Source organism: Stigmatopora argus, chromosome 9 (genome assembly GCF_051989625.1).
Source record: "Stigmatopora argus isolate UIUO_Sarg chromosome 9, RoL_Sarg_1.0, whole genome shotgun sequence".
Taxonomy (NCBI): Eukaryota; Metazoa; Chordata; class Actinopteri; order Syngnathiformes; family Syngnathidae; genus Stigmatopora; species Stigmatopora argus.
Window position 1 is genome coordinate 7,304,265 of NC_135395.1, and position 141,393 is coordinate 7,445,657.

Below are 141,393 nucleotides of genomic sequence, written 5' to 3' on the forward strand. Positions count from 1 at the left end.
TTTGTAAAGGCAAAGTTGAAAAAACACAGGTCGCCCGGAGTAAAATGTTTTATCCAGAGTGCATTTAAAGCCTTAGGACAAAAGTGCAGTTATATATAGGACTATGTAGACAATACCTAAAGTTCATTTTCTGGACAAGAACTGCAAAACATGTTTGCCATGAAATCTTGGTTTCTTGTTACAGAGGACGAGCGCTGAACCGTGTTTAAATGGTCGGATGGAACCTGCTTCAATGCGGGTATTGTGCGTCCTAATTTGAACATCCTCAAATGTCATTGTGATGCTTGGCCCTTAAAGGAATCAGAATATATTGTTGCGTAATGTTTTAGTACACAGGTGATAAACTCGCGGTTTAGGGGCCAGCTCTGTTCCGCCACATCAGTTTCTATGGCCCGAAAGTCAATCATCCGCATCAAATTCATATTTGTTACTAAAATGAAAACTTTATTATATTTCTTTAGTGCTCAATGACAGATGAAAAAATATATTTTTTTAAATGCATAAGAAAATAGTTTAAAAATGAAGAATTATTGTCCCCTAACATTTTTAATTAACAATTATAAAACCAATATCAATAAATAAATATATTTTAAAAAGAGAATAACAATTGTTATTTTACTTTGTTTGTGCTTTTCTATTTAAAACATACAATGTATGTATAAATACAATGAAAACTTCATTATATTTTTAGTGCTCATTGGCAGATGAAAAATGGCTAATTGTTTTTCATATTTTTTTAAAATGTATAAGAAAATAGTTAAAAAATGAAGATAATTATTGTCTCCTAACATTTTTAACTAACAATTGTAAAACCAGTACCAATAAATAAATATATTTTAAAAAGAGAATAATTACTGTTATTTTACTTTGTTTGAGCTTTTCTATTTAAAACATACAATGAAATACAATGTATGTATAAATACAATGAAAACTTTAATATATTTCTTTAGTGCTCAATGACAGATGAAAACCTGCTAATTGTTTCTCTTTTTTAAATGTATAAGAAAATAGTTAAAAAATTAAGAGAATTATTGTCTCCTAAGAGTTTTAATTAACAAATGCAAAACAACTACCAATAAATAAATATATTTTAAAAAGAGAATAATTACTGTTATTTAGCTTTGTTTGTGCTTTTCTATTTAAAACATACATAAATTAACAAATGGAAAATTAGACTAGATTACTTACAAAGTGTATGTGAAAAAAACAAAAAATAATTTCAGTATAAAACAAAATTTAAGAAATTAAAAAAACAATGTCTGTTTTGCCCTTTAGATATTTAAATTTGAGGTCAACAATGTCTTTAAACGATTAATCATCTAGTATCAAGGTTTTGTGGATCCTTTTTCGATACCTCGTCAATGTATTATATATGTATAAAGTACTTAAAGCTATCCATTAATTGGCAGCCAGTGAGTTAACATTTAAAAATTAATAAATACATTTTAAAAACCCAATCTTTATGCCCGATTACAATCCTCAGTAAATGACGATTTCCAACCACATGATCAGTACTGGGAAAAAATCTAGTCATGATGATGACAAAGTCGGTTATTCCCTGAAAATATGTCGGATCTTGTGTATAAATCAAGCACTTGTTCTGTTTAAACATAGTGGCACTTGTACTGTTTACATCAGATTGTAATAAATGAAATAGGACCGGGATCTTTAATTAGGATAACAACAACAAAAAGAAGCTTAAAGGTGGCATTTTCATCAGATGCACAACAGTCATGCGTACTCCGATAAATGCTACTTAGCAAAAATTGCATCTAGGCATTTCACTGTCTTTGTTTAGGCAGATTAGAATCCCTTGAGAGTTAATTCAATTTTCACTTTGCAGTATATTTTTGTTCCTTGACACATCGGATCCGATGAAGTGCAAACAATTGCTGCAATTCCTGAACCAACTCATGATATGGCAAAGTTCAATTACTAATTTGCCGGATGCAAAATGAAGCATAGTTCTGACTCAAACTGGGATTTTGTTTGCAAAACGATATGCCGCTAAAAACACACCTACTCGCAGTTTTTTCACTTAACAGCTTTTCACTTATCTGTTTGTACCTTGCTACATTTTTTTTCAAAGCATTTTTAGGTTGGCTAATTAGGAAGAAAACAATTAATAATTGCTCTATTGCATGAGTCGGTTTTCATTCCTGTAAACATCACCGAGAAGGCTAAGGGAGCACTTTAAAAAAAACCATTAAGGATGTCAATGCTGTTCTTTAAGTGTGTTCATGCCTACCATGACATGTTACAATCTCATCATAAGTTATAACGTGCAGTGATTCAACAAGCTTCAAGAAATCCAGCTGGAATTATCGACTCAGACCTAAACTACAACAGCCATCTAAAGTTCATGCATACCACATATCCACAAAAGGGTTATGTGGGGTGCTGGTGACTATCCTGGCCAACTATTGGCAGTAGGCAGGAGACACCCTGAATTGGTTGCCAGCCATTCGCAGGGTACAAGGAGATTGACAACCATTGATACCCACAATCACTGAGTAGTAATCGAACCCAGAACTGTATTGTAACCTCTCTATTCATAATGCCCCCCCCTATTTAAAATACCCAATCGTGTCTATGACTTGCTTTTTCTCCATTTATTTGTGTTTTTATTTTTTTTAATTGTGTCATGCTGATTTTTTTATGATGTCAAGCACTTTGAATGATCTGTTGAATTCCCCAATACCAAAAAAAATGCCTTGCCTTGGAATATCAGGTAAATACTGAAAGACTACATTCATTCATTCATTTTTTTTCTTCATTTGTCAGTCTCTTTCACAAAAGAAATGGCTGAATGTTAAGACCAACCGTATGTATACATGTGCATCTATGTGTATGTATGTATATGTATATATATATATATATATATATATATATATATATATATATATATGTATATTTATATATATATATATATATATATATATATATATATATATATATTTCAGCAACAGGCTTATTTATTTATTTATATTTATTTATATTTATTTAATTAATTATTTACTTGCTTACTTATGTATTTATTTATTTATTTTTCTTTGTTTATTTATGTATTACCTATTTTTTTATGTCTAAAATGTCTTTTCCTGTGTTAATATTCTCACCCTCTTGCTACTGAGACAGTGAAATTTCCCGAATACACTATGCATAAAGTTATCTAACCTAATCTAATCCAATTTTCTGAACCGCTTCATCCTCATTAGGGTCATGGGGGTGCTAGAGCCTATCCCAGCTGACTTTGGGCCAGAGGCTGGGGACACCCTGATTTGGTGGCCAGCCAATGGCAGCGCACAAGGAGACAAACAACCATTCACGCTCACACTCATACCTAGGGGCAAATTAGAGTGTCTAAAATCAGCCTATCACACATGTCTTTGGAATGTGGGAGGAAACCAGAGTACGCAGAGAAAACCCACACAGGCTCGGGGAGAAAATGCAAACTCCACACAGGTAGACCGACCTGAATTTGAACCCAGGTCCCCAGAACTGTGAGGCCGACGTGCTAACCACTCAATCCGCTGGGCCGCCAGATTTTCAACTTTCAACGCCGTTTATATTCCTGATAGGATGGAGGGGTGACGCAGCCTAGTTGACTGGTGGACTAAACCCTACACTGCCTGCTCCGTTAGGCAAAATAACCACTGCACAGCCGAGTGAATTTAGATGATTGTTAAATAAATCCAAAGGGGTATGTTGTGTACAGACAGTAAATGACATTTTTTTCCCTTCTAAAGTCAGTCCCTCCGCCTAATGTGTTTATATTGTCTTTCCTTTGCGTGGAATGAAAAGCGGTGTGTGCAGTCAGAGACCCACACTTGACTGCCGAAACAAGAACATTTTATTCCCTCCCTTGAAACCTCGAAGCTGCCTCAAGGGGGAACGTGGGTTCGGCTTGAAAACCTCTGCCCTAGATATCACACTTGTACCTTTTTTAATTCAACCAGTGTGGAATTGTATTGTAGTTCAATAACTGAAAAACAATCCGCTCTTAAAATGTTACATTGCATAAAAGGTTTTTCAAACAAAAGCACATGAAAATAGGGTAAACAGTAGAGTTAGATTTTGAAAATGAGTACAAGAATAAAGAATTTATTGATGGTGTTACGCCGAAAGTGCCAGTAAAAAGATGTGGTGATGCTCTTTTTATGATATCACATTTTACATGTATTATCACCCAAACACCAGTGAAGCATTCATGTGCTTGTTCCCCACAGATAAGACACATTTAATAGGTCTACAATGTTGATATTCAATCTGATCGCTGCGAGACAGATAAAGGGTCTTCGACATTCGTTGCTTTTGGCTTTTTGTTCATAATATGATCCAAACATTTTTCACGTTCTATTAATTTCACTTTTTTTAAAATGCAGACAGGGCGGCCAAAAGGGCGAGGGGTTAACGCATTGTCACAGTTCTGGGGTTGAGGGTTCAATCCCAGGTCGGTTCTCCCTGGTCTTGCGTGGGTTTTCTCCAGGTACTCCGGTTTCCTCCCACATCCCCAGAAACATGCACGCTAGGCTGGTTGAATACTCTAAATTGCCCCTAGGTATGAGTGTAAGTGTTAATGTTTGTCTGTCTCCTTGTGCCCTGTGATTGGCTGGCTCCGATTTAGAATGCCTGGTGTTCGTAGTTTGTTGGGATAAGGTTAATTTTGTACTGATTGATAAGCATGATAAAAGAGTTTGTGTAAAACTTTTCAGAGTCAGTTTTCCACTAATTTTCAAAATCCCCACAACATAATCAATGGTTAATATCCCATATTTAGAACTTATGTTATTTTCTTTTTTATTGTACCGAAACTTCAACTTTGAAAAATAGGTCACTGACTCCTTTTGTTGTGCCACGTTACATATTGCTTTGCTATAGCTAGATAAAGATATATGTATATCTATATGTACTTTTTTCCACTTTTAAACAATGAATAAGTTGATACTACTGAGGAGCAGCAGTACTGCCAGGCCAAAGAAAGGCTGTTCCCCATATGGTTGCTTCTGGGCTGATAGCCCCAGGAATTTAAATTTCAAATGGCACCAAGTCCTGAGGGAGGAACTTAGCTTCAGGGTTAGGGCTCGGCTGGAAATGAGATGCCAACCAATGAGGGACGGGAGATGCAGTTTCTCTTCAATTACCAAAATTTGCACCCTTTTGCTTACGCTACAACTCTAAATGAAAATAGTGACGATGGGAGCATTACTTATGTCTTCACCACAGGGGAAATATTTTCACAACATAAATATTTCACCCTAATCGTTGAAAACACGACTTAAGCAATCATTCAACTTGAGGCACAAGGTTTTACTTAAAAAAAAAACTAACAAAGAAACATATTCTATTAAAATACCTCTTTCATGCTACTTAACCCAAAATAATGGGTTACATAATCTAAAATGCTTGAGTACAGGGAGTCATTGTGCTTCATTCTGGGCGGGGACTATAATGGCAAAGGTTATCTGTGCTACAAATCCTGATGTTAACTGAAGTGTGTTCAAATAAACAATTTTAAACACTTTTATAACAACTAAAATGTAATGTTATCTTACCTCCAAGTCCGGGACGGAGACGGTTATCATAGCCATCAAGCAGATTGTCAAGGATGCGTGTGAACAGGGTGATGTTGGTTTTGAAGGCATCAGACGTGTCGTCTCCGCTGACCAATCTGTTTAAGAGACACATCACAACATGATGGCAAGATAGAAAACCCTTCAAAAAATAACAAGCCAAGATAGCGGTGGTAATCCCGATATGGTGGAATGTGATTTAAAAATAATATTGCCTCTCTTAAAATGAATCCAACACTTCTGAGAATAATGTCGATATTGTGTTCGTGATGAACTGTTCCTTCCCAACAAGTCAATACCCCCAACCCATCTGGTTTATTAGCACCCTGCCTCCAGGTTATGGCCAGATTGAGGGCGCAGAAGGCATAAAATGTCTCGGCATTAACTGCCGTCGTGCGTGATACGTGCGTCCACGAATTATTGCGGGGGATGTCCAAACACAGCTAGTATCTCTCCTCCGCATTTATAGGTCTGGGCAATATGAGATTATAGCGCTAAAACGGTGATGTATTTTTTGCATAGCATCATAAATCCTTTAATCGTCAAAATTTTTCAGATCAATAATATATTATAGATGTAAACTGTACTTTGCGATTGGTTGGCCACCAATTCAGGGTGTCCCCTGGGATAGGCTCCGTCACCCCCGACGACCCTTGTTAGGATAAGCGGTACGGAAAATTAAGGATTAAATGTAAACCGTACTGGACATTAAGATTTTGCTATTTCTAAAACCCTTTACACATACCATACATTTGAGGCCATTATACAAATAGACCAGCGGTATGATAAATCAAGACACAACACAAACAGGTGTTGAATAAATAAAACTCACTGTTGATAATTAATCAACAAAGTGATGAACACACAGCAACTACAACATTGGGAAATAATTAGTCAAGAGTATAGACACAAAACGTGTTATTATTAAAAACCACTGCAAGGCATTTTAGGATATTCAATGCCAACTCCTAATTAAACAAGAGCCTAACATAGACATTTTGCAATATGCATGCATTCATTTTTTAAAGTTTCAAATAAGAATGAGAAACTTTTATAGCATAATTCCAGCTCCCGCCCCTATTTAAATTGACAGGATGTCTATTAGTGTGAATTGCAGCCAAATAATTAAGCTATGAGACCACAAAACAAAAGAAAAAAAGGATACATGTATAATTAATTCCCAAAGCAAAATACACTTGTGCCACACTTATTCAAATGTATGTCTTTATTCCTCTTGTTTCAATTCACTACAATTATGTTTTCATTTATTTTATTTCATCTACTTTTGAATCATTTATAATTTTTCTACTATTTGTGGCTTTTTCATTTAATGTATCTGCTTTTTATATATTACTTTTTCAACATTTTTTTTCAAAAGTCATCTTTCAATTCATATATTATTTAATCCTTTCACATATAGACGAAAAAACATTCACACACGCTCACTCCTACGGATAATCTGTATTGGTCAATCAACCTAATTTCCATGTTTTTGACATTTGGAAGAAAGCTAGAGTAACATGTAAACTCCACACAAGAAGGCCAGAGCCTGATATTGAACCCTCGATCTCCCAACTGTGAGCCGGATATGCTAACCACCCCTACAGCGTATGGCCTTGATTTATTCTTTAACAAAAAAAGAGGAGAGACATTTTTTTACGAGTGGTTAGCGCGTTGGCCTCACAGTTCTGGGATCCTGGGTTCAAATCCAGGTCGGTCCACCTGTGTGGAGTTTGCATTTTCTCCCCTGGCCTGCGTGGGATTCCTCTGGGTACTCTAGTTTCCCCCCACATGCATGGTAGGTTGGTTGGACACCCTAAACCACATGTGTCAAAGCGGTGGCCCGCGGGCCAAATCTGGCCCACCGCATCATTTTGTGTGGCCCGAGAAAGTAAATGATGAGTGCCAACTTTCTGTTTTATGATGAAATTCAAATGGAGATTGTAGATTATTTCCTGTTTCCTCATTTTAAATCAACAATTGCAAACAATTTGTACTAATTTGAATGTCCAAAAATGATCTATTGATTAGCACGATCGAGAAAGCTGTCAATTTATTAATCGATTACTTTTGGTAGCCTAGTTGGATATTATAATATCGCCCTATTAATCATTAGGCTAAAGAAAAGCTCAAAATTTCCCGTACTTTTATTGTGTTTTGTTGGAGAACTTGTTAAGACCCTGACTGACGTCCCTTCCTAAGGGGACAACTCATGTACATACAAACTCTTATACGCTCACACGTCCGCTCAGTGAAACTGCTCAGGGCCATTGTTGGCTTTTATTGATGCGTAGACCCGTGTGGTTTTACCTTGTTTTGTCGCCGGACTTTTGGTCGCCGGTTGTTTGGGTCCGGGCGATCAAACGTCCACGACCAAACGTCCGCGACCAAATGTCCGCGACCAAACGTCCGGCGACCAAAAGTCCGGCGACCAAACGTCCGGTCACGGTGAGGGTGAATGGTTGTCTGTCTCCTTGTCCCCTGCGTTCGGCGGCTTATATGCGAGAAATTGTAAAGTTCAACAATTTGAAGGCTTATTTTAAGGGTGCAGCTTATACGCGCGGGCGGCTTATATGCGAGTAAATACAGTAAAACCATGTTATATATTGTGATTTTTTTAAAAAGGACCCCATATCGTGATAAAGCCCCCCATGTCGCCCAGCACTAGGCGTCTTCCTTCCAAAGCTCACCTGGTTCTCCACAAAGCCACGAGCGCCAGGCAGGAGAGCAGCCGAGACGCGCTCTTGCTTTTGCCGCTCCACATTTCTGCTTCAACCCGGACACGCAGGACGCCCACTGCAACACCGAGAAGATCTCCCGTCAATCCCACCATAACATTCATGTCAACGCATCCCCGAAGAAAAAAAAGAAATGCAAAATAAGGAGCGGATGGCAGAAGAAGAAGGAGGAGGTGGAGGGAGAGGAGGAAGAGGAGGAGGAGGATGAGGAGGAGAAGCCAATGGGTGTTAATTAGTATTCAGTGACACGTCCCACGCACCCACTCACTGCTATTATCAAAAATGCCGTAGTGACACATATTGTTAGGCTTATTTAGACACATATTTACACCTAATATCAAAGCACGCCTAGGACAAAAAAGGGTAAAGGATGAAGGCATCCTCGCAGCATCTCCCACGCGTTCGCGTGACAATAGATGTGCTTCTTTTGTGTCAAAGCGCACTCACCTCAAGTGGACAAAGTCCCCACAGCAGCCGCGCTCTTGGACAATGAAAAAGGACCAAAGTTAAAGCCAATTCACAGCTCAATGCGATGAATGGATGGAAGTGTGTCATGAGAACCGACGCGTCTTGCTGCCAGTCAACTGGAATGCATTGGCTTCCATAGTGGCTCAAATGAGGCGATGCGAGAGAGAAAAAGGGGGATGACCGAGGAAATTAAAGTCAAATTGAAAAAAAAATCATTTAAAAGAAGCAACGAGATGCTGAGATGTTGTCGTCAGGTCTCATGGCGTCCTCATCTTGTGCCCTCGGTGTGAAGTGTAAAAAGCAAGAAGCACATTGAGGAGCACACAAAAACTACAAAGGATGAGGAGGACACACACTGGGTCCTAGAGGTAGTTTCTGATATTTTCTCAGCTTCTCCAGCCTTTCTTGGAATCCCTCCTTGGCTAATTGATAGCGACAGACGTTTAAGGCTGAGAACTCGGTTTGTCAAACGTACTATAATTATAGTACACAAGCCGGTCCCACCTGCTTGGGTGACAAAGCCTCTCTAATTGGACTTCTTCATGGTGCTTTAAATAAACAAAGTCAATTTTGTCTGAAAGTGTCGCATGTAACAAAAAAATGAGCCCCAAGGTGCACGTTTTTACCTTAAAAAAGCGACTCCTAGTTAGAAAAATCGATTTTTGGGAAAAACTGGGGCCCAAATTAAAAAATCGAGCATGGTAACATCCTAGAGCCCGTGACCGGACGATTCACCGAAAGACGTTTGGCCGACTGACAGTTCGCCGAACGGACGTTTCGCCGACCGGACGTTTGGCCAAACGTCCGTCGGCGAAACGTCTTTCGGCAAATCGTCCGAGTACCCCTTGAGCCGTACATTTGCAATTCTTTGTTCAAAACCGCATTCAAATCAGATGTACACACTAACGCACACACACACACACACACAGACATTCTTAGAAATAGTAATATGTATAGATACTATATATTAGTATATTGATACACAGTAATTGCTCCAGAAATTTGTGATGGGATGTATTTGGTTTTGCACTACTCTGGAAAGTATTGAATTTAATGCTTTTATTGTCATCCACGGTAATAGTAATGAAAGGTTATTTTTGTATTTTCCTTGTTAACTCATTGTCTGGCATTGAGGCATTAGATGTTCATTCCAATGTCCATTGGCTGCCAACTCTCCCACTTCAAATGGATTATTTATGCATTCATTCATCCTCCATACCGCACATACTCGAAAGGGTTGCAGGGGTTGCTGGAGCCTAATCCAGCTGACTTCGGGCGAAAGGCAGACTGCACCCTAGACTGGTCGCTAGTCAGCCGTAGGGTACACAGAGAGACAAACGACCATACGGACTTCTAATCAGGAATCTAACCCGTTCCTGCCCGAACCGAAGTCAGCCGGGTGATGGATTAGGCATCTATTAGTGATAGACACATTTCGATTTACAACCGAACGTTGACCTATATATTTGTCAATGGCACGGACAGAATGAATCATATTTTAATGTACAATTGAAATGTTTTTTTTTTTTAATATCAATATCGAGTTCTGGACACCTTATGGTATGAAGATTCACTCACCTGACTTTAGTGTGGGCAGGCTTGGGCTCGAATCCAGCTGGTGGCGGTATGATTGTGAGTGTGAATGGTCGCATGTCTGACTGGTGACCAGTCCAGGGTGTAGTCTGCCTTTCTCCCGAAGTCAGCTGGGATAGGCTTCAGCAATGCCCGCGACACCTACGAAGATGCGCGGTTTGGAAGATGAATAAATATCGAGTTGAAAATGTTACTATCCGGATATAAATATATCACTGCAAGGTTCTGTTGCTCGTGTAAATATTGGCATTTAAAACTTTACTCAATTTATAATGTATACATATATTTATAATTGCGTGCTAAACTAGAAAATATAGATTTGAAGAAATTGTGATTCAAGCCTTTCATGGTAGGGTTTTTTGGGTCACTTTTGTGGTATTTCCAGGTTATTTTTATACTATGTAAAATGTAAAATTCTACTACATAACTACCAGGATTTCCCCCAGAATACTTGCAAATCGTGGTGGCAGAGAAACCCACTGGTGGCTCATTATGGAACATATAAATAAATAACATTTCTAAATAGGAAAGAGTGAAATTTGGATAATATTCCTATTATACATTTTCCCCCCAAGACATTTAATAATAGTGCTGCCAATGGCTGCCAAACAATTCAGAGTGTATCCTTCCTACTAAACATTGTTAGCTGAGATAGGCTCTAGCACCCCCAAAACCCTTGTGAGGATAAGTGCAACAGAATTTGAATGACTGAATTAACATTACTTAAATATACGTACTCTCAAAATAGCACTGACTTTTAATGAATTTCGCACTAACAAACAAAAGTACAATGAAATTTTGTGCAATGGCCTGATACAGTTAAAATATGTACTACAGTATACTTTTTTATACTTTATTTACAGGTTTAGCCCAAAAAGGGTGGGGCAAGAAAAGGCTTATAAGCACCCTGCCTTTTGAGACAAGCAACCATTCACACTCAATTAACTGTCTTAAATTAGCTGTAAAAGTATGTTTAGAAATGCAAGGGGAAGCTGACCACTAAAGAAATACAACGAAGCATGGGGGAACATGCCAACTCCACACTGCAAGCAAAACAAAACATCGGAACATGTTGCAAAGTGACAGTGTAGCGAAAAAAAACGAGTTAAAAAGCAAGAGTCATGTATTCCAACTCTACCTAAATGCCCCGAGCTACTGTCTGAGCGCAAGCCGACCATAAAAACAGCAGGGGGGGCAAGATATGTGGAGGATGATCACTCAGCACATTCCCTTGCTTAAGAGGAAGCAAAGCAGCCCACAAAAAGCCTGGAAACAGACCAATGGATCTCAGGGGGGTCAGACCATTATCAAACGCAATTGCCGTCTGCCCGCACTTCACTTCAGACCATTGTTCTATTGATCTGCGCACCAATCTATTCCTCTGACGGGTGGTCAATGAGGCAGGTTCATCCCAATAAAGGTGACCCCAGGGTCTGTTATCAAGTCCAACAATGAAGGTAGGGACATAGGAGAAGAGCCAAACAAAAGCTTTATGAATGCATTAAACCCTTTCATGTATGTATGTTCGGCATAGCATATGTTCTATGCTGCTTCGGTTGCTTTTTCTTACAGCACAGCATTTATTGCAAGCCATTGCATCACACGCGCTCATGTCACATGTGTGTCCCAGTTGGCACAATGACTGAGAATGAATATGGATAAAGGGAGAGCAGAAGAGAGAAAGTACAGTGGTACCTCAAGATACGAGGTTAACGCGTTCCGGGACTGAGCTTGTATGTCGATTTTCTCGTAACTCAAATGAAAGTTTCCCAAAGAGATTAACTAAAAACAAATTAAGTCATTCCAACCCTCTGAAAAAACACCAAAAACAGGATATTGGATTGGAAAAACATTTTATTTGTTTTATTTGCCATCTATTAACAAATTAACAAATAACTAGTGGTTTAATAGCACTAAAATGGGCTTAATATTATTAAAATTAGACGGATTTCGCGGAGGGTAGAGAGACGGACAGAGAGAGGGGCGTTTACTTTTTGCACGGCAACGCGCTCATAACATAACATAAACAAATTTAAATGAACTTGGATTACGATGCAGACACACTCAAAAATAAGTTTAATCTAACCTTATACTAAACTTAATTATAATTTTGTTTTAAATATTGATACATTTGGCTCTATTTGCCCCGCCTCCACCCTGACTTTCAGATGCAACCTATCGAGGGTTGTTTGCTTTTGTATTCCCTTCAAAATATTCCGAAAACGATGCACGCAAATGTCCTCACAATCGGATAACGCACGACCACTTGCCAACGAGACATAGTATATTCGCCATTCGCACTGACTAACGGGAAAAAAACACTGAAAAAATGCAATGCTTCGCCCAGTGCTCGCAGAGACATTACACGAGGGAGTTGCGGGGAAAAAGACAGTGGCCATGATATTCTTATGAGCAACCTCTCGTATCGGCTGTCTGCTCGTATATCATAATTTGTCTTATATCTCAAGATAAATATTTGCTCAAAATTTTACTCGTATCTCAAATTGCTCGTATGTCGAGGTACCACTGTATTGTAATCTGCCATTTCATCAGAGTTTTCCTGGTCAAACAATGGGTATAAACAGCAGGGTTGTAAACTCATGGCCTGCAAGGCTTTCTCTCTTTTTTTTAAAATCTAGCAAGCACTTACAACCAATATTCTGGATTGAAAATGTATTTTACTGTATTTTTAATAATCATCCTGTTAGAAATATGCTGAGCGTTACCAGGATTTCTGCAAGGCTGCTAATGGACCAGTCCATTACGAGCTTGTAGATTTTAGCTCTATTGATCCCACTCGAAGCATTGTGTTTCTGCAACACATTCAAAGTTTTCTCTGTATAATATAGACACCATTACACAAAGCAAAGTGCTTCCATAAAAAAAATGTGAGCTTCGCAGTGAAAGGGGTACACGCCTGGCCGTCAAAAATAACAACAAAAAAGAGAGAAAAACTTAAGAATAATAAAATAAAATAAATTATAATATTATTTATAAAAATCTTTTATTGAAAAACAAGATAGGACAATAAAGAAAATGGAATTTTATTTTTTTCACATTTTTGAAAATGTTTATAGTAATAACTCACCAATTTGCAGATCGACAATCGCGGATTCACCACATTGCGGTTTGGATGGGCCAAATATATATGAAAAGTAATAGTGTGAACTGATTGTGAACCATGGCAACAAATAATGGCTGTAATGTGATTGGTTAAATGCTTCAATATGAAAACACACATCTGGAAGCAGTGCAACCAGGGAGAAAAGCAATGAAAGGAAGCTAACAGACAATTTGGAATTATTTAATAAGTATTGATGGAGAAAATATAATATATGATTCAGATATTTCTTAGGCCAGCAGAGAAGTCCTTGAAGGCCCTGGCGGCCTGCCACTGATATAATAGTACACAGATGGTTTTAAAAGTCCACATAATGATAAATAGACACCATAAAATCACTGTCCTTACATTGCAGTTCTTGCAACCTATCTACACGATAAATGAGGTATTACTGTATTTTACTGGCTAAAAATAACTACATTTATTCACTCACTCATTTTAAATTCTGTTTATCCTCACGAGTAGGGGCCCCTGAGACCATCCCAGCTAATTATCTTCAGTAGGCGGGGTACACCCTGAATTGGTTGCCAGCCAATCACAGAAAAAAACTACATACATTTATAATCCTATTTATTTTTTATTTGAACTAGAAACCTGAAGACGGCGCACATGATTTACACAAAATAGGAAATTGAGTTTGACATCTGTGTCATTGGATTGGATTGGATAACTTTATTCATCCCGTATTCGGGAAATTTCGTTGTCACAGTAGCAAGAGGGTGAGGATGCAGGTAGGTAATAAGTAAGTTAATAAATATATAAATAAATAAACGTGTCTCTGAAGTATATATATGTGTATAGTATATATATATATATATATATATATATATATATATATATATGTATGTATGTATGTATATATATATATATATGTATGTGTATATATATATACACATACACACACATATACATATATAAATACATATACATACACACATATATATACATATATATAAATATATATACACACACATACGTGTACATACACACATACATATACATACACACATACACATATATTAGCACATATATACATACTTACACATAGATGTACATGCATGCATTCGGTAGGTCTTAAGATAAGATATTTTCTAGTTTTTCGTCACCTCTCACATTTAAAATAGCATTGTTTATAGTTAATGTGGCGATGCAACCAAATAATACTGTGCTGCAAATGGTTGAAACAATGATTCCTTGAAAACTAAACACGTGCTGCCCAGTGCTGAACAAACACAATAATTCATCCCGCAGATGTAAAACAGCAGGAATGTCAGTTTCCTCACCGCGGTTGATTTTCTGCTCCAGCAATTCAAAGCAGCCTAGTCACACACCTCACTGTGCCTTGAAAGACATCCCACATCATACCAAGCATGATGATGAACATCATATCTGCAATGTTATCTTTAACTTGATTCACATGGGCCAGGTGCACGCAAACCCGGGTGATATTTAGGTGACATGACAAAGTCAGTATATACGCTATGTTGCTGTCAGATGCATGTCAGCGTGAATTGATTCGCTAGAAATTGCCGTGCCATTCGCCGGGCCGTTTCCTCGGCAACAAGCCATGAATGCGAGAACGGAGATGCCCTGAGAGGCTTGATAGATGAGGAGACTATCAAGGAGCAGTGCTACTCAAAGTGATAAGTCACCCTTGAAAGTGCCGCGTCAAGTCATTACCCAGTCAGAACCACAGCATGATTACCAACCTGCACGTGTCCGGTTGTCTTATTCTCAAATTGGACAATTTTTCAAGGCGAATCCTCAGTGGAACTTTTTTTTTTGTAAGATAAGTAGCCATTGCTCTATGCCACATGATAACAAAGCAAATTATTTAGCGATGAGGTATGTACTTGATCTGTCTTGTTTCCCTATGTTTGTCTGATTGGGTTTACAATTCCACCTGTGACATCCAGGTGTGCCTCGTTATCACATTTGAATTGAATTGAATACTTCACCACCAAGTGTACAAATACCAACAACAAACAAGTCATTATATTGCCAATAAATAATAATGAATAAATACATAAATAAATGAATAAATAAGCAAATAAATAAATATATAGATAGATAGATAAAAACAATTTAAAAAAATGAATGAATGAATAAATTAGATAATTAATAAATAAATAGATAAATAAGTAAATAAATAAAAATAAAAAAATATGAAAAATAATTAAAAAACAAAATAAAAAAATAAAATAAAAAAATAAAATAATAAAATAAAATTAATAAATAAAATTAAACATTAAAATAAAAAAATACAATAAAAAAATAAAATAAAAAATTAAAATAAAAAAATAAAATTAAAAAATAAATAAATAAATAGTCAACAGAATAAGTATTCAACAACATAAATAAGTATTTAACATTGATAAGTGGGCGGCCCGGTGGCGCGACTGGTTAGCACGTCGGCTTCACAGCTCTGGGCACCTGGGTTCAAATCCAGGTCATGTCCATCTGTGTGGAGTTTGCATGTCCATGCCAGGCCTGCGTGGGTTTCCTCCAGATTCTCCGGTTTCCTCCCACATTCCAAAAAGATGCATGGTATGCTGATTGGACGCTCTAAATTGCAACTAGGTATTGGTATGGTTGTACATGGTTGTCTGTATTCTTGTACCCTGCGATCATCTGGCCACCGATTCAGGGTGTCCCCCGCCTCTGGCCCGCAGTCAGCTAGGATAGGCTCCAGCACCCCCCGTGACCCTAATGAGGATAAAGTGGTTCAGAAAATGAGACAATCATAGATAAGTAGTCAACATGAATACGCTTCCCCGTTATTGTTCAGTCCTTATTGGTTTATTGTGGATGTCACTTACTGCTCCATTACTGTGTATCCCATTGTTTTATTTTTAAATCAAATTTTGCAAAAACAAAAATGGAAGATAAACCAATTTCAATGTTTTGTATGGGGGGTGGATGATGCTATGTATCCATAACGGCAGAATGCCAAATTACGATTCCGAAACTATCACTTATTAAAAAGTTATGGAGAAGCACTACCAATTTTTTGTCTTACGCAGTTTCTAGGTGTGATGACAATTAGGCTTTTGTTGTTGATGATGACGACAGGGCCTATGTCCGATTATTATCTCTCTCTCTCTCTCATGATTATAATTTTGAGAGCTGGTTTCAACAGTAACAACCCGGCGCCCAAATGTCCGTTCTACCAAACGTCCGTTCTACCAAACGTCCGTTCTACCAAACGTCTGTTCTACCAAACGTCCGGTCAACCAAACGTCCGTTCTACCAAACGTCCGGTCGACCGAACGTCCGGGGACCAAAAGTCTTTCGACGAAACGTCCGAGTACCACGTAGCATCAGGCCATTTTAAAACATCGAGTAACGCACAAGTTCACATAGAGTTCATATTTTTAGCTGCCACAGGATGTCATCATCAAAAAAATATATATGCTCATACAATGTCTTATATAACTCAGTAAATGAAACAACGCCACGTATCGCTGATGAAAACAAAAAGGTCTGTTCCCTGACCTTAGTAAATCTGTAATGTGACAGTGTGTTGCACTCAGTGCACTCACAAACTCGTAGACCTCAGGTTACCAGGGAAACTACGTGAAGTGCAATTCATCCATATTTTTGGTGGTCATGTCGGATTTGCCGTCTCACGAGGGTAAATTCAAACAACCGCTCCATTTTTATCCAAGTCTAAAATTAACGTGTGAGTTTGTGCTCAAATAGATTCATCCAATTTGTCTTCCCTGGCTCGCTGTCACACTGGGAAACATCTCGAGATCACATGACAAAGAAAGGACTTGTTACCTAGGAAATGGAAGGATTCGTTACCAAGGAAATGACAGATATTTCAGATGCTACCTGTGGGTACTGATTTGGAGATGAGCCGTTTAAAACAGTGACATGACATTCTCTCTCACACACTAACCTGTGGGAAATACATTGTGCATGAGCTTAAAAAATGATTAAATATATGAAGATAATGATGGATGTCATGTTGTTGGGCGGCCTGGCGGGTGAGTGGTTAGCGCGTCGGCCTCACAGTGGGAGACCTGGGTTCAAATCCAGATTGATCCTCCTGTGTGCAGATTGCATGTTCTCCCCGGGCCTGCGTGGGTTTTCTGCGGGTACTCTGATTTCCTCCCAGATCCCAAAAACATGCATTGTAGGCTGATTGGACACTCTAAATCGCCCCTAGGTATGAGTGTGAGCGTGAATGGTTGTCCGTCCCCCTGTACTCTGCAATTGGCTGGCTACCAATTCAGGGTGTCCCCCGCCTCTGGCCCGGAGTCAACTGGGATAGGCTCCAGCACCCCCGGTTCAGAAAATGAGATAAGTTCAGATGAGATGTCATGTTGTTATATATGAATTGTGTGAATTATAAAATGGATGCAGTTTGTGATGGTGGCCTGGTGGACGAGTGGTTAGCGTGTTGGCCTCACAGTTCTGGGGTCAATGGTTCAATGCCAGGTGGCTCCTCACTGTGTGGAGTTTGCATGTTCTCCCCGGGCTTTTGTCCGGGTACTCCCGTTTCCTCCCACATCCCAAAAACATACATGGAAGCCTGGTTCAACACTCTAAATTTTCCCTCGGTATGAGTTTTAGCATGAATGGTTGGGCGTCTCCTCGTGCCCTGCGATTGGCTGGCCACCACCAATTCAGGGTGTCAGCTGGGATAAGATCCAGCACCCCCCTTCCCTGCAACCCTTGTGAGGATAGGCGGTTTAGAAAATGATTGAATGAAAATAGTAATCTGGGAAAAATTGTTCAATACTATAGTTGGGATTTTGTCTTTTTGGTATTGGGGGCAAAATCATCAGCATCCGATTAATCCACAAAAAGTGTTTTATGAGAATAAGTGAGAATTGTAGAGCATTTTTCTTTTATACTCAGTTTAAGTTATGATTCATTTGGAGAATGTCAATAATTCTGGTGATGATTATGCTGCAAATAACCAGCAGATGGCAGAAAAGGCCCAAATAGCGAGCAAAACAGTTTCTTTGAGTTTTGTTTTTATGTACTCTATACAAAGTAGTTGTCTTCTTTTTTTTTTCAATAGAGGCCATCGGTTTTAATGATTGCATCATTTGTTATTTGGTTCTTTTATTCTTTGTTAATTTCATACATTTAACCTTTTATTTTCTTGCTGTGTGCTCTCCATTGCTTTAGATAAATTGAATTGAATGCTTTTATTGTCATTATACAAGAATAATGAGATTTGAAGCTTTCGCCACGTAGTGCAGAAATAACAACAAACAGACAATAAATAAGAAATGAATAAATAAGTAGTCCAAGTGAGGTCAGCAGTGTTGTTCTGTACGTCTTTTAATCTGAGGACCACTTTTTAATGGGGAGCCTGTTATTTTGCTTTTAGTTGTTTGTTGTTGTTTTTTTGTGGCAAAGAGATGGACAGAAAGAATGAACCTGAGAAGTATTGATCGATAAACATAATACAATATTCATACTTTTTCGAAGCCAGCATTAAAAATGATTATGACAGGAAAGATTAGGGTATGACAGGGAAATATGAATACTGATTATTCATTAGAATGTTGAGTTGTCATCTTAATATTCACTGATTATCGTTAATCCCACTACGAACATCCCTGGCATTGCATCAGTTTACTCATTCTTACATGCATGATATTTAACGCAGGAAAGGGCAGGCCAACGCCCCTCCAGAGGTATAATTCTTAAAACAGGTGCGCAAGCATCTCATTATGCTAATCCGCATCAGTGAAGAAAGCTGACTATTTTATATGTGCACCTACAGTTTTACGATTAAGATTATGGCGAAACACAAAGGGGACAACTTGGCACCCAGTAATGTCCCAGTGTGATATTTGTGTTTTATCATCTTTAAGAACATTTCATTATCTATTTTATTGTGTCAAGGGGTGATGGAGCGACATAGCTGAACTTGTAATGCTTGCGAGCATGTGATGATTAAATGCCTGACAGGAGGCAGATGGTAAAGCTAGCAGGAGTTCAATGCATGCTGATTTTTCTAGTTTTTGTCACCAGCAGTCGCTCTGCTGGACTGTGAAGGTTACGCTTCCATGATATACGCACACAGCGTGGTTTGCTTTTTTAGTCAGATGATCATTTGAGGGGGGTGCCATTGGAGTTTCTTGGACTTGTATAGAAGTTGATTCAGATTACACTTTTGTTTTTGTTAACCTTGTTTCCATTTATGCCACAGTAAAATGACCCTTAATGTTTAAGGCAGGGGTGTCAGGTTCGCGGGCCAAGTTAACGTCAACTCGATTTCATGTGGGCCGGACCATTTTAGATATAATATTTAGATTTTTTTAATAAATGGATTAAAAGAACAGGATTAAAAGCCCTGAATATTCAGTTTTTTTATAGATCTGAAACAATGTTTATTTTAGCTTTTTTAATATATATTTTTAGATTTTACAAAATGATTTTTGAACTAAAAACACAGAAAAAAATGATTAAAAAATTACAATTATTGATTTAAAAGGGGGAAAATCGGGAAATGTAATATACATCTATACTCTTCATTTTAATTTGATCCTAAAACAGAAAGTCGACACTCATGATCTACTTTCCCGGGCCACACAAAATGATGGGGCGGGCCAGATTTGGAAGTTTTCAGTCAATTATGTGAGGTCACCAAAGACAAAAGACAAAAAAATTATAAAATTCCCATAGTAATGTACACACAAACTTATGAATAAAAAAACTACAATGAAAAGTAGAAGAATAAAAAGATCTAGTTTTCATTGTACTACTAAATTGTGTTTCAATTTGTGTATATATATCTATATATATATATATATAGATAGATATATATATATATATATACACACATACATACACATATATATATGCATACATATAAATACATATACATACATACACATATATACGCATACATATAAATACATATACATACATACACATAGATGCGCATGTATACATACGGTGTATATATATATATATATATTTATTTTTTTAGAATTATAAGTTAGTTATATTACCAATCAGCTAATGATCTAGATTCCAAAACTCAACTTCAATGTTACGTTGCATTAAAATATGCATTTGCATTCACATGAATACAAATAATCCACTACAAATGAATACTACACACACAGACTCCAATGTTTGGAAACCAATATAAAAATTTGAAAACTCACTTTCAATAGAAATGATCATTTTTCCTCATTTATTAGGCCTGCTCTGGCTGGTACTCACACAATTTGAGGGTCCGCAGTCAGAAACTCAGTTGACCGCAGATGTCCAGGAAGCCCCCATCTGACCCCTCCTATTGAGCACAGGTGGAATGCACTCTTCCCCTTTCTTCCATCGGAGCGAGTCCAGCTTGTGGTCCAGATCCTTCACAGTTGTCCAATGCAAAAACAGGCTGCACTTGCTTAGGTGATGCTGCTCCCACTGCTTGCTCAATTTCTGATACTGCGCTTTCCACCTGTCTTGGTTGGATTACCGCATGTGCCCTTCATTTTTGTTTATTATACAGTCATTGGTGTGAGATATTGGACATGTTTTTTCTACACATTTCTATAACTACAATTTGTTTCCTAACCGAATTTCCATCCAGACTTTGTTATTGTTTTTCACCTGTTATGCGAGGGAAATTGGGCAATTTTTAATATAACGGGTGAAAAATTACATGCGAAAAAAAATCATACAACAGAAAAACATTCAATAAAAAATAAGTTCTATTTAATGCAGAGTTGTTTTGAATTCTTATTTTGAAGTCAATCAGATGTCTGTATGCATGTGTTTATGTGCTTTGTCTGTTGCCTAATGTTAGCTTCCCCCTTACATATATATACATAATGTTATTAATACATTAATAAATGATTTTCTTATCATAAACTCTCATTTTTGTGTGTTTCTCGGATCTGTGATACAAAATTGGGACACTTTAATCATTTTTAAAGGGTATTGTTGATATTTTTTGTTTAAGACCGTGGAAATAATTAGAGAATTCACATATAAAATTCTGCTCTACTTACGTAAACTGCAAATTTTGAAATAAGTTCTGGAACCAGTTAATTTCGTAATATATACGTTTATGATTTTGAGTTACCATCCACATACTGTATGTTTATATTGCATTTTGGGTTAAGTTTTAAAAAAAAGTCACTTGCCCAATAAAGTTAAATTCCTAATAAAAAAAACATCTTGAATTCTTCAAGCGTCATTAGTTTTGTGTCACCTGTTTTGATCACTTTGTTCAATCATTAATTTCCACATCTTCTACGCCTTTTCTATCCTTGAGTCATCCTGTCTTTTATCTTCCATACTCATTAACCATGGTACTGGATTTCCTTCAAATGTCTTGCATAATACTACTACTCTAAATTGGCAAGTGTGTCCCAAGATGAAAAGAAATCAGTGGAGCTTTTTACTGCAATGTTCTCCCATTATCTATCATTCAATTTGATTTCAAACAAGACACCGCACTTGTGTGCCCGACTGCTTTTTTAATTCCTCTCTCTCCACCTCTTGTTTGGTCGGGTTCTGATTCTGTACAATGCTGAGACTCTTATATCTGACTGCCCAGGCAAGGTATGTCATATATTTTGCAATACAGTATGCTCCAGGTCCATCTATAAGTGTGTTATCTTGCTTTCCACCCAGGTATGTTTAGCCTTCTAATAGATGATCCCATCTATATTTGTCTCCCTTCCCACTGACTTTTCATACATGCTGAATTTAGGCAGTTACAGTAGTTGTGCTACTGCTGAATTACACTGGACCACAGAAAAAAATACATATATGTTATGAAACTAACAAGAATAGGAAATTCGGTCAACTGGACCATGGCCCCTTCTTATATTTTATCCTGTCAGGTTTCAAAGGTAACAACATGTCCCTATTTCCTCTGATTCTATATGGCACACATAATCACAGTACACGGTCGATTGGTCACCGGTCTTTTGGTCGCTGATCTTTTGGTCGCCGGTCTTTTGGTCGCCCGGAAGGTAAGTGATAATTACCATCTAAATCGTTGCTCAAATTCCCTAAATACAAACTGCGAATGACTATTTAGTCATACTTAATGCCCTAGTAATTATTAAGCTAAAGCAGGGGTAGGGAACCTATGGCTCGGGAGCCACATGTGGCTCTTTTGATGGGTGCATCTGGCTCTTTGCTAACCTGTGAGCTAAAATATAGAAATCGCTGTTGACAGAACTGAGATATTACATTTAGAACTGCTTTAATCTTCTTCTTTTTTTTGCTTTAATCTTCATTTTTGTTGCAGTAGACTCTTCTGGAATGCACCCTATCATTGATTAGCAACAGCATAAGAATCTTTTTAAAAATATTCAGTTTTTTCCACTTTAAAAGTGGTGAAATTACAAAAAAAAAATTGAAAAGGAACTCCTTTACATGTATGAATTTTGACTTTTAAATTCGTAGTATGGCTCACAAGGAATAACATTTGAAAATATGAATTGTTTGTGGCTCTCTTCGTCAAAAAGGTTCCCGACCCCTGAGCTAAAGAAAAGCTCCAAAGATCCCGGCCTTTTATTGTTTTTGGTTGGAGAACTTGTTAAGACCTTGACTGACGTAGCTTCTTAAAGCATGTATACATACAAACTCTTATACACTCACATGTCGGCTCAGTGAAACTGCTCATGGCCATTGTTGGCTTTTATTGATGCGTAGACAGTGTTGTTTTACCTTGTTTTGTCGCCGGTCTTTTGGCCGTCGGTCTTTTGGTCGTCGGTCTTTTGGTCGCCCGTTGTCGCGGTCGGGGCGACCAAAAGACCGCGACCAAAAGACCAGCGACCAAAAGACCGGCAACCAATCGACCGCACACGCATAATCACACACTACCATTTCGCAAAAGTCATTTCTTTCTGTTTCCTATCCAGCCAAAATAGAAGACTTGTTGCGCAATGGCTGCAGCAAATATGATGCCATTTTTCTTGTAGTTTCCTATTTGGAATGCAAAATAGTGCTTGCATTCATTCCTTTTCAGCACCGCTTATCCTCACAATCGTCCGGGGGGTGCTGGAGCCTGTACTAGTCAACCATGGACACCGGGTGGGGGACACCCTGAATTGGTGGTCAGCCAATCACAGGACACAAGGAGATGGACAATAATTTACACGCACACTCACGCTCATACCTAGGGGAATTTACAGTCTTTAAACAGCCTACCATGCATGTTTTGGGGATGTAATCTCATTTTCTGAACCGATTCATCCTCGTTAGGGTCGCGGGGGGTGCTGGAGCCTATCCCGGATGACTCCGGGCCAGAGGCGTGGGACACCCTGAATCGGTGGCCAGCCAATCGCAGGGTACGAGGGGACGGACAACCTTTCACACTCATACTCATACCTAGGGGCAATTTAGAGTGTCCAATCAGCCTACCATGCATGTTTTTGGAATGTGGGAGGAAACCGGAGTACCCTGAGGAAACCCACGCAGGCCCGGGGAGAACATGCAAACCACCCACAGGAAGGTCCAGACTTGGGATCGGAACCCTCAATCTCAGAACCGTGGAGCCGACGTGCTAACCACTCATCTACCATAATTTAATTTTTTATAAATAATAGAACAAATTGTTGCAACTGTGAAGTAGACCCGAATTGGAATGGAAGTAAGTTGAATAAACTGCATATAAACTGCATTACATGACAGAAAAAAATTCTGATTCCAGATTTGAGTTCGGCACACCTGACAATTGATTGTTGTTAAAAATGTTTTTTTTTTCATATTATGATGAATAAAGCAATTTTTAGGTATTAACAATGAGAGCAGTAGGCATCTTTTTAACATCAAAAGCGACATTCCTGAACAAAAAACTGAAAGGCAAAACAAAAAATCTGACACATTGTAGCATTTGCAGCTCCATCAATCATGTTCACACTTATTTAGAGCACATAAACAGCAAACATCAATCTGTTGTTGACTGTCTGCTCATTAGGACAAGCCTGTTCTGTTTTTGTGGGGAGGAGATCTATTCCGCTTGTGGTTGTGGCAGCCAGAGAAGGAACGAGTGGGAGTGCAGCAATAACGGCAAAATCAATTTCGCACATGACTGTGTTCAGGAGAGATGAGTGGCGCTTGGCATCTTGATCTGACGATCAGCCCGCATGTCTTCCGCTGGCGTGACAGCATCATCCCTCGTGTTAGACCAACGCATCAACTGGGGCCAATGATCACAACTACAGGGATGAAGACACAAGGCAGGGGTCCACACAAATGCTGGGGCTTTGTTACGTGCATGTGTGCAGACGATGTATACTCTAGGAGCTGCCTCATTCCAATGTTCTACCGGAATATAGAGCGTAAATAGAATTGGAGCGCATGTGCGTGAGAATAGGGGCACGGTATGTTATTGAAGAAAATTAAAAAAGTTAAGTAATGTGATGCACATTTTTATTAATAACTTAAAGTCCCACTATCACGGTTTTACACAGATTCAAAGATAGAATCTTGTCAAAAAGTCAAAAACTGATAGTCAACAATCACGCAGACCCATAACTGTTAGGAGTAGCCTGCTATTGTTTTTCCCTTTGCCTTTTCCCGACTCTCGTTTGTCCCTCCTGCCTTGCCGTTGTGTTCACGCAGCTGCGCGTGATTCGAAATTAGTCCCTGATGTGTCTATTTAAACCCCACTGCGTATAATGTCATTGTCGGATCGTCTGCCTAAATTCCCTTACCATGCATCCACGTTACCTTGTTCCTCGATTCCACGTGTTTTCCGTAGTCCGGTTTGGTTTCATGTTTTGTTTCATAAGTTTTTGTTATTTTGTAAGGTCCCTCCTAAGTTATTAAAGTTTTGGTTATGAGCACCATTTGCCTCGTCCTCACCTGCTTCCCCGCGACTGGGTCCTAATCCCTCCTACCTCGCCACGACGTCTCCCGTGGACGTAAGAATAACTATTGAAATTGTGCAATAAAAATAATTTATGTCAAAGTTTGCCTCTTCATCGTTAAAACCGATGGCATAATTGAAGGTAAGGATTCCGCCAGAGTGCGTATGACTCAATGGAAAATGGTAGTCGAGACTCATTGAGGTTATCGTGCGACGAGTCCAAATACGAAATTGAAAGTGGGTCAGAGAAGGAAGTAAGACCATGATTCTGGAGAGAATTTACCAGATAAATTCAAACTGAGGCGGCCAGATAGGGGAGTGGTAAGCATGTCCACCTCACAATTCTGAAATCAAGGGTGGGTTCCGACCTTCCTGTGTGGATTTTGCCTCTTCATGTTGCCTGCGTGGGTTTTTCTGGTTTTCTCCCACAACCCAAAATCATGTATGGTAGGCTGGTTGAAGACTACTAAATTGTCCCGAGGTATGAGTGTGAGTGTGAATGGTTCTACGTCTCCTTGTACCTTGCAATGGGCTTGCAACCAATTTAAGGTGCCGCCTGCTGCTCATAATTGGCGGACTCCAAAACCAATCGTGGCTCTTGTTAGGATAAGCAATACAGAAAATGATTTAAATATGTTCAACCCAAAGGCAGAATCGCCATAAGACGACATATGTAGGTGAGAGAAAAAGAGAGACTGAGGAGAGCCCTAACATCAGATCTCTATAAATTATTATCTGAGGATATTAAAACTGGGAGTTTTTTTACTGGTGTCCTAAGGTATTAATGTCTTTTTGTTTTGAATCCCATATCATTGTTATTATCATTGGCAACACGTCATTTGTCACTTGGTGGTAGCAGTCTTCGGTAAAATGTTTTGATCAAAACAACACAATGGGCTACTTACCGGCTGGTCCACTTCCTTCTATGTGCACCATCAACGCAGCTATATATATATATATATATATATATATATATATATATATATATATATATATATATATATATATATATATATATATATATATATATATATATATATATATATATATATATATATATATATGTATATATATATTCAGATATTATTATATTATATATATTTCAGAATTGTGAGGTGGACATGCTAACCACTCTCCTACCAGGCCACCTCAGTTTGAATTTATCTGGTAAATTATCTCCAGAATCATGGACTTACTTCCTCCTCTGACCCACTTTCAATTTCGTATTCCGACTCGTCGCACGATAACCTCAACGAGTCTCGACTACCATTTTCCATTGAGTCATACGCCCTCTGGCGGAATCGTTACCTTCAATTACGCCATTGGTTTCAATGATGAAGAGGCTAACTTTGACATAAATTATTATATATATATATATATATATATATATATATATATATATATATATATATATATATATATATATATATATATATATATATATATGTCCTTGGATAAGTAAACCACCCAATATGTATATGTATATATATACATATACATATATATGTATATTTGTATATATATGTATATGTATATATATATATATATGCACAAGAATTTCAATTAAAAAAACAGCAAAATATGATTTTTATGAACAGGGTCACTTAACAAACTGAAATCATTTTTCAAAGTGACAGTGGAATTCATTCACATATCAATTGTCTGTTACAATCTACCTTTCAAATAAATGGAAAAGATTCAGCTAGCAACTTTATTGTTGGAGTGGTTGACTATCCAGAAAGCATTTTCTATGCCATTTAATCAGTTACATAACTGCTTGATTCCCAAATATTATTTTTTGAGTGTGTTGCTGAACACAGAATGAATTCATATATCTTGTATAAGATTGTTGCTTTGTGATTAAGTGCTGTACAACAGGTTTTTCATACGTCTGATGACTACGATGAGACCAAATATATATATTTTTTCATTTCAAATCCAAATCTTTCATTTGTCTTCCACTTTTTCAATTCACGGCTAATTCTTGCTGTCTCAACGCTGTACATAAAGGAGTTCCTTCATACCATTATCTCATTGACGATTAAATGAATGTTCATTGGCCCCTCGCAGAACCAGACCTCCCGGTTGAAATGACGTCTATCGCTGTCAACGGCAGGCAATGAGTTAACAAGATCTTAATATACAAAAGTCAGGGCATTGCAATTGACCAAATAAGTACAAATAAAACTATATACATGTGTACAGTTTAAATGGCAGTGCACACATTCACGCATATATTGCCGTATACAGGATAGAAAAATAGTCATCTCATGCGCTGCTTCATACTGCAGTGGTAGCTGGTGAAGAGCTTTAAATACACATCCACAAGCATTTATTTCAGTATTTATTCTTAAGATAAATTTATTTAATATTTTTATTTTATTTTTAAATAAAATAAATTAAATAAAAAAATAAAAAAATATGATTATTAATATATCAATATTTCAGCAACACGCTTATTTATTTATTTAGATTTATTTATGTATTTATTTTTTTATTGACTTATTTATTATCTATTTATGTCTAAAAAGTATTTTCCCATATCTGCATTCTCACCCTCTTGCTACTGTGACAACGAAATTTCCCGAATACGGGATGAATAAAGTTATCCAATCCAATCCAATCCAATAATAAAAATAGGAGAAAATCATAATCCAGTGGGCTAGTTTCACTATATGAAGGTTCTTGTGTTCTGATTTTGGCAGCATATTTCTCACATTGCTTATATTTCTTATTTGCTTCCAATCTGTGAAACAAATCGGCGCCTCACGCTTGATGGCGGGGGTCTAGCCTCCCTTAGCCACCATGGTGTCCTTGGATAAGTAAACCACCCAATAAACCATGTTAAATGCCCCAAAAGACACCGGGAAAAGGATCCGCGCGTACTTGTCAATTTTGCTGGTTCCGCCCATGCCGGCAGAGGTGGGCTGGGAACACGGAGTCTGTTTTAGCTCCACTTTGTTACCCATCATCTGGAGGCGCTCCAGTTTAGGCCCCAGCAGATGCTGCAGGGAAGCGGAGGCGGGGTTTTGCCCGCGCGGTATCGCCGCCGAAGCCGGCGTCACGTCTGGCGTGGAAGTCGCAGCCTGAGGCGTGGTTTTCACGAGCTGTTTTTCCTCCGACGAGGAATTCACGCTGAGGACGCTCTCGGATTTGGGACTGGAGCGGGAAAGGGTGGTGGAGCTGCCATTGACGCTGCTGTTTAAAGGTCTAAGCGGTCGAGGCCTGCCCACTCCTGAAATGTTGCTTGTGGACTGGGCTTTCTGGTAGTTTATGTCTTGGTGAGTAATGTAATTCATCCGCTTCCTTAGGTTGCCATTTGTGTCCGGGTTTTGCTGTCAAAGTACAGAAAATGTATTCAGCACTTCCATTCTTGTTTGGTTTTTTTTTTCGGTTATGTATTCAAAAAAGTTGCATTATTTCCCAAGTCACACACTACTCACAAAACATTGGGGTTATTTGACTTCATGGTGAAATTTCAGGATGAACTTTTCAAATGCAACCTTTACTGGTGGGTTTAAATTGACCTTCTCAAAACTTCTGAATGGGATTCAGAACTGTTTGGGCATTTTGCTGCTCTTAGAAAAGGAGTTGAACAGTAAAATTTAACATGACCTTTGACCAAAAGCAAAGATAGCCACACTATCCATTGAGACTTGGCCAATGCTATGCTGTTCATGTTATGCCCAGTTAATATAAAATTCCGGGAAATTAACCTATTAAACAGTCAACAGAATTGTATATATAGTATATGTACAAAACATATACTGGATTCAGAGTGGAGTTTGTATGGTCTCCCCGGGCTTGCGTGGATTTTCTCCGGGTACTCCGTCTCCTCGTGCCCTGCGATTGGCTGGCCACCACTAATTCAAGGTGTAGCCTGCCTGTTGTCAGCTGGGATAGGCACCAGCACCACCCCTGTGATCCATGTGAGGATAAACAGTTCAGAAAATGAATGAATGAATGAAAAAAAGTGGTAGCAGGGTGAGAATGAATGGCTGTTCGTCTCTCTGTGCCCTGCGATTGGCTGGCAACCAATTCAGGGTGTACCCCCGCCTACTGCCCGTAGCCCGTAGTTCAGGGGTGTCAAACTCATTTTTTGTCGGGGGCCACGTGGTAGTTTCGATTACATCCGGAGAGCCGTTATGTCTACCAACTAGGCTGCCAAAATTAATCAATTAATAAATTGACAGCTTTCCCTGATCGTGCTAATCGATAGATCATTTTTGGACATTCAACTTAGTACAAATTGTTTGCAATTATTGATGTAAATGAGGAAACAGGAAATAATCTACAATCTTCATTTGAATTTCATCATAAAACAGAAAGTTGGCACTCATCATTTACTTTCTCGGGCCACACAAAATGATGCGGTGGGCCACATTTGGCCCACGGGCCGCCACTTTGACACCTGTGCCGTAGTTGGCTGGGACAGGCTCCAGCTTCCCCCATGACCCTTGTTAGGATAAATAAATTTAAAAAATGAATAAATATATAGATAAAAATTCAAAATGGCGCCATTCAAGCTGCAGCCAGTGGCAGTAGCTAATCTAATCTAATAAGCGGTATGGAAAAGGAATGAATAAAAGAAAAGATATTATTATTTATTTATTTTTTACTTTGGAGCGGGTGGCTTAGTATCGATTCCCACTCTGTGTGGTGGTGTATTAGTGTGAATAATTTTATGTCTCTGTGAGTGCCCTAAAAGTTGACTGGTGACCAGTTTAGGGTGTAGTCCACCTTTTTTTAATTACGACTCTGACAAGTATAAGCGGTGCTAAAAATGGATGTGAAAAAATAACTTTCTTTTCCCTTATGTTCGTACAGTGCAAACTGATTGATCTGAATACAGAGGCCGTCACAGATGGCCTTCATCACGACGTCAAAGTAATGCAGATGTCACTTATAAAGGATTTCACTCATTTCACACAAGCTTAAAACAGAAAGTAGGTATAGTAGAACATCACAGTGGTAAAGCAGTATAGAGTCAAAGAAGCTTATCCTTTGGGAGTTGATGTTTTCCACCAGGCAGGAGTGTGAAGCTGCCTGGCAGTAAAGCATTTCCAGGAATAATCCACCCCCGGCCAACCTTTGAAACTGAAAATATTCCGTTATTGTGTCCAATGTGGACATAGCGGTGGAGTGCATGTGTTTGCTTGTTATCAGCTGTGAAATACCGTTAAAGTGGACTCATCATGCAACTTCCCTTCTGGGGTCAAGAGGACCCACTTTTGTGTAAAACTGTCATTTCCGCCAACAAGCATTGGCGAAACCTATACAGATGCAACCAGGCTGTGTTGCCGTGGCAACCTACTAATCCACTGAAGTGCTGTTGTCACTCGACTGCATTCGTGCATGATTACAGCAAAGTGGGATTTGGACTGGAGAGGGCAACTTAAAGAAGTCAGCGGAAACAACTGACATATGCATATTTTTAAGTCGAGAATTTAAAGATATTGTGCTCATTTCCATTCACCATTTTCTATATTACACTAAAAACAGAAACTAAGAGTTTCAAACGCGCCTATCCAAGGCATCGAAAGGTAGCAGGCCATGGACAACCATCAAGAGTTCAAGCAGCCTACCAAGCATACCCAGAGAAAGCCCACTTAAGCCCGGGGAGCGCATGCAAACCCCACACGGGAAGGTCACAACCTGGGATTGAACCCTGGATCTCAGAACTGTGAGGTCGATGCGTTCACCACTTTTAACCAGGAAGTATTGATGATAATAATACGTAAAAGGATAAACGCAGTCTTCTCCTTCAAAATTCTACTCCAGCTCTGGTGATTTAAACATGACGATTGTGTTGACAAATGAAACATGCTAAACGCATTAGCATCAGCGCTAGCAAGTGCCAAAAGTTGATTGACAGTCGGCATGCATAGCCTACAAAATCCTAGTGCTAACAGGGTAAGCTGTTTCAAAGCCTAATTACATGTACTTATTTTTTTTATTCATTCAAATTTGTCAGGGTTGTTAACAGTCTTTACTTTCTCCCAAGCCAACAATTTATTCATTTTAATTTGACCTTACATTAGCTTTTACAGTTTTACTATATGTACTTGACTTCACGAAGGGTGGATTGCTGGCGGAAATCCTGGCGGTCCAACAAACTTATAAAGCACTGGGAATGACCCTGTTTTGCATATACAGTGGTACCTCGAGATACGAGCTTAAAACATTGTTTTAGCTCTATAAAAAAAACTGAATAGTCATGGCTTTTAATCCAGTTCTTTTAATCCATTTATTTAAAAAAAACCTAAATATTATTTCTAAAATGGTCCGGCCCCCGTGAAATCAAGTTGACGTTAAAGCGGCCCGTGAACCAACCCGAGTCTGACACGCTTGCTCTAGAAGAAGGCACAGCAAGCACATTTGCTATCGCAAAATCAAGCACGTTTATCTTCGAAGAATTTACCTGCAGCACTTCGTCCATGTCCTTGACCTTGACTGGTGTACTTTGAGGAACAGGGGGGCATTTGCCCGGCTTCTTTTTGGCCCGCTCCATCTCCGCGTTGGTGAAGTAGTTGACAGCGGCAAACTCGATGAGGGCAGAAAAGACAAAGGCGAAGCAGACGGCTATAAACCAATCCATGGCGGTGGCGTACGACACCTTGGGAAGGGAGTGGCGAGCGCTGATGCTGAGCGTCGTCATGGTCAGCACGGTGGTGATGCCTTTAGAGGTTCAAAATGAGAGATTGTAAGGAAAAAAGTGACAGAAGTGGCTTTGCTCTGGGATTAGGGGAAGTGAACCGAGACAACCTGCCACATTAAAGCAAGCACAACAACTCTGTAATATACTGTAGGTCTGAAATAGAAACTGCACCAAACACACTTATTTTTCTGAGTGTTGTTTTACGTTCCAACTCAGTGCTTCAACGCATGTAACATAAAATCTATACGGTTTTCTTATCCTCATTAGAGTCACAGGGAAAAAAACATCATAGCAATTTTATGCATTACTTTAATGGGGAAGTAACTATTTTTGGTCATCAAAAATGGATTGGATGTTTATAGTGTCCTATGAAGCGCTAATTTGTGTTTAGTTGAACTAGTAATTACTAGAGATGTCCCGATGATGATTTTTTTTTTACTTTTTATCGGATTCTGTTTTTTTAAAGATATGCTTTGCCATCGTTGATCCCATGCCCATAGTTTTAAAACAGTAAAAAAATGTAACCAGTAAATGACAACCAATAATACACGAGGCTCTGTTACTACCATTTGTTTAGAAAGTGAAGTAAGTTTAACCATAACCGTTGTTTGGCTAAAGATTTGAATTACAGCAGGAAAAAAACAATCTCTTTAGATACTGTAAGATACTCCAAAAATAGCCATAAAGAGCGCCCATGCTTAGTATCGGATTGGGACATCACTAATGACTTATTTAGTAGATGTCCAACTTTTCTTTTTTTGTACAAATTTGTCTTGTTGAAAATGTACAATAAGTTCAGATTCACCCTTTGATAACAAAACCACAGGCACAGACTAAATAAAAATGTGTATGACAGTGCTAAAGGACACAATGTAATGAATCTGATGGAATGTCACATTGTCATTGTCACGATGCCATGAAAAAATAGAGAAGATAAGTGTGTATGCAAGAGAGTATACAAGGTCACGTGTAACTGTTACAAAAATAGAAAGATGCTCTATATGCCAACAGTGCATGACTCGTCCTCTGTCTTTAACCAATAGCAATAATTGAATTTGGAGAAAATCCCCTTTGCATTGGCAGTCTAGAACATTCTCTGTGCCAGAGTCCTCAATCAACATAAATGCATCGCCTTGTGTCCGTGACATGACCGCTGTATTATAATGGTATGCCAATCAAAGGCAAACAAATAGGTGAAATGTACCTCAAGGCTCAAAAGTCAATATATTAAATTATACATAACAATAGATGTCTTTAATAAAATAATAGTAAAACAGGTTAGAAGTCTTGTGCACGAATATAACAGACAGTTCAGGAAAATTATTTCATTATCAGATGGACTTATACTTATCCAGCGCTTTTCCACCTTCACGGCACACAAAGCGCTTTGCCATCAGGAGCAATCTGGGGTTCAGTATCTTGCTCGTGCATGCTTTACAGAGCTCACCAGGGCGTGTAATCGAACCCGCAACCTCTGGGTTAGCCACGGATGAAAGAAATTTACCCCTTGATACGTCATGACTTGTTACAAAGGGCCATTAGAAGATAATTTATTCATTAATTCACTTTAAAAAACACATATCCAAGTCAGGGTCATGGGGTGCTGGAGCCTAGCCCAGCAGACTTGGGGCAATAGCCGGACTACACCCTGAACATGTGGCCAACCAATCATAGGGCACACACTTAGACAAACAACCAATCGCACTCACAATCACGCCACCACCGAGCGGGAATCAATCCCACACTGCCAGCACCGAAGTCAGGCAAGTGAACCACTACACCATTACCAAGGCAACAAGCAAATTTAATATACAGTGGTACCTCGAGATACGAGTGCCCCAACATACGAGCAATTTGAGATAGGAGTAAAATTTCGGGCAAATATTTATCTTGAGATATGAGACACATTTTGATATACGAGCATACAGCGGACACGAGAGGCTGCTCATAAGAACATCATGGCCACTGTCTCTTTCCCCGCAACTCCCTCGTGTAATGTCTCTACGACCACTGGGCGGAGCGTTGCATTTTTTCAATGTTTTTCCCCCCGCTAGTCAGTGCGAATGGCGTCTATACTGCTTCTCTTTGGCAAGTGGTCGTGCGTTATCCTATAGTGAGGACATTTGTGTGCATCATTTTCGGAATATTTTGAAGGGAATACAAAAGCAAACAACCCTCGATAGGTTGCATCTGAAAGTCAGGGTGGAGGCGGGGCAAACAGAGCCAACAAAACAAAATTAGAATTAAGTTTAGTGTAAGGTTAGATTAAACTTATTTTTGAGTGTCTGCATCGTAATCCAAGTTCATTTAAATTTGTTTGTTATGTTACGAGCGCGTTGCTGTGCAAAAAGTGGGGAATATTTAAAGCCAAGAAGACCATGAGCACGCTGCTAGATCGTCTTAATCAGTTCACTGTTAAGTACCCTCTCTACTAATCTACGACCTCTTGTTTTTGCTCCCAGGATTCCGACCACGCTCAATCCCACGAGCACGGACAACGACTTCGCTCTCACTCATTGTACCCTCCACTCTGGACTCCACGACATACTTCGTCCTTCCTTTCACGACTAACTACTCCCCTACGCTACTCCCTTAGGTGCATTTGCCCGTCTCTTGGACGGTTTTAATAAAGATTTGAGAACCAGACTTGCTGCCCTTGCCTGCTTCGTGTGCATTCGTTTGGTCGCCGGTCTTTTGGTCGCCGTCTTTTGGTCGCCGGTCTTTTGGTCGCCGGTCATTTGGTCGCCCGGACCCAAACAACGGGCGACCAAAAGACCGGCGACAAAACAAGGTAAAACAACACGGTCTACGCATCAATAAAAGCCAACAATGGCCCTGAGCAGTTTCACTGAGTGGACGTGTGAGTGTAAAAGACTTTGTATGTACATGCGTTGTCACTTTAAGAAGCTACGTCTGTCAGGGTCTTAACAAGTTCTCCAACAAAACACAATAAAATTACGGGAAATTTGGAGCTTTTCTTTAGCCTACTAATTAATAGGGCATTAAGTATGACTAAATAATAATTCACAGTTTGTATTTAGGGAATTTGAGCAACGATTTAAATGGTAATTATCAATAACCTTTCGGGCGACCAAAAGATCGGCGACCAAAAGACCGGCGACCAGAAAACCGGCGACCAAAAGACCGGCGACCAAAAGACCGAGTACCGCCTGCTTTGGGGTCCTCCATCCCCGATCGTAACAATATGGCAGAAAAGATAACCTAAAAACTTAATTGGACAACACAAGTTTTCATTACAACAATTTTGCTACCACATTTTTCATGAGCTGAATTTAAAAAATAAAATAAAAATCAACATAGACAAAATGAGACATAAAGTTTTCAGTGTTGAATTCTTTCATTGTTTGTTATTTGACCTACATGCTTCCCATTGTCATTTTAGTTGGCTCTAGTGTACGTACTTAAAAGGTGCATTTAATAACTTGTCTAATCTTAGTGCTCAAAGAATATTGTTACAAGCATAGCAGCTCCAGATATTCAGCATAATTACACAGAGAGAGGAGGCACTCCAAACAAATTAACAGTGAGATGGAAGGTTGGACACAATGAGTGGGGTCTACATACCAAAAACGGTGCGTGCCGGAACCGACTCTTTATTTATCCAGAAGGACACTTGGGAGAGGATTACTGTCATAATGCAGGGGATATATGTTTGAATCATAAAGTAGCCCATTTTTCGTTTCAAGTGGAAGAAGACCGTCATCACCACATATTCACCTGCAACGCAACGAAAGAAGAATTAGTGTGGCCAACCAAAATTTCTGACAGTTTTCACTCATGGAAAGCTTTTGACCACAGATGTCAAAGTGGTGTCTCGGGGGCCAAATCTGGCCCACCACATCATTTTGTGCGGCCCAAGAAAGTAAATCATGGTAGCTGACTTTCTGTTTCATGATCAAATTCAAATCAAGATGATAGATGTATAGGGAATATTCCGTTTTCCCCCTTTTAAATCAATAATTGCATTTTTTTCAGCCCAAATTGTTTTTTTTTTTCCTTTTTGTGTTGTTTTTAGTTCAAAAAGCATTTTTTTTAATCTGTTTTAGATTTATAACAAACTGAATATTTAGGGCTTTTTATCCAGTCTTTTTAATCTGATTTATTTTTAAATATCTAAATATTATATCTAAAATGTTTGCTCTTTCCCCTTCTGTTTTTTACTGCAAATAAACAGATTTGAAAAAATGCAATATTTATATGTACCCTTTCCTTTTAAAATAAAAAACAAAAGGTTAAAACCCTGCGACCATTATGAGGATAAAGTGGTTCAGAAAATGAGATGTGATGGGAAAAAGTTAAAACATTATATAAATTTAACATTTGCCCTTTTTTCTGATTTAAAAATGTGTAAATAAATTTGACAAATCCACTAGAAGACTATATTTGCCCTATTTTCTGATTTAAAAAAATTGTAAATAAATGTGACAAATCCACTAGAAGAGAACTATTAATAATTAAGAGAACTATTAAGAGGCTCAAAGAGAAGATTTGTACTAATTTTAATGTCCAAAAATGATCTATCAATCAATTATTAAAAATCATTAATCAACGTGGCACCCGACAAAAAATGAGTTTGACTCCCCTGCTCTAGACAGTTGAGATTTTTCTTTATATTATCAAAAATCTTGAAAAACAAACGAACATTTTGACTTAAGAGGATTGATGCCATGTACATCATCTTGAGGCTGCTAAAATATTTCTCTAGCATTGGCATGTGTTTAAAAGAAAGGGGCGGGAAAAAAGCCAAAAATATGTTTCAACATGACACGTGAGGACAGCTGAATATCCCTCGAGTCAATAAAAGAGCGAAAAAAGCAACACATGGCGACAGCAGTCACAGGTTGGCAAAATACTGAAAGTTCGCAAAAGTCTCACCTGTGATGGATTTAATGGTTTCACTGGAGACCGTCTGGCCAATGAGATCATACTGAACCAAGCTAGATGACTCGGGAGGAACCTCCACTGAGTGCTCAGGGCCTTTGGTCCAAGTATAGATCATCTCAGTTTTTGGATAGGCATCTGGGCAAATCAATCATACTTGCTGTCAGTAAGTCAATAAATGATAACTCCAAAAAATATTTTGTCTTTACTTCATTTACTTCATATCATGTACTGGCAACAATAAGTTCGCAATTATTTATTGCAATTAATAAGCCATGACAAAAAAAAGTAAAAGACGGGCTCTGAGGAGCGATAAGAATATACATAGTACCTAAAATAGAGCTAAAAAAAGGAGTTGCAATTTTAGCATCCTTAGCAAGACGTACAAGAACAACAAGAAGAACAAAGCAAGCGAGACGCTTGAACGGTAACTCTGGCCGGTCTAAAAAAATACATTTTGAACTATAATAAACTTGAAAATTAAATAAGGACTTAACATTTTTATTCGAGTATAATGCGCACCCATAATTTTGATTGCATGGGTACTGGTAACTGGCAAATGCTCAGCACACGTAGCCATGAAAAAACATTTATCATACCTGTCAACCTCTGCCGATAACTGCCCTTATAAATGATTATGATTCCCCTTACAAACCCCCAAAAAACCTTACAAACACCGTACGAGCCGTACGCTAATTTCTACTTTTAGCTCTAGTCACAAGGTTAACTACACAGCAACTTATCGTGATGAGTATTTTGCACAATTGTCAGGAGGGAAAAATGCAGAGCTGCCAACCTCCGTTGACCCCATTTCAGGAGTACCCTTGTCCCATTTCCAGAGTTTATCCTGAGTGAATGCGATTCACCCATTTAAGTGGGAAATTTGGTACTTTTCCGAAATTTAAGTGACAATTTTGGGGGATTTCTGGAGTTTAAGGTGGAGTTTGCCTTGCATTTCTGGGTAAACTCCTGAAATTCCAGAGTAGTGGGCAGCTCTGAAAATGGTTTATCATTTTTTTTACACACTTTTGCTTGAGTACAGATGACCACTCTTGCCAACTCTGCTGTCATCTCTGAAAAAAACCTGCCATCAATCCTGTTGTGCGACTGCCTTATTTCATATCAAGATGGCGTTTAATGTCCCAATTTCTCCCTCTGAGTACTTTACCCACTCAATAAATGCACAACAAAATGACAGCTGTCTTTGCCTTCCACTCCCTATGGGACTCTACACCAGCAGGATACCAACTGTGCTGCCAAAACGAAATGACTCTGGTGTGTCATGGAGTGCGCGCACAAGTCCAGATGGAGTAGCAAAAAAAAGGGAGCGCGGGGGAATGAAGGCAAAGGAGAAAGAGGGGGAAATGAGCACACGTACACATACATAAGCCAGATATGGAAAGTAGCTGCATAGGTCCTTGCTATCCCGGGGCACGGGATGGGATTCTGACCTTTCCTTAGCTTCAGGCCACATCACATCTAGGGTTCTTTCCTCCTGACTGGAGGTGAGCACCAGGAGAACGGAAGGGGCGGAGCAGGAGGAATGGATGACAAACACAGAAAAACTGGAATTTGTCCTCTCCAATGTCATCATGCTGTGTAATTGACAGAGATTGCCCAAGAGCAAAGGCAAACATGATTTCCATTCCTTGTTTCTCCTTTGCAGATATCATCTCTAAATTGCTGCTTTTCTTCGATAAGAATGAGCTGCTCTATTTGAGAAGCTAGTTTAATTGAGATAAGGCATTTCTGCTGACCAGTAGACTCCCCCAAAAACAATGGTGCTGAGCTGGAGCTTTCATTGTTCGCAATGAAATATGTCATTATTTATTGTTGCCAGACAGACGTTTTGCGTTTCAGCAAAGAATCCATTTCAGTACCAAAATGGAAACTGTCACGGGATTGAGTTTTTGTTTTTATTTTTTTCGTGTGCGTCAAACACACTCACGCAAAACTTACAGCTTCCAAACTTGAGAGGGCACGCATGTCCATCCATGGGAAAATTCACAAGCTTCATGGGGCATTCTGCACTAATCGTCAATCTGTTACCATAAAAGACAACAAAGGGAGACAGTTAAAAACCGGCAAAAACATCCTTCCCGTTCCTCTAATAATTATATCCACTTAAAAATATCCTACGATTACTTTCGGAGTTTCAACTCAAGCTAAAAATTTATTAATTTTCTGAATATTAAGTGAAACGCAAAAGGTTTGTTTCTGAATGTAAATGATGTATTAAAAAGGGTCGGCACAGGACCTCATCGTGTAGAGTATGGTCCCGTTCTTCATGATACGGAACAGTTTGTTGGGTGCCGTCATGTTGTGGGCCACTGACTTTTTGCCGTTCCTGAAGAAAGTGTCTGGCGTCCACACTTTGGTCACCATCAAGTTGTTGAGCCTCAAAATCTCAATGGGCCCCTCATAAATCAATCTGCGGTCCACCCACGTCTGACGAAAGAACACATCCATTGTGTATTCCTAATACGTGAAATAGACAAAACAAGACATGAAATATTGTCAATATACAGTATATTCTGGACTGAGACTGATATTACACTGCTCGAAAAAGGGAACAATTAAATGTTATATTCTAAATATTGATAATAAAAACTACTTTTAAAACCTCCAGACTACTGAGGGACTGTGCGGATCAGTTTGAATTCTGCATATATAACCTCAGTCTCAGTCTGCAGAAGGTCTACCTTGTGGACTTCCTGTGTGTGGCTCCAGTTTTTTACCTAGGTCTACAATGTCTTCTGTGTCTGTCTTGCTAATGCAACCAAGGAAATTTCCCAAATATGGGATGAAATAAAGTTATAATCAAATCTTCTACAGTTGAAAATCTATTATGTCTGCAGAAATTACACCTTGTGGACTTCCTGTGTGTGGCTCCAGTTTTTTTACCAGGTCTACAATGTCTTCTGTGTTTGTCTTGCTAATGCAACCAAGGAAATTTCCCAAATCTGGGATGAAATAAAGTTATAATCTAATCTACTACAGTTGAAAATCTATTATGTCTGCAGAAGGTCCACCTTGTGGACTTCCTGTGTGTGGCTCCAGTTTTTTACCGAGGTCTACAATGTCTTGTGTGTCTGTCTTGCTACTGCAACCAAGGAAATTTCCCGAATACGGGATGAAATAAAGTTATAATCTAATCTAATACAGTTGAAAATCTATTATGTCTGCAGAAGGTCCACCTTGTGGACTTTATGTGTGTGGCTCCAGTTTTTTACCTAGGTCTACAATGTCTTGTGTGTCTGTCTTGCTACTGCAACCAAGGAAATTTCCCGAATACGGGATGAAATAAAGTTATAATCTAATCTACTACAGTTGAAAATCTATTATGTGATTTTTTGAGAACAGAACAAATTGAATTGTAGGTAAACTGTGGTACACTTGGAATTGTATTTTTGTGTACAGCTAACATTGGCATTTTGCACCTTCTTCCACCCAGCAAATCAGATTTTGGTAATTCCGTGTGATTGAGGTCATTTGGGCCAGTTGCAGGGAGAAATAATCACCCTTACTTTCCTTTTAAATGTGGCAGTTGACTCTTATTGACAATGCCATCATCAGTGCTTCTAAATGATTTTTTTCAGGAGTTTATGCTACTGTGGGCTTTTTTTAAAAACCTGATAGCTTCACGTGGAGAATCAAGAAGGAAAATGCATTTTTTGCACCTTCGTCCACTGTAAAAAATGACATACATGTCGCATATGGGCAAAATATCGTAATTGAACTGCAGTGTGAATGTAGACATATTATTTCAATGTTTTATTATTTATCATATCATTCGATATTCGATATTATATTCGATATTTATTTATTTATATATTTATGTATTTATATAGTTATTTATTTATATATATATATATATATATATATATATATATATATATTTATGTATTTATTTATTTATTTATTTTATTTTATTTATTACCTATTTATTTATGACTAAAATGTATTTTCCTGTGTCTGTATTCTCACCCTCTTGCTACTGTGACAATGAAATTTCCCAAATACGGGATGAATAAAGTTATCTAATCTAATCTAATCTAATACTGGTCAGTCTTGGTAGTGCTATGACAGACATCTTGTCTGGTAAAACACTGGGATTTTCCTTGTCTTTTCCTCTTGACCTGGAGTGACAATCTGATGAATCTCCAACTTTTTAAGCAATGTATTAGAATAAAATACATTGAAGTTTTAACAATTGATGTGCATACCATTTCAACATCTGAGACAGGACCAAAACTTGTCACATAAATGTCTGTCTTGACCTCAGTGACAGGACCTGATAAGACAGTGAAAACATATCAAGTTCAACTTTAAATGCCGCACACAACGTAATCCATGAGTCTTATTTACACTTAACATTTTGCATTAACTGCATCTTCAGGCCTTACAGTCTGTCAGAATGAAGTCAGCCAAATCTGCCTAATGGATGTTATAAAAATTAAACTGAAATCCTTATTTTTTAACTTTTCCCCTCCCTTGAATAAAATCTTTGCAGTAGGGATAAGCTTCAATGTGATGGTGCCATAATGCATATGCATTGGTTTCAGGCATGCTTGAGAAATAAATCTGCACTTTTAGCACTTGAACTGTGCATTAAGCATTTTCCTTGCGACACGATTATATAAGCAGAGACATACAGGCTTAAATAGGATAAAAATATGATGTTTTACATTGTGTGGTTTGTGATGTTCCTTTAAATTGAGGTCAAACCTACGGAGGTGATGTCATCTTGAAGTTGGAAAAATGTGTGCGTCATCTTTGCTTAATATAATATAAAGGCTATTTTTTAAGCAAATTTGACATTAAACTTGCTGGCATGTCTAAATTTTTTTGGGCAGGGAGGCCTCGCATTAATTATTTAATGTGATTTTCCAGTGCCATTGACATATATAGACGTCCCAGTCATTTAAAGTGGGAGGGTTGGCTGTAAGTAGTTCTTGTCAACCCTCCCAGTCCAAATGAATTGGACGTCTGTTTCTGTCAATGTCTGACTGAGTTGATTTGACTTGCTGTTGACTTCAATGTCTATTAGGAGGAATTAATTTGATGCCGTTTTGATGCGTGTAAAAAGAATCAAACTGATTTAGAATGAAAAATATAAATTAAAAACATACCTCCAAATCCAGGTCTTAGTCTGTTGTCGTAACCATCCAAAAGCCGGTCTAAAATCCGTGTAAAATTCTCCGGATAGATCCTTTCATCCTTCCTTGTTTGTCCTGTGGTGTTCTTTAAACTAGACAGGAAAACCAAACACTTTAGAGATTTAAAAAAAAAAAAAAATAAAGAAGAAAAAAGATGGAAATTTCAGCAACTAAAAATCTGGCACTCACCAAGTCGCCAAAGAGAAAAAGTAGACGAGACTCATAAAAATACAAACGAAGTGCACCATCGCCATCGTATTGGCAGCAAACATCTTCGCATGCCATACTTTAAGCTTCTTCACATTTCCTCACTTCCAGAAGCCACTTTGGAGGAAGAAAGGTAAAAGAGCGACACAAGTCAAACGGTAAAGTTTCCCCACAGTCTCCTTGGCCGCAAAACCCTCAAAAAAGCCGCACACCGCACGCACCTTACACCAAAACGCGCTCCAACGTCCCTCCAGCCCGAATGGAAGCTTCTGTTCCTTTTCTTTGCACTCGCATCCGCAGAAAGAAGCAAATCCGCTCTCTCCTTCCCTCACTTTGTGTCACCCGCCCTCCCATAGAAGACCTGCTGTTTCCTTGTTCGCATCTCTCCCCTCCAAAGTCACTTGCTTTGGTCCAAAAATGTTTCTAAACGACCTTGAAATGTCATAAAATCTCATCTGATCTCATTTTTTTGAACCGATTTATCCTCACTAGGGTCGCAGGGGGTGCTGGAGTCTATCCCAGCTGACTTAGGGCCAGAGGAGGGGGATGCCCTGAATTGGTGGCCAGCCAATCGCAGGGCACAAGGAGACAAACAACCATTCACGCTCACACTCATATCTAGAGGCAATTAAGAGTGTCCAATCAGGCTACCATACTTGTTTTTGTAATGTGGGAGGAAACCGGAGTACCTGGAGAAAACCCACGCAGAACATGCAAACTCCACACTGGTGGACCGACCTGGATTTGAACCCAGGACTCCCACTGTTGGGCTGACGCGCTAACCACTCAGCCGCCATTTCATAAAATACTATGTAAAGAAAAAAAGGACGTCCCGACAAGGAGAACATTCTGCATCCACATTCTGGTGCTTCTGTTGTGACCCCCCCTTCTGACTCGCACATTCTACATAAGGTGTTTTCATAAGTTTAAAAGGCATTCCTGGGAAATACACTTCCTGTGTTGGTTTTTTTTTTACTTCACAATTTTCAAGCAAGAAAACCAGGAGTAGTATTATAGATTGAGGTGGCCATACCCCCCTACAGCGTGCAGGATAGTCCAGAATTCGATTGGATAACTTTATTCATCCCGTATTCGGGAAATTTTGTTGTCACAGTAGCAAGAGGGTGAGGATGCAGAAATAGGAAAGGCATTTTAGACGCAAATAGATAGGTAATAAGTAAGATAATAAATAAATACATGAATAAATATACGCATATATACATATATACACATACACACATATATACATACACATACATATATATATATATATATATATATATATATATATATATAAGCACATATATACATACACATACATATATATAAGCACATATATACATACACATACATATATATAAGCACATATATACATACACATGTACATGCATGCATACAGTAGGTCTTGCCTCATCTTGCATCCAACGCTGCCTCAAATATTTGTCCTACTTTTTCGCGTGGGACCTAAATGCAACACACTCCAGTGTGTATGAGTGCTCTCTGCATTAAGAGCAGCTACATTCACATCTCATCTCTCATCTCATTTTCTGAACCGCTTTATCCTCACTAGGGTGGCAGGTGTGGGGGTTGTGATAGAGCCTATCCCAGCTCACTTTGGGTCAGCTGAATTGGTGGCGAGCCAATCGCGGGGCCCAAGGAGACAAACAACCATTCACGCTCACACTCATACGTAGGGGCAATTTAGAGTGTCCAATCAGCCTAGCATGGGAGGTGTGGGGGAGCTCGGTTTCCCAGATGTGCATTCTTCTTAGAAGATAAGGGAACGTCTTGCTTCCTCCTTTTGGTTCTTCTGTAAACGGACCCATTTGCGTTTTTATCTCCAACTGTTTTATGGCCTCTCCTACATGCATCAGTGGTTTGACCAAGGCATTTCCTGTTTAAGAAAAACAGACTCAACTCTCCTCACTGGACATATTTCAATCTTTCCTTTTTCAATATTAATACTGGGGTTTTACCACTTCCTTTCAATTAGGATGTACCGTATACTTAATATCATCATCTTGTGACGAAGATCAGGTGGGTTACAGTCCCAGCACCCTCGTGGTGCCCATAAATAGTTAGCTGGGATTTGCAACCCTTGTGAGGAACAGCAATTCTGAAAATGAATGAATGATTGAATAAAAGGATATGACAATGTGAAAATTGAAAATGGAAAAATTGAAATGTTTTAATTGGGGGTTCTACTGTATTTGTACTGTAAAATATCTTGTGACTAATTAATTAAAGCCAGTCAGACTGCCTCGTGACGCTTCAGTGTAGCTTCACCTCCAAAGTTGAACTCATTCCAAATTGTATCGTTGAGCGCAGGGTGTGATACAAATGGGTCAGTTTTGTCGCAATACACGCAGGTATGGGAAGTGGGACAAGGCACATCCTGCTTCACTGATTGGGATAAGATATTTTCTCGGATTGTGTAAAGAGTGTCTGTAGCATAGGTAGATAATTTGTTTGCATGTACACTAAAGTGCGCTGTAACGATGAGTTGAGGAAACATCATGGAGATTTCTTACATGTGAAGAACACACCTCCCAATTTCTTGCACAGCCACCCACCCCAGTCCACCCACGAGGCACGAGAACACCACGGCAATGTGGGGGATGAGTAATACGCATGTGCTTTTTGGGAGTAGGCTTTCATCCAAGGGTGTTTATTTATTCCTTAATCCTGTTTTTTTTAACATATGATTATTTGAACTTTAATTACTAAATGATTTCGACAACAATAAAAATTTAAGTTTGATTGCTTTGACCAGAATAGGCTTTTGTTAGTGAGGTGCGGTTAGCTGGATGGGTGGATGGATGGATGGATGGATGATGGATGGGTGGATGGGGGGTGAATGAATGAATGGATGGATGAATGGATGGATGGGTGGGTGAATGAATGAATGGATGGATGATGGGGGAGTGAATGGATGGATGGATGATGGATGGATGGGTGGATAGATAGATGGGTGGGTGGATGGATGGATGGGCGGATGATGGGTGGATGGATGGGTGGATGAATGGATGGATGATGGGGGAGTGAATGGATGGGTGGATGGATGGATGATGGATGGATGGATGGATGGATGGGTGGATGGGTGAATGAATGAATGGATGGATGGATGATGGGGGAGTGAATGGATGGGTGGATGGATGGATGGATGGATGGATGGGTGGATGAGTGGGTGAATAGATGGATGGATGATGGTGGAGTGAATGGATGGATGGGTGGATGGATGGATGGATGGATGAATGGATGGATGGATGGCAAATAGATCAGCAGACAGAAATGCACATAGAGAGAGAGCAAAAAAGATTCCTCAAAACTCAGTCACTGCTGTATAAAAAGTCCTCCTCTCTGTAGAAGTATGTGTTATGATAACCTACTTTTTGTCTATGTGCATGTTTCAGGGAAAAGGGAGATAGAATGTGACAAAGGCAAGGCGGCATAATATAAAGTCTTTAAAGGGTCATCACATCATCTTCTGGTTGTTCTGTGCAAATACACATGATTACTACTTGTACTACTGCCACAGTATCAGACAGGGAGGGTAGCACGACGCAAGCCGTCATTAAATGGCAGAAAGTTTAGTTCATTTGAATTAGCCAAGTTGGAAAGCGAGTTATTTTCACACAGTGGAATTGCTGTAGTCAGATACATGCTGTTTTGGGGCAAAGGCTTTGAAACAGGGTCATCTCTAATACATATATTAAGCCCATTTTGAAACTCTCTTAACATTAGGGAGGAACGATGAGTGCATCATTCCAGTTTATTTTTTAAAGAAGGACAAATTTGAATTATTTCTCAGTAAGCTGTAAAAGAAAAAGAAAGAAAGATGAAAATCATTCCACTACTGGTAATAGTGGGCAGATAGTTCATGTAATCATCAGTCAGTGGGGTTTTCAAAAAGTCATGAAATATTAATACTGAAATGTACCCATATATGATATTTGTTTGCAAAATTGTTGCCACACAGTTATTTATTTGATTCTGAACTATCACGGGTCATCAATTTGTTCTCATGGGATAAATTTGATTTTGCGCTACTTTTAATTGTTTTTGCATTTTCCTTGTCAACTCATTTAAATGGAAAGGCTAGCAGCAAATGACGCATGTTTGTTCACTCCAAACCCTTCCAATTTAAATGGATTGGACTTCTACTCGTCGGTGACACATGGGCTATTGTGTTGATTACAAGCTCATCAATACATCTCAAAGTCACTCTTCGCACATTGACAAGCAAATCAGAATGTTAACAATCTGAAGAGTTGTAAAACAAAATTACAAAACCAATATTTTATCCACTGAATGACCTAAAGCAGAGGTGTCAAACTCATTTTCGTCACAGACCACGCCGTAGTCTCTAACTGTACACAATATCCATCCTCCTTTCTTTCTTCCTTCTTTTCTATCGCCATCGAAGCTAATGCTGAAAGTCGAGCCTGTCCTGTCGTATTTCTGGCATACGTTTTTATTCGATTTAGTGCTGAAAATATGGCACAAACAGGTACATAGTGTCACTCACCTTTTGAGAAGAGCCACTTTTTATGTTGAGAGTATTTTGTTGAATGTGCAACCATTTATTCTCACAGTTCGCCTCATTTCCTTTGTTTCTGCATTTATAAATTCTTCTATGCATTTTTCGCCAGTCTGAATGCCTTGCAGTACAATGCACCCTCACAAAAATCAGTCTTGAGAGCTAAGAATAAATACATCTGAAGGTGAAGATACACTTGAAGGTGAAGAATAGCAATTGTGGGAATATTGTTACACGAGTGGTGGTCTGTTTTGGTCATGTCGACTGCACTACACACTCTGAGATTATGAATCCAATGTTTTCTTATCTTGTGTACTGTCTGTCTGTTAGATAATTTTCCTCACGCTTAAAGTGTTTTCTCAGCATTTGCATTCTAGTCAGCACAATATTGTTTCTTCTGGACGATGGCTTGTGGCATGGTTAAAGCTATTTAGCTAAATGGAGACTTTAAAAACACTAAAGCAAATTTCAAGCTTTTTCCATTCAATAATCCCGTTCCAGAAAGACGTTGTTCTAAAGATTTGTCTCAGGCCACATCACACTAATGGTTTGCTCAAGAGCGATTTGAAGAGAAGTGACTCCACGGTTAATTGACAAATTAACAGCTAATCGATGATCTAATGAAATGGACAACCATTTTTTTTTCAATCTATCAACTTTGTCGACCCCAAAAAAGGTCTAAATCTTTTTTTGTTAGTATCTTAAGAACAAATATATTTAGTGTTTATTTTTAAATTAGTTTTCATTCATTCATTATCCGTACCAATTAAGCTCAGAAGGGTCGCTGGGGGTGCTGGAGGCTGTCCCAGCTAACTACGGTCACCAGGTGGGGGACACACCCTGAATTGATGGCCAGCCAATCTAAATTATAGTTTTCTTTTTTTGGGGGGGGGGAATACATTAAATATGTTATGAAAATATTGTGAAATTATTTTTATATGCATTCAATATTTAGGTTTTTAATTAAAAAAGGAAAACATATTTTTTGTATTATGGTTTATTACATGAATATTAACTCATCTTTCAATCAGGACTACTGCAATTGTATTCAAATAATATTCTCGCATACTCAAAAATGATATCACTGACCAGATCTTGCCCTTGTTTTACATCTACAGCACAAGTGTCAAAGTGGCGGCCCGGTGGCCAAATCTGGCCCGCCGCATCATTTTGTGTGGCCCGGGAAAGTAAATCATGAGTGCCGACTTTCTGTTTTAGGATCAAATTAAAATGAAGAGTATAGATGTATATTCAATTTCCTGATTTTCCCCCTTTTAAATCAATAATTGTAATTTTTTAATCATTTTTCTCTGTGTTTTTATTTCAAAAATCATTTTGTAAAATCTAAAAATATATATATATTAAAAAAGCTAAAATAAACATTGTTTTAGATCTATAAAAAACTGAATATTCAGGGGTTTTAATCCAGTTCTTTTAATCCATTTATATTAAAAAAATCTAAATATTATATCAAAAATGGTCCGGCCCACGTGAAATCAAGTTGACGTTAAGCGGCCCGCGAATCAACCCGAGTCTGAAACCCCTGATCTACAGCATTCTAAAAACAGTAATATAGTGTCATTCCTTTTCAGAACCGCTTTTCCTCACAAGGGTGGCGGGGGTGCTAGCGGGGGAGAAGCTGAATTGGTGGCCAGCCAATCGCAGGGCACAAGGAGATGAACCACCATTCACACTCATACCTAGGGGCAATTTAGAGAGTTCAACCAGCCTCCCCTGCATGATTTTAGGATGTGTAACAAAACCTAGAGAAAACCCATGCAAGTCCAGGGAGAACATGCAAACTCCACACAGTGAGGACCCACCTGGGATCGAATCCTCGACCCCAGAACTGTGAGACCGACGAGGTAACCACTCGTCCGCCAGGAAGACTAGTGTTAAGCAAATGTTCTTTATTCCACTTGAGGATAATAGAAAATGAAGGCATCCAAGTGAAGGAAGAAAACATCGCCCTGGGCCATTAACCACTTGTGATTGATTAGCCTAATACACGCTCGCCTATTACGCTAAACCTAGGCAGCCATTACACTCAAGGACTTGACAATACTCAAACACTCTGAGGTGAAAGATGGCACACGGCTGCTTCGGTAACACTTGTGAGGCGGGGGCCTTTTGCCTTTGGGCGCTGATGTCCTCTGTTACATCTAAACGCCTAAATTAATCCCGCTAGAGCAGGGGTAGGGAACCTATGGCTCGGGAGCCACATGTGGCTCTTTTTATGGGTGCATCTGGCTCTTTGCTAACCTGTGAGCTAAAATATGTAAATCGCTGGTGACAGAACTGAGATATTACATCTAGAACTGCTTTAATCTTCTTTTTTGCAGTAGACTCTTCTGGAATGCATCCTCTCATTGATTAGGAACAGCATAAGAATCTTTTAAAAAATATTCATTTTTTTTCCACTTTAAAAGTGGTGAAATTACAAAAAAAAATCCAAAAGGCACTTGTTTACATGTATGTATTTGACTTTTAAATTCATAGTATGGCTCACAAGGAATAACATTGGAAAATATGAATTGTTTGTGGCTCTCTTCGTCAAAAAGGTTCCCGACCCCAGCGCTAGAGGCTTGTGACGTTCTCACAAATGTGAGTACAAATGCCTCGTTCGTCTATTTTCCGAACCGCTTATCCTCACAAGGGTCGCGGGGGGTGCTGAAACCTATCCCAGCTGACTTCGGGCACCAGGCGGGGGACAACCTGAGTTGGTAGCCAGCCAATCACAGGGCACTATAAGACGGACAAGCATTCACGCGCATACTCGTACCTAGGGTCAACGTAAAGTGCTCAAACAGCCCTGTTTTTAGGATGTGGGAGGAACTCTTAGTACCCGGAGAAAAACCACGCATGTAAGGACACACCTGGGATCGAACTCCCGACCACAGAACTGTGAGGTTGACGCGCTAACCACTTTTCCACTGGGCCGACTGCTCAATTTTGTCAAATATATTCATTTTATGAGGGTGTAAGGCAGGGGTCGGGAACCTTTTTGACGGAGAGAGTCATAAACAATTAATATTTTCAAATGTTATTTCTTGAGAGCCATACTCAAAATTTAAGAGGAAAAATACACTAAAATGTGTGCTATTTGTAGTAATGTCACCACTTTTAAAGTACAAACTCTGAGATCTTTTGACAATATTGTCGCGCTGTTGCTAATCAATGATAACCAAATGGGAGTATGCATGCAGAAGAATCTAATGGAAAAAAATGTTTAAAGCCGCACTAGAAGTAGTGTCGGCGCCACAATGATCACATAACGCTCCTATTGATGCATTCAGGACTGAGCTCTCAACAGCGGTTACCATATTTTACTTCACATTTTAGCGGAGAGCCGTATGCACCTATCAAAAGAGCCACATATGGCTCCCGAGCCATAGGTTCCCTACCCCTGGTGTAAGGGTTCACTCGCCTGACTTCGGTACAGCCAAGCGTGGGTTCGATTCCCACTCGGTGGCTTGTGTTTGTGAGTGTGAATGGTTGTATGTCTGTCTGGGTGCCCTACGGCTAACTGGCGACCAGTCTCGGGGCAGTGGTCCCCAACCACCGGTCCGTGGACCGGTAACGGTCCGCGAGCTACCTAGCGCCGGTCCATCAGAGTAAAAAATATTAACGTTTTCAGTCTCGCCCTCCTACTTGAAATGAGAAAAGTTGTTATAATAATAATAAATAATTGCTATTATGCTGGGGACTTGTTTTTAAATTTTTGCTGTCATGGGTGTCGTTCATGCACCGACCCCACCCCCACAAAATTAGGTCTTAAGTTGTCACCCTCCCCATTAGCCGGTCCGCAGGAAAATAGAAAGAACTTTACCGGTCCGTGGTGAGAAAAAAGTTGGGGACCGCTGGTCTAGGGTGTAGTCTGCCTTTAGCTGGGACAGAACATGAATGAATATTCATTTAACACATTTATTACATGTTAGTTACATTATTACATGTTAGTATTTGTTTATGAACACCTTTCTGTCAGTATTGATAGGAGCAGAGTTTAGGCATGGAGTAAATCTTCTGTGTTTTTGTCTACTGCCTGAGTGAAAGCGTAAAGTAATTTCCTACCAAATCAGCCCATTGTCACTCCAAAAGAAATATGTTGTAATCATTTGCTTACGGAGTTGTCATCAGAACAGATATGACAAATGTCTATCTGCAATAAATTGATAATATTCCCTCTCAATTACCCTCAAGTCCAAGAGCCCTGGATTTCTACTGTCACAACTTCCAAGTTTAGAACTTGGCCTGATTTAAAGCTGAAGTTCAGTTTGGGAAGCAATTTTCCACCTAAGTGGACTGAGGCAAACATCACCAAGGTGAAAATCAAGGTGAAGGCCTCTTTAGTGCTTGAAAAATATGTATAAAATCCCAAAATCAAGTGCCTGAAATCAATGTTAATTGAGGATCTATTAAATTGAAATAGTATTTGAATTAAAGGTTTAGAGGGAAATCCTTTTTTATTTATATTTTTTAAGTTTGCTGACATTAGTTTCCTTCCAAAGATTGTTAATTTAGCTCGAGGAGGAAAATGTGTTGAGCATTTTCGCCTACAGAAATGCACATACAACAGCAGCGTCTTGATCCCATCAACACATAAAGGAGGCATTCATGCATTTATATGTTAATTCCTCTGATGATTTACAGAATAATCCGTAGGGGACGTGGGATGCAAGAAGAAACATGCATCTAATGATGCTGAGAAAATTCTTCCTCTACATAAATAGTAGTCTGTGGAAGAGTGTATTGTTGTCATTTTTAAATGCTCATCAATTTAGAACTAAAATAAAATGTGGGAATCATATATGCACCCCATTTATTTTGCATTTTTTGATTGAAAAAGCAAAAAAAATTAAGTTAAAGTAAAAAATACAGTTGACAGATATTGTATGACTTTATAGTAAAAAGCATCGCCTATTTTGCTTCTACTAAACTTAGTTAAAGTCGACCCCCTCCAGCAGCACCAGATGCAGCCTGAAGACTTTGTTGATCTGTTTTGCTGAGCCATGACAGTTGCGAGACAAACGTGGTGATGAAAGTTTCCTTTTTAATGCCATTCACACCTCAGCAGATGCTGGAAAACAAACCGAAAACAGCCCGGATTAGATTGTAGCAAGGCAGCAGCAGTAGCCTGGAGGGAGACTTTACCTCACCATAAGCGAGTCCACCAAACAAGAAAAAAAATACCTGGATAAAATTCAGACAACTAGGCTAATGAATTTGTGTCTCTGTGTTTGTGTGTGTGTGTTTGTGTGTGTGTGTGTGTGTGTGTGTGCTTGTGTGTGTGCTTGTGTGTGTGTGCGTTTGTGTGTGTCTGTTTGTGTGTGTATGTGTGTGTGTGCGTGTGTATGTGTGTGTGCGTGTGTTTGTGTGTCTGCTTGTGTGTGTGTTTGTGTGTCTTTGTGGCTTTTTGCACGGAAATGCGCTCGTAACATAACATAAACAAATTTAAATGAACTTGGATTACGATGCAGACACACTCAAAAATAAATTTAATCTAACCTTACACTAAACTTAATTCTAATTTTGTTTTAAATTTTTAATACCTTTCTTCCCCTCTATTTGCCTCGCCTCTACCCTGACTTTCAGATGCAATCTATCGAGGGTTGTTTGCTTTTGTCTCCCCATCAAAATATTCAGAAAATGATGCACACAAATGTCCTCACAATAGGATAATGCACGACCACTTGCCAACGAGAAGTAGTATATACTCCTCTCGTATTAGCGATTGCTCCGCCTTTCGCACTGACTAACGGGGGGAAAAACACTGAAAAAATGCAACGCTCCGCCCAGTGCTCGTAGAGACATTACACGAGGGAGTTGCGGCCAGAGACACATTACACAAGGGAGTTGCGGGGAGAGAGACAGTGCTCATGATGTTCTTATGAGCAGCATCTCGCGAATGCTGTATGCTCGTATTTCAAAATTTGTCTCATATCGCAAGATAAATATTTGCCCGAAATTTTACTTGTATCTCAAATTGCTCGTATGTCGAGGTACCAGTGTAATTGCTAACAAACAAGATAGTTTCTTCATCTTGCATCACACAGAAATAGCTTTTTAAAGGAATACACAAGAAGATAAGTGATTATTTATGGGTTAATTAATTATGGGAGTTTGGAAAGGCTGCAATATCAACAATAACGTAATACCTTACAGCTGCTGAAGGAATACTGCTATTCCATGTGAATCCCATGTACCGTATTAAATATTTGCCCGAAATGTTACTCGTATCTCAAATTGCTCGTATATCGGGGCACTCGTATGTGTCAGGCCCCAGACGAGATTGGTGGCTGGTTGCGCCCGCCACCCAACCACAGGCCCTGCCTCTAATGACTCGAGGGCTGCCAGGTGTGAGTCATTAGCCAGTGAGGAGTATTTAAGGCCACCTGGAACAGGACCACGCTGCGGGATCGTCTGATCTGCTCACAGTGAGGTACCCGCTTGTATTTTCTCGCCTTCCTTCATTGATATACGACCTCTCGTTTTGCTCCCAGGATTCCGACTACCCTCGGCCTCCACGACCACGACCACGGATACGACTAACGACGCGCCGACGCCATCCCCTCAGGTGCTTGGCCTCCCACTTGGATCATTCTAATAAAGATTCGAGAACCTGACTCACAGCCCTCGCCTGCTTTGGGGTCTTCCACCCCCCAATCATAACAGTATGTTGAGGTACTACTGTATAAGGTTTGCATGACAATATTCATTTTATCATAAATCAATAATTTCACTGGTCATACATGTGTTGTATTACTGGGATCATCATCATTTGAATGGAATGAATATTCCATTTTCATATATGGGAGCTCTCAGTTTTCTGTCCTAATTTCTGGGAAGTTCTTGCTTCATTACACCTCACCATTGAGACGATATTATATAAATAGGCCCACTTAAAATAGCATTTCTATCTCTGAGGATCTCCTCAACAGAGGTCCAATGGCCACATTTTTCCGACATCAAGATATAGGCCAGAGAGTTATTGGATCCTGAAAGGTTTTGTGGAATCCCTCCATTTTTTAAAATGATACTTTTTCTTCATGCTTTTGTCTCATGAAATGAAAACATTTTTTTTCCATTTTGTAAGACTTCGTTTATCATCCCTTTACTCCTACATGCCTCGTTTGTGTATGTGTGTGATAGCTTTGTGCATGTGAACCTACAAGCTTTTTTCCTTTCGGAGTTGTCCCAATTATATTGTTCACGAGCAGACATGCTTTCCCCAAAGACATTTTTGAAGGTGCAAATGAATCATGATCACACAAGTTCAGGTCCAATGCTCATCTACAGCAACATTTTAGGGTAAATTTTCGAGCAATTTCTAAATGAGTGCATCCCTATTTTTTTACTTTTATGGAAACATTGGTCAAATATAAATATTTGTAGAAAACTATGTATTTCCCACAAGCCCTGATGGTTAATAAGTATGATCTTTACCTGTGTGAATATGAGGAAAATTATTGTTTCATTTAATTAGCCCCTGAACTAGTTTTGCAGCCATTGTGAATGTTCCCAGCTGTGGTTTTATTTCTCATAACAGATAGTCGGCAGCTTCCCAGAAACATTCCAGGCTACATTTTTTTTTCAGCATTGAATTATTATTGATTTTTGCCACTAAGTATGACTCCTTTGTCTCCTTTCAGAATGAATGAGTATGGTGTGACCCCTGAAGTCAAATTAATGGCATTGTTTGTGGCATAATAGACTAATTGACAACTTATCAATTATCAAAATAATTTGGAGTATATAATTTTCTATTTTTTGAGACATCGCGGAGCTAAAAATGTCAAAATCTTTATCTTTATTTGTACTTATTTTGACCCATTGCCTACCAATAATGCCGCTAGACATCCAATCCATTTTAAACGGCTTTTGCTGTCAGCCCTCCCCATCAAAATGGATTGGCCATCCCCAGCTGTCAATGGCACTGGAGGATGAACAATAGACTGTACCAATACTCTACGGTAGTCAATGGCAGGGAAAAGTATTTTATTTATTTCATTTTTTACAGTTAGTTTATTTAACTCTTTTTTTATTAACAGCAAATGTTCCCATAAATATTTTCATAGCTAAAATAACGAAGGTAAAACCACAAGAATTGTCTTTTTTATCCATTTAACATGTTTGTTAATTTTCATCCATTCAGTGTTCTAGTATAAATTATATACTATAACAAAATTTATATGTGGGACAAGTCTCAAAAATAATTGGTGATTAATTAACAATCAAAATAATTGTTTGTTATAGCCCTAATGCATAGAGGGGAAAGTTATCTATTTTTGCCCAATTGTAGATAACTACAGTGTATGTATATGTATGTATATATATATATATATATATATATATATATATATATATATATATATATATATATATATATATATATATATATATATATATATTAGAATTATTATCTAATCGTTATCCAAGGGAACTAATTGCAAACAGTTTTTCCAGTTCAGATGGACTGGACGTCTATTGCTGTCATTGAGTCCACATTTCCTCTCGTTGTTTTTCTTATTATCTTTTGTATGGTTGAAAGGTGGCCCGGCGGATGAGTGGTTAGCGCGTCGGCCTCATAGTTCTAGGGGTCCTGGGTTCAAATCCAGGTCGGTCCTCCTGTGTGGAGTTTGCGTGTTCTCCCCGGGCTTCCGTGGGTTTTTTCCGGGTACTATGGTACTTCCAAAAAAACAAGCATGGTAAGCTAGTTTGGACTGTCTGCAATCAGCTGGCCACAGATTTGGGGTGTCTCCCGCTTCGAAAGTCAACTGGGGTCGGCTCCAGCACCCCCTGCGACCCTTGTGTGGATAAGTGGTTGCGAAATTGAATGAATGAGTGAATGTATGATTGAAGTCTCCACCGACCACTTCAAGCGCATGAGTGCTAAATAAACAATACTGTTGCAGTATTGTCCTCAGTTATTTAAGTTGCTGTTTGAATTCCAGGTCACATGGGCTGCTTTACTGGCAAACGAGCGTAAAGAAAAGCGACAACTCTCAGCGGAGCAACATGGCAGCTGAAAAGAAGCTGACCCAAATCGCTTTTTTTTGTGTCCCACGAGTGGTGAAGCACTTCAATAAAGACTTTCTTGCAATTGTCAACTGATTAAAAGCTAATCTATTTTTACATCTCCGGGCAGTTAAATTCCTCGTTCAAACAGACTATACTTTGAGCACAGGATGCTTGCGGATCAATAAACTTGTTTGATACGTTCAAAAAGTTTCTTCAAAACAGGTTTTGTCAACATTTCAGAGAAAATAGGTTGCTATGGTAACACAAATAACTGCGTTCAGAAGACATTAAATTGTCACAGATGATCGAATCCCCAGAGGTCTTCAATTTAACAGCTTATTGTCAAGAACAAACTATCTTTTTTAAAGGATAAACAAATATCAAAGTCTTGTTAAATCACATAGCAGGTTTAAGATTTAATGCCTCCACATTTAGACTGATTATTGGGTTTAAATGACATAAAATTGTAGGCCAAGGTGAAAGAACTCATTATCCTTGATCATTGGAGGTTTAAGATATGGATTCCTTATTCTCGCAGTCTCAATGGCAATTAACGTTTTTCTAAGGTGGCGAAATCATCTTTTTCATTTAAAAATATTTCAAGTTTAAATGGGGAAAATGGATGTGCTTCAGTTTGGGTGAGTAGTCTGTACTACAGGTCGATAGAACATCCCAACTGAGACCGTGGATAGGTCAAATAGTGATATAAAAAATAAAAAATCCAAATTTAAAAAATGCTGGATATTTCACATTTCGTTCACTGTTCTACTTGCCAAATTTTTTTTCCCATCCAGACAAGCAAGCATCTGCCCGTTCAAAATAATTTTAATTATACGAGGATTAATTCTGATGGGATGAAAGCCATGAGGCACAAAAAAAACCTCATAACATGCAGCAGTATGTCCACTGACTGAAGGGCACATTGTTCATATTTCATATGAAGAATAAAATAGAAGAGGGTTCCTTAGATTTGACTTTGGGGGCACTTAAGGGAACAAGGGGAGGGGGAAATTACTGGTTTTGTTGATACCAAAGCAGCAAGAGTTACGTATGCTAAAAATGACTATTAAAAGTCAATGGAATTTCACAACAAAGTGTTTCATCTCTGGTGTGTACGACATATTTTAATGAATTTGTTCTATGTTTTTAGGTTTTTGACATCTGCTTATTGTAAATTTCAGTGGCGGGCCATCAGGGCCTTCAAGGCCTTCTCTGCTGGCCTAAGAAATATCTGAATCATATATTATATTTTGGCCATCAATACTTATTAAATAATTCCAAATTGTCTGTTAGCTTCCTTTCATTGCTTTTCCCCCTGGTTGCACTGCTTCCAGATGTGTTTTCATATTGAAGCATTTAACCAATCACATTTCAGCCATTATTTGTTGCCAGTGTCAACACTTTTTGGTCTTTTTTGACTTGAGCATATTTTATGCACCCAACGGACCAGGTTAAAAGTGTCATGTCACATTAAAGTTAGACTTCTACGTTCCAACACGTCAATTCAACAAATTAGGTTATCACGTTATTTGAATTTAACTGGCATCTCAGTTTCTTTGTTAAATGTCAAAACGACATTTCTTATTTTTCCTCAGAAATTATGATTCACTGTTGTCAGTATTTCGCTTTTAAGCACTCTATATTTAGTAGTCTTTCCCATACCCAATTCAAAATACAATAATTAATTCAATTAACCAACATAAGGATTTGAGCTACCAGTTATAATCAATTGTGCATAGTCATTTCATTTTAAGGCTTTGCTCGAAACCATTTTATGAAGTATTATGAACTGCACCCCACCCTCCCTAAAAAAAAAAAAAAAAAGTAAAAATAAAATACTAGTGGTGCTGGTGTTAGTATCAAATTTGCTCCCATTTAAGAAATAGCAGGCTACCAGAATAAACAGTAAGCTAAAATTCACATTGCATGCCAAATCCCCTTCTTCTTATTCCTCCTCCTCCTCCTCCTCCTCACTGTGAGGTCACGGAGTCCTCAATGCAATCAGGCCAAGTGACGGAATGAATTCTGTTCTCCATTTTAGGCCCAAAAATGCTGAACAAGGGGAGAAACACATTTATTTTAAATTGCAGTCACATTATTTGAAGGGAAAATGAATTCAAAAGACTTATGGTTCACTAATAGCTGAACTAGCTCAGAATATGGAAATGTCAATCGAGGGGGAAAACTCCAGCAGTTTTAAGAGAAACCAACAAAAATCAAACATTATACAAATGGGAGAATAAAAATCTGAATTTGAACTACTGAATAAGTGGCCAGCCAATCGCAGAGCACAAGGAGACAGACAACCATTCACACTCACACTCCTACCTAGAGGGCAATTTAGAGTGTCCAATCAGCCTACCATGCATGTTTTTTTGGAATGTGGGAGGAAACCAGAGTACCCGGAGGAAACCCACACAGGCCCGGGGAGAACATGCAAACTCCACACTGGTGGACCCACCTGCATTTAATACTAAATCAGTTTACCAATTATTAGTATCAAATCAAATCAAAAGCCTTTATTTTCATCATACACAGCTGCGTATAACGAAATTGGTGGTGCTACTCCACAAAGTGTGTTTTCCCAGTAAAAAAAACATAAATAAGTAATACAGAAATATAAAAAGTCACATCCTGGCAAGGTAAATTCTAAAATATTGCACAATCTAAGATAGCAAAGAGCCGTGTGCGCCGCCATCTTGGATTTCCCCACAAAAAATAAAAAAATAAAATAAAAAATCAAGTATTTTTTTCATTATTACTATTAGTAGTAGTAGTAGTAGTAGTAGTAATAGTAGTAGTAGTCGTAGTAGTGGTAGTAGTAGTAGTGGTGGTAGTAGTAATAGTAGCAGTAGTAGTAGTAGTGGTTGTAGTAGTAGTGGTAGTAGTAGCAGTAGTAGTAGTAGTAGTGGTGGTGGTAGTAGTAGTAGTAGTAGTAATAGTAGCAGTAGTAGTAGTAGTGGTTGTAGTAGTAGTGGTGGTAGTAGTAGTAGTAGTAGCAGTAGTAGTAGTAGTGGTTGTAGTTGTAGTAGTAGTAGTAGTCGTAGTAGTGGTGGTAGTAGTGGTAGTAGTAGTAGTAATAGTAGTAGTGGTAGTAGTAGTATTCGTATTATTATTATTATTATTATAAAGGCAATGAAAGTGATATTTTCAGTCCCAGTGACGGCCAATCCATTGGCACCCAATTTTCAATATTTATGGGCTGTATTCCTCCAAATGTGAACAAATCACAGTACTACAGTTCTTGTCTCCTTACGCAATGTGAACTTTTGAAGACCACAACTCACTCCCCTGTGAGTTTGTACTATTTTAACCCGGGATTTCCTATGAGTGTAGTGTGTAGGCTGCTTTTTTTCTAAACGATGAAGTGCAGGGCCATGTGTGGATCCGTAGGAGGAACTGGATTAAGTATTTCTATTGCAAATTAGAGGATTGTAACCAGACCAGATAACGAATACACAAATTATCAATAATACATTATAAAATATTATATTATATATTTTTAAAATCAGTCATGAATTCACATGGAAAAATAAAATTAAAGAGAAATTGCCTCTTGTCAAGAGTAAAGTGAATCTGCATGTCTGATTAAATGCCCCCATCTAGCGTTTTTATTATTTAATTGCCATTTTGAATTTATCTGATAGTATTTTATCTATTTTTTTATCATTAATTACAACATTATATGAAGTTAAAAAAGAAGAAGATAATTATAGCCTAGTTTTTTTAGGAAGACTTGCACGTTCCTCCCAAGGGAAATACCAGGAAACGGTTACCATGACAACTGTATACAGAAGACGCTCAATTCCCTGGTTGTTTTTCTTACAATTTTGTGGTTATTTTGTGTCTTTGCAGTTGCTAAGAAATTTCTTCGGCATCCTTGCATAGTAGGTTGGATACATTTTAAGAATATTTTTGAAACAACATTGTGCAATAATGTTTATCTGTGCGAAGGTAGTCTTGTAATGTTAAATTTTAGGTACCATTCATAACGAGAACAAAATAAGCGATATATGGTTGTTGCTATGACACGTTTTCTTCAATATATATGTCTGTAAATGTTAAGAAAAAAAGAATAAGGAGGCTGACACCTCAGAGTCATTTAGACTCAACGGACAGTAAAACTTCTATTACAAAGTTTAATTAAAAAGGATGAGCGACAAATTGTGTGTGTCTGTGCATGCATGCAAATATTAAATTCTGTCCACTAGTAATTATCTTGTCCTCCATGCTCAGGAGATGCAAAGCTTCCTGTCTCTTCCAATTCACAAGAAGACAAATTATACACTTTTCGAATGATGGCAGAGCAAAGAAAAGAGCAAGATAAAGACAGGCTGAAGATTGTGAAACAAGCCAAGGGTACGCCAACACTCCAAATGCAAACACCGGCAAGGCGTGGTCTGAAGACAGATCTGTTGAAGCAGAGTGAGTGGAAAAATATTTTTTAAGTGGATTTTTTCTACGACTTCAAAACTGACATTTTAAATATGCGGCTTGTTTATTTCTAGGGAACATAGTGAGAGAAAGTAAACATGATTTAATCTCCATGGAGCGTCAGAAGGCCGTTTTGGAGGTGAAGAACTGCAGGAATCACCTTCAACTTGGGATAGCAATATGAATGTTCTCACTTTAGAAGTATTATGTTATCATATGATACATTTTAAATGTGGACTTTAAATCTAAATGTGTGGAAGTGTATCTTACCCTCTCCATTTTGCCATTCGTGTGCTGTCAATCATCTCTAAAAATGTCTCGACCGTCACTCCTCCTCAGATAACGCTAATGACAAAGCGAGCCGAGATTTGTAAGATGGACAAGGCCATTGCAAAAGAGGAGAGACAGCTGAAGGAATTGGAGAAGGCCATTGAGAGGGACAATCAGAGCTTTGTTATATTCCTGGCGGAGAATGAGAAGAAGTCTTCAGAGGCCCAAACACTGTAATAACATGCTAAACATATACTACTTATAAAAGGTCATGTCTCCTGCTAATTTTTTCCCTTCATCTTTCATTTATCTCTTTTAAAATGACAGTTTTGAACAAGAGGCAAAGTCCAAACAAGAAAAAACGGCTGAGATCAAGAAATTGACTTCTGAAATATCATCAATCAGGAGGTTATTTTTTTTGCTTTACATATACGTAAATTGGTACTCGGACGTTTCGTCGAAAGACGTCTGGTCCTTGTACATTTGGTCCCCGGACGTTTGGTCGACCGGACGTTTGGTCGACCGGACGTTTGGTAGAACGGACGTTTGGTAGAACGGACGTTTGGTAGAACGAACGTTTGGTAGAACGGACATTTGGTAGAACGGACGTTTGGTAGAACGGACGTTTGATAGAACGGCCGTTTGGTAGAACGGACGTTTGGTCGCCGGGTTGTTACTGTTGAAACCAGCTCTCAAAATTATAATCATGAGAGAGTGAGTTTAATATCTAAATATCTAATATCAAAATATCAACAGTAAACTCTGTCATAATTTGACAGCGAGCGAACCCAGCGACCAAACGTCTGTTCTACCAAACGTCTGTTCTACCAAACGTCTGTTCTACCAAACGTCTGTTCTACCAAACGTCTGTTCTACCAAACATCCGTTCTACCTAACGTCCGGTCGACCAAACGTCCGGTCGACCAAACGTCCGGGGACCAAACGTCTTTCGACGAAACGTCCGGTCACAACGTAGGTTACTTTGACTAATCATTTATCTTGTTCTCATTAGGGAAGTTTCCAATTATGAAGAAATACTCCATGAGTATAAAAAATACAGGGATATTCTCTTCAATTTGTCTCCAACTGAGTGGCAGGAGACCCAGAGAGAAAAGCTTCTCAACAAAGTCCAAATAAATAAAAACAGGGAGGATGAGCAAAACAGGGAGTCAGAGGAATCAACATTCCTTCCAGGTCACACAGAACTACTAAAACGTTCACAATTTTGTGAGCAAATCACAATAAAATTGATTCCTACAAGACGATAACCAATTCTTTTATTCATTTTGTTCTTTTACAGATTCCAAACCTGCAAAAATGAATGAACCAGACGTCGACAGTTCACAATACGAGGTCAATTTGACTGAAATTCACTGCAGTTGGGTTTCCTCTTGTTAGCTGACCTGCAATGTTGTATCCACACAGGATGATCCAGAACTGTACTTCACAGATCCCAAGCAACTTATCGAGCTGATGGCAGAGTTAACAGAGCAGAACTTGTCCTTGATCAAGAACTCTACAAGAGCTGAAGAGACGCTTGAAGAGCTCAAACAGTCAATGGAGGAAATCAGGAAGACGACGTAAGCACAAACTATTACCGATCTAGAAACCTTAACGGGTAATTTTCCTACAATTTCCCTCATTTAAGTGAAAAAGATGAAGAACTTCTGAACAAGCAAATTGAAGATGTGAACAAAAAAATTGAGGAAGAGAAAGCGAGAGCTTCCAAGCTCAAAAAGAAGGTTCAGCTCCATGTGGAGCTGAAAACACAAGATGAGGTGAGGGAATATAATATGACTTCTTCGGCTGTATGGATGGAAATCACAAGACATTTACCGTATTTATTCGAGTATAACATGCACCCGTGTATAACGCGCACCCATAATTTGTCACTAGAAATTGGTATACATTTTTTAAAAAGTTTTTCTCAGCTCACACCAAGGATTGCACCGGTACTGGTAACGGGCAAATGCAAAACACATGTCGCCATGAGAAAACATTTATTCACAACATATGGTACAGAAACCTGGGAAAACAAACTATTACCAGTATGAACGCAATTCTCAAATGGAATTTACAATTTTAATTCATCATCATAATATTTAAAAATTTTCAAAGTCTGATTCATCATCATCAGATTCACCAAACAATTGATTCCATTCATCTTGAGCGAGGATAGCGCCCCCTGTGCGGACTCGTGCAAGCAGGTGCCCTGCTAACATTTCCCTGGAGCAACTTTTTTTACATTTATTTTTACCCTATAAAGTTGCCAAAGGCTATTTGGAGGGGGGTGGCTTTTGTAAAAGAAAGTAGATTGTCGCCATCTTGTGGACAAAGACAGGTTTTACTTCTCCCATTATAACGGCTGTGGAGGGTACTTTTTCACTGGCAGAAAGGCAGTTTTTCACCGGGATTTGGTCATAAAAGCGAAGACCTCGTGTATAACCGTGTGCGGTCGTTCCGGACTTTTGGTCGCCCGGACCCAAACAACAGGCGACCAAAAGACCGGCGACAAAACAAGGTAAAACTACACGATTTACGCATTAATAAAAGCCAACAATGGCCCTGAGCAGTTTCACTGAGTGGACGTGTGAGTGTATAAGAGTTTGTATGTACATGAGTTGTCCCCTTAGGAAGGGACGCCAGTCAGGGTCTTAACAAGTTCTCCAACAAAATACAATAAAAGTACGGGAAATTTGGAGCTTTTCTTTAGCCTAATGATTAATAGGGCATTAAGTATGACTAAATAATAATTCGCAGTTTGTATTTAGGGAATTTGAGCAAAGATTTAAATGGTAATTATCAATAACCTTCCGGGCAACCAAAAGACCGGCGACCAAACGACCGAGTACCGTGTATAACGTGCACCCGAACTTTGCTTCAGTTTTTTTTGGTACAAATTTTCACGCGTTATATTCGAATAAATACGTTAACCTTGAAGATGTCCTTGCTTGGTTGCAGGATGAAATGATGAGGGTGCTTGGAGAAAAGGTTGCAGAGGTGTACAGTTGCTGTGTGGATGACAGAGTAAGCAACCGTAGTACCTTGGAGAAACTCGCCAGCATTGAGAAGCAGATGTCTTCACTGCTACATTGTCTTGAGGACATCCCCAAGGATCGTTTGGAAATGATGCAAAAGATTAAGGCCAGCGAAAGGAGGACCAGGTATGTCCTTAGCAAGTACAATCCACAGCTTGTGCCATGACATAATAAAACATTAAAAATATAGAGGTGTTTTTTACCCTGGTCATTTCATTACAGGAATAATTGTACTGAAATCACATGTCATACGTTATTTTAAATGTCTGTTTTGTGAATATTTTTACCGTAGGCAACGTGAAGAAAAGTTGAGGTTGCAAAGAGAGAAACAGTTAGAAAGGATGAAGAGGTACTTGGAGAGATCCTTGACTGCTTCTAAGAAAACAGTAAGTCATTAAAAAAATGTAATATACTTGTTTTTCTTTCTCACTACTTCCAAACTCATAGCAGCATAAAATGTTACCGCACTAAAAAATTACTGCATCATATACAATATTGAACTATTACCATCATAAACCCGGTCTTTGAATGGTTTTGAATTTTATATTCCCAAAGTATCTCAGTAACTTAAGAATAGTGATTTTAGGAGTTAAAAAGTGTTAGTGTACTTTGTATTCATATTCTACCGGTGTGGTATTACAAGTCAAATGTTCATGATGACAGACAAAAAAGTGACATCTCATTTTCTATCTTTTCTTGACAAAATCAGATGGTCAATGACTGAAAGTTACATATGTAAATTCAAAATTTAAACTCCAGCTCTATCTATTTCAGAGTGGACGTAAACTAATGCCCAGATGCATCCCTACTGCACAGAAGGCCAAAGCCAAAAAGGTTGAAAGTGCTCCAACTGATGATGATTTTAATGACTACTTCTTCACATCTCTAGACATTGACTAAAAAAAGCAAATTCAATTCACTCCACAATGTAATTCCACTAATTTTCCTTTTTTTTCAGTAGAAGTCCATTTGAAATAACATTGTTTTTGTGACTCGTGTACTGTTTTCCATTGATATTTTTATTTTTTAATTGTATGTATTTTTTAGAGCAGATTAAAAATGACAATGCGAAATAAAAACTGTAGGTGGCAGTAATGAGAATCCTGTTGCTGTGATTTAAAGAAAAAAAAGAGGATGAGGAAGTACTACAGCTTGCAATACTGTCTGTTCCTTGAGATGCTAAATTCTACTTTGCCACGAATTACACGAGCGATAACAATACTTTAATAATATTTGAAAATGCCATGGGTAACTGCTGGGCCTTCTGTGTAGGACTTTTTAGAAGAGAGGTGAACAGGATCCAAAGAGGAGGCGGGTAAGTGACATAATCTTAGCTATGTGGCTAACTAGCACAAAAACAATAAATTGGGAACTCCCTTCTCGTTAAAAGAAGCACAAATAAAGGAGCCTTCACGTGCTGTTCCGACGTGTGCTTTTTAAGATTAAGGTTAAGAATATAAAATTCTGAAAATGACGTGATTTTCCCCATTTTAATGTCTAAACCTGCAGTTAAGATGGAGACCCCACCCCTGTGACCATAATGGTCATTATCTACGATGGAACATCATTAAAAACATTGGGGGTCTGGTAGAATAAATGTGTAGGACAGTTGAACGGTTATAAACTATTATAAACAATATTTGATCTTACGTCATGAGAAAATACTACGTCATTTGATACCAGGAATCATGCATCATAATATTGGCTAACCAGAATTGTGGATCTAGAGCACTTTGAAATCACTCCCTAGGTGGTCATTCAGATATTTGGTAGTGATTCATTATTTTATTATTTGGAGATAACTTCATCAACATTTCAGAGCACTTTTTTAACATTTAAATCAGAAAATACCAGTACTATTTTGCACGGGTGCTCTATGGCTGATTGGCGACCAGTCTAGGGTGTAGTCTGCCTTTTGCCCGAAGTCAACTGGGATAGGCTCCACCAACCCCTGCAACCCTGACAGCAGGGGCGCTCACACTTTTTTGCCTCAAGATCTACTTTTCAAGGAGCCAACCTCCCACGATCTACTTCTCATGCCGCAGAAGCCCGAGCCGCAACTTAGACTTAGTATATTCATATTATATTAACACTTTATACAAGTATTGGTATGATGTGCAACAGTGGTGTTCAGGTCAGATTGTCTCCCGCCTGTGCCCACAGTGGTCTGGAATAGGCTTCAGTACCCCCCATAACCCTTGTGAGGATAAGCAGTACGGAAAGTGAATTAATGAATATTCTTGTACAGTAATTGTGTGCAGTTCTTTTTTTCTTCTTCCAAATTTCAATCGGCTGATAGATGGGAAAAAGTTGGAAATAACATTCATTTATTTTCCGTACGGCCTATCCTCACAAAGGTCGCGGGAGTGCTTGAGCCTATCCCAGCTAACTTTGAGCAGTAGCTGGGGGACACCCTGAATTTGTTGATAGCTAATCGCAGGACACAATGACACGAACAAGCGTTGATGCGCACACTCATTCTTGGGAACAATTTAATGTGTTCAACTATCTGACCATGCATGTTTTTGGGATGTGGGAGGAAACTGGAGTATCTGGAGACAACCCACACAAGCACGGGAAGAACATGCAAACTCCACACAGAAAGGTCGGATCCCACCGGGGCTTGAACCCTTGATCATAGAACTGTGAGACGGACGTGCTACCAACTTGGAAACAAGAACAAAAAAGCTATCTCTTTCGCTCTCATTTATAGTTTCATAACATGTAAAGCCACCCAACTACAATATTTCAAGAAAATTAACTAAGTTGGACTCAGGGCCAAAATAGAACCCCGAGTGTTAGAAAATATATAAAAATATTCAACCAAATAACACGAATTTTGCCGTTTTGGCATTAGCATTTTTCTATAGCTGCTAATAATGTGTGTTTACAGGTCCAAGTACTTTCGCAGCACCACCGCTGGGGAACATTATACAATAGAGGTACATTATACTTGAACTCTCTTTTTTTGTCTTTGCTATACATCATCTAATTGTTGTATCTTTTTGTCTTTACCATACATCATCTTACTTTTTCAGTTTGAAAATCTTGTCGAAAGTGATGAGGTAAGTTTCATTATCTAAGTAAGTTACCCAAAAAGTGCATGACCTTTTTGAGATCTTGACAACATAGTTTCCTCTTTTGTTGCAGGAGCAAAGTCCGCAACCTTGCCCAAGGTAAAATACACATAATTTCAAAAGCGCCATTAAAAATGTCCGCGGCCCTTGTGAAGATAAAGTGGTTCAGATAATGAAGGAATGATTCAAATTGTATAATTGTGCATCTTTTTCTTGTTTTAATTTTAGGCCCATCAGTGAGGATGAGCTGAAGAACCTTCGGGAGCATCGATATGCTGACATCTCCAACAAGCAGGTTTTGATAGACCAGAAGCTTCAAGCGGAGGTAATTAGCTTCTTCATATTCTGTTCCTGCTTCAGGTAGTTAGCCCCCTCTTTATTATTGTTTCCCGTTTGAGATCTACTTTTGCTTTTCTTATTATTTGCAGCATTGGTTTTCTTTCTGTTTGTAATTTTTTTTCCGGGTGTTTTGCTTCATTTTGTTTTGTCACTCAGTTAGAGGCACAAGAGGAGAGGTTGAGGCTAGAAGAGGAGGCTAGAAATGCTGCCCAGCGGGAGGCCGCCAGGTTGGCACGTGAACGAAAAGTCAAGGAGGTGAGGCGACATTGAGCGCTCCTCCCTTCTGCCAGTTGACAATACTGCTTTGCTTTAAATGACCAGCATGCAACTCCCCTTTATGCCTACTTTTCATCTTCATTAGTATTTGTCAGTATTCTATTGTGCCAAATCCTCATTTGTCTGATGGCCATTGGTACATGTGCGTATTTGGGAAGTACTGTACATGATTACTCTGTACAGATTGAGTACATCATGGCTTAAAAAGTACAAGAAATACGCAAATTGGGAAAATCTGATTTAGGGTTGTTTTACAGGGGACCTCATTTCTATTTTATTAACGGGATCCTCCAGTCAAGATGGTAAATTTTTCACCAGGAGAGTTAGTTTTTGTTTTGTTTTTTCTTTTGAAAATTAAAATGGCATTTATTGTCATTGTTATTTATCAATTTTAGAGCAATCTTTAAACTATAGCTCGTACTTAATACCTACTTTTTATGATATTCTAATGTCCGGGGATTGAAATTGAGCATCAGTGAGTTACTATTACCCTGAATGTCCAATTTTTCCATATTTTTGTATCCTTCAAAGTTGCCAGTGGCTATTAAACTCAAAGTGATGTACACAAAATATAAAAATACACATTTTAACCGCTCCTGGTGATACATTTAAAAGAGCAACTTACTGTTGATGTGGAACCAAACCTGTCCCAGCTCTCTGCGCTTGCACTGAATTACATTGGAAACCTCATTTCTTTAATTTAGTTGTTCGATCCATTCTTTTGGGTGTTTCTATACACCGCCACAATGCATCTTGTAGGCAAATTTGCTTGAATGTTCCCAATTCTGTCCAAAAAAAAAAGACAAATCTTGCCCAATATAACTTAATCGGAAATGTTGAGAGTCCTTCCACTAACGTCATCAAGCTGCTGTGTCAAATTGTGGAGGCATCCAATAATGTGCTGAAAGCTGTCACCAAAAAGAAACCCTCAAATTACTAAAGAGCTTTTGAAAAGGGTTAACTTTAATGCTGAGATCATTTTTACATGCGGACCTGTAAAATGATAGTTGTCTCTGTATGTGTTAATGTACTGTGGTTGTTTAATTTGATCCGAAAAAGGAGAGATCACTGCCACTGAAATCCAATTGATGCCTCATTCCACCGCTCTTCTGTTTGCACTTCATTTGTTTGGGTTGTTCTGCGATAATAGTACCTGAAGTGAATACATCTATAATTATATGTTATTTAGTATTTCTGATAATCTAACCATTTGTGTGGGTTTATTATTCTGTAGCACTTGGTCCAGAGAACGAGGGGGAAAGCAGATGGGTGCGGCAGTGAATCGCAACTGAGAAAGTGAGTCACATTCACTCATAGGACAACGGGATGATTTCGCAGCTGAGACAGCAGTTTTTTTGCTGCAGGCAATACTTGGTGGAATTTTATCTTTTTTTTTTCACCATTTGTATCACTTGCCAATAAATGTAAAGATATATGTAATAATGAATTTGCTAGTTTTACATGTTTGTGATTGTTAGAAATATGTTTTTAACTTTAATTGACTGCCATTGAAAGTGAATGTTCATTTACTTTCATCCAGTAAAAAATGAATTGGACGTCCGGCGCAGTCAATGGCACTGAAGGACGAGCATTCACAGCAAGTCGTACCATTTTGAATTAATTGGACTTCTCTTGTCATTAGTGAAAGGCCTTGGGTTAAAAGGCATCCATTTTTGGCGCACTAGTGCTGAGTACTTGTGTAACATGTAACGTGTTGGACTTCTCTTCAGTTTCGTGTATTTTCATTCCAAAGCTGAGATTTTTTTTTTTTTTTTTATTGTCATCCTGACCTGTTTCAGGCAACCGGGGGATGGTTTCGACCCCTCCCACCAGATTCTTAAAGCCCAGTCAGAGGCTTTCAGAAGCAATAGTGAGTGAAGCGAACCACCGCTCATACCTAATTTAATTAAAACCACGTAACATCCACACTAATAAGTAACTTCAATTGAATTAACCGTACATAAAAAATGAATTCTGTAAATCTTATAATGACTGTGTTTGCAGGACTTCCCTCAGACACAAATGCGGTGACGCCTAACACCGAGTACAGCTGGGACTTCACCACCAAGACGCGCTCCACCAATGATGACGCCACTTCACTGGATCTAGAGTGGGAGGATGAGGAGGGTGAGAGTACAATTCTATCGTTTAGTTTGAGGATCCCAAAATGAAGAATCCCTGAAAAATGAGGTCAAATTTGGTTCAAACCTTGTTTGACTGATTGCGATATTGGGGACTTCATGCTTTTATAAGCGAGTTATTATTTTTGATTATCAAAAAATAGCCTTTTAAAAAAACTGGTGTCCACGTCGCTATAAGGCCACAATATTAACATTTGTTAGAGTACAAGCATGGCCTATATGACCCAAAATTTGGGGTGGATCCTGATTACAATTATAATTATGGATTTTTTAAACTATAAACCATGTTTTTGATCTAATTGATTAATGAAATAATTAATATATATTTTACTTTTTTATATACAAACAAAAGAAACAAAAACAAGAAAAAGTTTGGCATGGTTTAAGCCCAGGTTTTCGGTTTTTCAGTTACCCCCCATCCCCCCCAAAATTGCATGATAGGTTGGTTGAAGTCTCAAAATTGTCCCTAGGTATGAGTGTGAGCTTGTTGTTCCTCTCAGTTTGCCCTGCGAGTGGCTGGCAACCAATTTAGTTGACTGGGTTTAGTTGACTCCAGCACCCCCTGGGACACTTGTGAGGTTAAGCATTGCAGAAAATGATTGAATGAATAAAAACAGACATATACACTGGTTATGGTCCCCATTCGCACTCTAAAGTTAATAAGCAAAATATAACAAATGGCTTTTTTTCCTTAAATCCTTTTTTTTTTAAAAACAACTTAAAAACAAATGCACATTTTTAAATAGTTTACTTGCTGTTTAATCTCCTATTCAAGCTATTTTTGTTCAAAGATTTTAACTAAATGAGAATATTTACAATTTTTCCCATTTTTCTTAGTTTTAAGACTGAATACCTACTTTTTTAAATTAATTGATTTGATCCAATGGTATAAATTGCTATGTTTTTTTTTTTTTAGGAATCAACCGAGCACTTCCAGCTTGGGAGAGGTCTCGGACAGAAGAGGACATCTTGCGTGCCGCCTTAAGGCCTGGCGGCAGGCAAGCGCAAAGCGGCCCCACCTCGACCTCTGAGGACTCAAACGCACTAGAGTGGGAGAATGATTTTGTGAGTACCCACCCGGAGGAGGACGGTGCCGACCCGGAATTTGAGGGTTTTGTAAATCCAGTGCTAGACACGCCCTCGGAGGACTCCTCGGACCACGGCCAGGACAGATAGTCTCCAGCACAAAATGGGACATGCAACACCTCTTTGCTTAGACACAGGCTCACCAGCTTTCCTCCCTTCTCATAAAATAATTGTACATCCTTACTTTTCATATTGTGGAATATGAAAGACGTGATGCTGCGGTTGTTTTTAAACAGACATTCCTTTTTCGGTGCCTTCATTGCTAATCATCTTGTATATTGTAGCTGAATAATTGCAATTCTTTATGTAAAATGTTTCAGTTCACACTGCCCTCGTTTGGGCTTGGGTGATACATTGATTTTTTTATTTTTATTTAATTGATTTTTTTTGTGGTGAATGATTTAAAAAATAATTAGTTTGAGGCTTTCTTTGGTCATGCTTTTGCCAAAAAGGAGATCTAGCAATGTTTCAGTTCACACTGCCCCCATTTAGGCCTGGCCGAAACTTTTTTTTTTTAATTTAATATATTTTTTGTGGTGAAGGATTAAAAAAAGAATTAGTCTTTGCCAAAAAGGAGATCTAGCAATTGATTATTAGGCTATAGATTATTCCAAGAGAAGGTTTGAGAAAGTCTTTTTCTTTAGTTAATTGTTACTTTGTATTTGGTGGGTTACAGCACAAATAGAGAGGAATAATATATTCATGATGGAGGTTTTGCACTTTTCTACATTACTTTTGTTTAACATTCACCAGGTTTGTTGTGAGCTTTTGCTCATATTGTCTCCTTTAAAAAGTAAGGAGAAAAATATCATGTTTTTGGTGGGAAAAAAATGTAGAGATTTAATTTTTAGCATATATTGCTTAGCCCGACCATGGTCAGTCTTGCTCAAGAATATTCAAAACCAAGCAGCAATTAGGAATAATCTTTTTCTCATTTTACTTCAATAATCCTCAGACTATTGAAAAAAAAAATTAAGCAGTTCAAAATAACAAGTTTTCTAAAATGGTCTAGATCCAATGATTTAAAAAAACAGACCAGAAAAGAGGGAAAATTACATTTTCTCATTTGAAGTCATTTACCCCAATTGTAATAAATTCCTTGACCGGAATGGAAATCTGATCAAACTAAAAACATAACATTATCAATTACAACACATTGAATTGTTTAACTAAATTCAATATATTTCTTGTGTGAAAAAAATGTGAGGTGGGAACGACTATTAGAACAGAACGCTAACATAAATGGCCTTATGTTGCTGACAGTTAACAGCACAGTTGGAAGGAAAATACCTTATATTTTCATTTTGTTGCCATTGTGCTTAACGTAATGCTGCTCAGCCGCTGAAGCAACATCTCAGCCTAAACAGGACCAAAGACCGCTGCTCTCCAAATTATCCATTCATCTATTCATCATCCAGGCATCCGTTTGGCAAGACATCTCCAACCTTTAAGCTCAGTTTGTCCGCTGAATGAAACTTGGAGTAGATACGCTCACATCGCAATTCAGACTCATGTTTTATTTATGTTCTTTCTCACTTTTCAGGAAACTGACATGTTTTGAAGTCACAATTGCTGTAACTTAATTACTCACTGGGGTTTAGATGAAAAACACCAAGGAATGTTATGTATTCACTGGAACTGTCTCAGAATGCATGGACTCACGCAATTAAAGTTGGGACTTTAGTTTGCTTTTTTTTTTAACTTTACATAAACATACTAAAGTATTAAGTTGATTTTTACTCAAAGCAACAAAAAGTGGACCCCATTGTGATGGGCAGTTACATTTATTATAAATACCATTGAAACATCCTAGTACTGTTCCCCTTCGCTGTTTGGTCATGGCCACTACAATGTACATATTAGGAAAAAATCCAACAATCCAAAAGCTGTTCTTTCCATGGCCAGCGCATTGCTGGCCGACATGCGTGTGGAAGAGTGGCCACTGTGGTCTGATTAATTAAAATGCAATTAACAGCACGATCGCCAGTGGCGCATGGAACAAAGGACAACAATATACAACAAACCACAGAGCCCCAGACTGAGTGGAGCCAGCAACTTATGAGGCGTCCCAAAGCCGCAGCACGAACCGCGGAAGAATTCAGACAGCATGCGCGGGTACCTTGGAGACCCTTCCGAAAGAATTTCGCCAAATTTCTCGCTGATATTTATATGCTTTATGATATTTCACCGTATTGAACGAACACGCTATTATCGTGCAGGAAATTAGATTAATTGTAATTAAAATTCTAAAATTACATGTAAATTGAATTACTACTACAAATTATTGATTCAAATTGTGTAAAGTGGGAAATTGTTATAAGAATTATTGGAGCTATTTAAGTAATTATGTCACGATAATTAATTCAGATCATCTCGTTTTAGTCGCAGTGTCAACACAGGAACTAGTTCGCCATCACGGCGGAGTGATACGGACCCCGCCTCTTCTCGCCTTCATGCAACTTGTCTTCAGTATCTGGAGGGCATGGAGACGCTGACTGGAAAGACGGCGGAAAAGTGCTGAAAATTCTCCTCACAAGAAGTTGCACGTTCACGCGAATGACTCGACAAACTAGCTGGAACGCATTGCTCGTTGAACGTTCTTTATTTTGGGTAAGTTTGACCTGCAAAGCGGGAACTGTGATAAAGGAGAGTTAATGGAGTTGCACGGTACGCTGAGCTCGCCACTTTCGCTCCAAGGGCTGGGTTAGCATTTTAGCATTAGCTTCAACTTCGCTGAAGCTGAACTTCCAAAAGTTGACGGAATGGAGGAAGAAAAAAAATGGCTTCTCTCGTTTGTGGCTTATTCGCGTTGGCTCTAGTGCCATTTACGGAAAGTGTTTGTGATATTATTAAAAAAGACGATGTTATAAGGTAGAGTTGTACGCTTAACCAATTTCCTAGTGAGTTTTGTAATGTTAGCATTTAGCATAAACTCTCGCACGATGTCATCGTTGGCTCCTCAGTGTAAATGCATTTCCCGACGAGCGTTTTTGTCCATGTTTCTCTGGCTTTTGGGAAGCTTTGCTCGCAGCTGTCGGGATTTGTGTGAGATGAACTGCGTTTCTCTGAATCCATTCGCTCTTCCCTAAGGTGGGGGTGCTCATCAGCAATCACCAAATCGCTCTTCGATTGGCTGCCATTGACGGCGACAGACGTCCAATCCCATTGCACTGGGAAAAGCGAATAATCACTGCCAGCCTCTCCCAGTTGAAATAGATTGGACGTCTATCACCGTCAATGGCAGCCAATGAATCGAGCTCCAGCCTAGTGAATTAGTTAGCATTGAGTGTATGTGTGACATCATAACATGTTTCGATAGGAAATATTGTTTAGTAATGTGCATCATACACAATACTTTTGTTTTACGCCAAAGGGAAGTACATATCAGTTTACAGTTTAGATGCGCTCTATCTCGATCTTTCACCCAGATACAAATCTGCTTGTACTTTTGTTAAAACCGGCCGTATCAACGATCGTCATCCAGGATTCGGCGAAAAGTTTGAAAATGTATCTATGTCGAAATGTGTGGCGTCATGGCTCACCTACAATGAATGAATCAGGTATGAATCACTGTTGACTTGACGTGAGTGATGTAGAGCACAGTGAGCGGGAGAACAGTTTGGTGAGTGGAAGGAAAAATAAACTTTATGGGCCAGTAATGTCATGTGTATGCTTACATGCCCCCGTTGGAGCTTTCCCAACATTTCTTTTGTGTGTGAATGTAGAACAATGAACTGTGGAAGTAAGAGCTGAACAGCTGTGCGCTGTAAGGGAGGGATTGAAGCAGGAAACAGATTTGGTGGTTACATCCTTTTCTAGCAGGACGGTTTTCACGAGCCCACAGACAGCAGCTGAAGGCTACATGTTTGATTGTTTGCTTGGATCGCGTCCTTTTATTTCTCAACACTTATTCACTGGAACCGTGAAAGTCAAAGCTCCATCTGTCCGGTGCTGGTGTACGTCCAAATTGTCACAATAGATTTTCCCACAAGAACTCCTCAAAACTGAATTCATTCTTGGTAAGCTCTGGCTGACACCACTGTGAAGTAAGGCTGGGCGGTTTTACGGTCGAGATTGTAGAGCTCGGTAATATGTCGTTTTATAATTAATTGAATGTAATATGGCGGTGATATAAACTGGCCCACTTAAAAGATTATTAAAATTCCCTTAAAAGTAAAATGTTAATTTATTTCTTCAGTTGAGGTAAATCAACAAATTATACATACCAAACATTGAAATAGAAAATATGTGTTGTTCCGAACACACTTGCCACTTTAATGCTAATATAGTGTATCATGTTTTTTGGACTATAAGTTGCAATTTTTTGTTGTTGGTTGGGCACGCGACTTACACGCAGGTGCGACTTATCTTTTTATTTATTTATTTTTTCACTCTGACCTCCGGCAGCTCATGTTGTTTTTTCCCACTATAGTTATCCAAACAAAAGACTTAATGTTACATTAACAGGTGCCTATTTTTCTGTGCCAAATGCAACAATGCCAATACTCCAGTGCCACTTTTATTTTTTTTTCCTTTTCATTGTGCATTCTTTGGGTAGTGCGACTTGTACTCCAGTGCGACTTATAGTCCGAAAAATACAGTAATTCACTATTTAAGTAACTCATAGGTTCTCCGTATTAAACGTTCTAACGTACAAATATTAACATGCACCCACTAGATTTTGATTTTGGTAAGTCCAGATTCGATACTTCAGCAATGTATCGTGAAGAGGAAAAAATATACAACTGAAATTTCTCTTTGAAATCGAACCAAACTACCACATTCATCGCCACATCAATGCTAGTATTTCAGTTTAAACAAAGCAAAAACATACACAATTATTTTTGAGTGCAGTTGTCCAACCCAAATGATACGGTTGCAAAAACTGTCAGAATATTATTTTGCAGAAATAAAATAGTATTTATTATTTAAAAAAGTTTCCCATTCAGGAAATATTTCATATTCATTTTTTTTATCTAGGTCTACAATGTCTTCTGTGTCTGTCTTGCTACTGCAACCAAGGAAATGTCCCAAATACTGGATGAAATAAAGTTCTAATCTAATATAATGAGGTGAATGTTGCTTTGTTTCCAGACATCTGTTGGATCAAAACCTTGCAAGTAAAAAAAAAAGGAGCTTGATGCAGACTGGAAGAGGGCAAAGCTGCTTCAGCTCGTCTCTCGGACAGCCGCGCTGTTCTTTTCTCCGGCGGACCGCACCCCTTCCATCGGTGCTTGTGACCCTACCCCGGCCAGCTTGCCGCGGGGCCCTTCCTGAGCAGCAGCAGCTGCGTCCTGCTCGCTGACTCCTCTCCCTCCCCTCCTTCCTGTGCCTGGCCAGACAAGGCCGGAGCCGCCAAATAACTTGTTACTTAGTCGACGCACATCACCAAACTCGTATTGGAAGTCATCAACGGCGGCTTCGAAAACCTTTTGATCCCTCTGCAGACTTCCTCCCCGTCCGTCGAGCGACCGGCGTCTCCAGCATGACTTCCATGTCCAGTCTCTTTTCCTTCACAAGTCCGGCGGTCAAGCGCCTGCTGGGCTGGAAGCAAGGCGATGAAGAAGAGAAGTGGGCCGAAAAGGCAGTAGACGCGCTCGTGAAAAAGCTGAAGAAAAAGAAAGGGGCAATGGAGGACCTGGAAAAAGCCCTGAGCTGCCCAGGACAGACCAGCAAATGCGTTACCATTCCAAGATCCCTGGATGGCCGGCTACAGGTTTCCCACCGCAAAGGTCTGCCCCATGTAATATACTGTCGGGTGTGGCGTTGGCCAGACCTCCAGTCCCATCACGAGCTCAAGCCCCTGGAGGTGTGCGAGTATCCGTTTGGCTCTAAACAGAAAGAGGTCTGCATTAACCCATATCACTATAAGCGAGTGGAAAGTCCGGGTAAGCCTACCTTTCTGTTGCTATTTTCACTGAAAACAACCCAGAAATGCATAAATGTTTGATACAGGGACAAATTCCTGACAAATTGGAAAACATGCACATTCCCGCTGGTGTCCAAATGCGCAGGCTGCAAGAAGTAATCTGGCCTGCTCGGCCGCTCCCTCCATTACACAGAAAATCGATATGACTAGCTCTTTATTAGATGATGTGCCTCAGAGACTCTACAAGGGAGTGGCATGACAGAATGAATGAGCATGTTCGACTAAATGCACGGCGCATTATCTTGATCAATTCATTAATCAGGATGCTTATCCTTAATGATCAATATTCAAATGTGTACTTTTTCATTACTCTGTTATTCCATTTTTTTTTTCCAACCCGGGTTTCGTTTTGCCAAACAGCGGACAGAGACTGATTCCATGCTGTTAATGTTTTTAGAAATTGTACAGATCACAGTTTGAACAGCTACATTTACTGACTAGAGCCGTCGTTTTACCTAGATGGTATCTGTTTTTCTAATGGACAAGCAGATCGATATTCTGCCACATAACACATTAGTAAAATAGTCATATTTGTAACATTGTATGTCTATTTCACATTTCCAATTGAACTATCTTGTGATAGCTGAGGTCCCTCTAAGCCAGGTGTCTCAAACCGATTCCGCCGAGGGCCGCAGTGGGTCCTGGTTTTTGTTCCAACCGATCCAGTGCCGACATTTTAACCAATCAGGTGTCTTGTAAAATAAGTAGCACCTGGCTGCAATCAACTGATTAACTGATTACACTTGCAAAAGGTATCCTCTTGTTGAGTTGGAATGAAAACCTGCACCCACTGCGGCCCTTTGAGGACCGGTTTGAGACCACTGCCTAAGCAGTGCCCCTGAATCTGACTTGGTCCAGGTGCAAATAATTCTCTCCCTTCTATCTCAATAAACCTCTTTGCTTCTGTCGTACAGTTCTCCCTCCTGTCTTGGTACCACGCCACAGCGAATTCAACCCCCAGCACAGCCTGCTCGTACAGTTCCGCAACCTAACCCACAACGAGCCCCACATGCCCCTGAACGCCACCTTCCCCGAGTCCTTCCAGCAGCCACACGGCGGCGGAGGCGGGGGCGGAGGCACTTTTCCCATCTCTCCCATTTCTCCCTATCCTCCTTCTCCAGCCAGCAGTGGTACTTATCCCAACTCTCCTGCCAGCTCAGGGCCATCTAGTCCATTCCAGCTACCAGGTGAATACATGTGAAATTGTCTTTGATTTATTCAGTTGGAAAATAAGTTACTGTGCACCCCTAAAATACATGAAATGGCACGTTTGCGAAACCAAATTCAGCCATTTTTTTAAGTATGATAGGAATTAATATGATAAAATAACTTGTAAACAAGTGTACTCTGAACCAAATTTAATACTTGCCAGCAATTTTCTTCTGAGACTGCAGCGTTTAAAACCTATCAATGTTGGTATTTTGTGGTCTTTCACATTTTTCTCAGTCCAGCTTGAAGAGGATGGGCCCGTCTCTCGGGACAGTCTCAAACAGCTCATATTACATTTCTGTCGGGAATAGTTGGCATGTGGCTGCTCGGCAATCCCGGCACTTGTGAAATCTGACACCTTTTCGGTGGGGCTGATAGTGTGATGATTGTTCAGATCTGGCGTGTGCGTGTCTCGCAAACATTTAGCGTTGCTTTGTGGCTCATCCGTACTAACCGCTTTTTCGCTGCTTCTTGCTTGTCCCAGCTGACACCCCACCTCCAGCATACATGCCTCCTGATGAGCAACTGGGCCAGGAGAGTCAATCCATGGAGACAAGCAGCAGCAACCTAGTTCCACAGAATATGGCCAGAGGAGGTGAGCACAAAACTGCCTTTGGGCTGGTGTAAAATCAACAGTGGAGTGGTTTTGTGGACTCTGAATTGGTTTTTGCTGTCTGAGTGGGAAAATACTGTTTGCTCTCATGGGCAATTCAGTATTGGATGAAAGATATAGTTGCTCACACAAAGCAGCACATTCATCTCGTAAGGCGATTATTTAATGGTAAATCTCTTCAAATATTGAAATTTAAGTATTTTTTCATTGTATTAAATCAAAATGGAAAAGCAACATTTTCATTTAAATCATTTGTTTATTTGGAAATGCCTAGAAAAAAACAACTGCAGTTATTCTATTTAAATATTTATTTGTGGAAACAAAAAAAATGTTTGAAAATTGGCACTTTGGAGTGCTAATGCTATCATGAATGTTTTTCTGTTTTTCTTCATTTTAATTTTATTTCAACATTTCATTTATTTACCATGTTTATTCATAAAAAGGTATAGCATTTTATTTAAGGCTTGGCGTCCACATCTCTGACCATCACATTTTGGCTACATGTGACACCAGGTGTTTATGAGGTCAAGTTTTTCTGAATTTCCAAACAGTCACTTGATCTATGAAAGGTTTTCATAACTTGATCTTTTTAAGAAAAAAAAGTACCCTGCACAGATTTAAGATATTTTGCCAGATGAGACCAGGAATATCAAAAGTCCTTCTCCCGTGTTTAAAAAAACAAGTGTCTACCAATCTGTGACTGCTGTGGATTTAACCCAATTTTTTGCAAGTCTTGTCTGATAATGAGGTCTCTGCAGATTTGTGACTTTAAAGAAGAGTTTTGCAAACAAATTGTATCTTTTTATTCAATTGTAGTGCATCTGCTCAATGTTTTAGCATTTTGCATACGAGTTAATCTCAAATTGCTCCACTTCCACGATTCCTGTCTATCTTGTCATCTATAGAGATTGAACACACACATTTAGACATCTTGTGACCTAACGATTTGCTTTTCTTTTAGATGTGCAGCCAGTTGAGTATGAAGAGCCCAGCCACTGGTGCTCTATCGTCTACTATGAACTCAATAACCGTGTGGGCGAGGCTTACCACGCTTCATCGACCAGCGTGCTAGTGGACGGCTTCACTGATCCGTCAAACAACAAGAACCGTTTCTGCCTCGGGCTCTTGTCCAATGTCAATCGCAACTCCACAATTGAGAACACCCGTCGGCACATTGGCAAAGGTATGACTGACAGCGGTCAATTCGTCACAGGTTCAAAAGCTCTCCATAAGTGCTGACAGTCACTCGTGTCTTCCGTCAGGTGTTCACCTGTACTACGTAGGTGGGGAGGTATATGCCGAGTGCCTCAGCGACACCAGCATTTTCGTCCAGAGTCGTAACTGCAACTATCACCACGGCTTCCATCCCACCACTGTCTGTAAGATCCCAAGTGGATGCAGCCTGAAGATTTTCAACAACCAGGAGTTTGCCCAGCTCCTGGCTCAGTCTGTCAATCATGGCTTTGAGGCTGTTTACGAGCTTACCAAAATGTGTACCATCCGGATGAGTTTCGTCAAGGTAGGATTGTTACACAAACTTGAACAGTTTGCGTTGCAAAGTAAGACCGATCTAAAGGACAGATTTCAATTCATTTTTAGATCTTAAATAATATTATATTTCAATATTTTTTTTGTTATTTTTAAATAAAGGTTGAGGCTGTTAATGTCCAGATTATCGTTGGAGTGCGCACACTCGCAAAGACTTTTGAGCTCTGCAAACCATCAGTGGCAGATGAGAGGAAATTGGTTAAGATGTTCGGAAATAACCCAGACATCCCCCGACTTCGCATCTGCAGATTGCTAGAATACAAGTTGACTTGTACACAAGTCATTCATTTCTATGGACTGATAAGTTGCTGACCTCAACGTCTTCATCTCTGCTGCTTGTAGCGCTTCCTAGTGGAATTTCCTCAGAGCGACTGTCTCTAAGACATACATCATGCGAACTGAAAAGAAAAATTGGAGCATGATGACAATATGCCACAATAGTTGTCAGTCATGGTTTTAATTATGTACCACAAGTCAATAATGGATTGCGGGGAGTTTAGTGGTGGATTTGCCTGCTTCAACTCCCATCTAATGCTTCTGTCCAGTGGCTTACAGGCCATTCGGTCCAATCGTTGTTTGCCTCACTGCACTGTGATGACAGTTGGGAAGACTCTTAGTACATGGTTGCCCCAATTAGAATATGCAGTGTTAAGAAAGAAGGAATGACTGGTAGGAAGAAAAATGAAGAATTATACCTTTCATTGGAATAGGGACATCTAGAGGCCATTGTGACAAACGTTCCTTGTCAATGTGGCGTGCGTTGTATTTAGTGCAAATTAGTCTGTTCAGTAAATGGCTGAATGTGTATTGTCATATCCCTGCTAATACTTGGTTGTACTACTTTGTATGACTAATTTTTCCTTGTCTCCACTCAAGGGCTGGGGAGCAGAGTACCACCGACAGGATGTCACCAGCACCCCCTGCTGGATTGAGGTGCACCTGCATGGGCCGCTCCAGTGGCTGGACAAGGTCCTGACTCAGATGGGTTCTCCCTTAAACCCAATCTCCTCTGTGTCCTAATAACAGAAGATCTGATTTTAGAACTTTTTTTTTGTTCTTTATTTTTTCACTTCCTCCCTCCTCCTCCTCCATTGGTGATTTTTAATTTAAGGTGGTCTTAATGGATGGAACTGTTTACATTTATTTGGGAAGATGTGTTGGACTGGAATGACAGCAGTAGCCAGAATGAATTGATGAAAATTTACATGGAGGACAATGAAATCCCCAACTGGCAGTGATGGCATGGATTGCCTAATCTGCTTCATTTGACACATTGGCTACCTTGGACATATCCAATGTTACTTGTTTGGTCTCTAGTGGTTACTCCCAATTATTTTATTGTATGTTTAGTTCTGAATTTCCACGCCTTATGTTTGAGGAGTAATTTTTTGTATGTAAAGAAATCCAGATATCACCATTAGACTCAGATATCACAATCTTTTTAGTCTGTAATTGTAGAAAGAACACTGAGCTTCTGATTTTTAATCTGAGCATTTTTTCTGTGGGAGATGTCTCAATGAATGATGTTCATAATTGGCAATGTTATATCTGTTGCAGCAGAAATAGTCACGTGATGTCACTTTTAAGGATGGTGGTATCTAAACAGTGACTACAATTGTCACACTCTTTAATGTGCACTCGGATTATGTGGAGGTGTATGTTAAATGTTGGCATGGGTTAGGTTAAATGACTTCATTAGTTCCATTAAATAAACCAGTTATTTGGTTACTGCGTCTTTATTTGAGACATTTCATCGTAGTAAAAGACTGAGTAATCTACATAATGTTGAATTGATTTGCTCTCGTGTTGCAATGTAAATGACTCAAATTTATAAACAAAATCTAGCATGGTTTTCAGGTACATTCAAATAACTTTGAATGTTTTCAAAGCCTTTGTGTGTGCTGTCATTAATAAATCTGATATATAAAGAATTACACAGTTGCTGATGTACTTAAATTGAAAAGACGGAAACTGAATTGATGCCAAAAAAAATGTAATTTATTCAACACTTAGCTACAGTAAAATTCCTGAAACATTCTACTATTTTGTTTTACGAATAATGACCATAAATATTTATTATATACCTTTATGGGAAAAAGTTGCTGTATAAATGGCATAGCAAACTATGTTCTAATTCTTACAGCTATGAGCTCAATTTGTTCACATTAGTTCAGTCGTCCAAAATCCACAGAGAACACAGTAAACAGTAGAGAAGTTATCCTATAATACAAGGAGCACACACATAAAAATATGCTATGACATTTTGTTGCCGCTAGGAAGAAGCGGCAAATTTCATTTTTTTGTCAAAAGATTTATAATTCTCAAGTTCATGGGGAAATATTGTTGAAATTCGTTAAGTGTTTGGGCAAGCCTCTTATCTAATTGGACAATGAGGTACTCATGGGAAAGCCTATATTTTGGAATTACCATTAAAAATTGTGGCTACTAACCAACGTCTTTGCCCTCCATTAAGTGCATTCTTATTTGGGTTAAATCTTCACCACCTGAGCTGCCAAACAGCAGCTTTCTCTTTTCTTGTCTTCATCTAACGAGGCGGCACGCCGAATAAGTAACCGTCCATAGGTGCCACCTACGTGGCCTTTGGTCAGGCGTCCGGGATTAACACACACACAGCCAATGACGTCCTGCGGAGGAGATATTTAGTGAAGAGATGGGGTTGGGGGAAAAAAAGAAAGAAAATGGAGACACTGATTTGCTTGTTCCGTACCTTAACAAAGTAGCGCAGCTCAGACGGAACGAGGAGAACGTCCGGTGTGATCGGCATCTGACCAAAGATCTGGGAGTTCTCATAGTCCATGTTGACGTCCTCAACAGGCGGGTACAGCGGATAGTAGCTGACGAGGATCTGGCATATTATAGCGGGCGTGCTGGGCGATAACGTGACAATGTTGGTTCTTACCTTCTCTGTGTTAGTATGTGCTTCAGAATGCGAGAAAATCGGTCTGATCGGGTGCCGCTGCAAAGAAACAACAAGCGTATAGTGAGACCCCAAGGCTACGTAGTCAGATATTTGAGCTCAATTCAATATCATTGCATCGCCATATTGTTTGTGAAGGCAAGTATTGGCCAAATATGTAAAATGTGAATAACGCTATACGTCAATCTGGAATAGAGCTCTAAAATATTTTTATATTTCCCAAATTGGATTGGGAAAAAATGGTCTCCTCACCAGCTGATCTCCTCCGCCCCCAAGTGTAAAAGGATATCCGTGGAGGTTATGCCAAAAGTCACACCATCAATCAACAGAGTGCAGGGGTCAGGAACCAAAGTCACTCGCTATAACCATGAAAAAAAAAAGTTTAACTTCATATCACTGTTGATATTTCTTACAGAAAAGTGTGTGTGTGTCCATCTCACTGGGTTCTTGGTGAGGCTCGGCAACATGAACGGCGGCTGTGGATATATGTAATGATGATGTATGTCTCTCTGGGATGGAACGAACACCAGGCGACAACCCACGCTGAAAAAAATTAACAAGAACCTGCTTAAAAATTCAAGCGAAATAACGACCACAGTAATTTTTAATCACAAACCAGATTCTAAAAAAGTTGTGCTGCTATGCAATTTATGATTAAAAACTGCATCCATGTTCCAGACTTCAATATTTCATTCAAAATAGAAGATAACAGGAAAAGTTTAAACTTAGAGAATTTTTCAAGGGTTGGTTTTAAATTTCACGGTCACAATAAATCTTAATAGACATTTTCTCAGTTGAAGCTTTCGACCTGTTATCTGCGTTCTAATCTGAATAAAACAATGATGTTGAGGACGTATGATGTTCAATGTCGATGGACGATCAAACCCACAATTTTGTGCCTTCCAAGAGGCTTTCGACGCATCTGGAGAAAATGGCTTCAAATGGCTCAGTCACCTGGAATTTCTGTTTTAGGGAATATATTGTTTTTACGTGAGACCATGAAGACATACGGCATTTTAATATGATTTCATGACGCCAAAAGACACATTGAGAGGTGCCCTTACATCAATTTCTTCATGTTTACAGTCAACAAAAGGCCCAAGCTGAAAAAAAAAAGAAGAGGAAACATGTTATGTGAAAAACTAGCAGTTGGTTACTGGAATTGGGGCTTTACCAGTATGCACACATCAGGACGATCCCTCCCAATGACATGAATCAAGTCCAGGAGAGGTTCAAAGCTCAGGCTGTCAGATGGTGTGTAAGGCCCACAAGCTACTAGGACGTTAACCGGCTCTAGAATAACAAATAAAAACCGGAAAAAAATGGTTCGTAGGGAAAGAGCAAGAGTTTGCGCCCCATTTAATCTATGGGACAGTCAACCTTACCTTCATCCGACTTTATTTTGGCATCTGGTGAATAGAAGGGAAGTGGGATCCCCTGGAAAACACAAAAGTATCAACACGATCAGGTAGATGAAGTCGGAGTAAAAATAATGAACTTTCTCAATGTTATTTTTTTTTTTAAAGGTATTCAATACATAAAATAATGAGTCGGGGGGATTTGATGGCAAGGGATCTCAAAGTTTTAAAATAGAGCTGACCTCATAGAGTTTAGAAGCCACCAGTTTCCCCCCAGTTGTGTTCATCCCTTCCATTGCCACCACCTGGAGAATGGAAAACAGATTGGAAATGAAAGGAGCATTTGCTAAGGACATATTTCCACCAAGATTAGCATATGGCGCGTATGTATTCCACACAAGAAATCTTTTTGTGAGAGCTCTCGGTCGGAGGCTGGCCGAGTCTTTGGACCAGTTCCTTGGCATGCTCTGTTACTTTTGGTGGGCCATATAACCTGTCGCACACAGTCTCAGCGCACAGGTAAAGGAGATGCCACCCACCGTACAGTGTTTGCTCATCAATAACCCCGACCATCGGGCGACAAAGTATTAAGGCGTCGTCTGGAATTTGAAAAACCTCACCTGGCCAGGAAACAGTGAGTACTCCTGGAGCTCTGACAGGTCCAAACGTACTTGCTGACCACCTTGCTCTGGTCCGGCTTCCAACAAAACAGACTGCGCGTTCAATTTCCCGTTACCGTCACAACAGACCTGGCCTAAAACTGAAACCCTGTCCTAGGGAGAAAAAAAAAGGACACAACATGAGACAACAACGATATGATGAGATAACACAATAACCAGTTAAAACAACATTCAGTAAATATGAAAAAAACATATCTGAAAATAAAATGCTGACGATGCTATCTGTACCTGAGCTGGCAGCGAGATGGGTGAGAACTCTTCCATGTCGTAGTGGGACCGGAGCTCCTTTCCGAGCATCTCGATCTTGTCACACAACACTAAGAGATCACCCAATTGAGAATAAATGAGTTCTTCAATTCATTCCAAATAGGGTTGACTTGTATTGAGAGGCATTGTAAAATATAACACTATCACGTTCTTCCCTACCATTGCGAATGTCTCCCAGTCTCTGGAACATGTACTTGTAGCTACTGCGTAGGGAATCCTCAGGTCCTTCCAGTAGTTCCAGTTGTATCTCCACGCTGGGATCTTTCCTGCCAGCCCAACGTGTTCCCTGCACAGCCCCAAACGAAACGACCACTTCTCCTTTTCCGCCACGTTGACTATACTTCGGTGAGGGCGTTGCACTGTAACGACAAGGGCGATTTCTGCGGGCTGCGATTTGGAGGTGCCAAGTTATTTCAATGCCAGGGCGTAATTATTATGTGTAAACTAACACAACTAAATAAATGAATATATTTTGTAACATTTTACTTATTCATTAAGATGTTTAAATAATGTTTATGTTGTTCATTTACTTGTAACTATTGACCAACAAAGTGTAGAAATGAACTTTTTTTGTTTATTATGAAAAAATGGTCATCTAGTTCTATGTTCATAAAGCCACAGAATACAACATTCGGTGGTGTTAAAAAGTGTTTCAGGACAGTAAAGGGGGGGAAAAAGGTTGGAAAAAATCATTTCCCTGGCAGTGTGAATCTCCAGCTAACAACTAAAAGATTTTGGGGATTTTTTTATCGCAGAATACCTGGGAGAAAAACAGGCAGGAGACAGCAGGGCACCAGGACTAGCCAAAAAGGTTGAGCTCCTCTTTGAGTATGGGTTTTCTGGAGTGGTCAGTACTCGCTTCTGGGTGCCCTGAAAAAAAAAAAATCCCACAAATTTAGGCGACGCAAGCAAGAATACAAAATGGGCACATCTACTGTACACTATTTAGCAAACAAAATCTGGACTGTTATTCGCAAACAAAAGCGACAACTAACTTTTGAAGGCGTAGAATAGCAGTCCAGTAGATTATCCTCCTCTTCTTCTGCTTTTAGTCTGAAGGCGGAATTAAGGTCTGTGATGCAGTGCCTGCCCTCATTTATATTCAAAAGGTGGAATGTATAGCTCCAAAAAAAAAGGATACATGTTTTGAATTGTGTCAACATCTCTGGGTCTGCTTCGTTCTTCGATTTTGGAGATACGCTTCGATTTATGCCTCTTGCTTAACACCTGCCAAAACAAAGAAAACTTAAAGACGACATGCACTTGACGATCAGACAAGTATTGTTCACAGAATGTGTTAGTTGTTGCACACACCTCATATTCAAATTGTTCCAGATTGTCCAAAGAGATTGCCAGTCCATTTTTGGTGCTACTATATGCAACCCATTCCAAGACCCACACGTCTGCTGGGATTGTGTTGCAAAGACATTGCTCTACCACTAAAACACAAGAGACGGCGAAAGCGTAAATGACATTTAGTCAAGGTGAGGAGCTAATTCAACACCGACAGCATCGTTTTAACGCGTTACTTACTTTTATCGAAAGCGGAGTCATCATCACAAGTTATGCAGAACATTTCGAGTTCTGATTTCAAGTTTTCTGCGGTTACCGAAGACATAGTTATTTCAAGCTAAGCGCAATTCTTCGTGGTAAATTGGTATTGCTTTAGCGGAAATCAGATCGAGACTCGCACGTCATCGCAATAGTTCGAAACTAGGGTATAGACATTTATGCATAAATTCTTCTATTGTGTCTAGACCCGGGCACCGTTGGGATAAGGGTCAACATTAGAAGAGACTGTTTCATTTTACCGCGAAAGTTTGCCTTTGTGCTTCCTCCTTTTCCGGTCTGTTTTTTTCGTCCTACAAGACGCAATACCACCCTCTAGCGTTTCGGAGTGAGTACAACACATTAATAGGAAACCTGCATTTCGAAAACATGACGACTATAAAGCGAATTAGGAATGTATTTATTCATTAAGCTTTTGCTCTCAGAAGTTTGACAAATTTTAAATTCTAAACAAGTTATTGATAAATGTACTGTGTTCAAGCTATTCTTTTGAAAACGGTTTCCCCAAAATAAAAAAGGACTGGTAAGCATTTTGTAAATACACATTAAGGATCAGATTTCTTCTCTGGTATCCTCAGCACTTTGCAGATGTTCTTCTAGCTGTCAAAGTAAAGAAATGTAGCACATGCTGCAATTGATCACAGTAATATTGAACAAGCATCCCGGTCGGGGGTACCTGAGCGGAGTAGCACTTTTTCCTAGGTACACATCTTTGTGATACCACCCTAAGCAAGGTTTCACGGAGAGACACCGCCAGCGCACTAGTATCGCTCACCTGCATTGGCATAAATTGGCTGTAAAAATCTGATCAAGTAAAAAAAAAATCATTAAAATACCACCTGCATGCGACTCATGCACTCTTTTCTAAACGTCAAGTTGGTGCTGCAGTTTATAATACTGATGGATGAACTTAGAATGACTTCAGCGGCTGAAAGCAGCTTCTCTTGGTCCTTTCCACAAAAACAAACAAGCAAACACACACATTTAGAATCTAAACTATGAGTAGTTTATGTGTGAGAGACTAAACGTGCCTTCTTCCTGCGATCTTGAGCCTTCAGTGTGTTACTTATCTCAGTAAGCAATGCTCCTGTGATGGCACGTCTGTTGTTATTCAGAATTTCATCCAGTTGGTGCTCGATCAGGGCTTCAGTGACTAAGATTGAAAATAGGGAGGGGTACATTCATTTCAATGTGAATCACCAAAATCAACTTCTTCAATGGAAACAGGGAGCGTCAAAATTTTCGTTGGGTTTGCTCTCACCCATCGTGTCCATCAATTGCGATTCAAAGGGGTCCGTGTGTTGGAAAAGGAGGAAGATCAAGAGTTTCTGTTCAACTGGCTGCAAATGAAACTCTTTCTCAAGTTCCTGGCAGGTTCCGTCCTCTACCGTGTACACAATTCTTCCTTCATCTAAAGGATCTGCAGAGGGACATCAAAGACAGGAAAACATAAAAATCGAATGACCAATACATAACATTAGGTGCATTATAATTGGATTGGATTGGATAACTTTATTCATCCCGTATTCGGGAAATTTCATTGTGACAGTAGCAAGAAAAGGTATATAGTTATAAGTTAGACAGGACAGTCGCAAAGGCCGCACAACAACAAAGCAAAAGCAAAAAGTACACAGCAAATCAAAGTAAATGGAAAATGGAAACAAAAACTGGAACCACACACAGGAAGTTTTCCACAAGATGGGGAACTTCTGCACACTGTGACCGAGGTAGAGAATATGCAGAGTCACTCTTCCAAGGGTACACATTCAGATTACCTGATTTAAATGTAATGCATTATACAAAAAGTATAACTTTTTAAAATATGCTAATCTAATATATAATTTTTAAGTTGTCGATTGTGGCAACATAATACACCATTTAATCCACATGTGTCAAAGTGGCGGCCCGGGGGCCAAATCTGGCCCGCCGCATCATTTTGTGTGGCCCGGGAAAGTAAATCACGAGTGCCGACTATCTGTTTTAGGATCAAATTAAAATGAACAGTATAGATGTATTACATTTCCTGATTTTTTATCCTTTTTAAATCAATAATTGCAATTTTTTCTGTGTTTTTAGTTCAAAAATCATTTTGTAAAATCTAAAAATATATTTTAAAAAAGCTAAAATAAACATTGTTTCAGATCTATAAAAACTGAACATTCAGGGCTTTTAATCCAGTTCTTTTAATCCATTTATTAAAAAAATCAAAATATTAGATCTAAAATGGTCCGGCCCACGTGAAATCAAGTTGACTTTAAAGCGGCCCGCGAACCAACCCGAGTCTGACACCCTTGATTTAATCCTGTTATTAGGCTAGTGCTGTCCAGTTTTTTTTTTTACCTAGGTCTACAATGTCTTCTGTGTCTGTGCTTGCTACTGTCTTGCTACTGCAACCAAGGGAATTACCGTAGTTTAGTAAATGGGCTTTGTAGTAATTAAATAGTAAGTGACATTGCTGAGTCCACATGGAGGGAAAGGGCAGAAATGAAGTGATTGGCCAAGGTCGGCAAATCCCTTATTTTGAGCCGCCAAAAAAATCCTGCCTTTCTAGGAGGTGAAAAGAGTTTATTGATATAACTCAGCAAATCACCACTAAATTGTTCTCAGTCCTTGCACATGTTTTGGGACCTTATCTTCATATTGAGAAAGAAAACATCCACAGATTTTACACAATCTTTAAGCTTAAATTTATGCCATTGGAGAAACTTGATTCACGCTTGAAGCGAAACCAAAAACAAACATCTTTCTTTTTCTCCCTAACGCATTATACAAGCCTACACAGATGTGAATGCAAGGTAGGACCAATAAAAAAACTATTCCCTCACAGCCTGTATATCATAACTCCATTTTTACATGAATTCGTTTTGGGAAATGTGATTCATATCATTTTATATGATAGTATTTTGCTGATGCAACTGAGTGTGTGGCATGTATGTGGGATTAATCGACAAAATGAAAACAACTACACCGCAAGCTGCAGCCTTGCTCAAACCTGGAAGTAATTTAATGCAGCGAAACAGGCACAATGAGCTTGTTAAAATAATTTCAAACAGATTTTTCGTTCAGCTGGGTAGGAAAAACAGATCGCTACAAATTAGAATCAACTATGATGTTTTTTGGGGGTCACTTTGGTCTTGCTAAAAACTGAGCCCAATGAAATAACATCAATTTTAAATTTGAAATTCCCTTATTTTTGTTGTTACATACAGAAAACCTCAAAGCATCATTTTTTTCGTGGGATTGCAATGTGGGAACTTTTCTTCTGCTGGTTAAGTTGAATTTCTTTGGTCAAAATGCGGGTGCTTTTAATAAACCGATTTGTGCCAGCATTGTGCTTACACTCTGTCTTTGGTAAACATAAGGCTCTTAAAACTGTTGGAATTTATTAGCATGTTAAAAAAGTTACAATGTTTTAGACTGTTTAAGATGTTGGGTTGTTTGGGAAATGACGCACTGGAATTTTTACTATATGAGTGCTGGTCCCTATAAAAATTGCAATCCCACCTATGTTGGAGGGCCAATGAAGGACTCGGGGAAGCAATTCTTGGCAGTCCGGATGAGCCGGGAGGTTCCGGAAGAAGGCGAACCGGAACGTCATGGGAACATTAGAAGGGGTGTAGGCCAACACCTAACCAAAAGTTAAAGAAATTTATGTACAGTGTAGATTTAGGTTCAGAACCAGCGATTACGGTGCAAAAATAATAAATAAATAGAGGTCTGTTTGATGAAATGCCCATATGCAAGGCACTGAACTCCATCCTCACCTGTGCTCATGTAGAAACAAAACTAAGATAACAATTGTGGGTTGAATTTCCCTTTGAAGTACAACCTAGAATTATGAATACAATCTAAAAACACACCCAAAAATGAAAGGATACTTCCACCTGTGTTAGAATGGTTCTGAGATTGGGGTATTGGAGTAAACAGGGGGACAGGAGAGCCACAGACTGCATGCTGAGTTCACCGTAAAGGCCTCTGTCCATGGTCTCGGGTGGGATGCTGATAGGCAATAGGCTGCCCAAGGTGGGGTGCCCACCGGGACACCAGCTTCCATCTTTCACCAACGTGCTGGCACTTCAAACATTCAATGGTTTAAGTTATTCACCCTTTAATATTTTGCCTGTCATACATTGATTATTTCTAGTTAGTATTTTTGAAAGTGTCACTGAAAAAGCGCTTTTAATCAGATTTGCGGTGGTTTAACTTGAAATGAAATTGACCGTTTGCTACTTACAGGAAACTGCAGGTGACGTCCAACATTAGTGATTGTTTCATTGGCAATGTGAGTCTCCTTGTGAAGTGTGCACTGCAAGAATTGCAAGATTAGGGTATCAAGACAGTGAATAATATTTTGTGCACTTCAAAAATAGCAAGATTAGGTTATCAACACAGTGAATAATATTTTTTACAGTTATTTAAATTAAAGTTATTGCCTGATATTTGATGAGCATTGGCCATTTGGCTTCAAATTACAGTAAAAGTCAAAACACGTTGATGGCAACACTGAAATAAAAACAATTAGCTCAAATGTCGACGAAAAGAGTATCAAACTAACACTTTATTTTAATTACGAGGAAAACTTAATGCTGAACATTTTTGCTGAATTTTGGAGCATTAAATTCATATGGAATTCTATTTGAAGTGCACTGGTATGTAAATAATACAAACCAGAATTTTTCCAAGATGGTGTGTTGAGGGAATTTACATCGAAGGTGCACTCTTATCTATAAAATAAGAGTGAACACTTACTTTTTCCACTTCAGTTTAAGAATGTGAAATATGTGTGTACACAATCATGCCTACTGCTGCATTTGCCAGACTAAATATAGTTAGGAAAGCTTTGACACGGGCAGGCCACTCTGGACTGAAGCATCTGAAATCCTTTGCCTGTGCATGATCAAGAAACAAACAGACAAGATTTATTTTGGACTTCCCCAGAAAAATGGTGCTGTTTGAAATACTTGAAAGGATAGCAGAAATTTCAAGGAGCCGTGCTCGTCGGAAAAAGCGCAAAGATCCGGTTGGGCAGGCTCGGGAGGTGTTTCTGCGCAGGGAAACTTCAAATCTCTGAGGACTAATGCAACAGAAAAAAAACACTGTCCCAACATGACTGGTAGTATTTGGAGAGTTAGTTCCATGTGTGCGTGTACAAACCGTTTTGGAGTGTTTCCGGTCGGATTTTTCTCCACTTGGGACCGGCAGCTGCAACTGCAACGCATATGGGGGACACATTTTTCAGATTTTGTTTAGGTTTCCTCTTTCAGGAACACTAATCTAAACTCATCTAGTCTACAGGCTAAATTGTTGTTGTTTTTTTCACGTGAGGAAATGAAAAGTTAATTACTACTCTCTTGAATCTTTTGCATTCTATTCTATTGCAGATTTAAAGGGGTTGACAAAACCCAGCCAATTTAAAAGGGGACATAGAATAAGCTATCCTGCGTCCCTTTGCATATTTGTTTATACATATTGAGTGTATGATAACAATTACTATACTTTATCCAACAAGTTACAGGGTGAAGTAATAGAGTTTTAGAGAGCTATGCATCATGTTATGTAATTGATGAATTGTACAAATAATAATTTAAAACATGAACTCTGCTACCGTTAGCTAGAAAGCATTCTAAAATGACAAAATAGTGTAACTTACCAGTGCAATTTACAGCTCCAGATTCGGCCCAGAGGAGGACTAAAACTTCTCCTTTTGGGTGACCTTTGTTTCCCAAATGTAGAAGAAGCCGCAGTGCCTAAGAATTAAAAGAAAATACTGCATTAATGCTAGCACATCTTACATGCTAATATGTTTGTTCCCTAACTATGAAACATATTCTCGACAACGCTGCCCCAATTGATAAACTAGGCTTTAAGTATGCGTTTCTAATGTGAAAGTATATAAAATAGCCGTTTAGGCATAAAATATACCTGTTTTATAAGCTCCAGCATCTCTACGGGAACTTTGTGATAGACTACCCCAAGTGTTATGAACTTTGAACAATCACATATCAATCCCTTGCAAAACAATATCACATAATATCTTTCTGAACGCTTTTATCAAGAGTATACATTTAAAAAAAATATTCACCACTGAGGTAAAATAATTTATTTATGTTGGCATTAGCATTTATTTATAATTTTAAAAAATCGTATTGTGATCTTTACCATTTAACTACGGTATATTCTTAATGTCATTTCGCGAATAACATTATAAATGTTTTATTAATGGTTAAGTGCTGCTTTTTTCCCCTCACTTCATTTTTATTGTATATAGTACATCTTTTTATGACTACTTATTTATGTGTGCACTTTATAGTGAAGCTTTAAATCTCATTGTATATACGTACCTGTACACTGACAATAAAGGTGTGCAATTCAAATTACTGTAAACCCCGCCTCCTTTTCGGGAAACACCAATATATTCTGTCTCAACACCAGAAAAACGGTACAATCTGCGCTCCATTCATTGTACAGCACTGCAAAATTTCACACCAGCATGACAGATCCAGGTGAGTGAATAGTATTTAATCCTTGTAGTAATTAGTAGAAAAATCACTTTGGCGAGACGTGCTTCGTTTATTTTATATCTGGTTTAAAGAAACACAATCGCGCAGCGCTTTTGCATCCACAAGCATAAATAAAATTGACACGAACATAAAATGCTGCTTCAGTGGTGTAACATCTGAAACTGTCTTTTAATGAATTTTATATTCATCCATGTTACTTGAAGGACAAGGAATAACTCAGCAAAACAACACAGATGAGCAACACGTGAGACCAAACCAGCAAGTGTAAACAAACAACATAGAAAACATAACACAGAAAACTTGACTATTTTTTTAATATCATTTTCTATCTCAAAACACGCAACCATGACATCTAATTTCCCATACGGGATGGATAAACTATATCACTTATTTTATATATTTTCAACCCTTCTAATTACCTTCACACTACATGTTTTCTTCTTTTTACATGGTGCTTGTGCCCAAAAAAATGTGGGTGTTTAATTTTAATCTTATTTTTTATTTTGTGCTTGACAGCCAACATGGACATATCATGTGAAGATCTGAAAGCGCTTTTGGACAAACATGACAAGAATCTTTGTCTTATTGATGTCCGTACTCCGGAGGAAGTGGCCAAGGGACGGATTCCTACATCTTTTAATATCCCACGTACGCTTCTTTTGCACATGAATTTCATACATTTATCTATACCACATCTGCTCCTAAGACTATTGTGGGATGCTGTTTTACAAATACACCTGTCTTATGACTACAACTATTATTGATTTCTATTTCTTCTCATTTTAATAACTCAGTTGAAGATGTAGAGGGGGCTTTGGGATTATCACCAGAGGCCTTCAAAGCAAAATATGGCGTCAACAAACCACCCTTAAACTCCAAAGAGTTGATCTTTTATTGCCATACGGGCAGACGAGGGGGAATTGCCACAAGAGAAGCCAGGAAACTCGGCTTCTCAGAGTACGTTAACTATATATCTCATAAAGTTCTGGATGACCAACAATCATTCAGACTTTGTCTGTTGACAATATTGATTATTTACACGGGGCTATCAAACATCTCTCTGTTCTTTTGTTCCAGTGCACGGAATTTAGCCGGAGGATACAAGGCGTGGCTTGAAAAATACGGGTAATCAACATGTTCCAATATGCAGAAGATACCCATGAATTTGAGGGTTATGTAAAAAAAAAAATCTTTTCACTATAAGCATCTTGTTATGTTAAATGGAATTGGAATAATTTCTAAACATTCTAAATTTAGGAAGTAAAGGGACTAGAGGAAAAATATATATAAGCCACCTAATCATTGTTGGGGATTTTTATATTTTTCTTATTTCAATAATGAATATTTCTTGGTTTTAGAAATGGGCAAAATGTTTGTCTTTTAACAAATTCAATCTAAAACGCTGTTTACTGTTGGTAAATTACATTACTTAAAAATATATATAATTTTTGGTTTAAAAAAGTATAGATATACAATCATATTTGTGAGAATTGTTATTTTTTTCCCTTTCTGATGATCAAACTGAATAAAACATGTAAATGACTAGTAATCCAAACAGAATTCACGACCACATTTCACTTTTTATTACAAAATATTCTCAAAAACGTCTCAAGAACCCTATAAAAGTCAATTCCCAGCAAAAAATATAGTCCTAACCCCAAAAATGTAACATTCCACAACCTTTACAAACAACAAAAGAACCCATCTCCATCATTTCCTATATTTACATATTTTCCGGAATGGTAAAAAATCCTTTTTTTGTCCCCTTTCCCAATGTTTCTGACAAAAAAAAACCTACAATAAAAGTGTCTTCTGCTCTACAAAGTCTCTTCTTTACTCTACGACGGATTTCTGAGTCCATCGGTGCTGTTAATCTTTTTGGTCACTTTTTTTTAAACTTCACTTCATTTTTATTGTATATACATCTTTTTATGACTACTTATTTATGTGTGCACTTTATGGTGATGCTTTAAATCTCATTGTATATTTGTATACTGACAATAAAGGTATGCAATTCAAATGACCGTAAGCCCCGCCCCCTTTTCGAGAAAGACCAATGTTCTGTCTCAACACCAGAAAGACGGTGCAATCTGCGCTCCATTCATTGTGCAGCACTACAAAATTTCACAACAGTGTGACATATTCAGGTGAGTGAATATTTAATCCTTGTATTAATTAGTAGGAAAATTATTTAAGCGAGACGTGCTTTGTGTATTTTATTTCCGTTTTAAAGAAACCCAATCGCTCAGCGCTTTTGCATCCACAAGCATAACATTGACACGAGCACAAAAGTGGTGTAACATCTGGAACTGCCTTTGAATGAATTTCATATTTATCCATGTCACTTGAAGGACAAGGAGTGACTCAGCAAAACAACAAAGATGAGCAACAAGTGAGCCCAAACCAGGAAGTGTAAAATCTCCAGGCAGCCACGCAAAACAAACGTAACACAGAAAACTTGACTGTTTTTATATCAATTTCTATCTCAAAACACGCAACAGTGACGGCCCATGACAGCATAATATACATCTAATTTCCCACACGGGATGAATAAACTATATCACATAGAATATATATTTTAAACCACTGGTGTCAAAGTGGCGGCCCGGGGGCCAAATCTGTCCCGCGGCCTCATTTTGTGCGGCCCGAGAAAGTAAATAATGAGTGACAACTTTCTGTTTTAGGATCAAATTCAAATGAAGATTATAGATGTATATTATATTTCCTGATTTCCCCCTTTTAAATCAATAATTGTAATTTTTTTAATCCATTTTTTTCTGTTTTTAGTTCAAAAATCATTTTGTAAAATCTAAAAATATATTTAAAAAAGCTAAAATAAACATTGTTTTAGATCTATAAAAAATGGAACATTCAGGGGTTTTAATGCAGTTCTTTTAATCCATTTACAAAAAAATCTAAATATTATATCAAAAATGGAGATTATAGATGTATATTATATTTCCTGATTTTCCCCTTTTTAAATCAATAATTCGCAATTTTTATCCATTTTTTTCTTTTGGTGTTTTTAGGTCAAAAAGCATTTTGTAAAATCTAAAAATAAATATATACAAATATTTTCGGTTTTCCACTTGAAAATTGAATATAATTTTTTTTTTAAAATGTTTCCATTAGAAATGAAAAACTAATGATTATTAGATGTTTTCCCTTACTAAGAAAAAAAAGTTCAAATAAACAGTTTTATATCTATAAAAAACTGAATATTTAGGGCTTTTGATCCAATTCTTATAATCCAATTTAAAAAAATATCCAAATATTATATCTAAATTTATTTGAGCCTGTCCCACCCCCAGCCCCCCCAAAAATGCTGTGCTGACGTTTTTTATGAGCATTTCATTTTATTCCTATTTTATATTTTGTGCTTGACAGCCATTATGGACATATCATATGACGATCTGAAAGCGCTTTTGGAAAAACAAAACCAGAACCTTTATCTTATTGATGTCCGTACACAGCAGGAAGTGGACAAGGGACGTATTCCTGGATCTCTTCATATCCCAGGTACGCTTCTTTTGCACATTAATTTCATACTTTTATCTATACCACATCTGCTCCTGAGACTAGTGTGGGATGCTGTTTTACAAATACAGACGCTCCCCTACTTACGAACGAGTTACGTTCCGAGCGATTGTTCGTAAGGTTAATTTGTTCGTAAGTTGCTTCAGTGCTATATTTTGTGTTATAATTTATGTTTAAGGCCTATATAAGTATATTGAAGGTTTATATACGTATGTTTAAGGCTTGTATAAGTAACACACAGTATGTACATGTACGTAATAAGATAAATAAAATGAAGTTTAACTTACTTTTGGAAGATGTACTCGATGCTTAAGGAGATGATGGAGGAAGAGGAGGATTTTATATCATGAGAGGGTCTTCGTCGTCGCTGGAATGTGCTTCAAAAGTTACTTCCTCCTCCGTAACTTCAATGTAGGAAGAAGTTGAGGGTCGAGGAGAAGAAGATGAGGGTTGATGAGTATCTTCCTTGGAGGATTTACTGGTCGAAAGAAGCGATCTAACGACGATTGCACAGTTTTCTTCTTTTTTGCGCAGACATGTTCTATCTACCATTGTTCGTAAGTAGGGGAGCGTCTGTACACCTCTCTTATAACTACAACTATTATTGATTTCTATTTCTTCTCACTTTAATAACTCAGTTGATGCTGTAGAGGAAGCTTTAGGATTATCACCAGAAGCCTTCAAAGCAAAATATGGCGTCAACAAGCCACCCTTAAACTCCGACGAGTTGGTCTTTCATTGCCAAATGGGCAGAAGAGCGGCAACGGCCACAAGCAAAGCAAAGGAACTCGGATTCTCGCAGTACGTTAATTATATATCTCATAAAATTCTGGATTACCAGCAATCATTCAGACTTTGTCTGTTGACAATATTGATTATTTACTCTTCTTGCACGCTGTGCACCGTTGCCTTTGTTAGTCACGGGGCTATCAAACGTCTCTCTGTTCTTTTGTTCCAGTGCACGAAATTATGCCGGAGGATACCAGGAGTGGTCTGAAAAGGGAGGGAAATGAACATGTTGTAATATGCAGAAGATACCCATAAATTTGAGGGTTTAAGTTTAAAAAAAAAAAATGCCTTTTCACTATAAGCATCTTATTATGTTAAAGGAAATTGGAATAATTTCTAAACATTCTAAATTTAGGAAGTAAAGGGACTGGTGGAAAAAATTAGAAGCCATCTAATCATTGTTGGAGATTTTTGTATTTTTCTTATTTCAATTAATAAATATTTCTTGGTTTTGGAAATGGGCAAAATGTTTTGTCTTTTAACAAATTCAATCAAAAATGCGTTCTCTGATGAAATGTTGGTAAATTACATTACTTAAAAATATATATATATTTTTTTGGTATAAAAAAGCATAGATCTACAATCATATTTGTGAGAATTGTTATTGTTTTCCTTTCTGTCAATTAAACTGAATAAAACATGTAAATGACTAATAATCCAAACAGAATTCACGACCACATTTCACTTTTTATTACAAAATATTCTCAAAAAACGTCTCTAGAACCCTATAAAAGTCAATTCCCAGCAAAAAATATAGTCCTAACCCAAAAAAATGTAACATCCCACAACTTTTACAAACAACAAAAGAACCCATCTCCATCATTTCCTATATTTACATATTTTCCGGAATGGTAAATAATCCTTTTTTTGTCCCCTTTCCCAATGTTTCTGACAAAAAAACCCTACAATAAAAGTGTCTTCTGCTCTACAAAGTCTCTTCTTTACTGTACGACGGATTCCCGAGTCCATCGGCCGAGTCTTTCTTTGCGCTTCTCTTTTTCTGACACCTCCAGAGGATGACGGCTGAGATGAGGAGCAGTAGTACGATCCCTCCTCCGATGACCCCTATCAGGACTTCGTAGTCCGCCGACGACGAGGGAGGATCGTATCGCATGCAGGAAAACTCCGTGGGGGTGCTCTGCCCCGCTCGGTTCACGGCTTCCACGCACACCTTAGTGCCAATTTCCAAAGAACCGATCAAGCCCCGTCGAAAAGTTTCCCCAAACTCCATAGCTTTCCCGTCTTGGCCTTCCACCACGACTCTATATTTCATCACCACGGAGGTTGGGGCGCACCACTTGACCTCGATTTTGCCCCCGTTCTCCCCCTTTCGGATCGGCACCAGGGCGTGCAAACGTGGCGCTTGAGGAGACTGGTCGGGTCCGCTAATTCCGGGACACAGGCAACCAGTTTCTTCTAACAGCTTGGCACAGGGCACTTGATTCTCCTAGCAGGGGTTATATTTGCAGATTTCCCCCTGGAGAAACTTCATCCTGGTGGTGGCCTGCACTTCCGGGGGTTGTTTGCTACCCTCGTCGTTGTCGTAATCGAAATCCAGACCGGTAATTAATTTGAAGCGGGGATGGGTGACAGGAGGGGAAGTGGAAGAAGCGTCCGTCAGAAGGTGAACGTGAAGGAGAGGCCAGGCGCTCAGGAAAAGGAGAACCGCCGTTGGATTGCTACGTAGCCATTCCATGTCTGTGGAAAGACGTCATAAGGATGAGGACAATAACACAACAAATAGAATACATGAATTTGCTGCTATGTTACTCATCACAAACAATTACATTGTCATCTATTCAAAAAAAGCTACATTTATTTGCTAATGGAACCTATGTGGTTTTATTTTGATACAATAACTACAATAGCAATATAGAGAAGTTTGTCAATTATTGTGAATACAATCTTAATAGAGTATTATTTTTTCCCTGCACGAGTCAAAGACAATTTGAAAAGCGGAAAGCATTATTTTCAAAAAAACAAAACAAACAACGTGCCCTCAAATGCAGCAGGATTAATAGCATAATTAGTATTAAACATTTTTTTTTTGAGTTGAGGAAAGGGATCAAATTCAACTATAACTAAAAACACTTTTTTACCGACTATTTAGACACATTAGACAGTACAGATATTCTTATTGTATAGTGTCTATTTACAAAAAGATATTGTTTCATACTGAAGATAAAGAAAATCAATGCATTATACGTAAATTGCCTCAAACACATTTGGGCTAAAAAAAAAAATCAGATTTTGTCCTTATTCATACACATTTGTTTATATTCAATAGCATGCATGTTTGTCTTTGACCAAAACTGTAAATGAGAAAAATAAGTTTGAATCCTCCTGAGCCAATCAGGAGCAAAAAAAGCCCTTAGCTTTCCAAACACGTAAAAGCACTACCGGAGTCCTACCAATTAAGCGCATTCACTTATTCAAAGGTTTCCGTGGGAACTCAACCTGAATCCAAGTCTAAAAACTAAAACCTTCCGTTAATTTGAATCCAATACGATGACTGAATCTCTAAAAAAAAACAAAAACATTTCAGTTAACCACCTAGACGACAAAAAGGAAAACTAGTTCACTGTACCTGTTAGATGGTGAGGAATATTTCAAGTGTCTTTCTCAGTCTCTCCTTATGAGTGCGCTTGTGGCTTTTTGTTCTCACTGTGAGTCTCTCAAAAACTTTTCTCCTCCTCCCCCCAACCCTCTTTTTCTCCCCCTTGGTGCCTCTCCCTCCCCCTTCACTATTTCACATGCTGCCTCTACTCATTCTTCTTTTTTTGTTTTCCACCAAGCTGCCTTTTCCCAACCACGATCCCACTTTTCTATGTCTTTTATGGAATTTATACGTGAATGGCTTGTGTAATGTTACCCTCAGCGTACAAAAATACTTTTGCGGCATAACGCTACTTGTGTAGGATGGCTGTTTTTCCTTTATTTTCTTCTTTTTTGTGTGTGTGGAAAACTTCCGATTTGCTAAGCAGGTGCTCTGATGAATCGGACATTAGGTCAGCATCACTGTGTGCTTTGGTGTGTAGGGGGTGAGGAATGCACCCATGTTTATTTCTAATAGCCTCCATGCCGAGCTTGCAGAACCTTATTGTCACTGAAGAGGCATCGTGAATGCCAAATAGCCATTTTTTTGTATTTTTTCCATGAAATAGAACATTATTTGTTGTTTTCTAGAGCAAATTCCTTCATGGACATTTTTGTTCGTGATCAAAATGCATCCAAAGAAAGTGAGAATATGAATTTTCTTTCATGTCGTAATCTTCTCATGGTTATGTAGAGTGTATTCTACTTAATAACAAAAAAAAAAGAAAGATTAAACAACTGTTTGGAGGCAAATAAGACTTTCTGTGTGGGCACTGAAGAATGTGTTTAAATGTGCATGTCAACTATACTTACAATGAGTACGCAGGAACAGATGGGAAACAGTTTTAGTGAAGGAATTGGTGGGGGGGGGGATTTACAAAAATACAAACAATTTAGATTTGCCTCGGGGATGTGTTTTGAAATTCATAATCCAAGGAACATCTCATTTGGAGTGTTGCTTACGATTTCATACGAGGAGTACGAGTCATTGAAGATGTGGGAGGGAGTCCAGGCTGGAAAGATGTCACAAATTCTTTATTAATAGTTGTTATAAAGGACAAAGGGGTTGCAAGCATGGCTTCAAGTAGGCTAGACCCTCACGAGAAGCATTTCCTTCAGCCCCCATCACGGGCCACAAATGCGGGAGCTCATATGTCGCAAAAAAATGTAACAGGATGGCACATGTTGCGATGGCTTATCAGTGTTCACTTCGGTCTTCTTATTTTTTTATGAAGAATGTCGCAAGTCTTCTTTCTTGGCGTTTTATTTAGTATTTATTTTTTTCAAATGCTCTTGAAGTTTTGCTAACATCTGTTTAGTATTTATCCATGTCAAATTCAATGAAGTAAGTGGGTGTTTGTTCCTTTTGAGAAATGTGTCTGCTATGAATACTTTTTAAGGAAATGTTATACTATGCGGTAAAGACACGTCAAACAAGATGACGAACTGATATTTCTTAAATGAGTGATTTAATAAGATACATCACGCAGAGAAACGGTGACATTTATTACTGAAAGATGCTGACTAGTATAATTAGTCACGCTTATAAAGTATTATTCCAAGTAGAGGAGGATATATTCCAGTAGAATAAGGAGAGCGGTATTAAAAACTGGAAAAAAAGTATTTCAATAAATAAACAGGATTATTGTCATGGATTAGTTGGTCATAAAGTAAGTCAGTACAGATAAATTGTACTTTTTAATTCATTTGTTGACAATGATAGGCAGTTGATTGGAAGGGATTGGTCATCTAGAGGCAGCCAATGATGAACCCGTATGCCTTCTTAAAGTACACTCCATTCAGCCATGATACGATCTCCCTTCCCGCTTTTTCACGACAGACAATAATGAAAAACAAATGCAATGTCCTCACTGTGGAAAAATAAAGCACATTTTACAAGCGTCTGCGAACTCATAAAAGTGAAGTTGAAGTGAGGCTGCTCGCTCCCATCCAATGTTCAACGTATCCCAACAATAAATATATGAATGCAGCCTTTTTTCTTTGCTCTTTTTCTGGGTACAATGTTGTCTATAGGTACTTGCAATCCCTTTTGACAATGTCCCACTTGTTCAATGCATAGAGGGTAAAAATGCAAATCCTCATTGGCCCATCTCCACGCTGGGCTGAATGACATTCCAGTACGTAACATTACAAAACATTGTTTTGTAATCGCTGTCTTTTTACCGGGGAAATGATACTCCGGGCCCGGTTCTGATGTCTAAAAAGCTCCAGTATTTGTATTTAATCAATAAATGCTGTTTTCGGCTGGATTTTACCCCATTTTCGGGCAATGTTTGCCCGTACGCCATTGACGTTTATCGCTGTCTTTTCCCGGGAAAATCACCCCCTGGCCTGGTTTTAATGTCTGAAAAGCTCCAGTAGTTGTATTTAATCATGAAATGCTGCTAGGAAGTGGATTTTACACCATTTTTGTGCATTAATTTATTGATTATTTTTTATGTGTTGCAGCTGTAGCTGCAGTAGAGGTTTTATAGCCATAAAATAGTTTTTGAGGGTTGGATTGATACGTTGAAGGCGCTACCAGAAAATGCACCGCCCGCCACTGCAAAACAACCAATCTAACGGTGGTCTACCTTCTGGATAGGAACCTAATCTGGGGATAAGGCGCTTAAGTATGTCAATTGTTGACAAAATGGATTAAAGGTGGTCACAAAATTCATTTTTTGTTCTTTAATCACCTTTCAATACACACCTATGCTGTCATTTCATATTAGTAATACTTATGCTGAACCACTCCTTGTTATGGGGTAATCCCAGTTATTCCAGAATAAAAAAACAACAACTCACCTCTCAAGTTGGGCAATACAGAATCTAGATTCCCCTATACTACTGATATTATTGTTTGGTCTTTGGCGAGCTCCCCCCGCGCCATAAAGATTTTAAGAGATTGGGTTGAATGCGCAAACTCAAAAGGGAGACTAGACTGTTTGTTATGTATTATTTGACTAGTCTGTCAGTGGACAGACAACCCGGCTGTTGATGATTTGTGCAAACTGTGGTACTATAAGGCCCCTGAGGGATAAATGAATCTGGAGTGAGTCATGCAACTGCAAATAAAAAGCATCCAGTCGGTGCAGAATTCCACTCCCACCAGAAATGCATGTTTGAGCAAGTCGCACAAAATGCCAACCTGGCTAACATAGTAGCATTGGGGGGGGGGGGGGGGTGTCAAAATTGTATTGGAAGTATTTCTCAATGCAATGAGCAACGTTTGTGATATTTATCTGCGCCCACTGAGGAATTCCAGTGAGAAATACCTATTGGTTGCGTTCATCTTGGGACTTTGATCGCGTCTGAGAAATGTGTGGGCCTCTCGACATTCTACTTCTGCTCGATAGACATTATTTACCCTCCTACCCACACAGCTCAGAGGATTTCTGTATTCCCAGTTCAGCGGAAAGCTTTGTTATTGGTTGTTTCCGATCACCTTTGACACCACATGACATTGAAGAGCGAATCCCTGGGTAGGTTCCTCTGTGAAGTTACGTGAACTGCTATTTAAAGCACATTTTGTCACTCTGGGGCCCAAGTTGACAATGTCGTGTTGCTATTTATGATAGGGCCGAATAGTAAAATGGGTCCAAATGATGATGTTATACACTCATCTGATGACTCATCCATTTAGCAGATGTTTGTGGGATGTTGGTTAGTGCAAATGAAAATCAGACTCCACAATTTAAGATGTGTATTTTTTTTTAACAATAAACAGTGTCTAATTTGTTTGATTGTCGTCTTTTAATTTATGACAAAAAAAGTCTAAGAAAAATATCCTTATGAATTTGTGGAAACAGCTTTTTAGGCATGTCTGTAGGAATTAAGACTGAATATACATCTCCACACATTGATCTGTTTAAGTTGAATGAACATGACATGACTCACATTCTCCAGCAATTGCAATCACTAAATGTCAACATGAATGTTGACCCCTGGGAGTGGTACATTACATGTGTCTAGTAGTGAAGAAAGAAAACACAGCCTACATATGAAAATATAAATATGAAACAAAAAATCCTGTTATCACTACTTGGGAGGAAAATAACAACAATGTACAATATGTATATTTTATATACGCCTACAACTTGAAAATGTGCTTTGCATTGTTGTAATTTTCCCTAAGTAGTTATAATTTGTCTGGCTTTATTGATGATAACTGTATATGCACTTAGATTAACATATATTATACTATTTTTTTTAAATAAATAAAGTAATGAAGTTACTGGAAATTTTAAACTTGATTTTAACAGAGTTACAGCACCTTCTAGTGGTCAATACACCTTACTGACCCGTTTAGTAATTGTAACAACGCGGTGAAAACGCCGGAATGAAAAAGTACAAAGGAAACTACAGGTAACAAAATCATTTTTTAAAATACATCACTTCATGTTTATACTGAAAACAAACGGGATTATGGCAATTCAACCATGCCAAAACTTTTTCATGCTTAGATCGGGTGAAAGGAAGCATTTGTGATTGTTTTTGCTGCAGGCCAACTACTCTCCCACCCAGCCAGCCGTTCATAAAGATGGGGCGAGAAGGAGGGGGTCCATTGTTTTCGAATAGCTCAGTTGACCTAGTTATTTATCGACAGAGAAATAAGCATTTTAACCTTTGTTTTTACCCGACTATAACCCTCGCATGGGCAGTAATTATCAAGAATTGAAAAGAACGTGTTGCAGGCGAGGGTGATTTAACATATACAATAAGCAATTAAATGACAGCGAGGACATTGTACGAGGAAGTTGGGACAGCTATGATGATTTAATTAAAAAATATAACAACAACAGCAACTTTCCGCTCAGAGAGATCAAATAATGTGTTGGCAAATTTGCTCCATCTAGTGACCAGCGTTGCTACTTTGGTTGCTAGCAGGGAAGCTAACATGTGGGAGGAGCAACCATGCGGGTGAGCGAGTTCGGAAATCGCCGAGACACGCTCGTGCTTGTTCGTAAATCCGAAAGGAGACGAAGTATATCACCGCTTCGCACGCGTGTATGAAGCCCAGCCATTGGTTGGAAAAATCAGTCAATCAGCCCTGTATCGATTCGATACCATGACAATGCATCTAGGAGGTGTCGACAAATTTAACGTCATATGTACTGATATTTTACAAACACCAAATAATTATCATTAGACTATTGAATTTCTTAAGATGCTTGTAAAGGTATTGCAAAAAAAGAAAAATATATGTTGGATAAAATTTGTGTTTTAATAACTTTTAACGGGTGCAAGAGACAAACTAAGCAAGATGGACAGAAATGCTGTCAAGAAAAACACAAATATATGTTTTAAATAAATTAATAGAATTCAAATGCAGGTGACCAAAACGCGAAAAATCACGCGATCAGTTCTAGTGCATAGTACATATAGATAGTACGTATATAAGGTAGAAGAGCAGCGCCAGTATCGATATCCTGGGGCCGATGTAACGTATGCGTCTAAATATCGAGGCAAATATCGACATCTTTTGCTGCTTGCATCGACCCACCCACCACCACTACAAGGAAAGGAGGGCGTGCGTTAGTTGTTGAATGACAGCCCGACCGGCAGCGTTGTGTTTGGTTCAAGTGTTCCAAGTGCGGACGGGACGACGCAGCCTGTGGAATAGACCCACGTGAATGAAACCCACTTTATTCAGACAGTTTCCTTTAGCCCAGCCGTCGTTGCGTTGTCGTTGAGGACCAAGTGACGCTTGCAGGCCGAGGCGAGGTGCTCGCAGGTTAGTAGTCCGGCGTCTTCTTCGGGGATCGAGGAAACCATCAAAAGTAAACAACGATCCTCGATCTGTTCAAACTCCCCCTTTTTTAAAATAACCCAAACATCCACGGCCATCAAACCAGTCTGCCACAATGGCCCATATTCGGCTCTGGGCTTTATTTATTGACGCCCAGACTGCGAACAGCGCGTAGTGAGTGAGCTTTTTTGGCCACTAATTTATTATTTATTTATTTGGGATAGGGAGCCAATCAAATCTGCTATTCAAATCCACGCTTATGTGAGTGACCTATATCTGATGTATGTGCGTCAAGAGCCCGCAGTTACCTTAACGCTAGAGCAGACAGCATGGGGACGAACGGGCTAGACACGCAGACGCAGCCGTCTAGCGGCGTGTCCGGGACGGACCGCTGCTCCGCGGTGGGTCCCCCCGACGAGCGGGGCGATGCTGGCCAAGATTCGGACCGGAAGGCGGACGACTCTTTACCTGCGAACGAGTGCAAAGTGGCCCAGGAGGACAGCGCAGTGCAACTTATCGACAGCGGGCACAAGGCGTTTGCAGCCCCGGCTCTTGAACCTGACACGGCGGAGAAGAAGCGCGGAGGATTCGTTCCGCCCGATGGTGGTTTTGGATGGCTGGTGGTTTTGGCAGCTACCTGGTGCAACGGCTCCATCTTCGGGATTCAGAACTCCTTTGGCATCCTGCATATAATGCTGGTGAAGGAGCATGCGGACCCCGAGGACAAGACTTCTCAGTTCAAAGTGGGTAAGTAGGATACTATACGTGCAGTCTACATGAAATTACTGTCTTCGGATGTGGGTCGTTTTGCATCTCAAGAGCGGCTGTCAGGAACGGTGGGCTAGTACATGAGGCTTTTCTCCCAATTCATTTGCTTTAGTTCTAGTAGAAATTTGAAATCTGGTTATGATTGCAGTTAACGAGTTACCTACAGTAGCGGTCCCCCAATCGCCGGTCCGTCAGAGGAATAAATATTAATGTTTTCAATCTTGTCCTACTACTGGAAATGAAAAAAGTTGTTATAATCGAACAAGTAAAAATTGTCTATTATGCTAGGGATCTTCTTTTTTTTTTTGGACATCTATCGCCATCAATAAGTTCACTTTTTTGGCCAAAACTAAACTGATTTGGTCCCCATGAGATCTAGTCGGCTTGCAAAGCAAACTTGAGTTTGATACCCCTGAATTAAAACATTTGCTATATAAATTCTGCCTCAACAGTCAGTCAGGTTTCAGGACTGTTACAAAACATTTCAATCTGAAATCATATATCTATACTTCAATTTAAGCCTTTCCAGCCTTCAATACCACACAATCTCCATAGAAACCATTTTTTTATGAGTAGAGAAGTAGTCCCCCCTCTGCGATGTTTGTTTGAAACCAGGTAAGACCAGATGTTAAGGCCTTTGTGAGCAGATGTGTGGTGAAGAAGCCCCGCTTGAGTCATCCTGCCTCAAATCGGTCTTTTTCCTCTCACGCCGAATGACACAAACGCCGCGGGTACATTTTGTAGACGCGCTGGTTGTCCATCCGGCCCACACATTCGACTGGGCTTTCTTCACCCTTGGCAACATCTCAATTTTCCCTTAAATGTTCTGCTGTTTTAGGTATTTATTAGTCTTATCATAACACACGGTGTATTATCTGATGGAATTTCACAAGGAATATTAGAAATAAACATGAACTGGTTAGTTTTAGGTCTGAGTTTGACTCGATACTCCATTGCGATGAGAGAAATCGTAGTTAGTCTTTTAAAATGTACTTTTTTTTCTCGCAACTTTAGACTTGGAAGTTTTTGGGCTTGCGTTTTGTGCAAAGACCTCAGTGCAAAATTTAGTTGTATATTCATTTTCCACTGGTTATGTTCATTATTTGGCATTTCTTTGAACTTTTTTTTTACGTCGTTGCCTGAAGGTGCCGGAAAAAATATTGGCAGGACGTGACTGTTTGGGATATTAGATTTCCAGGAATTGACCTAATTCGAGTGGCGTTCTTCGTAAAGCTCGCCTCCACCGGGATCAGACCATTGTTTGCTACTTTGTTTACCTGCATATTTTTCGTACACGGTCGATTGGTCGCTGGTCTTTTGGTCGCCGATCTTTTGGTCGCCCGGAAGGTTATTGATAATTACCATTTAAATCGTTGCTCAAATTCCCTAAATGCAAACTGCGAATTACTATTTAGTCATACTTAATGCCCTAGTAATTATTAGGCTAAAGAAAAGCTCAAAATTTCCCGGACTTTTATTGTTTTTTGTTGGAGAACTTGTTAAGACCCTGACTGACGTCGCTTCTTAAAGGGACAACGCATGTACATACAAACTCTTATACACTCACACGTCGGTCGCCTCAGTGAAACTGCTCATGGCCATTGTTGGCTTTTATTGATGCGTAGACCGTGTTGTTTTACCTTGTTTTGTCGTCGGTCTTTTGGTCGCCCGTTGTCGCGGTCAGGGCGACCAAAAGACTGCGACCAAAAGACCGGCGACCAAAAGACCGGCGACCAAAAGACCGGCGACCAAAAGACCGGCGACCAAAAGACCGGCGACCAAAAGACCGACGACCAAAAGACCGGCGACCAATCGACCGCACACTATTTTTTTGTTTTGTTTACATAACAGGCTATCGACAATGTTGATAACGTTCCTCAGAGTATCGCACCTTCACCTTGTTGCTTTCAAGGAACAAAAGAACATGTAAACCAAGTTCACAACACCAAATTTTCAGGCTTTGCGCCTCGAATTCATTCCAGGCTGGAATCGCAGTCACGAGTAAACGTTAAGGTCGTGCTTTCGGAAAAGGATTAAGGTTCTTAGAACGTACGCTGGAACAATTTCAACCCTCCGCTATCAACGGTGAAAGCATTTATGTGGAGGAAAATAAACTGGGGAGCGCAGATATTTTATCAGCTTGATGTATTTCACGATATCTGTGTTATATCTTAAAAGTCCAAGAGGCGTTTTTAAACATACTGTATGGTTTCTGGACTCTCCCGTGAGGTCAAGATGAAAGATTCTTTATAATCTGGCTTGGAAAATGGGGCAGTACATTTTGTCTTCCATTTTCTGAATTCCCCTTACATAATTATTAGTTGGCCAGAATTTAAAAAGGATTAAAATCAGTCCAACAATAGTTGAAAGAACAAAACAGCCTGTTCTGAACAAAACAAAACCATTAAAGCTTCATTGCAAAAGAAGCGTTTCCATTGCTTTTGATCCATTGTGCACGCCCCTTTTCATATCCTGCCTCACTGCTATGAATGGTTTTGTGTTATGTTTGTACACATTAAATTCATTTCCGAACCGCTGATCCTCACAAGAATCGCAAGGGTGTCGGAGCCTTTCCTAGTCAGCGATTAAGCAGTAGGGGGGTACATCAAAATGGCTTGCCGGCTAATTACAGGGTACAGGGAGACGAAAAACTGATTTTGGATTGTTCAATTAGCCCAAGGGTGTCAAACTCGGGTTGGTTCGCGGGCCGCATTAACGTCAACTCCATTTCATGTGGGCCGGAACATTTTAGATCTAATATCTAGATTTTTTTTATTTTTTAAAATTGGATTAAAAGAACTGGATCAAAAGCCCTAAATAGTCCGTTTTTATAGATCTAAAGCACACTTTTTTTTCTTAGTAATGGAAAATGTCTTTTAATCATGTTTTTTATTTCAAATGGAAACAAAATATTTTTTTAAAGTGGAAAATGGAAAATATTTGTATATTTATTTTTAGATTTTACAAAATGCTCTTCGAACTAAAAACACAAAAGAAAAATAGATTACAAAAATTGCAATGATTGTTTTTAAAAAGGGGGAAATCAGGAAATGTAATGTACATCTATAATCTTCATTTGAATTTGATCTTAAAACAGATAGTCGGCACTCATGATTTACTTTTTTCGGGCCACACAAAATGATTCGGGGGGCCAGATTTGGCCCCCGGGCCGCCACTTTGACACCTGTGAATTAGCCTATCAAGCATGTTTTTGGAATGTGGGAGGAAAACGGAGTATCCAGAGAAAACCCACGTAAATCCCACACAGGAAGACCTGAGCCCACCTTGGATGTTCGCATACCTTTTTCCTCTTTTTTACATTGTAAGTTTATTTAATTACTGAAGAACTTGATGTCAGATATTCATCATTTTTGCAGCTGATTAAAAAAAAACTAAACTAAATCCTCGAAATAAAATATCGACTTAAAATAAAGTTGGCACAATTTCAAATTTAATCTGGACATGGTGTGTTTTAATGGGAATGTAGTTTATGTTTTACTTCTTGTCATTCTCAGAATAATCTTTGACGCGTCCCTTCTTTTGGCGAAAAAAAAAAAACCCAGAAAAAGGCCAGCAGTCCAGTTAATCCTTTTGATGCTCAATGAACCAGGGGTCCCGGGGTGGGTAGGCTGAGGTCACATGCAATGTGTTGACATTTTCTACATGCTATCTTTGTGAATATTTGCTTTAATGCAGACACGGTGGACCCGACGTTCTGGTTTGGTCAAACCGAGCTCTCCTAATATTTGCTAAATCGACTGAGTGGTTTTTTTTAGAGGCATTTGTTTCCCCCCCAAAAAACCTTTACATGAATTCCAAACAGAGGAACTTCAGTTGGCTTCCAAGCCCACTGCGTTAAACCGTTGCAGCCAGTGGGCCGTTTATTAGGTCCAGGTGGTCTCCATTTGTCTTAAGAACTCAACAATGGCATGTGAGGTTTCATTCCTATTGTGCCAACAAGTACAAAAACCCTGCAACGCCAAGATGTGTACTCAGCTGCACTCTGCTCAGTCTAATACAACACTGAAAGGGGGTCGGTAGGGTGGGGTCTAGGGTTTTTCAAATTCATTTGTGAGCTCTGATGAGGGAGGTTTTTTTTAGGTTCTCAGCTGGTTAGCATGTCGGCCTCACAATGGGGGATCTGGGTTCAAAGCTGTGTGGAGTTTGTATGTTCTCCCCGGGCCTGTGTGGGTTTTCTCCGGGTATTCCGGTTTCCTCCCACATTCCAAAGACATGCATGGTAGGCTGATTGAACACTAAATTGCCCCTAGGTATGAGTATGAGCGTGAATGGTTGTTTGTCTCTGTGTGCACTGCGATTGGCTGGCCAGCAATTCAGGGTGTTTCCCCCGCCTCGGGCCTGAAGTCAGCTGGGATAGGCTCCAGAACCCCCTGCGGCCCTAGTGAGGATAAAGCGGTTCAAAAAATGAGATGAAATGAGGTTCCCAGCTTCCTAAAAAAAATATCAAAGACTTGGAATGTTACTTTTTAAATAAACTGGACTTTGTTTAAGCAAAATTAAAAAAACAAACAAACAAAGGACTTAAATTTAAATACATGTGTTGATCCAAGCAGGTTTAAAAACTGGGTCACTGAGAAATGTTCACTTATTTTTAAACGTATTTCATGTATTTAAAAAATAATAATAATCAAAATGACTTAGCAGCGCCTGTGAAATTAGCATTTCAATATTTTTGAGACCACTTCTCCATTCGTTTCATGGCTGTGCTTCAAGGAGAGGACTGCTGATATCTCATTTAAATTGAGACAACATCAACCATGAATTATTTTTGACAACTTACCAGAAGAACTGGTTCCAACTGCACTATTTTTTAAACCACAAGTCGCACCTGAGTATAAGCCCTACTAGCTTAAGAGTGCACAATAAAAGGGGAAAATATATAATAAGTCACCCTGGAGTACAAGTTACACAAAATTATACATTAAAATAATACTGAAATAGTGAAAAACACAGCCAAAAAGTGCCTTTTAATGTAACATACTAATTGTTTTCTTTTGGGATAACTAGCGTAAAAACACAAGATAAACTGTTGGAGGTCAAAGTGAAAAAAAATAGAATGTAAATCGTGTATAAGACGATTTTAGAAGAATAAAATGTAAGTTCTAAAATAATTCAGTCCTTTTACTGTTGTACAAATTCTTGTGGGAACACTTCCATTCATTGAAATAACTCTAAATAAGTGTCAGAACGAAACTTCTCTCTCTCTCACGCTCCTTTTCTGTCTTTCAGTTGCAGATTCTTTGTGCAAGTACACTTGATTCAACTCATTCAGGGACAAATTGGAGCAAAGAGAGAGTGAAAAGTGGGCTCTGTATCACATGCTTTAGCCCCTCGCAACTACACAATATGGAACTGGAACTTGGGAAAAGTAAAACAAAAAATAATAAAGAAGCCCCATGGCAGTGTCAGGCGAAGCGAATGTCGATTCAGTATGAAGTGCTCAGGGAAGAAAGCTGACTATAAATGAAACGCATTCATTATTTGCCAACAAAGGACATGCTCGTTGCTTAAAACGGGCAATTAAGGAGGGCTGTCGAACTTGGTTCGCAGGACACATTCATGCCAAAAAGTTTTTTTATGTGGGATAAAGTTAGAAGTATATATCATTGTCTCAATTTGGGGACACATATCGCAAATGTCATGGAAAAATATGGACATTTTCGCCTGTTTTTGCCTTGATTTGGCTGAGCTGATATTAACCTCGAGTATATTCTGCTTCTTTTATTTCTAGCCTGGGTCGGAGCTCTTGCCATGGGGATGATTTTCTTCTGTTCGCCGGTGGTCAGCATGTTCACGGACCACTTTGGCTGTCGGAAAACTGCCGTCAGCGGGGCGCTCCTGGCCTTCGTCGGATTGCTGAGTTCATCTTTTGCAAAGTAAGCTCTATTTGATCCTTATTTGTTCGAGTAAGGCAGCTGAACAGTGGCTGCCCTTTATTATTATTATTATTTTTTAGCTGAAATACATTTGGATGCATGCATCCTGTTTAGAAAGATTTTTTTTTATATGGTGACCAAAAAAACCTCCAAACAGAAAAGTTTTGTATGTCATAAATTGTAGTTTAAAAATGTTTTATCTAATTTTCACCATCTGGGCATGCGGAAAATGATCCTAAAGGCCTATCCAAAATGCCTCTAGCAGAGTCTAGCTAAAAAGCAAATGAGATTGCACTCTTCCAATGCTAATCAAGCAAATTAACTCAGAAAATATTAAACATTGGCTTGCAAACATGTCATTAATATTCATCCTCCATACCGCACACCCCTGCTGGAGCCTATCCCAGCTGACTTTGGGCGAAAGGCAGAATCATTCAAATTAAAATGCATGAAAATAACTACAGTATGACGGATCAAAGCGAGAAGTAACAATTTTGTATGTGTAATCGTTATTTAAACGTTTAGTGCTAACTTGAGCATTTAGCTCAAACCAACTGGGTAATGCCTGGTTCTCAACTATCACACATTGTGTGCATTTTTTAAATGCATTTCATGCCCTATTCCACACATTTCTCACCCCCTTAAGATATTACTCAATCATATTCATAATGTAAAAAAAAAACAAGTTGTCAGATCATGAAAGCATTCCATGTAACTTTCATTTCAGGCACTGTAAATACAATTTTGTCTGCCTTATAGGTTTCACTTATAGGGCTAGATTTCAAAAGTCAAAGTATATATAATCTTTATATTAATAACATTTTAAATTGTATTTATTTGAATTTATTTATGCCCATTACTGGAAAAAAACACACAATCTCATTGTGAACCATTTTCATAATTTAAGAAACCTGCAATAGTGTTCTATTACATTTCTACATCAAAATAGTTTTCCATGAAAAAACTCATTAGTGAAGTCACTGTGCCATCTAATAATCTGTTATTCTTTTTTCTTTCTTTCTATTTTAGCTCCTTGAGTCTCCGCTATTTCACTTATGGCATACTGTTTGGCTGCGGCTCCTCCTTCGCTTTCCAACCCTCTCTGGTCATCCTCGGCCACTACTTTCGCCAACGCCTGGGCCTGGCCAACGGCGTGGTGACGGCGGGCGCCAGCCTCTTCTCTGTGGGTCTGCCGGTTTTGCTGAAAAAAGTTGCGGAGCCACTGGGACTGAGCAGAACCTTCCAGATCCTCAGCGTCTTCATGCTGGTGCAAGCCTTGCTGGCACTAACGTTCAAGCCGCTGCTGCCCGCCGGACCTCGCCCGCCGGCCCAGTCTCAATCCCAGGCACCGGTGACTCCGCAGAATGGGAGCTGGTGGAACAAAGTGCTGGCGGGGGTCAGAAAATACTTCAACCTGCGAGTCTTTCGCATCCTCACCTACCGCGTGTGGGCGTTTGGAGTCGCCACGGCTGTACTTGGATACTTTGTGCCTTATGTCCATCTGGTAAGAATATTACGCCTTTGCTTCTATACGTGCAGCCATTTGATAGACATTGATATTTTTTTTACAGCCGTAACAGTCTGACAATAAGATTTCAAAGTAAAATTAAGAGGCAAATTTAAAAAATTCGACTTTGAAATAGGTAAAAGACCATTTATTTTGTCTTCATTGCACTGTAAGGAGGAACAGAATCTCCAGTAAAGAATAACACTGACATATAAAAAAGAAAAAAAAATGCATATTTTTATTGGGATTAGAAAATGCAAGAATAGAATACTTCTCATCTCATTTCATTTTATGAACTGCTTTATCCTCACTAGGGTTGTGGGGGGTGCTGGAGCCTATCCCAGCTGAGGCTGCCAGCCAATCGCAGGGCACAAGGAGACGGACAACCAATCAATCATAGCTAGGGGCAATTTAGTGTCCAATTTTGAGTGTCCATGCATGTCTTCGGAATGTGGGAGGAAACCGGAGTGCCCGGAGAAAACCCACGCAAGCGAACAGTCAAAGTCTACACATGTGGACCAACCTGGTTTTGAACCCAGGTCCCCCACTGTGAGGCCAACACGCTAACCACTCATCCACCGGTCCGCCCAGAATAGAATACTTAGAATTCATAATTGGTCGGTAAGAAAATGTTAACATTCCAGGAAAATGTAGTCACAAATATTGCCTGGGTAAAACTGTATAACAAAATAGCAATTTATTGTCTGAATAATGCCTCGTTTAATAGCAATAATTTGACATTTCAATTTTTTCTTTCTTTCCAGGAAGTCAAAAATATTTAGAATATTTTACCCCGTAGTGCACATGTGTTAAAGTGGCGGCCGGGGGGCCAAATCTGGCCCGCCGCATCATTTCGTGTGGCCCGGGAAAGTAAATCATGTGCCGACTTTCTGTTTTAGGATCAAATTAAAATGAAGAGTATAGATGTATATTAAATTTGCTGATTTCCCCCCTTTTAAATCAATCATTTTAATTTTTTAATCAATTTTTTCTGTTTTTAGTTCAAAAATCATTTTGTAAAATCTAAAAATATATTAAAAAAGGTAAAATAAACATTGTTTTAGATCTATAAAAAATGGAATATTCAGGGCTTTTAATCCAGTCCTTTTAATCCATTTATTTAAAAAAAATCTAAATATTATATCTAAAATGGTCCGGCCCACATGAAATCAAGTGGACGTTAACGCGACCCGCAAACCAACCCGAGTCTGACACCCTTGCCGTAGTGTATTAGTTTTTGTAGCAAGTCAGCAAGAATGCTACCTACATGGGTGTATAAAAGCATTTTACAGAAAAGGGTTTTGTGTAAAAACTGCTGTTTAGAGCTACAAATTTGAGACGAGTCCATCCAGATGTCGGATGTTCCAGTCTCGGCCTCCCCCTGCCAGATCTGTTGTCTCAGGCCCCTCCAAAGATGTAAACACAGCCCCGGCCTTTGTAATGGTTCGAACGCTTCAGGAAACCTTTCCCGAATAGCTCCTCTGTTTCCAAAAATATGCTCATTTATGTTCAAAGCAGTGAAAATAGTCCATCTTGTACACAAAAACATGAGAGGGTTTTCTGTTTGAGATGTTTTTTTTAAGGGATTGGTTGGGGGTGGGGTGGGGACAGGGGGCTCTCCCTTCTAACCTAAACATTCGTATATCCTTGCTGTGCTTTTTAAAAAATGGGTGTTTTTTTGCAGGAAATTCGACTTTGTTGACAGTCTATTTTGTGGTCAAGTATGAACAAAATATATGAAAATTGTTTCTCCATTTTTCGCGTCACAGATGAACTTTGTCAACGAGCAGTTCAATGAGACCAAGAAGGAATGGGTACTCCTGGTGTGTATCGGAGCATCGTCGGGTGTGGGGCGTCTCACGTTCGGAAAGGTCGGCGACCTCATTCCGGGCCTGAAGAAAATCTACATGCAGGTTAGAAAAGAGTTTCAAGATAGTGACTTTTCTCTGTGTTCAACGTTTACTTGAAATTTAAACCCTCACGGATTGCTCACTAAGTGCAGAAGGCATACATTGACTTTATAGCATGTATTTATATTTTATTTGCGGAACAACACAAGGTAAATATAGTATACTCTCAAGTTTCAACTATGCAGTTTAGCCATTATGTACATGTATATTATAAATGATGTATAAAGCTTTATGGGGAATAGTTTTAAGGGGGACGCCCTTTCAGTTGTATTTCACGTTATAAGTAAGTACATTTGTATTATTCTGTAACAATTTACCCCTAAAACTCAACATAAATTTTATTCTTGTCAAATCCTGCCGAATGAAATGACTCTAATGAATGAGAATATCCATAAACATCTAACATAGTTATGTTTTTAATACAATACAGAAATATGGGCAGCTAAGATATGATAAAATGAAAAGAAAATAGTGTTTATTTAAACTGTGTAACTGTTTCGTGTGAGTTACAAATGTAGGTAGGTACATTTTATATTTTACTTTTGTCCTGATACAGTCTCATCTTCATACATTGTCCATGAAATATGTAATGACATTTTCTGTCTTGAAGCTCCGTGGAACACGGTGTGCTGTACTTTTTAAATAAAAGCCAGGACAAAAACCTCCACAGATAATGGCTAACTTCAAATAAACTATTAACTTCATTCGAACATGTTTGTTATTGAAGCAAGTCCTGGGCAAAGGCATATTAGTACACAGAACCAAAGTTCATTCAGTAGAAGTTTAGATGAATATTGATTTGTACTCATACAAGAGTTTGCTAATGAAAAACTGCTGGATATTGCCAGGGGTGATTCAATTCCAAGCGAGTAGAAAAGATACAAACACAGTTGAGTCGAGTAGAATGAGGTGAAGCACCATGTCTCCCCCGCGTACTCGTGTAACGTTTCAAATGACATGGCTTTCTTTGTCCATGTCCTTAAAATATGTTTTTCTCATTGTTACTACTAAGAGGCTTCTTTTCAATTTCTACCCAATTTAGTGGCCACGACATCCAAGTACATAAAAAAAATCTAATAAATGAATATAAATTGTAGCCTGATGCAAACACTGCACTTTATCAAGTACATAATTATTAAAGCACAACATCCAAACATACCGACGCTTCCTGTATTCGCTAACAAACTGAAATTCAATGTCTATTTTAAGAGATTTTTTTGCACTTTATGGAATGCAGGTAGCCATCTGAACACTTGCCAGCTACAAAAATAGACACACCATATGGCTTTCACTCCCTGTCCTCATACCAAATGTCAATACAGACGCTCCCCTACTTACGAACGAGTTAGGTTCCGAGCGATTGTTCATAAGTTGAATGTGTTTGTAAGTTGATTCAGTGCTATAATTTGTATTATTATTTATGTTTAAGGCCTATATAAGTATATTGAAGGTTTATATAAGTGCATTTGTATGTTTAAGGCTTGTATAAGTAACACACATTGGTTTGTACTGAAAAAAACATTTAATAAAATGGAAAGAATATATACAGTACTGTAGAGAGAGAGAGAGAGAGAGAGAGAGAGAGAGAGAGAGATAGAGAGATTTATGTATTAGAAACTGGCCGAAAGAAGCGATCTAATGACGATTGCACATTTTGTGCAATTAAACATGCAAACACTTTTTCTGTTCACTGTACATTATTAAACACTATTAAGCTTCATTAAAAAAACTATATTTTTACTAAACACCATGGTGCCCTGAGGTACAATTAGAAATAATTGAAAACGACCGTATTTCAAATCGGATTTAGTATTTTTTTTTTCTCGCTTATTCTCACCAGGGTTGCGGGGGTGCTGGAGCTTATCCCGGCTCACAATGAGACAAACAACTGTCCGTGCACACACTTTTAGAACAATTTGGAGGCTTCCAATCAGCATGTTGCACCTTTTTGGGATGTAGATGGAGACCGCAATATTTTTGTACATTTAATGTAGTGACACTGAGGCTCTTTTTTTGGCATACAGACGCTCCCCTACTTACGAACGAGTTAGGTTCCGAGCGATTGTTCATAAGTTGAATTTGTTTGTAAGTTGATTCAGTGCTATATTTTGTATTAGGGCTTGTATAAGTACCACGCATTGGTTTGTACTAAAAACATTTAATAAAATGGAGAGAATATGTACAGTACTATAGAGAGAGAGATTTATGTATTAGAAACTGGCCGAAAGAAGCGATCTAACGACGATTGCACAGTTTTCTTCTTTTTTTCATCATAAATGATGCGGTAGCACTGTATGGCATCATTCAATTGATTTGCAAACTTTGTGCAACGTTCAATATTTGGGTCCTGCTGCTCGATCTTTCTGTTTATAAATGGTACTGACGGTCGAACGATTCAAGTTGTATGACCGTGAAATGCTCACCACTCTCACGCGCATCAAGCTTCGTTATTATTGACACTCGTTTCAAATGCAATGGCTTGCCTCTTCCTTGCAACTCCCTCAATAGAAGCCTTTCGCTTTTTACCAACCATATTCAATAATGGATGCACGAGATATTTAATGATACAAATGAAAAAGGTTCTTTGCACACTGGAGATACGTTCACGCACTTCCGCATTGCAACGAAGAAGGTAGATGCTGGGTGAGCTGAGCCCTCACAGCGCCAGGCGTATTAGCGGCGGAAAGAAGCACTACTCGGAAAAAAATACAAAATCGAACTTACGAACATTTTTCGACATAAACGCAATTTGCAGACATGTTCGTATGTACCGTTGTTCGTAAGTCGTATGTTCGTAAGTAGGGGAGCGTCTGTACTACATATCTAAATGCATTAAAAATCATGCAAAACAACCCTATCTGAAAACAAAAAAAAAATACACATTTATTTTGCCGGGTGGAATGTCAATTAAAAATTCCATATGCCTCTCATTAACGGATCAAACATTTGGACCAGTCCACCAACATAGTACTTAAACATAGTAAAAATATGTAGACATAATGGCACATAGTGTTAAAATGGAAAAATGTGACAGTTTTTTTGTCTTTTCTAGGTGGTCTCCTTTATAGCCCTGGGTATCATGTCCATATTGATCCCTCAATGTTCTCTCTTCGAGGAGCTTGTGGTCATTTGTGTATTTTTGGGACTGTGTGACGGATGCTTCCTCACCATGATGGCTCCCATAGCTTTTGAGCTAGTTGGGCCCATGCAGGCGTCACAAGCCATTGGATACCTCTTAGGTCTCATGTCTATTCCCATGACTGCAGGTCCACCCATCGCAGGTAAGGGGATGAGATTTTAAACCGCTTTTAAAAAAAATCCGCAGCTAAAAGACTAAAATGTGTGTGTGTGTGGTTTAGTGTAGTTGGAAACAGAATGATGGGCTTGGGCTATCTCGAGGCTAAAAAATGTCCGTGTTCAACTCGTTTTACAACTCACGTGTCTGCTAAGCAAATGTTTAATCTCTTTAAGGCAAGAACGGCACACTAATATGAGCACAGAGGTCTTCATTTATTGATTCATTTTTGCTCTATATTATGACCTATTTTGAGTCTAAGACTTCATATTTCAAACAGAGCAGGCTTTGAAGCATTCTCGCAAGTTTCAAGTGTTTGGAAAATCCAACACTAAAGTTGATTAGTGTTTATAGTCACAAAAAGAGAGGTTTTTTTTCCCTGAATTGAAAATGCTGCACAAAACTTGGCCTTATTTCTAAATGGATTTTAGGTTAATTTAATGAATTGCCATTTGTGTGCAGAATTTTTTGGGGAATACAGGATCGTAAACTTATTACACTAATTACCACCCAACCACCCATATGACAATGATTAAAATAGTCATTTTGTTATTAAAAATATTAATATAGCATAGGTTTTATTCCCTGAAATATAGATTTGATATTAATGTAAACAAGATACTGTGCTAACGTTTTCTAACATTATAACACAACTGTACTTCATAATGATGAATGTATTATTTAACGTTGGTTTCTTTTATGCTGCTATTTAAAAAAAATGTCTTTAAAAGATTTTGCTCTGACTAACCCACATGTGTCAAAGTGGCGGCCCGGGGGCCAAATCTGGCCCGCCGCATCATTTTGTGTGGCCCGGGAAAGTAAATCTTTCTGTTTTAGGATTACATTTCCTGATTTTCCCCCTTATAAATCAATAATTGTAATTTTTTAATCTATTTTTTCTGTGTTTTTAGTTCAAAAAACATTTTGTAAAATCTAAAAATCTATTTAAAAAAGCTAAAATAAACATTGTTTTAGATCTATAAAAAACGGAATATTCAGGGCTTTTAATCCAGTTCTTTTAATCAATTTATATAAAAAAAATCTAAATACTAAAATGGTCCGGCCCATGTGAAATCAAGTTGACGTTAAAGTGGCCCGCGGACCAACCCGAGTCTGACACCCTTGGACTAACCAGTTCGAATCTGTAAAAAACGTAAAAAAGTAAAATAAAATAAAAAAGTAAGATGAACTCAAAATCTGATTGGCTCATGCACACACCCATTGCTAATATGATTTAAGTCACGTTTAGCCGGCATGACATGCTTTGAAGGCCTTCGACAGGTTAGATTAACTTTGCAGAACATAAAAAAGATTTACTGGAAGCAGCGAAGCTAAAAAAAAAAATCCACTCTGTTCTTTTCTAACCATTGGCAATCTGATTTAGCAGGAATTCCCTAAGCGAGGATTATCTTTCTCCTCCCCTCAGGTCTGCTTCACGACTACTTCGGGGATTACACCATGGCCTTCTCCGCAGCCGGTGTTTCCCCCATAATTGGAGGGGCGGTGCTTTTCTGCGTACCGCTGATCCAGTGGCGATCGGAACGTGGACGGACGGCGGCGCCGGAAGAGACGACCGCTCGCATGTTGCCCGGTGATCAACTGACCCCCAAGAGCTGCTCCAACGGAGACGCGCTGCCCGGCTACTCTGATGCCGAGACGCATATTTGACCCACAAGGATGGTAACTCTTCATACTTTCACATACGTTTGTGACGGGTGGAAATGAGTCCCGTTTGTTCTCTCAAAGGACCTTTTGGCATCCTAGATTTCTCCTCCCCTAAGGTGACTCTCCTGACATTTTTGACCTTGCTAGGAAAAATGGAGCGTGTCATCCACTTTTGAAGATGGAGATGGTAAAAAGGTTCACTGCTCGACAGTTAAACGGGAAAAAAATGGTGTCTGATAGGGAAGCAAATTTGGTAGGCAGACAATGGCTGTTTATATTTAGTTATCCCATTAAAAAGAAATTAAAAAAAGCTAGCTAGCACTGATTAATAAGTCCGAATGTAGACTATGTTACTTAAAAAAACAACAACAATGTACAGTGGTACCTCGACATACGATCTTAATCCGTTCCGGGACTGAGATCGTATGTCGAGCTTTTCGTAACTCGAGCGAACGTTTCCCATTGAAATGAACTAAAAACAAATTAATTCGTTCCAACCCTCTGAAAAAAAAAAACAGGATATTGGATTGGAAAAAATATTTTATTTCTTCTAATTCGCCATCTATTAACAAATACACATAACTAGTGGTTTAATAGTAATAAAATGTGTTTAATATAACTAAAAATGGGCGGATTTCGCCGACGGGACAGACGCAGGGGGGGGGGGGGGGTCTCCATGACAACGCACTCGTAATGGAACAAACAAATTTAAATTAACTTGGATTAATATATACAGACACACTCAAACATACGTTTAATGTAACTTTACACAAAACTGAATTCTAATTTTGTTTTAATCTTTTTTTTACCTTCGTTCTGGGCGGGTTAGCTGTTTGCCACGCCTCCACCCTCACGTTCGCTATCGATAGGCTGTTTGCTGTTGTATTCCCTTCAAAATATTCCGAAAATGATGCACACAAATGTCCTCACAATAGGATGACTCACGACCGCTTACCAACGAGAAGTAGTCTTGAATGAGCGATCGCGGGAGCGAACAGGCTAAGGAAGGAATAACAGCCTACCCACGTATTGATTGTGGGTAATGAAGTTTTATTCTGAGAAAGTGTGCCATTGGCTATCGGTGTTGTGTGCACGAGTATACTTCATTACCCAGAAAGCCCTCTTTTTGCCCGCGCATGCGCGTTGTGCGTTTCCTGGTCGAAACTCGTCTGAATAAATCGTTCAGTGCTCGTAGATATCTGTTATACATGAAAGAGATGCGGCAAAAAAGCCACCTGGCTTGGTCGCATCTCGAAATTTTGATCGTATCTAGTGCGAATTATCCAATCGAAATTTTCATCGTACCTCGAGCATGTCGTAGGTAGAGCTGATCGTAGGTCGAGGTACCACTGTACTTAACAGTTACAGATTCTTTTCCCCCCATTTCCTTTTAAAGTGAAGGAAACGTACTGTTTCTCATATTTGCTTCAATTTAAATCCCATCGCAGAAAAGAAGCAATCTATGATGGAACAATAAGATGTTCAATGAACATATGCCAGGCAAGCAAAAGGTCAATTTTGTATTGATAACAAGCAGTTAAAGAGCTATTTTGGAGTGAAAAGTTGCTTGATCATCCACGCTTGATGATTTCAGCTCATATTTTCTGTCTCTATTCTTCTTAATCTTTCCACTGGGACAGCTCTCAGGAAAATATCATGTCTAAGAGGGAAAAAAAATCAAAATCAGCCTCATTTAACTCCAAATGTATATTTTCAAAATGAACTACAGCCAGCTCCACAGAAGACCCAAATGCAACTGAGTACGCTTTTCACACATAAACACAAGAAAATGTTGTTATTTTGCATTAAATGGCATGTGTTTGATGGAACACAAAAGTAGGTCAATCAAATGCAGGGCAATGCTTTAAATATACGCCGTCCACGTTTCAAATGTTGCCACCTAATCTTTGACTTTCCTGAATGATTCCTACAATTTTTTCCCCATGTCTGACACTGTGTATTACCATATTAAGGTGGGATCATTTTAATGACCTGGTGTGGATATTTTCCACATTTAAAAAAGCATTTTTGAGCTTTTCCCTTGTAGGGAAAATGTATCCTTTCTAAGCTTTTACCATGCATTTGTGTCAACAATGAATTTTAAACTGGGTCAATCGACTAGGAGAGATTTAAACTGCCTTCTTTTTTCTTATTGCTCTTTAGTTTCAGATTAATTTCATCTCAAATGCATCTTTTAATACAACTAATGAGTAAAAATACATGAATTATGGACCTTAAATGAGACTGGAGTTCCGGTTCTAGATGAATTTATTTTCTAAGTCAAGATCAAACCAACATATAATGGCAAATTATCATATTTTATGAGCTTTTTTAAAAAAAATATATTTGACGAATAATGTCATGCGGCGAAATACCGAACTTCATCGAGTTGAGTACAACATCGCATTACTAGCGTGTGACGTTATACCGAATAAATATTTATTCAATACTAGTACATTATGTTTAATCATTGAAGCCACTTTGTTAGTGTGGATATTTTTTTCCTGACTTGGACTTTTCGGGTTTGAGTGGAATTCCAGTGTTGGCAGCAAAAAAAAATAGAATTTCCAACCTTGTGGAATGCAGCGTTAATCATCTGCTTAGCAACATGATTGTATATAATACAGATTTACAAATAGTATTGCGTTATTTCAAGATAATCTGATGAAATACGGATTAGTAGGTCAAATTCTAAAGTATAAACTGCTTAAGTTTATACTTTTCAATAGCCACATAAGCCAAGTTTAACCGATATTTAATCAATCACACATTAATGACTAATATTCACTGATTTACTGACAGTTAGTCTGTAACATAATATTGAATTTTGATCAATGTTGCTGTGAATATTTTTAGTTTTTGTTACAGTATTTGTCTTTTTTTTTTCTTCTTTTTTTCTCCTTATGTGTTATATTTCAAGATTTTTTTTTCTTTTTCTCAATATGCAGTGACAACCTCAATTGAAACACAGAGCTACCTTTTTCAGACCGGTCTAAACCGTAAATCAATTTTCAAAGCTCAGGTTCACTTTGTACCAGTTCATCCAACATTTTGCCTTCTCTTTACCAGCTAAGCTTTCTTTTTTTTCTTTTTTTTAACTACTAATCTGTTACTTGACTATTTGTTAGTATTTTTGTGTTTAGTACACTGTTGATTTTGAAAAAAATGGAAACTTTAGCATCAAATCCTCATCGTGTGATGTCAATCAAGACATCAAATTGCATCAGTGATGTCATGCACAATAACTGTAACCTTGATCAATCAATCAAAAGCCTTTATTGTCATCATACACAGCTGCGTATAACGAAATTAGTGAAAATTTGGAGATTATGGTTGAGGTAAACTCCACACAATCTGGTATCGAACCCTCGATCTCAGAACTGCAAAGCAGTCATACTAAACACTAATCCACCGTTCAACCCATAGATACTCATTTTAGCGTGCAAAAAATTCACAATGACGAGGTTTCATTATTTGCCGCATACATTTTGTGCAATTAAACATGCAAACACTTTTTCTGTTCACTGTACATTATTAAACACTATTAAGCGTCATTAAAAAAACTATATTTTTACTAAACACCATGGTGCCCTGAGGTACAATTAGAAATAATTGAAAACGACCGTATTTCAAATCGGATTTAGTTTTTTTTTTTCTCGCTTATTCTCACCAGGGTTGCGGGGGTGCTGGAGCTTATCCCGGCTCAGAATGAGACAAACAACTGTCCGTGCACACACTTTTAGAACAATTTGGAGGCTTCCAATCAGCATGTTGCACCTTTTTGGGATGTAGATGGAGACCGCAATATTTTTGTACATTTAATGTAGTGACACTGAGGCTCTTTTTTTGGCATACAGACGCTCCCCTACTTACGAACGAGTTAGGTTCCGAGCGATTGTTCAGAAGTTGAATTTGTTTGTAAGTTGATTCAGTGCTATATTTTGTATTAGGGCTTGTATAAGTAACACGCATTGGTTTGTACTAAAAACATTTAATAAAATGGAGAGAATATGTACAGTACTATAGAGAGAGAGATTTATGTATTAGAAACTGGCCGAAAGAAGCGATCTAACGACGATTGCACAGTTTTCTTCTTTTTTTTCATCATAAATGATGCGGTAGCACTGTATGGCATCATTCAATTGATTTGCAAACTTTGTGCAACGTTCAATATTTGGGTCCTGCTGCTCGATCTTTCTGTTTATAAATGGTACTGACGGTCGAACAATTCAAGTTGTATTCGCGTGCAACGCTCACCACTCTCACGCGCATCAAGCTTCGTTATTATTGCCACTCGTTTCAAATGAAATGGCTTGCCTCTTCCTTGCACCTCCCTCACTAGAAGCCTTTCGCTTTTCACCAACCATATTGAATAATGGCTGCACGAGATATTTCATGATAAAAATGAAAAAGGTTCTTTGCGCACTGGAGATACGTCACGCACTTACGCAACTTACGCACTGCAACGAACTGGGCAGAGGAAGGTGGATGCTGGGTGAGCTGAGCGCTCAGCGCCAGGCGTCGGTATTAGCGGCGGAAAGAAGCACTACTCGGAAAAAGGCGCGCAATACAAAATCGAACTTACGACCATTTTTCGACATAAACGCAATTTGCAGACATGTTCGTATGTACCATTGTTCGTAAGTCGAATGTTCGTAAGTAGGGGAGCGTCTGTATAATCATATTGAATTGAGTCATTAATATCTCAAGGCACCACTGGTAAGGTTATATTGTGTATTATTATTATTTTAATAATGTTTAACTTTTTCTACTTGTACGGCAGAGAGAAAAGTGAAAGTATGACTTGTGCATTGACTACAGGTTTTGTTGTTTGTTGTGTGTGAGCTGACTTTAGAAAGAAAGTAAACACCACAAAAAAGATTGTCTTTAAAAGTTGCACTGTATCTAATGAAACAATCATGTAGGATGAATGTAAAGAAATAGGCAAAAGAAATTGTTATTTTTGTGTGTGTGTTTTTTTGGTGACCTCATAGAAACCACATTTCAAAATCGCTAATACACGTGTGTAATATATGGCTTTCAATGCAATACATTTTTTTTGTATTCTTTGTTAATGTGCCATTTCTTCCTAATTTTCTGACCTCAGTCTTTTGCCATGTTTATTTCACAAACTAGTATACCAATAGCGTGTCCAGCAGGAGATTCAAATCTCCAGATTATAGTTAGAAAACTGAGCCATTACTTGCAAAAATCAAAACAGTAACACCTCATTCACTGCCAGCAAAAGCCGCAATCGGTAAAATAAATGTTGGCCAAATGCTTTTTGTAACGCGAGCAACGAGCTTTTGTTGTTTCTGCTTATTTGGACAACGGTCACTTTTTCACAGCTTTTTATGGGCGATCTTTTCTAATTGCTATCCGTCTTTTGATGAGTTGTAGCGGCCTGATAACCTCCAGAGAGGTCACGACAAATTAAAACCATGATTGCCTCTCTTAAGAAGCGTTTTGTTTATATTGCTACCTGCTTGTAAGCTCCTCCCTTTTTTTATGACCGTAGAACAATGAGACCAGTAGGCTTAATGTTACTAAATCTGAAACTAATTTGTCAAGCTGCTAGAAAGATTTTTGTTTGTCTTTGTCTGTGTGTATGTCAACATCATCTGTATTAAGAGTCAGTTTATACTTTTAAAACATTAAAGCTCTAACCGGAAAAGATTGGGCTCTCTCGTTGCCGTTTTTTTTTAATTCCGAGTTTCTCCTCTGACTGATGCGGAATGCCTCCCGGGCGTCTACTGTATTAAAGTGGAGATTAATGTGAGACTGCCTTTGAATGTACAAAGACGTAATAGTCACGTAAATGTCATTTGGATGGCTTAATACAATCCTCTACTCTATGGTGCTTGAATGTGTCCGTAAACACATGACACTGTGTACTCGTTATCGCCACAGCAACATGGCTGCGTTCTTTGAAGTATTTGGGGCAATGACTCTTCCTTGTTGTGCTATCTAGGCATCAATCTAATCTAATTATTACACTTTATTCATATGGAATACCTGCATAAAAGCATTTGTAGTGGATGTCTGTAATCTCATCTCACCACTTTAAGGTCATGGGGGGTGCTGGAGCCTAACCCAGCTGACTCCAGGCCAGAGTCAGAAGACATCCCCAAACGGTGGCCAGCCAATCACAGGGCACAAGGAGACAAAGGACGACCATGCACTATATTGCATGCTTCCGGAATGTGGGCCCAGGGAAAGCATGCAAACCCCACACAGGTTGACATGACCTGGATTTGAACCTAGGACCCCAGAGCTGTGAAGCCAACACACTAAACACTCATGCCACTGGGCCACCATGTCTGGTATGTTGCTTCTAATTCATTTCACCCCTACTTTGGGTGCAGAAAACAACGAAATATATTCTGGTAGAAAGCAAAACTCCCATGATCAACTTTTAAACAAAACCTGCTATTGCTCCTTTTCACTCAATGTTAACTATACATGGTCTACTTTTTTTCTAAACAAAATGTAGTCTTGGGGGCCTGGTGGCTTGAGTAGTTAGTGCACCAGGGTAAACCTTTGTGGAGTTTGCACATTCTACCTGGGCCTGCATGGGTTTTCTCCAGGCACTCCAGTTTCCTCCCAAAATCATGAATGTTAGGCTGTTTGGAATTCAGCTCAGTAAATGAAAAAGCCTTATGATACATGGTCTTTTCCTTAAGAAAAAAAGCCTTATTCTACATGGTCTACATTTTGTTATGAACCATATCCTTGGCAGCCTGTTTGCGTGAGTGGCTAGCGCGTCAGCCTCACAGCTCTGGGGTCCTGGGTTCAAACCCAGGTCATTTTTTAAACAAAAAAGCCTTACTATACATGGTCATTTAAAAAAAAAAAAAAAGACTTACTATACATCAAGGGTGTCAGACTCGGGTTGGTTCGCAGGCCGCATTAACATCAACTCGATTTTATTTTAGATATAATATTTAGATTTTTTTTAATAAATGGATTAAAAGAACTGGATTAAAAGCCCTGAATATTCAGTTTTTTATAGATCTAAAACAATGTTTATTTTAGCTTTTTTTAAAATATATTTTTACATTTTACAAAATGATTTTTGAACTAAAAACAGAAAAAATGGATTAAAAAATTACAATTATTGATTTAAAAGGGGGAAAATCAGGAAATTTAATATACATCTATACTCTTCATTTTAATTTGATCCTAAAACAGAAAGTCGGCACTCATGATTTACTTTCTCGGGCCGCACAAAATGATGCGGCGGGCCAGATTTGGCCCCCGGGCCGCCACTTTGACACCTGTGCTCTACATAGTCATTTAAAAAAAGCCTTACTATATATACATGCTCAATTTTACCAAAAAAAAGCCTTACTATACATGGTCATTTTTACAAAAAAAAGCCTTACTATACATGGTCATTTTAAAAAAAGCCTTACTATACTAGGTCATTTTTAAAGAAAAAAAGCCTTACTATACATAGTCTTTTTTATTTTACATAAAAAGCCTTACTATACAATGCATAGTCAAAAATATTGGCCTACTAAACATTTTGGAACACCCTGTAGTATAATGTTTTTTTTCTTGTTTTTTTTAAGGTCTTTAAAAAAGACATTGAGCCACTAGAGGACGCCATTATTTTTTTCTTCCTGCTTTTAACTTCCTGACACAGGTCAGAGTTCATGGCCCTGGAACTCTGCCCTGGGTCATGTGACCCGTCTCCTGTCTTCAAAATGGCGGATGAGCCAAAACGCGAGTTTGCCGCAGCGCCGCTTAGAAGTGACGATTTACCGAAGAAATACCTGATAAAGTTCTCACAGGACAATGCAGCGCATTCGGTACGTTGTCATTTGGGGATTTCTAAGCCCCACTTCTCATTTTAAGAGTGCTTTATGACGGTAGCATGCTTCGATCGCGTGATGTGGCCCAACGTGGATGCAGACAGTAAAATGTTTGCAAACAAATTGGCTACATTGCGTTACTTACAGCTCTAATGTTTCATTCCATTGTGTGTTTCAGTTCCTCAACGAATACAGATTGCTGGGAAACATCAAGAATGGGGCCATAACAGCCAAAAAGGAGCAACTTGTCGACGCCATATAACGAGCTAGCTGTTTGTCAGCAAAGTGAGTCATTTTTCTTAAATAGTAGTTTCTATTTACTGTATCCGTGTAATCATTAAATATCAGCGTTCGGTATTCACGGCTTTGCTAATTTAGCTTGTTTTTCATTATGATACATTCCAATTTTGAATGAAAACACTAACTGGCTTGGCGTTGATATTTTTTTTTAAATAGCAAGAACTTGTGTGGATAACTCACAACCACATAAATGCTATCAGTGGAGGTGTAAGGAAAAACAGTGCACTTTTATAGAATATAGACATTTCCCTTCAATTTCTTAAAGGAAGACCTCAGGGCTTGGACCTTTTCATTGTTTTAATTTTAAATGCGTTTGAGACATTCAGTCAACACAAGTGCAGGGGTCATTTTTTCACTCAAGTTTAAACATATGATAAAATAACCATTTTCCCTCATTATAGGTCTCCAAACTGGTCCTCGAGGGCTGCTGTGGGTGCAGGTTTTGGTTCCAACAGATCCAACATTAACAGTTTAACCAATGAGGTTTCTGCTGGAAAAAAAGAATCACCTGAGTGCAATCCAGTGATTGTGCTACTAGGTTACCAGATTGGTGGAAAGGTTTCCTCTTACAGTTTGGAATGAAAACCTGCACCCTCCGTGGCCCTTTCTGGAATAGTTTGTGGCCCACTGGTCAAAATGGTTAAATAAGCAATTATATAATCATGCTGTGTTTTGTAGAGGTTTAAAGCCACGGACACGGTGGAAGAGGTGACAGCTGTCAAGAAGTCAAGGCAAAGGTTGTGGACAATGTAGGACCCAAGTGTTTCAGGTTATTTATTTTCTTGTAATGTGTACTAAACCTACTCATTTTGTATCTTGCTTCTCTTCAGTGTCCACCCAAGTTTACCAAATCAACGCTGAAGAAAGATGACCAGACAAACTTCCCCAAAAAGGGTGACATTGGTGGACGGCACACTTTTTGACACCAACATCCCCTCAGGTACTTGTCATTATAGAGCAGGTGTCTCCAACTCTGGTCCTCAGGGTCCCTATCTAGTATGCTTTCCATATCTCCCACCACATTTGAATCAAATGATCCTGATTAAGATGTGATGGAGGACATGGAAAGTAAACTGGACAGGGGCCCTCAAGGACTGCAGTTTCCTCTTATAAAGACTCGGATCATTTTTTAGTCTCCCTGTTTCTGCAGTGGACAAAAAGTACACCAGGGGGTGTCTAATATTAATATATTTTTTTCCTCCTAGGGCTTTAATATTGTGTGCCTTCTTTTGCAGTGGGATGCAGGCCTGCTGACTGAGGAAAGGACAGATGGCATCTTGGGAAGAAGGACCTTTCTGATGTTGGTAAAACCTAACTTTTTTTGACTTAACTAATCCTGTCTATTTTATTTTTTAATGTTGACTCTTTTTTTATTTTCCAGAGTTCCATCCAGTGCCAAGAGATTCTTGTCCATGAACAGCAACACAACCTCATCTTTAAATGCTGGATGGCTAATGTGGACCTATCCTGATAACCCCTTTTTGTGGAAAAATAAAAGTTCTTGAAATGTACATGCATTTTTTTTTGCTAGTTATATGAAGAAAAACACAGGTAGCTTGACATTTGAAAGTTTTTATTCAAAGGTACACATTTGTCTGGCCAGTCCTCTCCACCTGTAGACAATAAATATAAAAGACTTAGAAAATTTTCAACAAAACACTTAGTCATTTTAGAGTAAAAAAAAAAAACTGTTTAATTCTAAAATGGCTGACTTAGATATGTTTAAAAAAAAATACTTAAAATTATAAAACACTTAGAATATAAACACCAAAAATTAAAGGAAAAAAAAGACCATTGAGGGTCTTGGGTCTTTTTTCTCCAAGTGTTTTAACAAAGACAATTGACACTCAAATCTCTTTTATTAAAATTTCTGACTGAAAAAAAAAAGTAAGATCCTTCTTACCTTAAGGATCTGGTCACCATGAGCCAGAGAACTCTGGACTTCACCTAAGAGGGGAGTAAATTGCAACTTTAGTCAATAAAATAGATCTGGATGAATACTTGGATATTCTACAATAAACTAACCTCTCAGAAGACTACGTTCAGAGACGAGGCATCATCTGCAAGTCCCTCCTAAGTCTGGACATGGACCTGATGTGTGCAAAAAAAAGCAAAAGTTAGCATATATAGGAATACACTGGAGATTCAACAAACAGACTTACGTTTTTGTTGTTAAATCTAGTTTTACCTTGATGAGAAGACCAAAGATGATGCTAAACGGGGAAAACTTCATTTAACAAAGCTATTTAGGAGTTGCCAAACAACTAATACAGGAAGAGAAATCTTACAGAGTTCAGAGACGCCACATCATCTTCAAGTGGGCAACCTGGGAAGATCACCTGGACATGGACCTGATGTGTGCAAAAAAAAAAGAAGCAAAAGCTGTCATATACAGAGACTGGAGATTCAACAGATGGGATTAGTTTTACCTGTAACCTCAAGGGTTTGAGTGTCCTGAGGCACACGGGAAGAACTGCATCTTGATTTAACCAAGCTATTTGGGAGTTGACAAACAATTATTACATGAAAGAGAAATCTCACAATAAACGATCAAGATAAAGAATGAAAATAAGTTAGTGAGTGCTCCGTGCTAATTTCCCTTTTCCAGACAAAACGATTAAATATACAGACTGAAGTTAACAGTTCGTAGAAAGTTGGCTTAACAATTTTTGATTACAATGATTTGTTTAGCACTCGCAGTGAAAACTATCAGTACATACATCATTTTTGAGTGAGCCTTTACCTAACAAACTGTCCGTTGATATCTCGGCTTTGTTTGAATCCACTAAAAGTCTTTCTACACGACTCGAAAATGGAGAAAACGGACTAGATCTCTTAGTATTAACATCAAGACGACACTTGACGTGGTCAAATGGAAAGCGTTGTCGTGACGCTAATGCTAAGATAGTCTGTCACATGCGGCACACAGCCGGAGCCCAAACTTAAATTGACAACGGTGTGTTAAACCTGGCATTAAACTAACAGATTTGTTGGCGTTTTAGCTCAATTGATTCCTAAAGAATCTGCCGGTAGCGTGATAAAAATGCACTTAGGCCAGTATAGTGCTCAACGCCTTACCTTGTTGGCATGCTACACGGCCATCAGCATGGACATGGCTGTTGGAGAAGACGAGGCACTGCGCATGTGCTCAATTTATACATCCGGCTTGAAGATAGGCCACGCCCATATTACCCCGTCATATTGAAAGTGGAAAAGATGGTGACTTTCTTAGCGTGCTCTACGAAGTAATTTGTCTTCCCAATTCAATGTCTATGTTTTGAAGATGACGTTCCTCCCAACTCAATGTCTATGTTTTGAAGATGACGTAGATGGTTGTGATTTTTTGTGGTCTTGATCCTAAAAAACACAGTACGTGTGTCTCATATAATTTTCTGTAAAGCCTACATGGTCTTTTTTAAAGCTTTACTATACATGGTCTTTTTTTTTTAAAGCCTTACTATTCATGGTCTATTTAAAAAAAAAGCCTTATTATACATGGTCGTTTTTTTAAGGAAAAAAAGCCTTACTATACATGGTCATTTTTTTTAAAAGCCTTACTATACATGGTCATTTTTTAAAAAGCCTTACTATACAATATACATGGTAATTAAAAAAGCCTTACTATACATGGTAATTAAAAAAAGCCTTACTATACATGGTCATTTTTTTAAAAGAAAAAAAAGCCTTACTATACATTGTCATTTTTTTAAAGAAACTGTTCAGAATTAATTTTCACACGGTAAGACAGTAATTGTCCAGTAGAGGGGCTCCTTCCCACACTCCAGTGGTGCCACCTCAAAACAAGATTCAATCTACAGTTTCAGGGAATTTTAGCAAATTTTAAAATAAAAACATTCAAAACCCAATAATTTAAAGCAATGTAATTAAACACCCATATAGTTTCAATGTATATCCTGTCTGCAACACGTAGCAAATCCCCACAGCACACTCCACATACAATCATTCATTTTCCCAACCGCTTATCCTGAAAAGGGTTGCGGGGGGTGCTGGAACCTACCTCATTGACAACAATATGGTTTAAGACTGCAAATATGTGACCTGGTACAGCAAAATAAGCCATAATAAGCCAAGGCCGATGTTGTAATCAATGTGGCAATGAAAGATTTTCAATGACTAATAAATAAGCCATTTCTATTTATATTTTTATATAGTATAGCTCTTATTTTTAAGGGTCAAACATATGCTCGACTTCATTCAAAGAGTTCAAAATTAAAGGATATCTCTTAAAAGCCAGGGCGCGTACCACAGGAAATTTTGCAAGGAGGCCGCAAGGTTATGAGAGCGGAAGTTGACCAAATCACCATTGCAATTTCCAGCAAACACTTGAAAGATTAGCTAGAAGTCACAAATTACATTCGTATGGAAATTCCTGCAGTCACTTGAGTCGGAAACATCCCACGACATTGCAGTACCACGTTAATGTTCAACTAAAAAAAAAACGGCAGGTACTTTTTTTTAAAGCATCTTTTCAGATGGTGGCGGACACATTCCTTAGGAAACATAAACAAACCCCATGTACACTGCTTTTTTTCCGTCTAACAGCAGCAAGGTGATTGCGACCTTATCATGAAGCCAATGACCTCCGAATAATCCCATCCAAACTCAATCCGTCGGCGTTCAAAAACCAGGTGTTCCTGTTTTGCGAATCCTATCAGCTCCACGTGACGTAGTGCCACCAACATCCTGTCCGGTGTCGCTTTCTCAAGCCAGGAAACTTTCTGAGCGGATAATAAGGAGATAAAGACAATTTAGAGCAACAAACATTCTGATCATGTTTTCACGCAACACCATTTTGCCTTACGTGGGAGCACGCTTGCTCATTGTGTCCTGGACAGCCTGGCTTGAATAGGATAAGCCAAAATAACAGATCTGGAACACGAAGGACAACAGACACAAAGAGTGAAGAAACAGCAAAGATAACGAGGAGGAACAAAGCATTCCTGACGTGAGGAGATTGAATTTGAATGAAAACGACAATGATCCTCATTCGGCCTGCGTGCACAATATTCAAGGAATAGAGATGCCATTTGAAAGGAAAGTGTGTTTTTGCGCTAACTAAAAGGACACTAAAATTAGGAAAGGATCTCATTGAGATGCAGTGAAATACGTTAAGTGCAATTCTAGTGTTGTGGAATAATTGACAAGCTGCTTTTGTACTCTTATGTTTAAATGAGTGTGCACTATGGCGACCAGTCTAGGGTGTAGTTTGTCTTTTATCCGAAGACAGGTGGGTTAGGCTCCAGCGACCCCTGCAACTCTTTCGAGGATGGGCGGTATGGAAGATGAAGGAATATATAAAAAAAAATGGAATGGATGTTTCAATGGAATTTTCACCATGAATTTTATTTGTAGAAATAATATATTCTTGTGTAAATTAGCTATCTATCTATCTAGATAAATAGATAGAGGGAGAAACTCAGTTTCGATATTTGTATGTTTACATTCTTAAATTGTGGGTCATGTCAAAACTGAGGGTGGCCCGGTGAGTGAGTGGTTAGTGTGCCGGCCTCACGGCTGGAGACCTGGGTTCAAATCCAGGTCGGTCTACCTGTGTGGAGTTTGCATGTTGTCCCCGGGCCTGTGTGGGTTTTCTCTGGGTACTTTGGTTTCCTCCCACATTCCAAAGACATGCATGGTAGGCTGGTTGTTTGTCTCATTGTGCCCTGTGATTGGCTGGTCACCAATTCAGGGTGTCCCCTGCCTCTGACCTGAAGTCAGCTGGGATAGGCTCCAGCACCCCCTGTGATCCTGGTGAGGATAAAGCGGTTCAGAAAATGAGATGAGCTGTCAAAACTGAAGTTTGCAAATGAAAACAAGTCCATCCGTTTTAGATTCATTATTTATATGAAATTCATGAAAGCAGAAATGTCAATCCATACTTTTGCGACAATATATAACAAACATTCAAACATGACACGTCCATCTTCCTTTGAAATATTTACACTAGCATCCATTCTGAAGATGTTGGCAACTTTTTGAAACTTTTCTCTCCATTATGACAACTTTTCTGATACACTTTCCTATGAAGAACAGATCCAATAACTTATAGCTTAGCGCGAAGAAAATGGGCGATAAAAGCAGGCCATAAATGCGCAACTATTTTATCAGTAGTATTTTTTTTGATTGTGTATGCTCAATAATGATGAACTAAATACGGTCAATAATGATGAACTAAATGTACTGATGTCAATCTATTGACACTGATCATTTTTGTGCAAACTGTATTAATGCAAGTGTGACACCATCAAAATGTCACTTTTTTGTGGAATAGAACACAAACCTAAAGTGGAGACAATCATTCTTCTTGAACTGATAGATTTATAGCTGAGTTTATCAGTATTAGGGAAATAAAAGCAAGGTGTCATTGACAGTGAGCTCAAATACCAGCGATGAAAAAGTTGGCGCATGTACGGGCCGCTCTAAAAGCGCGTTGCGTCATTGGTCGCGGCGATCCTCCCATGTGTCGCAGCCCAGCACCTCCAGGCGTAGAGCGATGTCATTGGTCCAACCGCGAGGGTGAATGCGAAGGTAGCGGCCAAAGAGAGCTGGCTCAAAAACAGTGTAGGCTTCCTCATCGGGCTCGTTGTTACCTGCAAAAATCTAAAGAGGAATCGAATGGGATCAGTCTTGCATCCTGGACGGTACTCGGACGTTTGGTCGCCGGTCTTTTGGTCGCCCGGAAGGTTATTGATAATTACCATTTTAAATTGTTGCTCAAATTCCCTAAATACAAACTGTGAATTATTATTTAGTCATACTTAATGCCCTAGTAATTATTAGGCTAAAGAAAAGCTCCAAATTTCCCAAACTTTTATTGTTTTTTGTTGGAGAACTTGTTAAGACCCTGACTGACGTCGCTTCTTAAAGGGACAACGCATGTACATACAAACTCTTCTACACTCACACGTCCGCTCAGTGAAACTGCTCAGGGCCGTTGTTGGCTTTGATTGATGCGTAGACCGTGTTGTTTTACCTTGTTTGGTCGCCGGACTTTTGGTCGCCGGACGTTTGGTTGCCGGACGTTTGGTCGCCGGACGTTTGGTCGCCGGACGTTTGGTCGCCGGACGTTTGGTCGCCGGACGTTTGGTCGCCGGACGTTTGGTCGCCGGACGTTTGGTCGCCGGACGTTTGGTCGCCGGACGTTTGGTCGCCGGACGTTTGGTCGCCGGACGTTTGGTCGCCGGACGTTTGGTCGCCGGACGTTTGGTCGCCGGACGTTTGGTCCGGGCGACCAAACGTCCGGCGACCAAAAGTCCGGCGACCAAACATCCGGTCATGATCCTGGACACTCTTCAATAGTCCAATAAGATCCAATACTATAGGCAAAATGTCTACTTTAAAAATATTGTAAATTGACAAAAAGCTCATTCTATGCCAGGTTGATTGACCAAAAGCAAATTCTAGGCCAGGTTGTTAGGCTGAAACAGGAATTTATCTGACAGTCATGGAAAAAAAGCAAGTACTATGTCTGCTATTTGGACCTAGAAACGGAACAGACGCCTTTATTATTATGATGTTTGTTATTGTGTTGTTGTATCGTACCATTTCGCTTTGCGAGTCCTTCTGCAACGCTCTGTTCCAAGTGCGTCCATCCACGCTGACACTCACTGAGAACCTAGTGATCATCATGGGTGTCCGGAAAGATCTGGCTCCTTGGGTAATGACACCTGTGATGCGCTTGACTTTGACCAGGTCCACTTCAAGCCACTCTTGAAGGTTGTTCTCCTGCAAGGGGTGTCAAACTCATTTTTTGTCGCGGGCCACATGGTAGTTTCAATTACATCCGTAGGGCCGTTATGTCTTCCAACTAGGCTGCCAAAATGAATCGATTGATAAATTGACAGCTTTCTCGATCGTGCTAATGGATAGATCATTTTTGGACATTCAAATTAGTACGAATTTTTGCAATTATTGATTTAAAATGAGGAAACACAGGAAATAATCTACAATCTTCATTTGAATTTCATTATAAAACAGAAAGTTGGCACTCATCATTTACTTTCTCGGGCCACACAAAATGATGCGGTGGGCCAGATTTGGCCCCCGGGCCACCACTTTGACACGTGTTCTCCTGGAAATGTTGCCAAAAGGAAATTTATGATAGTTAAAAAATGATTTATCTCTCTACACAACCCGAATATATCTACTCAATGTCCTTGTGATCCGTCCACAAATAACAGAGGGATAACAATTTCTATTATATTATCAATCCAATTAATCAGCCCTAGGACAAAAAAAAATGAGGACTGCTGTGTCCCTGATCTGTTCGAGAATAACAGCATTAGATAAAAAAATAATAATAATAGCGTACAAACCAACAACAACAACAACATCTTGTAAAAATAATAATAATAATAATACCGTACTGCTACAAATAATGAAGGAACAAGTGACAATATTTCCAAAGACAAACTGCAACGTTATTTGGTTATGGAATAACACGTTCGCATGTTCCCGCCTGTGTGGGTTTTCTCCGGGTACTCCGGTTTCCTCCCACATTCCAAAAACATGCATGGTAGGCTGGTTGGACACTCTAAATTGCCCTTAGCTATGATTGGTTGTCCTTTGTCTCCTTTTGCCCTGTGATTGGCTGGCCGCCAATTGGGGGTCTCCCTCGCCTCGTGCCTGAAGTCGGCTGGGATAGGCTCCGGCACCCCCGCAACCCTTGTGAGCAATGTTCCCTCTAAGCTGCGCGCGTGCGCAATTGCGCAGTACTCTCGTCTTCTCTGTGCACAGCAAATCATATGGAGCGCACAAAATAAAATCCATTTATTTTTTTATTTTTAGCTGTGAGGACGACGCGCGAACCACTCATCTCATAGATATTAATCATTATACATTTTATTATTACTAAATCATTCATGTGTAGTAGACATGCACCTGCTTATGGCAGGTGTGATACTGGTGTGTGCCCATAGCGAGCAATAATGATGTGGCTCACACCGGTACTCAGTGTGCTCAGGGAGGTTGTCTTTCTGCCCAGACAAACAAAAAATTAGAGGGAACATTGCTTGTGAGGGTGTCAGAAAATGAATGAACGTTCTCATGTTGTCCATTGATGTGTTTACCTTGGGCCTCCAGGCATTGGCGCTTCCCTGCTGATGGAGGCGGGCGAGGGCGGGGCTCCATTCGCGCAGATAGGACGAAAGATGCGAGGAGGCAGTGATGTTCCTGATATCTCCATTTCTCATTCCCAGCGGGTTTGAGCAACCTGTTCACTCACAAAACAGTTTTGAGCTCAGTGCATTGTCACGCAAGAATTTTAAATGTCAAGGCATCGTGACTTATTGTAAAGTTGAACCCAACTGTTGAGATCGCAGCCCAGGAGCTCCATTCGCAGTGCGGGACTCTGCGTGTAGCTTTTAGGGTGAACCCGGATGTAACGAGCCACAAATGGAGGTGAGAAGTGGTTATCCTTCACCTTGATGTAGTCCATGTTTCCGTGAAAGCACTAAAGTGGTGAAACAGAGCGGCAAAAATGGTCAGATATCCGTTTTTGGGGCATCGCGAAGCCGTTCTGACGAGAAAAATATGGTTTGGATTTCGCACATTGGACTGAGTTGTGTGGTTTCCCTGGTAGGTGATCCACGTGGTCTTGTCCAGGCTGTAGGAAATGCTGAAAAGAGAGATGTAGTTGGCCTTCAGGTTGGACCTCACGCCCTGCGTCTGAATGCCGTGCAGCAGGGTTGGCTTTTGCAAGTCCACCTGATGATAAACAAGTGAACAATGCATTTGAAAAATCAGGTAAGCCAACAGTCGGAGGATATAGCTCATGGTGTCAATCATTCTCAAGCAGTGTGTTCCACCTGGATCCAAGAAGAAGTGCTTATACCCTTCCAAGCATTGATATAACCAGATTGGTGCAGCCTGGCCAGATGGGGCTCCCATGTACCTGGGCACAACACGTAAAAACATCCAATTTAGGACCATTTCCATGCATGATATGAGGCAAATACTTTGGAATGAACTATATACATACCGTAAATGGAATAAAAATGTTTTACCTATGTGATCTGAAGCCGTGATTTGGGAGTTTTTAATGTTTCCGGATCTCATTCCCAGAGGCAAAGCGCATTCTGTGTGAAAGCAATTCAATAAAACCAGAGAATAGGATAGATTTTAGTACAAGTACAGCATGGAATTTTTTTTAATACCGTATTTGACGGACTATAAGTCGCACCCTTTTCATAGTTTGGCTGAGACTTATGCCCAAGTGCGACTTTTGATTTCTTCATACTTCCCACTAACAACTTGTAATGTTGTGATTTCTAGGTTGTAGTTATAAAAAAAAAACACGTTGTATGAACAGGAAGCCAATTTGTTCCTTGTTCTCAATTTGACTATTATACTTTACGTATAGTTTGTTCTTGCTTTCTGATAAAAAATGCAACCCTATCCTCCGGTGCAAACTAAATATATATTTTTTTCCATTTCAATGTGCTTTCTTTGCCCAGTGCGACTTATACTCCAGTGCGACTTATACTCCAGTGCGACTTATACTCCAGTGCGACTTATACTCCAGTGCGACTTATACTCCAGTGCGATTTATACTCCAGTGCGATTTATACTCCAGTGCGATTTATAATCCAGTGCATTTATAATCCAGTGCGTCTTATACTCCAGTGCGACTTACGTATTTGTTTGGCTAGTGCGGTACTTGTCACATGGTTTATGGCCATGTAGACCATTTTTGGCCATTGGCCAGGGGAAGGTTAATTCAAAGTGTTTAATACATGGTGAGATATTCTTTAAGTGGGAAAGAGAGATACGCCGATGCTGGTTTGTTTTGAAAGCTCCCACCTGGATCATAGACCAACACCTTAGCTCTCATTCCAGCCAGTTGGTAGTCCCCGACGGTGCACTCGACCAACCACGTACCAACCGTGGCGGGGCTCATCTCTATCGTGCCGAATACGCCTAAAGTGAACAGATACAGACAGTATGCCGACAGAGCACTATTCAACAAAAATTCTGTCATTATGACCATTTATAAAGCTTTTTTTTTTTACCAGGGTATAGATTATAAATGCCTGTGCGGTGCTCCTTTCCCATTTGGAAGCTAAAAGGCAAACCATGGAAGTGCACGGCGTGGTATTCTTCATCACTTCCCACATTCAGGAGGTGCCAGCGGACTTTTTGGCCCTTTGCAACGATCAGACCAGAAAGTGTCTCGGCCACGTAGCCATTTATTGCTATGGAAACGACATATAATGTTGATTATCGGCAGTGCAAACAATCATCGCAAAAGTCAGTTCTTCACAACACGACACCGAGACCTGTCCCCACCTGAAAATGTATTGCTGATCTTATACCAGGGGTCGTCCGGGTTGACCTGACAGGGAGGGATGCAATGCTTCTCCAAGTTTTCCTCCAAATACCAGCTCTTGGTCTCGTCAAATGCGTGGAAGAGAAGGCTGAAATCCTGGATCTGGGAGCCCAAGTTCTCAGCTGGCACATTGCCATTTTTACAGACGAGGAGTGTACCAATCAGGCCAGAGTGAAGGTCCTTCTCCTGATATTTAACGCACACATTTCCAAACATTGAACATACAAATGCAAGTATTTTTTTTGTCCCCCTTCCTCACTTGACATCATTGCACCATCTACTAGACCACATCTATGCCTACCTTGTCCACAGTGGAGTAGTAGGCTCCAGCTTTGCACGAGAACTCTGCCTCCGTGGGACCGTGCGTATTTCTGATTCTCCAGTTATAAGTGCGAACCTCTCCAGGCGGGACAGGTTCTCCTGGAACGCCCACCGGTGCCGACCGGTCATCGAATTGCGCGATACCGGCTCCCTCGGTACGATCGTAAACTCCCTGAAGATGAAAGGAGTAGGGCCTGGATGCCTTGTTCTTGAACACCACCTTGAAGAGGCAGAATGTGAGAAGATGATAAACCGTTGAGTCTAACCACCAAGTCCACTTGACTCACAGTCAGGTGCTGGTTGATTTCCGCCTTGATGAAGGGTCCCATAATTCCCAGGTGTTCTTCAAGCTCTCCTCTGGGGGACGCTTTCAGGAAGTCTTCTTTGGTGTATTGCCGAAAGACCACCTTCTTGTATGCTGCCAGGAACTTCCTCATTCCACGACGCTTCTCCCTAAAGTTGATCATGATGACTTGATCCAATGATTTATCTCATATCAAATGTTATTTTATTTAAGCAAATGTCCCAGTTTTGGAAAACTGGGTTAAAGTAAGTCCAAGAAAAACGGGAGCAAGCCTCGTCGCATTTTATTTAGAAAAGATTTGAATGGCAACAACAAGTGTCTAGTGACACATCCCTCTATTTATAATTGACCTCCTAAAAGTGGCAATTTTGGCATGAAAACATTCCCATAAATCAAGGGTGTCAAACTCGGGTTGGTACGCGGGCCGCATTAACGTCAACTCGATTTCATGTGGGCCGGACCATTTTAGATCTAATATTTAGATATTTAAAAAAATGGGATTAAAAGAACTGG

The 141,393-nt window shown here is 39.1% G+C and overlaps 12 protein-coding genes and 2 long non-coding RNA genes across 23 annotated transcripts in view; 7 read left to right on the forward strand and 7 right to left on the reverse strand.

Moving 5' to 3' along the window:
- Window positions 1-9,083, reverse strand: part of gabra2b (gamma-aminobutyric acid type A receptor subunit alpha2b) — a 34,033-nt gene extending 24,950 nt beyond the window's left edge. Inside the window, exons 1-3 of one of the 2 annotated variants that reach the window (XM_077609372.1) lie at window positions 8,759-9,083; window positions 8,264-8,369; window positions 5,556-5,671 (exon numbers count right to left, since the gene is read on the reverse strand). In XM_077609372.1, the coding sequence (XP_077465498.1) occupies window positions 5,556-5,671; window positions 8,264-8,337 (190 nt within the window). In that variant the 5' untranslated portion in view covers window positions 8,338-8,369; window positions 8,759-9,083. Of the gene's footprint in view, window positions 1-5,555; window positions 5,672-8,263; window positions 8,516-8,758 lie in introns of those variants that run through there. The other variant, XM_077609371.1, reaches the window with a different exon arrangement.
- Window positions 9,084-26,996: 17,913 nt separating this feature from the next.
- On the reverse strand, window positions 26,997-42,542 carry gabra4 (gamma-aminobutyric acid type A receptor subunit alpha4). Of its 3 annotated transcripts, none has more exons than XM_077609953.1 (10): window positions 42,447-42,542; window positions 42,208-42,342; window positions 41,992-42,110; window positions 41,086-41,153; window positions 39,195-39,337; window positions 38,819-38,901; window positions 36,854-36,997; window positions 35,543-35,695; window positions 31,721-31,977; window positions 26,997-28,634 (listed from the first exon to the last, which is right to left on the reverse strand). In XM_077609953.1, exons 2-10 carry the CDS (start codon window positions 42,288-42,290, stop codon window positions 28,086-28,088), a joined length of 1,599 nt encoding a protein of 532 aa, XP_077466079.1. In that variant the 5' UTR covers window positions 42,291-42,342; window positions 42,447-42,542; the 3' UTR covers window positions 26,997-28,085. The 3 variants fall into 3 exon arrangements, with proteins under 3 accessions (XP_077466079.1, XP_077466077.1, XP_077466078.1); XM_077609951.1 differs by having other exon boundaries at window positions 39,117-39,337; XM_077609952.1 differs by having other exon boundaries at window positions 39,117-39,337; window positions 42,208-42,510.
- A 17,033-nt stretch (window positions 42,543-59,575) lies between these two features.
- On the forward strand, window positions 59,576-64,432 carry cfap100 (cilia and flagella associated protein 100). Its single transcript, XM_077610131.1, has 12 exons — window positions 59,576-59,674; window positions 60,020-60,208; window positions 60,292-60,356; window positions 60,557-60,720; window positions 60,815-60,895; window positions 61,500-61,681; window positions 61,788-61,840; window positions 61,913-62,067; window positions 62,136-62,265; window positions 63,449-63,651; window positions 63,818-63,911; window positions 64,300-64,432. The coding sequence occupies exons 2-12, from the start codon at window positions 60,079-60,081 to the stop codon at window positions 64,423-64,425; spliced, it is 1,383 nt and encodes a 460-aa protein (XP_077466257.1). The 5' UTR covers window positions 59,576-59,674; window positions 60,020-60,078; the 3' UTR covers window positions 64,426-64,432.
- A 214-nt stretch (window positions 64,433-64,646) lies between these two features.
- ap1ar (adaptor related protein complex 1 associated regulatory protein) lies at window positions 64,647-70,803 on the forward strand. Of its 2 annotated transcripts, XM_077610176.1 has the most exons (10): window positions 64,647-64,840; window positions 66,419-66,467; window positions 66,564-66,590; window positions 66,676-66,701; window positions 66,831-66,927; window positions 67,098-67,196; window positions 68,452-68,513; window positions 69,017-69,087; window positions 69,222-69,344; window positions 70,275-70,803. In XM_077610176.1, the coding sequence occupies exons 1-10, from the start codon at window positions 64,770-64,772 to the stop codon at window positions 70,532-70,534; spliced, it is 885 nt and encodes a 294-aa protein (XP_077466302.1). In that variant the 5' UTR covers window positions 64,647-64,769; the 3' UTR covers window positions 70,535-70,803. The 2 variants fall into 2 exon arrangements, with proteins under 2 accessions (XP_077466302.1, XP_077466303.1); XM_077610177.1 differs by lacking the exon at window positions 67,098-67,196.
- Window positions 70,804-72,859: 2,056 nt separating this feature from the next.
- Window positions 72,860-81,471, forward strand: LOC144082074 (mothers against decapentaplegic homolog 5). The gene is made up of 7 exons (XM_077608908.1): window positions 72,860-73,054; window positions 75,539-76,332; window positions 77,288-77,560; window positions 78,067-78,177; window positions 79,157-79,378; window positions 79,458-79,714; window positions 80,620-81,471. Exons 2-7 carry the CDS (start codon window positions 75,930-75,932, stop codon window positions 80,761-80,763), a joined length of 1,410 nt encoding a protein of 469 aa, XP_077465034.1. The 5' UTR covers window positions 72,860-73,054; window positions 75,539-75,929; the 3' UTR covers window positions 80,764-81,471.
- A 248-nt stretch (window positions 81,472-81,719) lies between these two features.
- On the reverse strand, window positions 81,720-86,784 carry pola2 (polymerase (DNA directed), alpha 2). The gene is made up of 18 exons (XM_077608907.1): window positions 86,520-86,784; window positions 86,301-86,425; window positions 86,128-86,213; window positions 85,982-86,039; window positions 85,747-85,856; window positions 85,146-85,345; window positions 84,948-85,036; window positions 84,660-84,812; window positions 84,282-84,344; window positions 84,067-84,118; window positions 83,856-83,974; window positions 83,746-83,784; window positions 83,571-83,644; window positions 83,122-83,224; window positions 82,934-83,040; window positions 82,664-82,720; window positions 82,472-82,598; window positions 81,720-82,388 (listed from the first exon to the last, which is right to left on the reverse strand). Exons 1-18 carry the CDS (start codon window positions 86,602-86,604, stop codon window positions 82,233-82,235), a joined length of 1,803 nt encoding a protein of 600 aa, XP_077465033.1. The 5' UTR covers window positions 86,605-86,784; the 3' UTR covers window positions 81,720-82,232.
- Window positions 86,785-86,915: 131 nt separating this feature from the next.
- On the reverse strand, window positions 86,916-92,568 carry top6bl (TOP6B like initiator of meiotic double strand breaks). 2 transcript variants are annotated; one of them, XM_077608910.1, is made up of 14 exons: window positions 92,478-92,568; window positions 92,206-92,302; window positions 91,710-91,763; window positions 91,517-91,629; window positions 91,359-91,442; window positions 91,224-91,279; window positions 90,790-90,861; window positions 90,440-90,629; window positions 90,060-90,183; window positions 87,817-87,975; window positions 87,587-87,708; window positions 87,395-87,505; window positions 87,232-87,330; window positions 86,916-87,155 (listed from the first exon to the last, which is right to left on the reverse strand). In XM_077608910.1, exons 1-14 carry the CDS (start codon window positions 92,496-92,498, stop codon window positions 87,108-87,110), a joined length of 1,350 nt encoding a protein of 449 aa, XP_077465036.1. In that variant the 5' UTR covers window positions 92,499-92,568; the 3' UTR covers window positions 86,916-87,107. The 2 variants fall into 2 exon arrangements, with proteins under 2 accessions (XP_077465036.1, XP_077465035.1); XM_077608909.1 differs by having other exon boundaries at window positions 90,434-90,629.
- Window positions 92,569-92,962: 394 nt separating this feature from the next.
- Window positions 92,963-94,894, forward strand: LOC144082079 (thiosulfate:glutathione sulfurtransferase-like). Its single transcript, XM_077608913.1, has 4 exons — window positions 92,963-93,058; window positions 93,593-93,724; window positions 93,871-94,033; window positions 94,154-94,894. Exons 1-4 carry the CDS (start codon window positions 93,046-93,048, stop codon window positions 94,203-94,205), a joined length of 360 nt encoding a protein of 119 aa, XP_077465039.1. The 5' UTR covers window positions 92,963-93,045; the 3' UTR covers window positions 94,206-94,894.
- Window positions 94,895-95,095: 201 nt separating this feature from the next.
- LOC144082078 (thiosulfate:glutathione sulfurtransferase-like) lies at window positions 95,096-98,334 on the forward strand. Its single transcript, XM_077608912.1, has 4 exons — window positions 95,096-95,223; window positions 96,464-96,595; window positions 97,252-97,414; window positions 97,572-98,334. The coding sequence occupies exons 1-4, from the start codon at window positions 95,133-95,135 to the stop codon at window positions 97,624-97,626; spliced, it is 441 nt and encodes a 146-aa protein (XP_077465038.1). The 5' UTR covers window positions 95,096-95,132; the 3' UTR covers window positions 97,627-98,334.
- LOC144082076 (leucine-rich repeat neuronal protein 4) lies at window positions 98,078-100,077 on the reverse strand. Its single transcript, XM_077608911.1, is given in 2 exon segments — window positions 98,078-99,100; window positions 99,990-100,077. A coding segment is annotated over 1 exon segment (771 nt). The 5' UTR covers window positions 99,099-99,100; window positions 99,990-100,077; the 3' UTR covers window positions 98,078-98,327.
- Window positions 100,078-104,349: 4,272 nt separating this feature from the next.
- Window positions 104,350-121,449, forward strand: slc16a2 (solute carrier family 16 member 2). Of its 3 annotated transcripts, none has more exons than XM_077609884.1 (7): window positions 104,350-104,365; window positions 105,974-106,496; window positions 112,270-112,414; window positions 113,444-113,918; window positions 115,691-115,834; window positions 118,884-119,112; window positions 120,553-121,449. In XM_077609884.1, the coding sequence occupies exons 2-7, from the start codon at window positions 106,079-106,081 to the stop codon at window positions 120,792-120,794; spliced, it is 1,653 nt and encodes a 550-aa protein (XP_077466010.1). In that variant the 5' UTR covers window positions 104,350-104,365; window positions 105,974-106,078; the 3' UTR covers window positions 120,795-121,449. The 3 variants fall into 3 exon arrangements, with proteins under 3 accessions (XP_077466010.1, XP_077466009.1, XP_077466008.1); XM_077609883.1 differs by lacking the exon at window positions 104,350-104,365 and having other exon boundaries at window positions 105,443-106,496; window positions 120,553-120,806; window positions 120,873-121,449; XM_077609882.1 differs by lacking the exon at window positions 104,350-104,365 and having other exon boundaries at window positions 105,443-106,496.
- A 7,012-nt stretch (window positions 121,450-128,461) lies between these two features.
- LOC144082380 (uncharacterized) lies at window positions 128,462-130,419 on the forward strand. 3 transcript variants are annotated; one of them, XR_013303231.1, is made up of 6 exons: window positions 128,462-128,605; window positions 128,787-128,893; window positions 129,587-129,657; window positions 129,739-129,848; window positions 130,114-130,208; window positions 130,290-130,419. It is a non-coding gene; the product is annotated as an uncharacterized LOC144082380 (long non-coding RNA). The 3 variants fall into 3 exon arrangements; XR_013303230.1 differs by having other exon boundaries at window positions 130,144-130,212; XR_013303229.1 differs by having other exon boundaries at window positions 130,144-130,208.
- Window positions 130,420-130,464: 45 nt separating this feature from the next.
- LOC144082379 (uncharacterized) lies at window positions 130,465-132,381 on the reverse strand. The gene is made up of 7 exons (XR_013303228.1): window positions 131,987-132,381; window positions 131,338-131,402; window positions 131,197-131,259; window positions 131,071-131,121; window positions 130,934-130,999; window positions 130,812-130,855; window positions 130,465-130,521 (listed from the first exon to the last, which is right to left on the reverse strand). It is a non-coding gene; the product is annotated as an uncharacterized LOC144082379 (long non-coding RNA).
- Window positions 132,382-134,750: 2,369 nt separating this feature from the next.
- The window catches only part of f8 (coagulation factor VIII, procoagulant component), a 15,361-nt gene continuing 8,718 nt past the window's right edge, over window positions 134,751-141,393 (reverse strand). Inside the window, exons 16-27 of the mRNA XM_077609896.1 lie at window positions 140,864-141,029; window positions 140,557-140,796; window positions 140,216-140,441; window positions 139,939-140,121; window positions 139,730-139,846; window positions 138,934-139,005; window positions 138,736-138,821; window positions 138,479-138,634; window positions 138,236-138,380; window positions 137,998-138,140; window positions 136,472-136,654; window positions 134,751-135,529 (exon numbers count right to left, since the gene is read on the reverse strand). Of these exons, the coding sequence (XP_077466022.1) occupies window positions 135,365-135,529; window positions 136,472-136,654; window positions 137,998-138,140; window positions 138,236-138,380; window positions 138,479-138,634; window positions 138,736-138,821; window positions 138,934-139,005; window positions 139,730-139,846; window positions 139,939-140,121; window positions 140,216-140,441; window positions 140,557-140,796; window positions 140,864-141,029 (1,882 nt within the window). The 3' untranslated portion in view covers window positions 134,751-135,364. The remainder of the gene's footprint in view (window positions 135,530-136,471; window positions 136,655-137,997; window positions 138,141-138,235; window positions 138,381-138,478; window positions 138,635-138,735; window positions 138,822-138,933; window positions 139,006-139,729; window positions 139,847-139,938; window positions 140,122-140,215; window positions 140,442-140,556; window positions 140,797-140,863; window positions 141,030-141,393) is intronic.

Excerpts from the sequence above, each read along its gene's own strand:
- gabra4 (XM_077609951.1), bottom strand. The coding sequence starts at position 42,290 with ATGTTTGCTGCCAATACGATGGCGATGGTGCACTTCGTTTGTATTTTT. Across the intron at positions 42,111-42,207 it reads TTTTTCTCTTTGGCGACTTG|TTTAAAGAACACCACAGGAC; the intron begins GTGAGTGCCAGA and ends TTTCCTGTCTAG. Across the intron at positions 38,902-39,116 it reads ACCATACTCTACACGATGAG|ATTGACGATTAGTGCAGAAT; the intron begins GTCCTGTGCCGA and ends TTATGGTAACAG.
- cfap100 (XM_077610131.1), top strand. The coding sequence starts at position 60,079 with ATGATGGCAGAGCAAAGAAAAGAGCAAGATAAAGACAGGCTGAAGATT. Across the intron at positions 60,209-60,291 it reads GACAGATCTGTTGAAGCAGA|GGAACATAGTGAGAGAAAGT; the intron begins GTGAGTGGAAAA and ends GTTTATTTCTAG. Across the intron at positions 62,068-62,135 it reads GAGGAAATCAGGAAGACGAC|TGAAAAAGATGAAGAACTTC; the intron begins GTAAGCACAAAC and ends CCCTCATTTAAG.
- ap1ar (XM_077610176.1), top strand. The coding sequence starts at position 64,770 with ATGGGTAACTGCTGGGCCTTCTGTGTAGGACTTTTTAGAAGAGAGGTG. Across the intron at positions 64,841-66,418 it reads AGGATCCAAAGAGGAGGCGG|GTCCAAGTACTTTCGCAGCA; the intron begins GTAAGTGACATA and ends GTGTGTTTACAG. Across the intron at positions 69,345-70,274 it reads AGAGTGGGAGGATGAGGAGG|GAATCAACCGAGCACTTCCA; the intron begins GTGAGAGTACAA and ends TTTTTTTTTTAG.
- LOC144082074 (XM_077608908.1), top strand. The coding sequence starts at position 75,930 with ATGACTTCCATGTCCAGTCTCTTTTCCTTCACAAGTCCGGCGGTCAAG. Across the intron at positions 79,379-79,457 it reads CCGTCGGCACATTGGCAAAG|GTGTTCACCTGTACTACGTA; the intron begins GTATGACTGACA and ends GTCTTCCGTCAG. Across the intron at positions 79,715-80,619 it reads TCCGGATGAGTTTCGTCAAG|GGCTGGGGAGCAGAGTACCA; the intron begins GTAGGATTGTTA and ends TCTCCACTCAAG.
- pola2 (XM_077608907.1), bottom strand. The coding sequence starts at position 86,604 with ATGTCTTCGGTAACCGCAGAAAACTTGAAATCAGAACTCGAAATGTTC. Across the intron at positions 83,975-84,066 it reads CAAAATAAAGTCGGATGAAG|AGCCGGTTAACGTCCTAGTA; the intron begins GTAAGGTTGACT and ends TTGTTATTCTAG. Across the intron at positions 83,645-83,745 it reads GTAAACATGAAGAAATTGAT|AAATTCCAGGTGACTGAGCC; the intron begins GTAAGGGCACCT and ends TCCCTAAAACAG.
- top6bl (XM_077608909.1), bottom strand. The coding sequence starts at position 92,498 with ATGCTGGAGCTTATAAAACAG. Across the intron at positions 90,630-90,789 it reads GACGTCACCTGCAGTTTCCT|TGCCAGCACGTTGGTGAAAG; the intron begins GTAAGTAGCAAA and ends GAATGTTTGAAG. Across the intron at positions 87,506-87,586 it reads CTCAAGATCGCAGGAAGAAG|GACCAAGAGAAGCTGCTTTC; the intron begins GCACGTTTAGTC and ends TTTTGTGGAAAG.
- LOC144082079 (XM_077608913.1), top strand. Across the intron at positions 93,725-93,870 it reads TACATCTTTTAATATCCCAC|TTGAAGATGTAGAGGGGGCT; the intron begins GTACGCTTCTTT and ends TTAATAACTCAG. Across the intron at positions 94,034-94,153 it reads AGGAAACTCGGCTTCTCAGA|TGCACGGAATTTAGCCGGAG; the intron begins GTACGTTAACTA and ends CTTTTGTTCCAG.
- LOC144082078 (XM_077608912.1), top strand. The coding sequence starts at position 95,133 with ATGTTCTGTCTCAACACCAGAAAGACGGTGCAATCTGCGCTCCATTCA. Across the intron at positions 95,224-96,463 it reads CAACAGTGTGACATATTCAG|CCATTATGGACATATCATAT; the intron begins GTGAGTGAATAT and ends TGTGCTTGACAG. Across the intron at positions 97,415-97,571 it reads AAGGAACTCGGATTCTCGCA|TGCACGAAATTATGCCGGAG; the intron begins GTACGTTAATTA and ends CTTTTGTTCCAG.
- slc16a2 (XM_077609884.1), top strand. The coding sequence starts at position 106,079 with ATGGGGACGAACGGGCTAGACACGCAGACGCAGCCGTCTAGCGGCGTG. Across the intron at positions 112,415-113,443 it reads CTGAGTTCATCTTTTGCAAA|CTCCTTGAGTCTCCGCTATT; the intron begins GTAAGCTCTATT and ends TTTCTATTTTAG. Across the intron at positions 113,919-115,690 it reads TTGTGCCTTATGTCCATCTG|ATGAACTTTGTCAACGAGCA; the intron begins GTAAGAATATTA and ends TTCGCGTCACAG.